The 132,872-nt window shown below is 58.4% G+C and overlaps 8 protein-coding genes and 1 long non-coding RNA gene across 36 annotated transcripts in view; 6 read left to right on the top strand and 3 right to left on the bottom strand.

The window, feature by feature from the left end:
• Positions 1 to 10,947, top strand: part of IQCA1L (IQ motif containing with AAA domain 1 like) — a 13,827-nt gene extending 2,880 nt beyond the window's left edge. Inside the window, exons 5-19 of the mRNA XM_047695921.1 lie at positions 1,929 to 2,000; positions 3,164 to 3,372; positions 4,484 to 4,568; positions 4,987 to 5,115; positions 5,222 to 5,297; positions 5,733 to 5,839; positions 6,593 to 6,676; positions 6,771 to 6,829; positions 7,572 to 7,654; positions 7,810 to 7,917; positions 8,529 to 8,728; positions 9,166 to 9,252; positions 9,525 to 9,702; positions 10,070 to 10,308; positions 10,843 to 10,947. Coding sequence (XP_047551877.1) covers positions 1,929 to 2,000; positions 3,164 to 3,372; positions 4,484 to 4,568; positions 4,987 to 5,115; positions 5,222 to 5,297; positions 5,733 to 5,839; positions 6,593 to 6,676; positions 6,771 to 6,829; positions 7,572 to 7,654; positions 7,810 to 7,917; positions 8,529 to 8,728; positions 9,166 to 9,252; positions 9,525 to 9,702; positions 10,070 to 10,308; positions 10,843 to 10,947 — 1,821 coding nt within the window. The remainder of the gene's footprint in view (positions 1 to 1,928; positions 2,001 to 3,163; positions 3,373 to 4,483; positions 4,569 to 4,986; positions 5,116 to 5,221; positions 5,298 to 5,732; positions 5,840 to 6,592; positions 6,677 to 6,770; positions 6,830 to 7,571; positions 7,655 to 7,809; positions 7,918 to 8,528; positions 8,729 to 9,165; positions 9,253 to 9,524; positions 9,703 to 10,069; positions 10,309 to 10,842) is intronic.
• On the bottom strand, positions 948 to 13,261 carry LOC125081341 (uncharacterized). Of its 6 annotated transcripts, none has more exons than XR_007121643.1 (8): positions 12,193 to 12,331; positions 10,487 to 11,253; positions 10,163 to 10,314; positions 9,557 to 9,710; positions 7,415 to 7,614; positions 7,203 to 7,334; positions 4,449 to 4,573; positions 948 to 3,296 (listed from the first exon to the last, which is right to left on the bottom strand). It is a non-coding gene; the product is annotated as an uncharacterized LOC125081341 (long non-coding RNA). The 6 variants fall into 6 exon arrangements; XR_007121642.1 differs by having other exon boundaries at positions 10,163 to 10,917; positions 11,150 to 11,253; XR_007121641.1 differs by lacking the exon at positions 12,193 to 12,331 and adding an exon at positions 13,128 to 13,261 and having other exon boundaries at positions 10,163 to 11,253.
• Positions 12,519 to 21,368, top strand: ASB10 (ankyrin repeat and SOCS box containing 10). 3 transcript variants are annotated; one of them, XM_047695911.1, is made up of 6 exons: positions 12,519 to 12,789; positions 13,627 to 13,894; positions 17,237 to 17,756; positions 20,313 to 20,426; positions 20,719 to 20,904; positions 21,047 to 21,368. In XM_047695911.1, the coding sequence occupies exons 1-5, from the start codon at positions 12,519 to 12,521 to the stop codon at positions 20,902 to 20,904; spliced, it is 1,359 nt and encodes a 452-aa protein (XP_047551867.1). In that variant the 3' UTR covers positions 21,047 to 21,368. The 3 variants fall into 3 exon arrangements, with proteins under 3 accessions (XP_047551867.1, XP_047551866.1, XP_047551868.1); XM_047695910.1 differs by lacking the exon at positions 12,519 to 12,789 and adding an exon at positions 13,137 to 13,446; XM_047695912.1 differs by lacking the exons at positions 12,519 to 12,789; positions 20,313 to 20,426 and adding an exon at positions 13,137 to 13,446.
• A 6,273-nt stretch (positions 21,369 to 27,641) lies between these two features.
• Positions 27,642 to 46,515, top strand: GBX1 (gastrulation brain homeobox 1). 3 transcript variants are annotated; one of them, XM_047695914.1, is made up of 3 exons: positions 27,642 to 28,743; positions 29,059 to 29,138; positions 45,556 to 46,515. In XM_047695914.1, the coding sequence occupies exons 1-3, from the start codon at positions 27,980 to 27,982 to the stop codon at positions 46,104 to 46,106; spliced, it is 1,395 nt and encodes a 464-aa protein (XP_047551870.1). In that variant the 5' UTR covers positions 27,642 to 27,979; the 3' UTR covers positions 46,107 to 46,515. The 3 variants fall into 3 exon arrangements, with proteins under 3 accessions (XP_047551870.1, XP_047551869.1, XP_047551871.1); XM_047695913.1 differs by having other exon boundaries at positions 45,553 to 46,515; XM_047695915.1 differs by lacking the exon at positions 29,059 to 29,138 and having other exon boundaries at positions 28,085 to 28,743; positions 45,553 to 46,515.
• Positions 46,516 to 49,213: 2,698 nt separating this feature from the next.
• Positions 49,214 to 100,651, bottom strand: AGAP3 (ArfGAP with GTPase domain, ankyrin repeat and PH domain 3). 8 transcript variants are annotated; one of them, XM_047695887.1, is made up of 18 exons: positions 100,318 to 100,651; positions 75,434 to 75,492; positions 75,085 to 75,172; positions 74,824 to 74,909; positions 74,561 to 74,702; positions 74,013 to 74,147; positions 73,684 to 73,811; positions 71,995 to 72,153; positions 68,452 to 68,544; positions 64,537 to 64,641; positions 58,884 to 59,052; positions 55,087 to 55,200; positions 53,354 to 53,491; positions 51,547 to 51,701; positions 51,374 to 51,464; positions 50,998 to 51,220; positions 50,097 to 50,352; positions 49,214 to 49,941 (listed from the first exon to the last, which is right to left on the bottom strand). In XM_047695887.1, exons 1-18 carry the CDS (start codon positions 100,649 to 100,651, stop codon positions 49,735 to 49,737), a joined length of 2,682 nt encoding a protein of 893 aa, XP_047551843.1. In that variant the 3' UTR covers positions 49,214 to 49,734. The 8 variants fall into 8 exon arrangements, with proteins under 8 accessions (XP_047551843.1, XP_047551840.1, XP_047551841.1 ...); XM_047695884.1 differs by lacking the exon at positions 100,318 to 100,651 and adding an exon at positions 76,769 to 78,699; XM_047695885.1 differs by lacking the exons at positions 55,087 to 55,200; positions 100,318 to 100,651 and adding an exon at positions 76,769 to 78,699.
• A 3,235-nt stretch (positions 100,652 to 103,886) lies between these two features.
• TMUB1 (transmembrane and ubiquitin like domain containing 1) lies at positions 103,887 to 106,322 on the top strand. 3 transcript variants are annotated; one of them, XM_047695917.1, is made up of 3 exons: positions 103,887 to 103,991; positions 104,803 to 105,221; positions 105,510 to 106,322. In XM_047695917.1, the coding sequence occupies exons 2-3, from the start codon at positions 104,833 to 104,835 to the stop codon at positions 105,859 to 105,861; spliced, it is 741 nt and encodes a 246-aa protein (XP_047551873.1). In that variant the 5' UTR covers positions 103,887 to 103,991; positions 104,803 to 104,832; the 3' UTR covers positions 105,862 to 106,322. The 3 variants fall into 3 exon arrangements, with proteins under 3 accessions (XP_047551873.1, XP_047551875.1, XP_047551872.1); XM_047695919.1 differs by lacking the exon at positions 103,887 to 103,991 and adding an exon at positions 104,052 to 104,364; XM_047695916.1 differs by lacking the exon at positions 103,887 to 103,991 and having other exon boundaries at positions 104,053 to 105,221.
• Positions 106,323 to 106,610: 288 nt separating this feature from the next.
• FASTK (Fas activated serine/threonine kinase) lies at positions 106,611 to 110,897 on the top strand. Of its 9 annotated transcripts, none has more exons than XM_047695900.1 (10): positions 106,612 to 106,790; positions 107,571 to 107,990; positions 108,483 to 108,662; positions 108,792 to 108,931; positions 109,414 to 109,675; positions 109,776 to 109,890; positions 110,102 to 110,193; positions 110,279 to 110,414; positions 110,487 to 110,601; positions 110,682 to 110,897. In XM_047695900.1, the coding sequence occupies exons 1-10, from the start codon at positions 106,709 to 106,711 to the stop codon at positions 110,787 to 110,789; spliced, it is 1,650 nt and encodes a 549-aa protein (XP_047551856.1). In that variant the 5' UTR covers positions 106,612 to 106,708; the 3' UTR covers positions 110,790 to 110,897. The 9 variants fall into 9 exon arrangements, with proteins under 9 accessions (XP_047551862.1, XP_047551856.1, XP_047551857.1 ...); XM_047695901.1 differs by having other exon boundaries at positions 106,615 to 106,790; positions 109,414 to 109,627; positions 109,731 to 109,890; XM_047695899.1 differs by lacking the exon at positions 106,612 to 106,790 and adding an exon at positions 106,797 to 107,376 and having other exon boundaries at positions 109,414 to 109,627.
• Positions 110,898 to 110,988: 91 nt separating this feature from the next.
• On the bottom strand, positions 110,989 to 126,459 carry SLC4A2 (solute carrier family 4 member 2). 2 transcript variants are annotated; one of them, XM_047695876.1, is made up of 23 exons: positions 126,293 to 126,459; positions 123,959 to 124,072; positions 122,047 to 122,212; positions 121,655 to 121,896; positions 121,448 to 121,566; positions 119,874 to 120,109; positions 119,644 to 119,786; positions 118,524 to 118,704; positions 116,594 to 116,729; positions 116,344 to 116,509; positions 116,049 to 116,163; positions 115,731 to 115,915; positions 115,405 to 115,630; positions 115,062 to 115,277; positions 114,824 to 114,972; positions 114,506 to 114,700; positions 113,416 to 113,670; positions 113,212 to 113,301; positions 112,837 to 113,003; positions 112,014 to 112,267; positions 111,754 to 111,923; positions 111,325 to 111,498; positions 110,989 to 111,223 (listed from the first exon to the last, which is right to left on the bottom strand). In XM_047695876.1, the coding sequence occupies exons 2-23, from the start codon at positions 124,007 to 124,009 to the stop codon at positions 111,143 to 111,145; spliced, it is 3,717 nt and encodes a 1,238-aa protein (XP_047551832.1). In that variant the 5' UTR covers positions 124,010 to 124,072; positions 126,293 to 126,459; the 3' UTR covers positions 110,989 to 111,142. The 2 variants fall into 2 exon arrangements, with proteins under 2 accessions (XP_047551832.1, XP_047551833.1); XM_047695877.1 differs by lacking the exons at positions 123,959 to 124,072; positions 126,293 to 126,459 and adding an exon at positions 123,330 to 123,388.
• A 1,721-nt stretch (positions 126,460 to 128,180) lies between these two features.
• CDK5 (cyclin dependent kinase 5) lies at positions 128,181 to 132,360 on the top strand. Its single transcript, XM_047695920.1, has 12 exons — positions 128,181 to 128,314; positions 128,976 to 129,064; positions 129,157 to 129,224; positions 129,384 to 129,444; positions 129,542 to 129,598; positions 130,278 to 130,373; positions 130,516 to 130,590; positions 130,772 to 130,868; positions 131,052 to 131,121; positions 131,715 to 131,775; positions 131,873 to 131,953; positions 132,082 to 132,360. The coding sequence occupies exons 1-12, from the start codon at positions 128,278 to 128,280 to the stop codon at positions 132,166 to 132,168; spliced, it is 879 nt and encodes a 292-aa protein (XP_047551876.1). The 5' UTR covers positions 128,181 to 128,277; the 3' UTR covers positions 132,169 to 132,360.
• The last annotated feature ends 512 nt before the right edge of the window (positions 132,361 to 132,872 follow it).

Below are 132,872 nucleotides of genomic sequence, written 5' to 3'. Positions count from 1 at the left end.
AACTCAGAAGACTGTTAAAGATGAGTCACTAAAATGAATCCCAAGACTCCTGGCAGCTGAGGTAAAAGGAATGGTGACAAATGAAACAGAGTTTGAGAACTGATGTGATCCAGATGTCCTCAAGGCTGGTGCCATCTGGGTAACCCTTTACTTTACCATGGAAATAACGTAATTGCAGCCCATCCGCCCACTGCAGAAAACCCAGCCCCATCCCTAGGTGTCTCTGCCTTTTTACCATTCCTGTGGTCACCCTCTCTCCTACTCTGGGTGGCCATTCCGTACCTCTCAGCACTTACTGTCCCCCAGTGTGTGTGTGCGTGTGTGTGTGTGTGTGTGCGCACACGTGCCTTCTCTCACTGAGTCCTGCTGACCCAGGCCTCCTCTGTTTGGTACTGGTTACCAGCTTAAGGAGACTGGAGAGGCCCTAGGAAAAGTCCAGTGCAGAAAGGGAACCCTTCGCTCCTACAGCGTTGTACCCCCCTGAGGCCGCTGCCCTGTCCCATTGTAGGACGTCCCTTGCCACCTTTATTTCCAGAAGCAGGCCCAGAACTGTGGACATGGGGCTGGTCTTTCTGTCTCCAGTGAACATCTCCCAGCTTCTCTGTCAAGCCCCAGTGCTTCAGAAACTGTCCACTGGCCCAAGAGAGGGAACTTAGAATCCTTTCCACCAAAGCCCAGAAGCAAACCAACCAACCAACCAACTAACAAATAATAACTCAAGAGGATATATGCCCTCAAACTGGGATACGCTGTTTTGTTTTTTAAAAAGATTTTATTTATTTATTTGACACAGAGAGAAAGTGCACAAGCAGGGGAACAGCAGAGGGAGAGGGAGGCTCCCCGCTGAGCAGGGAGCCCAACAGGGGCCTCGATCCCAGGACACTGGGATCATGATCTGAGCCGAATGCAGACGCTTCACCAACTGAGCTGCGCAGGCACCTGTGGATTTTTAGGTTTTTAATCAGTGTACAGAGCACGTGCATCTGAGTGCCCTGCCTCTGGCTGACTTGCTAATGTTGGGCTGGCCCAGGGATGAGAAGGCCCTGTTCCCCGGGGTTCACTAAAGCGAGCCCTTCAAGGAAGAAGGTCTGCCCCAAAGAGAGAGCCCCGCTTCTCCCATGAAAGCCAAAGCAAGTCATTTTGTCTTTGTTACCAGACAAGGAGAATGTGGAAATAGTGCAGACAGAAGCTGCTCTCTGAGGCTCTGTTATGAAACAGAACCCACCTGGCCAGGCCAGGGTGCTGCCTCCCCCTGCCCAGTGCCCTGTCCCCACCCTCTTGGCACCAGGCTGTCCACAGGGCTGAGAGCAGCCCGAGGCCTGGGAGAAGAGCACTGGGAGAGGAGTCAGGAACCCTGGCCCTGTCTCAGCTTTGCCCGAATGGGCTCATAGACCCAGGAGAGACCACGTCCTCTCTCCTGCCTCAGTTTCCTTGTGTCAAAACTATAGGAATTCATTAGAGGAGCTCCATAGTCCTTATAGCACTGGTGTCTACGTGACTATATGCTGGGAGAGGGGAGGTCAAGTGTGTATTCCAAATACTGTAGGAACTCTGAGTCGTGAGAGTGGGGGTGCTTCTGGGAGAAGGTGGTATTTGAACTTGGCCTCAAAAGATAAAGCAGATTGGAGGGTGGGGATGAGAAGGAGGGAATAGGGGGCCCTAGGGGCCCCTGAGGGAGCAAAGCCTTGGAGCTGGACCGCATGTGTGCCTACTGGCCCCATGCTGTCCTGGGCTGCTCCCGCTCAGAGTGTCACTCGTCCACGAGCTGTCCCGGAAGGTGTCCTCTCCTCCCCCACCTCCTGCTCCTAAGCTCCCCTAGCCAGACCTTTCCTTATGAGGGGCTGGTGCTTTTCCCTGGGGCTGATCGCATGAGTCGCATCCCTACAAAAATGCAGTGTGGGGCGTGTCTGGGCCCACGTGTCCCCCAGGTGTGGAAAGGTTACCTGCAGAGGAAACGTACTCAGCAGGACCGGCGAATGGAGATGGAGTTCATCGGCATGGTAAGCCCCCGCCTCACCTCAGGCAAGGGCTCGGGGTGAGCTAGAGCATGGGGTCTCCTCTACTCTTCTTTGTCCCTCTGTGCCCCCATACAGCTCCTCACTGCCCACGCCTCCCACCACTCAGGACTGTGTTTAGCAAGAGTGGAGGGGTGCAGGTCTGGGGTTCAGGGTTTGGGAAAGAATGGGAAGGACCAGAAACCCGGCACCAAGCCCCATCCTTTTGTACCCCTCCCTCTCTAAAACCCTTGGAAGGATCTCACACGTGGGGCAGGATGAGGGGTCAAAGCACAGAGAATTCTGGACCTCATGTTCATGCCCCTGGCTGGAAGGAGAGGCTGAGTGGGTGTGCCCAGCACAGGGAGGAGCCCCAAGGCTAGTGGGACCACCCCCCTCCCCCACCAGGGCTTTTACAGCCTCTGGGAGAACCACAGGGGCCAGGGTGGGATGGAGGGCGTACGTATCCCTTTCACAGCGGAGCGTTTCAAGCCGCAGTCTCCCCACTTGCTCTCAGGGGCCCAGACTGGCTTCTCTTCCGCACTGCAGGGAGTCTAGCTGAGTGTCACCGGGGTTCATGAGCACGAGCGTGCACATAGGGAAGGTCAGGCTTGGGGGTTGGAGAGCTGGACCCCCAGGAGGCAAGACAGGCAGAGAGAGGCCAGGGTCGGGCCTCGGGGGTAGGTGGGGGGCGGCATGGCATGGCGGTGGGTGAGGAATGAGCCTGGCTGCCCGGGCCCATCGACAGTGTGAGCTCAGCGTTTTCAGTAATTGTCTCTGCGCAGAGTGATATTTAAAATACATTTGGGAGCCAATGAGGCGGGAAAGTGGCTGTGAGAGCGGCTGCCAACACAGGCCGCTGGGGCGGGGGTGTGGGTGGGGGCTGGGGCCGGAGGCTCACAGGGGAGGGTGTGCTGCGGGGAACGGGCAGGGGGGGCCAGCCCAGATGTATCTAGCAAACTCATTATCAGAGTAATTTACACAGGCAAGTTTGAGCTCCAAACACAATTTCTCCTGATGCAGGCATGCCCGTTGTTCCGTGTGCGCGTGTGTGCGGGGCCTCACGTGTGCGGGTGTGCTGGGGAAGCCAGGGGCAGGTGTGCGTGCCTGAGGCCAGGGGCTGGGTCCTCCCCACTCCTATTCCCTGGGCCTCTTCTCCTCTTTGCCAGCTCCCCTTGCCACCGAACCAGGTGGAGAATGCGGGCGTCATGTATCAAGCCAGCCTCAGGGAGGATATCCGGAGGGTCCGCCAGGCAGAGAAGGAGGAAGAGTTCCAGTTGGCGATAGAGAAGACCCATGATTCTATCAAAGAGACAGAGGGGCCTGACATGAAGGAGAAGTTGAAGGAACAAATCCGACAGTGGTTTATCGAATGCCAGTCAGTGTCCCCAGCCTTCAACGCCTCTTTCCCTCCTCACCACCATGTCCCCACATCTGTTCTGTTCTCTAGTCCGGACTGGGCCCTTTTCTCCATCCAATCCCATCCCCCTTCCCTCACTGCTCACACCCTGATTGAAACCTGGAGCCCCCAACCACAGAACCATCTCTGCACATGACTTCTCATTTCCTTGGATGGAAGAGAAAATGCCAAATCTTGAAGGGGAAAGCATCCGTGGGTGCCTCCTGAGGGGTTGCTCCTTTTTGTTCTGTAACTCTCTGCTCCTTCCCTCTCATCCTCCATCCCCGTAGTCCTTGTTCTTTCTTCATCCTTCCCTCTGTTTAACTATCTATCCATTCATCCACTCTTCTCCCACCTATCCACCCACACACCCACTCTCCCAGCCATCTACCCACCCATCCATCCATTCACCCACCCACCTATCCACCCACTCACCCTCCCACCCATCCACTCACCCACCCATCCACCCATCCATCAATCCACCTACCCACCTGTCCACCCACCCATCCACCCGCCCACCCATCCACCCATCCATCTATCCACCCACCCACCTATCCACCCACCCACCCATCCACCCACTCACCCTCCCAACCACCCACCCATCCATCTACCCACCCATCCACAATCCATCCACCCACCCACCCATCCACCCATCCATCCACCCACCCAACCACCCATCCACCCATCCATCTGTCCATCCACCCACCCACCCACCCATCCACCCAACCACCCCCTCACCCATCTACCCAACCCACCCACCAATGCACCCATCCACCCAACCACCCCCTCACCCATCTACCCATCCACCCAACCACCCCCTCACCCATCTACCCACCCTCCCACCCATCCACCCATCCACCCAACCACCCCCTCACCCATCTACCCATCCACCCAACCACCCCCTCACCCATCTACCCACCCACCCACCCATCCACCCATCCATCCAACCACCCCCTCACCCATCTACCCATCCACCCACCCACCCACCTGCCCATCCATCCATCCATCCACCCACCCAACCACCCATCCACCCATCCATCTGTCCATCCACTCACCTGTGTATCTCTCTGACCATTTTATGTTTACTTAGTGCCCTTACTGGTCGATTCCCTGATTATCCAGATGAATCTGTAGGTGGATCCTACCTGATCTTTGCAGACAAGACTCCAGAACAGGTACCCTATAGGTGGACACAGGAGACTTTCTGTGGTAGATGGGGTCTGAGGTTACAAACAGTACTGTGTATAAACTGTAAATGTGGCTGGAGAAAATATGTGTAGCTAGCAAGACAGCAGGGGGGTGGGGAGGGAGTGCCTGTGTTTGGAGAAGACATCTTTGGGCATGGAGAGAAAGCATGTCTGGTGAGATTCTTTGTGACTTCAAATCTCTATGGGCCAAGAAAGAGAAGCCGTTCTGATCAGAACACCTCTTTCTTCCTGGACACCAGTGAGGTCTCTGAACTTTCAGCTATGGACTCCTGGACCCCTGGACCCCATGAGTGACCCCAGTCACCCCCCATCTCAGGCCTGGGTTCTTTTGCTCCTGTAGAATCCCACTGGTCTTCTCTGAAATGTCTTCCATCGTTGGTCACAGGTAAAAATGGAACTGGAGGCAGAGATCCAGGAGAGCAAAAGAAAGGACCAAGAGAAAAATAAGGAAAAAGAAAAGGAGAAAAAAGAAAGGAAGCAGAAGAAAGGGAAGAAAGACAAGACCAGGAAGGGGGTAAAGTTCCTCTTGGTCTGAGGATATTCCCGGTGGGAGGCTGGTCTGAGGGGAGGAAGGGGCAGGGACCATGAGGGGTTGAGATCAAAGGATGTTTCTGTTCTAGGAGGCAGACACGATGCTGAAAGTGTGGCCATCCAAGTTCATACCTGTCATCAATGCCGGACATGAGGAGTACATAAGTAAGGCGGGAGCGGGCTGGGGAAGATGTCCAGGCCCTGTGAGGGCCTTGGGGAAAGTCAACGCATGCTCTGTGGACCATGAGGGGTAGTGTGGGTGCGCGGATGTGGAGGTCGAGAGGAGAATGCCAAAGGAGGACACAAGTGTGGAGTGCAATGCGATTCCCTGGGTGGGGGGAGTTTTGCCTTTGGTCTTGGGGTCAGGCCTCCATGATCTAGGTAGAAGCAATGCTGGACAGCCCTGTGAGGATGAAGGGACCAGCCTGGGTCAGGTTCCTGGTCCATGTAGGCATGTGTATGAGACAGACAGACAGGTGCGGAGACGGAGCAAGAGACATGTGGACCAGCCTGGGTCAGGTTCCCCTGCCAGGTTTCTGTGAGTGTCTGGGTGCCCTGGGACTCTGAACTTCATTCGTCTGTCCGTCTGTCCCTGGTTAGATGTGTGGAAGAACCGGTATAAGAATATATACCCGAAACAGAGTTTTGACCCTGAGACACTCCAGGTGGAGAAGAGAAAGGAAGTAGAGCAGGAGATCCGGATACAGGTGTGTGAGCTGGCTCAGGGCCTCTCTGCGGCCCTCCCCGCCTCCCCTACTTCGGGCTCTTCCCCTCAAGCCCCCTGCCCTGCCCCTCTTCTGTAGCAACCTCTACACACCACCTTCTTTGTCATTCTAACTCCACCTCCATCCATCTCGGTCCCCTTCCTCCTCTGCGTCTCTCTGGTCCCTCTCTCCCTGGGGTGCAGAGGGGCTCTGGGCTGGGGTCACACCCACCATCATGCCCATCAACCCTTCAAGAGCTCCTGTCATGTGGCCGCAGGGCATACCTAGGAAACATTAGATCATGTGACCTTTCCAATATGGCCTTTCCGCCCCCTGAGGTGGGCGCCATGATTGTCCCGATGTGAGACAACAGGCTGATTAAGTCTGGCAGCTGCTCACGTGGCACAGACTTTAAAGGGTGGGTCTGGGGCTTAAGCTGAAAGCCATTGACTCTATCTGGGAGCTTCTCCCCACATTGGTACCAGGTTAGGGCAAGGCTCCTGCGTGACCAGGGTATGGATTAGTATTGGGAGTGGACTGGTGCAGGGACAGGGCAGGGGGAGAAAGGCCAAACCTGCAGGTCCCGGAAGAGTGTGTAGGAAGGTTGTCGGTGGAACCCCCTGCTGCCTCCCCCGGGCTAGTCTCACTCTTCTCTGAAGCTGCTCTCCTGTCCAGCCCCGTCCCGGTCCTCACCCCTCCCCGCTGTCTTCCCCAGTCCCTGTGGCTGTCGCACCGCACTCCCCACTGTCCCCCCAGGTGGATGAGCTGATGCGCCAAGAGCTGAAGAACCTACGCCTGGTCGTGGACAGGGAGGAGGGGAGACCCTTGAAGCGTGTGAAGGCAAGATGAGGGGTGAAGGCCGGGACACGGATGCGCACACAGCGGGGGAGGCAAGGACCGGAGGACGACGGCCCGTGTGCTTGTTTCCAACCAGAAAAAGACTGGGAAGAAAGCCGGGAAGAAGAAGAAGGAAAAAGATCTGACCCCAGACAGGTAGCAGACCCTTTACCTTATCGTGGGAGGTGGAGCAAACCTGGGCCCAGAACCAATCTGAGTTCCGGTCCTGGTTCTGTTCTGTGTGACCCAGAGAGAGTCATTGAACCTCTCTGACTCCCCGTCCTCGTTAACCAAGCGCCCGCCCTGCCAAGCCCACGTGATGGCTGGTGATGAAACAGAAGCACGAGAAGTGCTTAGAAAATGATGGTGGGCAGGCGGATGCGAGTGGGGGCTTGTCCTTGTGGCTCCCTCCCTCCTGTTCCCCCCTCCAGCCTTTTGCCTTAATCAGCTCTGTCCCTACCAAAGCCATCTCCCCCCCGACGCCTCTCTGGGCCCTTGGGGAGCTTGCCAGGGGTCCCCGGCTACTCACTTCTTTGGTGAAGTGAATCTCGAGCACACTGACGTCAGCTGCTTCCAGGAGCCTAGACGTCAAGTGTGATTTCTAGAAAGATGGTCATATGTTGGCCAAATGACTGGATTTCTGATGGTGGAATGTGGGGACCTGAGCAGACCAATGAAAGGAGGGTCGCAGAGGGTGCATGTCCTCACACCCCGCTCAACCCACAGAGCCCCCCCACACACCGTGGCCAGACGGCCTTCTGGGCCAGCGGGTTGGCACTGTGGCTTCTGATGCTGGCTGTCCAGTGGCACTCTGGGTATTTTTGTCCTCAAGCCTGTCACTCATCTCCATCTCCACTTCCCTTCGTCCTTGGGGACCCCTCTGCGCTGTCCTCTGCAGGTCCGTGGACTCTCTGTTTGAAGAGCTCGTTGTCTCCGGCTTTCTAAGAAAGTGCGAGACGGTGGCCTTGAAAGATTACATTGGTGAGACACCTGTGCAGCACCTGCTCCCAGGCTGAGGAGTGGTGCCCTGGCCACAGCCCTCCCGTGGCTAGCTACCACCCTCTGCTGTGAGCCTTCTCCTCAAGGGGCTCTCTTTTGGCCCTGCCCCAGCGGATGCCACTCACTTATGCCCCCAGGTGACTACCTCTATCTTGGATCCGTTCTGAACTTGGCAAACAAGTTGCCTACACCTTCCCTGTTTGACATAAGACAGAATGTGGCCTTGTACGGGGTCCTTCGCCTTGGTGAGATGCCCCGGGGAACAGGGAGAACCAACACTGGCAGGTGCCTATCAGGGTGGTTGAGGTGGGCATGTCCCCCATGCCACGGGCCCCTGCTGGACTCCTCCTGTCTTCCCCAGGCCCTGCCGGAGGTCACACCTAGATTGGGCCACCCCAGAAATCATGTGGATTCTTGGCCTACCAAGGAATCCACTTTTCTGGCCCCTTTCCCATCCCCAAGTGATATCCCATAGTCTGTCCCCTTCCCAGAAGACCAGGATCTTTCTGAAGCGGTTGTTCCTAGGCTCTTTAATTCCACCCCTTCATGATCCAGAAGTAGAAAGAGATGGTACAGAAAACAGAAAGGGCATTGGAAGGGGCTAGAAGGCTCCCTCTTGACCCTGCAGAGAACTCTTCATAATTGTACCTGGGAAGTCCCCGGAAGCCCCCCGGGCTGCCTCTCTCCGCATGCCTGCCTGGGAATGGGGCCCCCCACACTGGGGGTCGGCAGGCACCTAGGATCCAAACTTCATCCCACCCTGCCTTGGGCCTTCGGCCTCACCTTACACTGTGGCTTCCACCCCAGCCCCCCTACTGTCATACTGCCTGCCTCTGGCCCCTGTTTCCTCTCTCAGGCTCCCCAGATATACACTCCATGGCCCCCTTCATCCGCTCCATCCTCCTGGTGGGCCCCTCTGGAATGGGGAAGAAGATGCTGGTCAAGGCCGTGTGCACAGAAACGGGCGCCAACCTCTTTGACCTGTCCCCCAGCAACCTGCAGGGCAAATATCCTGGCAAGATGGGGACACAGATGATCGTGCATATCGTCTTTAAGGTCTGGGTCCCCTGACTTCGGCACCTCTAGTTCTCGGGCTGTGCCCACAGGGCAGGGTGCGCTTTGCACTTAGGAGATCCCTCATCTGCCTATTTGGTGTGATGTCAGGAGCTGCTGAGGTCTCCTTACCAGCCACTGGGAGGACCTTGTGGATTTCTGAAACCTTGTGGATGGGGGAGCATAGAGGGAAGTGGGGAGCAGAGCAGTTTCTTTCATGATAGGTTTTCTGAGGTTTAATACGCAGGGTCCCCATGTGGCGGTGGGAGGCGACTCTGTTCCCAGGGAGGTGTGGTGGATGGCAGCAGGCTGAGAGGTGGGGTGGACGCTGCCTGGGAAGTGGGGACCAGAGCTCCAAGGTCAGCTCTTGGACCAGACGGGGGAGGTGACCCTTGCCCAGGGACATCCAATGTCCGGTTTTTATTCTCTGACCTGTGCAGGTGGCTCGGCTTTTACAGCCCTCTGTGATCTGGATTGGGAATGCCGAGAAGAATTTCTATAAGAGGGTCCCAAAAGAAGAGAAGGAGGTGCGGGACCTGGGTAGCAGCCGGAGCCAAGGGCAAGGCTGGCGTGGGCTTGCTCAAGTCAACTCCAAACCTCACCCGCCGTGGGGCCTTGGACAAATTCCCTGTTCTCCTGCTGCCTTGGCCTTATCCTGGAAGCAGGACGGGGGCCTCCTGGCCACCTCCCTGGATCCCTCCCGGGGTCCACTGGAGGCTGGGTGTGGACACGCTCTCCGAGAGAATGCAGAAGCTCATACAAGTCACCATGTTCCCGCCCCCACCCTGCCCCAGAGCAGATGGACCCAAAGCGAATAAAGAAGGATCTCACCAAGGCCTTGCGACTGCTGAGCCCAGGAGACCGCGTGATGCTGATAGGGACGAGTGACCAGCCGCAGCTGGCGGAGATGAAGGGGCTGTGCCGGACCTACGAACGGATCCTCCTCATGCCACGGCCCGATTACGCTTCTCGCTTCGGTGAGACCCTGCGATGTGAGGACGGGCCAGACCGGGGATCCAGGGACTGGCCCTGCCCGAGCCTCCTCACGCTTCTCCCCCTCCCCACTGCCGCTCCGAGACGGCGCCTCCCATGGCAGGGAAGGGGAACTAGACAAGCAGCCTGGCGGCATGGGTCCTGGCCTGGCTCCGTGGACACGGCAGGCCCCGTAAGTCCTCTGAGTCTCATTTCCTCATGTTACGTGAGGAGAATGATTCCCACCTTCCCGGGAGAGGAGGCACTGATGAGCACAGAGCCGCTCTCCAGACGCAGGGACCTCATGTCTGATAGGGCCGAGGTGCTCACTGCAGGTTCTCCCTGCCCTGGGTCCTCCCCCGCTGCCTGCAGTGCTCTGGAGGCAGATGATAGAGGCCCAGGGGGTCCAGGTGACCCCGAACCTAGACATCAGTGCCCTGGCCAAGGTGTCCGATGGCTACACACCTGGTCACATTCTCCAAGCCATCCACTCCGTGCTGACCGAGCGGCGGGTTCTGCAGCTGTCCAAGCGGCCCCTGGTGGCCTCAGAGTTCTTGGGGCACCTGGCCAAGCTGGAGCCAGTGTACAGGGAGGAGGAGGAGTCCCTGAAGGTGAGGCTTGGGGGTGTGGGGGGAGGAGGAAGGTCAGGAGGGAGGGTAACGGGTCAGCACTAACCAGGGAGTCAGCCCTCTATGGCCCCCTTAGACACCTCCCTCTACTCCCCCGTGGAGTCCAGCTGGGAAGGGGACGAGAAATCCAGGAGAAGGACGTGTGGCAGGACCAGCTTACCTGGTGTCCTCAAGGGCTGGAGCCTAAAAGTGCTACCTGGGTTTTAAGAGCTGTGGTTGGTCCTGGTACCAGCGGACACCCACATTCCCCTCCTGAGTCACCACCCACCAGTGCCCCATGGGGGCAGAATGGCCACAGAGAGAGGACTTGCCCCCTGACAGTGGCTGACCCCATAGCCTAAGTATTTGGTGGAGAGCAAGGGAAACCGGGACCCTAGCAGGACACCTGAGCTGGGCAAGAGAGGAGAACCAGCTGCTGTGGAAAGGGGAGGACAAGTTCTGGAAACAGAAGCAGGGTCGGGGGTGGGGGGGAGGTGGAGCCAATGCCCTCCCCTCTCCCCCTCCTCCTCCCATCAGGACTGGTACTTCAAGACTCCACTGGGCAAAAGGAGGGTAAAACTCATCAAGGACCAGGACGCTGGGGAAGCCAAGCTGGTGAAAGAGAAGAAGAAAAGGAAGTGATGGTTGAGGCAGGGTGCTCGAGCTTGGCAGGGGACTGGGGCGCGCCCCACAGGTGAAGGGCCTGGGGCAGAGGCATAAACGTCCACGCAGCTTGGGAGCAGCTCTCTTTGTCCATCTCTGTGCTTCTCACACCTGTTCTGTGCCCCCTGCCTGTGCCCAGACTCCCCCTCCTGCCCCATCCCTGCTGGCCCTCCGTCCTCACCCACTCACGGCCTGTACCCTCAGCCCCCAGAGTCCTGTCCTCTGACCCCACCGGTGTCTTCATCTCCTGTCCGTTCCTGTCCTGGCTCCCCAGCTCTCTTCCTCCTTGGGGTTTTTAAGAAAGAAAAAAAAAATAGGAAAAGAAAGAGAAGGAAAAAGCGAGGTGAGAAGAAGGTCTACAGTAAGTCTGGAAAAAGAGAAAAAGCAAGTGTGGAAGTCAGCAGACGCTGGTGTTAACCCCACCTCGGCACTAACTCCCTGTGTGATCTCACACAGACCTTTACTGTGTCTGGGCCTCAGTTTCCTTGTAAAGCGAAGAGAGATTGCACCAAGGTCCCTGGTACTCTAGGGTTTGATTATCCTTACAGGACTGTGTCAGGGTTAGGACTCTTAGGCAGTGGCGGGGTGGGGTAGAGGACGGCTCTAGAGAGAAAGGGTGTAGTAGGTGGCCAGCACAAGGGCCAGTGCGGGGCCGGGTTTTAAGTTCTCTTTCTCCTTGTTATCCTGCTTATCTCCCTGAATGTAAGTAGTCTCGTTAGCCTAATGTGCCTGAATGGGCCACTTCCTCCTCCTCACTCCCCAACTGGGACCCCTCTAACGTTGGCAGGTAGGGATGGGAGATGGGGGGGTCAGCACCCGGGGTGGGCACTGGGAGTTTCTGTGGCTGCTTGTGGGCTGAGCCCTCTCTCCCCCAGGCCGAAGTCTGCCTTCTGGAGAACACCTAGAAGGAAAGCCTCGTGGAATGGGGCCTTCTTAGCCATTCGCCGCTACTGTGGACCTTTTCCTTGGGTTTGGGAGGCAGAAGGTGCGGGGTTGACCAGTGGCATTTGGGAGGGCAGGAAAAATCGCCGGGCACCCACAGGCCCTCCCTGTGGGGTCAGAGCCCAGGCCTCCGGAGCCTGGCTGGGTAAAGCACATGAGAGAAAACAGAGAGAAGGAAATGGCAGCTTGAGATCTGCCACCCCCGTTCTAGTCCCGGATCTGCCACAAGTGGTCACACCTTGGGCAGATCACTTCCCACACCTGGGCTCTGTGTTCCTTTACCTGTGAAACTGCAGGTTGGCTCCCACGACCTGGGCGATCCCTTTTCAACCCTGCGGGCCATCAGCTCCAGGGTGGACTCAGGGTTGGAGGGCTCGAGCCTCACTCTGTTTTCCAGCTCTTCCCTAATGCCCACGCCGGCCTGAGGCCGCCTTCCTGGGACAGACAGCGCAGCCAGCCCGGGCTATTTATGGCATGGCCTACATGTGCTCCCTGCTCCTCCCACACTAGGCCTCTGCCTGCCTCGGGCCCAGTGCTTGCCTGCCCAGTTGGCCGGCGACATCGCCCTGAGTCCCACTTCTTCGGCCCCTCTCTCCCAGAGATTGGCCATGCCTGGGAGAAGGAGCTCCCCTCCCCGCTGGGGAGGCCACCTGGGGTGCCTTCCTTCGGCCCCAGCCTGCCGGATCTGGGAGTCCCAGTCCTGCCCAGTCCGGGAACCGACCCGGCGGTCGCCACTGCTATGCCGTGACATGGCTTTGCAGAATGCCCTGTACACTGGAGACCTGGCGAGGTTGCAGGAGCTGTTTCCCCCACACAGCACAGCCGACTTGTTGCTGGAGTCCCGGGCCGCCGAGCCTCGCTGGAGCAGCCACCAGAGGGGTGAGGGACTGCCAGGGGCGGAGGGCTACGGGGCAGGGGCCTGGACTGACCCGATGCGACGCCGAGTTACCAAGTGTTTGAGGAAAAGGAGAAGCCCCTGGCTACTTCTCCCCTACCCAGAGGCTTGCCTAAGCCTTGGCTTGGGAGCGAAGTCATGCGGAGCCCAGAATAGCTTCTGCTGAACCGCGTGGCCGGGTCAGGCTCAGCTCAGGGACACAGAGATCCTCTCCCTCCATCTGTCCGTGTTTCCTTCCTCCTCCCTCCCTCCCTCTGCTCCCTCTGCCTCTGACCCCCAACCCCAGCTTCCCCCACTCCTCTTCCCACATGCTCTTACGTACTCTGTCCTCATGAGCTGGTCCCCAGAAGAGTGCAAGGGGCAGGGAGAACACCCCAGTGACAGACACGCCCTCTGTGCCAGGCTGGTGGAGAAGCCCAACACAGGGTCTGCAGAGAACCCGGAGTCTGCCCCGGGACCCATCGTCACCCGGACGGCCTCGGGACCTGCCCTGGCCTTCTGGCAGGCGGTGCTGGCGGGGGACGTGGGCTCGGTCTCCCGCATCCTCGCAGATTCCAGCACTGGCCTGGCCCCGGATTCCATCTTTGATACCAGCGACCCAGAGCGATGGAGGGATTTCCGCTACAACATCCGCGCTCTGAGTACGGGCCAGGGGCACAGGGCGGGGGTGGGGGGAGGAGGCGGGGAGTTCTGAGTGGGAGAGGGGAGGGTGGCGATGGAGCTCTGGGCTCCCTCTTGCCAGCCTCCGCCCACCTCCTCTGTTGCCTGGTGGCTGTCGGCCTCCCTGCAGGGTCTGAGGTCCCCATGCGCTCTCTCCCTAGGACTCTGGTCTCTGACATATGAAGAGGAGCTGACCACGCCGCTGCACGTGGCTGCCAGCCGGGGCCACACAGAAGTCCTGCGGCTGCTGCTGAGGCGGCGGGCACGGCCTGACAGCGCCCCCGGGGGCCGCACCGCCCTGCACGAAGCCTGTGCTGCAAGCCACGCCGCCTGCGTCCACGTGCTGCTGGTGGCAGGAGCGGACCCCAACATCCCCGACCAGGATGGAAAGCTCCCCCTGCACCTCTGCCAGGGGGCCAGCACCCTTGAGTGAGTGACCCCTCAGCCCCGTCCCCATCCTGCTCTCAGCGGAGGGAGGGGGTCAGAGCCAAGACCACAGGGGGTTGAGTAAGCAGGTCGGGGCATGCAGGCTGGCTGAGCTCGGCTGGGCTGGGAGTCGGGAAGAGGGTGCTCCCCAAGCCATCCTGCCATTGGCCTTGGGCCTGGAACTTTGGAAGGGCCCATACTTGGGACGGTTTCTGCTTCCCCAGGGGTGTAAAAGGACCGTGGCAGGGACCCAGCTACAGAGCCTGGGCTGGGAAGTTGTCTGGATCCATTGTGGGCAGCAGGACTACTGTAAAGTGTTCATTTTTCTGACCCTATCCTGTGCTCCAGGCCCTGTGCTAAGTATAACAGTAACTGAGACAGAAGCCTGCCCTCAGGGAGCTGACTCTCCAGCAGTGATCCAGACAGTCTGGAAAGGAAAGCAGCCCCCGGTTAAGGCATGCATTGATCCCTGTGGGCAGGTCTTGGCATTTCCCTAGTGGTGGCTAACCCTCAGATAAATGGGCCTAGGGACGGAGCTCAGCTAACTAAACTCACAGGAAACTGATAGACCCATCTTTTTAAATAAAGATTTTATCTGCTTATTTGACAGAGAGAGAGAGAGAGAGAGGAGGGCATGAGCAGGCAGAGAGGCAGGCAGAGGGAGAGGAAGAGGCAGGCTCCCTGCTGAGCAAGGAGCCCAGTACGGGACTCAATCCCAGGACCCTGGAATCATGACCTGAGCCGAAGGCAGACGCTTAACCAACTGAGCCACCCAGGCACCCTCTCAGTCAATTTTTTGATGAGTGTGGAATCCTGGCAAAGGGAGCTTTGGCAAATCCATGAAGTACCTATATGTGCAATAGAGGCCCTCCCTCTACTGACCGCACACCCGGTGAATTTCACATCTTGCTCCTGAATGGGGCCAAATTTCTATCCCTTCCATCATGAGCTACTTAACCTCCTGTTAACCTCATCATCCTTCAGCAGACTCCACTGACTTATTATGGTCAAAGATGTACTCTATAGAATAGAATAGAAACACAAGAGAAGCAATAGAAACACAATGTGAACTGCGTATGTAATTTAAAATTTTCTAGTAGCCTTATAAAAATAAAAGAACAATCATGGGGCTCAGTCAGTAGAGTTGGGACTCTTGATCTCTGGCTTGTGAGTTCAAGCCCCACATTGGGTATAGAGATGATTTTAAATATAAAATCTTAAAAAAAAAAACCAGAAAAAGATGAAATTAATTTTTTTAATTGTGGTAAAATACATGTAACATAAAATTTACCACCTTGACCATTTCTGAGGGCACAGTTCGGTGGGACTAGGCAAGTTTACATTGTCAGGTGACCATCACCACCATCCTTCTCATGAACATTTTTAATCTGATAAAACTGAAATTCAGGGGCACCTGGTTGGCTCAGTTGGTTAAGTGTCTGTCTTCCAGTCAGGTCATGATCTCAGGGTCTTGGGACTCCTGGGGCTCCCTGCTCCATGGGGAGTCTGCTTCTCCCTCTGCCTCTGCCCTTCTCTCCCCCTCCCTTTGCTTATTGTGCTCACACTCTCTCTCAAAAAAACAAAATCTTAAAAACAAACAAACAAAAAAACCAACCTGGAATTCTGTCCCCACTAAACAACAGCTTCTCATTCCTCTCTCCCTCCAGCCCGTGACAGCCACCATTCTTCTGGGTTCTAGAATTTGACTATTCTAAGTACCCCGTATGAGTGTACTTACAGGGCATTTGTCCTTTGGCGATGGCTTCTGGTACTCAGCGCCGTGTCCTCAGGGTTCACTCCGGCTGCAGCAGGTGTCAGGATGTCCTCCCTTTTTCAGGCTAAATGAGATCCCATTGTCTGAAGATGCTACATTCTATCCATGTACCTGCTGGTGAGCACTGAGACTGCTCTCATAGTTGGCTGTCGCGAATAGTGCTGCTGTGAACATGGGTGTGCAAATATCTGTGAAACAAGTGAAATTAATTTCATTTTTTAAAAAAGATTTTATTTATTTATTTGACAGAGAGGGAGAGATCACAAGTAGGCAGATAGGCCGGCAGAGAGAGAGGGGGAAGCAGGCTCCCTGCTGGCAGAGAGCCCGACTCGGGGCTCGATCCCAGGACCCTGAGATCATGACCTGAGCCGAAGGCAGAGGCTTTAACCCGCTAAGCCACCCAGGCGCCCCTGTGAAATTAATTTTAATAATATCTTTTATTTAATCCAGTATATCCAAAACATTGTCACTTCAACATGTAATCAGTATACAGAACTAATGAGATATTTTTACTTTCTCTTTTTTTGTACCAAGTCTTTGAAATCAGTGTGTGTTTTACACTCACGGCATGTTTCCATGAGGCACGGTCATAATCCAAGCGCTCAGGAGCCATGTGTGCCTGGTGATCACCGAATCAGACAACACAGCTCTACACAATCCCACATTTTTGGCTCTGGTCACGTTCTAGCCCCGCCATATGGAGACCGCACCTGGTTGAGAATCATTCTGCCCTTTCCCGAGTAAACAGAAGTATTTTTAAAATTACTATGGATAACTTTAAGCCTATAGAAAGGTGGGCAGGATAATATGATGGCCCCGTGATCCATCACACTCTCTCCCTGCCAAGGGCCGCTGTCACAGCCTTTCCAGGCATTTTCTCCTGGGCCACTCACAACTTCATTCAGTCTAGGTATTAGCAATTGTCCCTATTCTACAGATGAGGACACTAGCTCCAAGAGGCTAAGTTCTCTTCACCTTGAGTTTCCATGTACACGGTCTTACAGGCACGCACGACCTTCTGGGAGGGCTGTCTTGGAGCAAATCTGGCTGGCCAATTTGGGTTTTGTTGTTCTTTTTCCTATGCCCCCAATTCCACCTGCACGCATGGCCAGGTCCCGTGTCCCATCTTCCTCCACCAGCCCCAGTGTGCGCCGCTCTCTAACCGCCCTGCTGTCCCGGGTCCGAATGCCGGCCGCGCTCTTTCCTGGCTGTGCAAACGTGGGCCAGGCCCTCACACCCTCAGGGCTCAGTTTCTGCCTCAGGACCTAGGAAGAGACAAGTTAGTTCATGTAAAGCCCTCAGAAGGGTTCCTGTTCTCACTGCATGAGGGCTTGTGTGAATCTCACCCCCACAAAGAGTTTAGGGCACCACTCCTGCAGAGGGCAAGCAGGCTTGGAGAGAAGCCTTGCCGGCCCCAGGACATGGCTGGGATGACTAGTGACCGTGGGATGAAGGGGAGGGGAGGGACAGAAGCAGGAGTCACCCAAGTACTCCCTCCGGGTTTGCTCTGCTCGGACTGGTAGGAGTGGAGGACTCTATTTCCCTCCCCACCCCCATCTCGCCCCTCTCAGGTGTGCCGAACTGCTCCTGAGGTTTGGGGCCAAAGTGGATGGTCGGTCTGAGGAGGAAGAGGAGACCCCTTTGCATGTGGCCGCCCGGCTGGGCCACGTGGAGCTGGCAGACCTGCTTCTGAGACGGGGGGCATGCCCTAATGCCCGTAATGCTGAAGGCTGGACCCCACTGCTGGCTGCCTGCGACGTCCGCTGTGCGTCCCCCGACAACTCGGAGGCCACCACCGCCCGCTGCCTCCAGCTGTGCCGTCTGCTGCTTTCAGCTGGAGCCGAGGCTGATGCTGCGGACCAGGACAAGCAACGGCCTCTGCACCTGGCCTGTCGCCGTGGCCACGCTGCCGTTGTGGAGCTGCTCCTTTCCTGCGGCGTCAGCGCCAACGCCATGGACTATGGGGGACACACGGCCCTCCACTGTGCTCTGCAGGGCCCAGCTGCAGCCCTGGCCCAGAGCCCAGAGCACACGGTGCGAGCTCTGCTCAACCACGGTGCTGTTCGCGTCTGGCCGGGGGCCCTCCCCAAGGTATGGGGCTGGGGCCAGGGGGAGGGCCATGGGGGTGAGGGGATGGGGAGCCTGGGACCTGCTCCCGCTCACTCTAGATGCAGCCTCACACTCTTTGATTCATCACGTCAGCAAAGCCCAACAGGGGGCAAAGGCAAGGATGCAGACCAGCAGGAGGGGTGTGTGTGTGTGTGTCCACACATGTGCTCACACGTGCATAAACACATGTGTGCATACATGCATATGCACGTGCGTGTGCATGCACCAGCGTGTGCGTGTGTGATGAAGGTGGATGCAGGGCAGGAGGGCAGATAATCACGTAACCTGAAAAGCCAGGAGCCAGGACTGATGTGAGCGTCAGGGAGTTTTTTCTTCGTCAGGGGAGTGAGCTGATGAGAGGAGCACGTGGGAAACAGCCTGGCGGTGGGATGCGTTCAGTGAGACTCTCGGTGCACAGGAAAGGCTCCCCCAGGGCAGAGCGATGAGCCTGGGTCATGAGGTTCAAAGCCTCCTGACCTTGTGCAGACAGACATTGTCCTTGTTTCAGAGAGCTTAGCAGGACATGCATCCCCCAGACCAGCAGCCGCTGTCCTGGCACCAGAGAAAAAGCCTTTCACCATGAATTTCCCGGCTGTATCCTATTTTATTAACATAAAATAGTCCCAAAGTAGATTCAACTTTAAGACCTGTGCTCCTAGATGCTGTGGCAGGGGGCCCTGTCCCATACTGCGTCATATCTGGAGGGGGCCACATAATGTCGCCGAGGGTGCTGGGAGTGGGTTGGGGAACCGTGTTCTCTGAGGAACTGGGTCAGAACAGATATAGGGCAGCAAGCTGTGGGCAGATCCCTCCGGGCCATCTCGGGTCTTGAACCGTCCAGCCCTGCCTGGTTCTGGACACTCCTCTCCTGTTCCTGCCTTTCCCCTTGACTCACAAACCTAGAAGCATCTGTCTAGATTCCTAAGCAAGACCAAATAATTAAACAGCCCGAGAGTTCGGCAGATTGGTCTCCCCTTTGGGAAAATACAAGAAAATCAACAATTAACACTAATTAATCTCCTATTAACACCAGATAATTAGGAGACGAGCAATTCCCTGTAATCTGACGGTGGCTCTGACAGCTAATGATTTCCCCTTCGGGAAGAGGGTGGGAGGAGGAGGCAGAGCAGTGAAAGGGTTTCCCGAGACCCCACTGCCCGCCCCCCGCCCCCAGCCCTGATCTGCCTGGCCTTAGGGATCAAGGGGGCCGGTACAGCCAAGTGCCCCATTCCTCCCCTTCGTCTGGGTGCCACATCCCAGGTGATTGAAAAGTTCAGGAAGGAGTCTGCCTCCATCTCCCACAATCTGGAGCAGCTCCACGCTTGGCTGAGGTGCCATCTCCCTGCCAGGAGTCGTCTGTGATCATTGCTGGCCTCAGCCAGCTCTCCAGGAGCCACTGGGGGCTCAGGAAACCCAGAGCCAGGGTCTGGTTTGGTGCTTGCTCCTGTGACTATAGGCAAGTCACTGGAACGCTTTGAATGCGTGTTCCTTGCATGTAACACAGTCTCTAGCGAACAGTGCTGAAAAGCTGCAGGAGCCTCGTGGGTGACAGTAAGAGGGAGCACAGCCCTGCCCACCACCAGACACTATTCTATGGTGTGATACCTTGGAAGTAAGTGACAACCATGAGTGCAGGCTCTGGAACCTGGCGCACAAGCCTCATGACCCTTGGCAAGTTGCTTAATCTCTCGGGGCCTCAGTTTCCTTGTGCATAACACAGGGACATAAGAGTGCGCCTGCTTCGTAGGGTTAGTATGAGAACTGAGCTCATACACATCAAGCCCTTAGATGGGATCCTAACCTAGAGTTAGCGATCAACCCGTTAGCTCATGTTCTTCTAAGTTAAGCAACGTGCGGGAAAGCTGCTGGGCATTATCCCAACGTAGGGGGAGAGAGAGATGCAGTTTGAACCACCGCAGGAGGCTTCCCAGAGTGGAGGGGACTTGGGATGGGCTGGCCTTGGAGATGGAGGAGGAGTCAGTCCCAGACCTGCTCTGGGCAGATGGGATGGGGCAGCGAGGCTTTTCTAGACCACAGGACTAAGCACCCTCCCAACACACTCAGTCCCAAGCCTACCTGGTTTTCATTGTAACGGCTTATCCGTGGTTGTTGATGTGTCTACACTGTTACCTCCCGCTGGAATAGAAGTTCCCAGCTGACAGGGACCTGTCTGTCATTGTCATTGCTGGGTCCCCAGAGCTCAGCCCATAGTGGCCCTCAGTAAATACTTACTAAATGAAGAAATAAAAGAATGAAAATGGCTCCAACTCAATCCCACCAGGCCTCTTCTGGCCTTGTCCCTTCTCTCTGAATCCTCTCCCCAATGGCCTCACTTTAACTTGATCAAAACTGCAAAATCCTATGTCTTGAGGTCATATTTATATGTACTGGGGATTAGGACTTCAACATTTTGCGGGGGGGGGGGGCACAATTCAACCCACAGCAGCCATTCTATCACCGTCTGGCCATTCTGCGCAGACTGGCTGGGGACCTGCAGTGTGGGGGGAAGCCCAGAAGTGCTATCTCTGCCTCCTCCAGGTGCTGGAGCGCTGGTGCGAGTCTCCGAGGACCATTGAGGTCCTGATGAACACCTACAGTACCATGCAGCTTCCTGAGGAGGCCATGGGCCTGGTGCCTCTTGAAACACTGCAGGTCAGATTCCAGGACCCGGAACACACACACACACTCAGCCTGCCTGGCCCCAAGGGACTCCCACTGCCTCCAGGGAAGCTCCGTTCGTTCCCCCAACCCTGCCCCAGAGAAACGACCCAGAGACCCACTTACGTCCCAGCAGAAGACGACCCATAGGGTGAACACCCAAAACACGACTTCTGGAGGCTTCCATAGACACCTGTTGGCCACCAGCCTCCCCCCGCCCCGCTCTAGGAGGAAAGGGTGCCATTTGTCCAAGGCTGCCTCACTGAGCCCCTCATTCTGTCCCCAGAAGCACCACCGTTTCTATTCCTCCCTTTTCGCCTTGGTGAGACAGCCCAGATCCCTGCAGCATCTCAGCCGCTGTGTGCTCCGTGCTCACCTGGCAGCCCACCTGCCCCAAGCCCTGCCCCGCCTTCCCCTGCCATCCCGCCTGCTCCGCTACCTGCAGCTGGATTTTGAGGACGTGCTCTACTAGGTAAGTCCTGGGTTCCGTGGGTGGCCCCAGCCGTCTAGAGGGATGGGTCGGAAGCAAGAGAAGAATTCAGGGCAGGGCCTTGGCCAGAATCAGCCAGCCTCCTGGACCATGGACCTCTCTAAATCCACACCTCTGTTTCCAGATGTTCCCTGCCTTTGGGGAGACCTGAAAGCAGATGCCCCAGGGGGGTCCGGTCTGCTGCTCACAGCACCCCCAACCCAGGACTGAGTTGAACTGATTCAGGCCCCAGGTGACTGTGTCAGCAGGATGTCCAGCTTCCCAGGCACATGTTGGAGCCGCCATTCTCACCGGGGAGAGACGCAGACAGACCACGCCGCCAGGCAATGTCTAACAGAGAGACAGCTGGGACTCGTGGCAAGGGATGCACTCCTGTCGGTGGTCTCCCGAGGCACCCCTCCGGTCTACCCGATCCTGGTGTGAGCATTAAAAATCTGCTCGCCTGCGTTGTTTGGTGCTGTGTCCAGCAGGTCTTCCTCTGAGCTGGTCACTCAGGGGACTCAGGTTGGGCAGACTTATGCCCCCGCCATCTGTCCCATGGTGCCAGCTGTGTCCTCGTCCCCCTCTGGCATCTACCAGCTGTTGAGCAGTCCAGGCAGACTTGCCCAGTGGCTCATGATGTGACACAAGGGCCACCAGGTGAGACAGCGTCCGGACAACCAGCCAGGGGAGGGTTGAGCAAACAGACTTCGGTAGAGAAGAGCTGCTGCAGGGATGAGGCAGTGCGACGGCGGGACAGGATGGGAAAGGCAGCCTCGGGGCAGGGCGCTGAGGTGAAGAAGAAGGCGGCCAGTGAAAAGGGTGCAGGTGTCAGCCATCAGGGAGGGTCACCGTGGCTCAGGCGAGAGTGGAAGACTCAGGTTTGGAATAAACACCCCTCGCTACTGCCTGTCGTCTAGGTCAGGGAGCAGCCGGCGCACACCTGGTTCCTGCCTCTCTCGGATTTAGCTTTGGGGCAGCAGGAGCTGAGCTAATTAACGCGCCGGGGGTCCGAGTCTCCGCTCTGCCAGTCGGTATGGCACTTAAATTTCTTCCCCTCTCTGGCTCAAGTTGCTCACAGCTGTAAGACAGGAAAGGAGAGAGTCCCTGAGGGCCTTTGCAGCCCCAGGATTTTAAGACCTCGCAAGTGGCCAGCACGCAGGAGTCAGAAGGAAGATGGAGTTGACGGGGGACGCAGAGCAGCCAATCAAGTGCACTGTGATCCGTGACGTCACGGGTCGCCGGACAGGTTTCCCGGGGCCCCAGAGGGCGCACGCGCAGGTGTTCACACCTTTCCCGCCAACTTCCAACTTCGGGAAGGACCGAGGCTGCGGTGGGCGGGGTCTGAAGGACGCAGGCGGCAGGGGCGGGGCCGGCAGGGCGCGAGGCCGGGGAAGGCGTGGAGAGAGAAGCCTGGGAGAAGCGGGGCGGAGGTGAGTGCGCCCGGGGGCTCCCACCCGGCCTCGGGGGTCTTGGGCTGACCCGCGCTGTGGGGCGCGACGGGAGGACCGGACCGCCAGACGGAGCCCCGGCCCCTCAGCTGTGGCGACGCCGGGCGGGTCCTGAACGCGTAGGCCCGGGCGCGCAGGGTGGAGGGGATGAGGGACGGGGGCTGGGCAGCGATTTCGGCGGGGCTGGTGCGTGTGTGCGGGGGCCCTCTCCGGGAGAGCCCGTCTTGTGTCGGGCGGGGGCCTGGGAGAATGCCCATGGCCCATGCGTCTGTTAGGCAAGGGCTTACGTGCTCCTGAGCCCAGGTGCCGCGCGCACAGGCCTGGCTCTCCGGTCCCCACCGGAGTACCTTCTAGTGCGGGGGACCCTAAGCAAACCGGCGGCAAGGTGCCTCCGTGCTGAGCCCCACGCGGATTCACTCGGCGATTACCAGCGTGCTTGGAGCGACTGGAGACCGGGGAACAGGGAAGCCGCCTCTTGGAGGAGGTGACATTTGACCTGAGGCCCAGGCGCGCGAGTGGAATGAGGACGAGCCTTGGGGTGCCATGAAATGATGTAGCTTTGAGAAGCTCTCTGAATGGCTTAGGGGAGAGGCCAGGGAGAGTCCAAGACCATTAGGGGCTTCTGCTGACATCCAGAGACCCCAGAGATGGGGAAGCAGTTTGGGACCCCCTTTGGAGACTCGAGGTGACATGCTGATGGGCTGGACGTGGGGGCTGAAGGAGAGTAATCCCGGATGACTCTGTGTTTCGGCTGAACAACTGGGTGGGCGGTGGTGCTAATTCCGAAGGCGGAGAAGATGAGCCAGGGACAGGCGGTGGAGGAATGAGACGGTCACTCTGGGACATAGGAAGTCGGAGCTGCCTGTTACACATCTGAAAGAGGCCATGTCACAGGGTCATTTAGATCTAGGAATCTGGAATTCGGAGACAAGGGCAGGTCTGGCGATATAAATGGGACCGTTGGCATGAGAAAGATGCTGAAAGCTCTGTTCTAAGAGAATCCTGACTCTCGAGGGGATGACTTTCCTGAGAGAGTTATTTATGCACTCTGATGGAAATTTTACTTAATCCCATCCACATCACTCATTTTGCACCTCCTAGATCTACAGCTGTGAATGAGACCGATTCCTGCCCTCAGTGAATTTCCCATCTAGTCCGAAAAACAAGTGTGTGAATCACTAGTTCAACTACAAGGGGCAGTGAAGTGAATGCAAGACTTGTGGGAGCAGAGGCTGAGAGCATGTAGGGGGCAGGGACCTGGGAAGACTTCCCAGGAGGCGGTTGCCTCTCCCAAAGTGTTAAGAAGGGAGAAGGATTTCTGACCATATCTGAGAGTACTGGATCCTTTGAAGGATCCCTTTTTTTTTTTTTTTTCCTTAAAAAGATTTTATTCACTTGACGGAGCAAGCACACACAGGGCGAGCAGCAGAGGGAGAGGGAGAAGCAGGCTCTCCACGGAGCAGGGAGCTGGATCCAGGGCTGGATCCCAGGACCTGGAGATCATGACCTCAGCTGAAGGCAGACACTTAACCAACTGAGTCACCCAGGCGCCCCTGAAGGATGCCTTTTTAAGGAGGATAGCAGTCAGGGAAGAAAGACCAAGCAGAGTGGTCAGTGTGAGGGTCTGCTGCCCAACTTCACGCGTTCTGCCATTAGCAGGCAGTGGTAGGCAGGTCCTTTCTGGGGTTAGACATCCACAGACACTCTTGCAAGCCGGGGAGCTTCCTCCCCGGCCTCCTGGCTGCGGGTCCCGCGGGCCCAGAACCTCTCCCCGGTAATTGCTTTCCGTAATGTGTTTGCTCCAAACCAATTTCACGCCTCCGTGAGGACTCCGCCCTGCACTGGAGGCGCGGACCTCCCCACCACCGACCTACCCACGTGTAACGCGTGCGCACACACAAACGGCACGCAATTTAGACAACAGATACACGGGGTTCAAGTAACTGGGCGCGAAGAATATACATGAACCTACACGCACGCGTACTAGACTTTAAGATTCTTGGGTACAATTCCCCCCGCCCAACCAGCGCGCTCCCTGTTTGATATCCAGCAGGGGCGCCCAGGGCGCACGCCCTAGGAAGGCTCACCTGGTCGGGCTCCTGTGCCCTCGCTCGTCTCCCGGGCTAACGCCAGGGGGCGCTGCAGTACTCCGCTCTCCGCTCACGCCGACGCAGTTGCGCGCTGCCGCCACCAGAGGGTATCCGCGGGCAGGGCCCGACGCCCATCGCGAGTGGACTCTCTCCCGCCAATAAGTGAGGCGGAGGTACAGATACTTCGGCTTTGACTTTAGAATACTTCGTTCCTCGTATCCTAGGGGCTGCCTTCCAAACCATGACGGGGAGGCCAGATGGAGAGGTCCGATACAGGGACAAGCAGAAGAGGGTAGGTTCAACTCCTCTTACAAGCCTTGACCCAGCAGGTGAAATCCTTGAGTACCTGGACAGTCCGAGAAGCAGAAGGCTGTTGTGGACAGTGAGAAGAGAGCTTGCCCGCGGCGGGCCTGGGGGGGGGGGCTCGGTTAGAGCAGCACAGCCTTCTCCTGGGAAAGAGAGGAGCCGGCTGTGTTCAGAGTTGATGGTGACAGCGTCTCCCCTGGTCCTGATGGGGAAGGGAAGGAGAGCCGCTGGTCCAGGGACTTCCCGACCACTGTGCTCTCCTTCGTCCATTTAGTACAGGAGGGAAAGGGATGTCCAAACGCATTTCTTCATGTTCACTTGATCCTTGCCCTGGCTCCTAGGCTAGGCAGAGTAGATCCTAATCACTTGCTCTCACAGATGGAGCTGAGTCAGAGGGGCCAAGGTTACCTGGCTCTGTGAGGCTCGGAACAGGGACTTAACTCCAAGTCTTGTTACTCCAGCCCATGCTTTTTTCCGTTGACCATTTGGCCTCGGTTCCACAGCCTGCAAACGGGCAGGGAAGGGGAATGGGCTGCTTCAGCTGCCCCTATGTATGTGGCTTTTATCCTGGTTAGCTAGTGAATGTCAAGGACTATGCAGAAGTCACACTTCGTGACCCAGCACGGCAGGGGACAGGTCGAGGACATAAACGGATTACAAAATACAGTGTCTCACAGACATGCGGCACACCAGGGCAATACAAAGTCCCTGGGGTTTCACTTGCCTCCTTCCAGAGTTGGGGGCCTGCCGGGATTTGTTGGCACAAGCTTTAAGGCTGAGCCCTCTGCCAGCTTGAGCAGAGGATTTCGCTTTACTAAGTCTGGTTCTGGGCAATAAGCTCTTGGCTTGAGCCGGGTGACATACAGCCTCAAGACCAGAGGGTCTTTAACCTTGAGTCTGTGACAGTGCGTGACCCATTCTGTCCTACCAGAGAGTCACAGGCTTATAAAAGTGGCCTTTTATTGGGGGGCGCTACTGGTGGGAGGGAGATGTTTAATATAAATGCCCTTTTGAGCTTTTGGAATTTTGTACCATGTAATTTTATCACCTATACCGAAAACAAAAAAATAAATGAATGCAGTTCCTTTAAAAAAAAATCTCTTCCTTCATGCTTTATTTGATTGTTGTTACTGCTCATATAGCTTTAATTTCAGGGATTGTAACCCAAAGCTCCTTCAGTAATTTATCAAGTCCATAAGGCTCCTATTGTGTATCCCATACCGTAAAGCCATCAAACCAAGTACTGACCTGTCATTTTTGAAGTACAGTACACTTTTGAAGACTGGTCTTCCCTCTTGGGACCACGAAGTGCTTGATTAATTTAACAAGGGGTTCTGAAGAAGATCTTGAGGATGTACAAAGATCATCCTAGAACCCTAGTAGTGAGGCAGGGTTCCCGGACCTGAGGTGAGGCCCGTCTACGTTGTCTGTGGCAGATGTTCTCCCAGCAGACTTGTCTCTACGAGGTTTCATGAGTTTAACGTACAGCCCAGGACAGATCAAGACTTCATGGAAACCACCCATTTCTCCTTTTACCTGTCTGGCAAATTGTCCAGCATAACCAAAGAAACATCTTCTCTAGGATCCCACCCCGGGTGGGATCTGTCCCACCCCGGTGACCGTGTCTTTCCAGAGGCTGTTTTGTAATCGTCAGCCTGACTTTAGTGGTGGTCACTAGGCCATCACAACACTCCTGATTGGGACATATGTCTCTGAGATCCGGAGTTCGATCCTGCACGCTCAGCCTTGGCTCAGAAAAACCAAGACCCTTAGGCACAGGTTTCCCTTCTCACCTGAGCCAAGTAACTTTCCCCGTCTAGGCTGCATGTTCCAGAACCCGCCCAGCTTTGCTGTTACTTTTAACTAGCTTGGCTCTCGCCCGCCCCACCTGAATCAGTTTCCCAGCGGCCAGGTGACCTCCACTGTAGCTAGCTAGGCGCGCTCTGGGTGCTGAAACTCGGGGCGCGCTCCTGTTGACTTGCCTGTCACTAGTCTTTTTTTGCCCGTTGACCTGGGCCTCCTATCAAGCAAGAGTACGCGAGACTTCTGCCTCTAGACTGACATCTACACCGCTGGGAACAGGGATGGGGCTGGTAAAAGACGCTTGCATTTCTGTGTTTGAGAATGGGGGAGGTGAGCAGAGTCATCTGCAATTAGCGAATAATTAGCGCTGCTGACCCTTGGGGCTCATCAGCGCTCCTGGGGCCAGCCCCCAGCAATCAGCTAGGGCAGGTCGAGAGTGTCAGGCCCAGGAATGAATAGGGCTCATCAGCGGTGCCAGAGCCTGGGAGCCAATCAGGGAAATTAATAGCAGAAGAGAGGGAGAGAGAGGGAGGGAGACAGAGATAGACAGACAGACAAGAGATACAGATATAGGTGAGAAATGAGAAAAAATAGAGTAAGACAACGGGGATAGGGAAAGAGAAGTAGGAATAATCAAATAGGAACAGGGATAGGAAGGAAGGACGGGAGGAAAGGGGAGAGTGGAGGAAGGAAAAGCATGTAAGGGATGGGGGAAAGGTGAGAGGAATGGTAAGTACTTGGCATAGTGTGGGTCCTCGAGGAAATTACAGAGGCCGCGCTTGGGAGGAGGGACCCAGGAGGAAGGGGAAGAGCCAGTATCAGGAGAAAAGAGACCCGGGGAGAGGGGAATGGGGTCGGGAAGAAACTACCGAGGGGAAAGGGGCCCCCTGCAAGAGCTCTGAGCTGCGGCGCCCCGCGGCAGAGCGCGCCCCCTGCCGTTCCCGCCTCGCCACCCGAGGGGGCGCGGAGGTCCTGTCCGGCCCGCGTGGCTGGGGCTTGCTCTCGGGGCGGCCGGGGAAGGGGCGTCGGGGGCGGGGAGGGACGCCGGGGACTGGCCCAGGGTCCGGCGGAGGACGGCGGCCCGGGGGCCTGGGGCGTCGTGGTCCCGCCCCGCCCGGTGCGCCCTCCTTGCCCCGCGGCCCGCGCCACGTCCACGCCCGGGCAGGGTGGGCTGAGCAGGGGCGGGCTGGGGGGAGGGAGGGGCGCCGGCCCAGCAGCTGCCGCCGCCTTCTCGTCGGCCGCAAACTTTCACAAAGCGGCGTGTCCGGCCTCATCAATCTCCATTAATAATAGTTGGTTGGGCCGCGGGGCGCGGGCGGGGGTCCCGGGCCGGCCGGCCGGGCCGCTGGGAACCGGCTCTGCGGAGGGAGCGGAGCCGGGCGCGGCAGCGGCGGGCGGAGGGAGGAAGTGAAGCGTAATTTGAGGAAGATGGATGAGTCCGGAGGGCGACACCCCCAGCCCGCCCGCTCGCCCGCCCCCTCCCTCCTTATGAGAGAGAGGGAGCGCGGCGCCGGAGCCACACTGCGCCGAGCCCGCGCCCCGCCGCCACCTCGGCCGGGAGCCTGGGAGCGAGCCCTGCGTGTCCGCGCGGGGCGCCCGAGCCGCGAGGCGCACGGCGGCGCCCAGAGGGGAGCGCCCCGGGGCGGCCGCAGCTCCGGGCACGATGCAGAGAGCTGGAGGCGGGGGTGCCCCCGGGGGCAGCGGCGGGGGCAGTGCTGGGGGCCCGGGCACTGCCTTCTCCATCGACTCCCTGATCGGGCCGCCGCCGCCTCGCTCCGGCCACTTGCTGTACACCGGCTATCCCATGTTCATGCCGTACCGGCCGCTGGTGCTGCCGCAGGCGCTGGCCCCTGCCCCGCTGCCGGCCGGCCTCCCGCCTCTCGCCCCACTAGCCTCCTTTGCCGGCCGCCTTACCAACACCTTCTGCGCGGGACTGGGCCAGGCCGTGCCCTCGATGGTGGCGCTGACCACCGCGCTGCCCAGCTTCGCGGAGCCGCCCGACGCCTTCTACGGGCCCCAGGAGCTCGCCGCTGCCGCCGCCGCCACTGCCGCCCGAAACAACCCCGAGCCGGGCGGCCGACGCCCGGAGGGTGGGCTGGAAGCCGACGAGCTGCTGCCCGCCCGGGAGAAAGTGGCAGAGCCCCCACCGCCCCCGCCTCCGCACTTCTCAGAGACTTTCCCAAGTCTGCCGGGTAAGTGCTGGGCCGACCAGGGCGCCGGGCGGGCGGGAGGCTCGTTCACTTGGAAATCCCAGGTAGCAGCTTGCTCAGAATCTCAGCACCTGCCTGGAGCCCTGGCCTCCCAGACCCCCCAGAGGTGGGTTCTGCAGAACCACCTCCAGTTCTGTTCCAAAGGCGGCACCTCTGGATCCCAGAAGCCGCTGCCCTGCTGGGTCGTCCAGAGTGCCTGAAGCCTCACCCGAGACCTCCCAGTACTCCCTTCCAAATCAGTACCTTTCCTCCCTGCATTCTAGTCTTCCAGACTTGGCTCCCACTTCTCTTTTAAAGGATCCCTTCATTTTTCTCCTCTGGGGAGAAGAGAGAAGCTGCAAGCGTGGGATTCCTGGAGACACTAGGAAGACCCTACGGTGAGGGGGCACCGGGGCAGCTGGCAGTTCAGTAAGGGGACGGCAGTTCTGGCTTTGGAGAAGACTGGACTGACCCCAAATGGGCTCTGGGAGTGCAGGGGCAAAGGGAGGGTCTTAAAGCCGTGGTGACCAGTTGGTGACCTGTCTTTGCCTGAGTAGTAGAGGTCATTTCTGAATTGTCATATTTAGAGATCAGCCTTGGAGAACTGAGTAGGGGACCTAAGGGGACATTAGCGAGCAGGGGGCCTAGCACCTGCCACACCAGGACTGATTGGGAGGTCAAGATGGAAGTTAAGGGCGGGGCTGGCTTGGGCGTGGCACAGACACCTGGAGTGGAGAATCTGGCTGAGATTCTGGAACCGGGGAGATTCTGCCAAGAGATAATGCAGGAATCCTGGCTTCTCTATGGGAAGATGCCCTTTCAATAGCGGCAGGGTGTATTAAACTGAACCCCGTTTAGAATCAAGCTACCCGGAGTCCTCCTGACCTTCCTCATCCATCCTCAACCTCTCGCTGCTGGAAAAGCTTCCCCCTATCCAGGGGCAGATCCAGGTATGGTGAGATCCAGAGCGTGCACAATGTAATGGGCTCTGTTTAAGAAAAACGGGCTGCATACAAGCGTGGGGCTCCTGAAGCTCAAACTTCTCTAGCACCAGGATGAATCCACATCTGCTTAACTATTCCTTATATCCGCTTAGCGGGTAAAAGTGACCCAGGAGGCCTGGGGGCTGACTCTAGCAGAGGCAAGAAGGAGATCCAAGAGTCCTTTTGTGCTTTGTCGGGAGAAGACAGCTCCTGGTGACAGGTTCCTGGGCCCTTCCGTGAAATTGTCCGATGGTCTGACGGCTCTTCCAGACCCCAAGTGCTGCTTACAGGGCCTGTCTTCCCCTCCTTTTCCCCTTTAGCTTTGGGCGTTTCGGCTTTGAGGATTCAGCTGTTGTTTTGTACCTAGTTAGGCCAGGGGAATCCAGTGACTGAAGTCTGAGCAGCACCCCCTAAGGGGGATCAAAAGGAAATTAGCAGCAACTGGAAGGTGGGAGGAAATGTCCACAAGATAAAAGGGCCCAGAGCGGAGCAGAGGGGAGGGGAAAAGCAGCTGACAGGACGATCCGAAGAAGAACGGATCAGTAGGATTTTCGGAATAATAGTCCTAAGGCAGAAAAGAGCAAGCGGACCAGGATGGCACTGGGGGCAACAGGAGCTGGAGGAACACGCGGACACCTGAGGAAGAGCTGCGCTGGTCGCTGGTCGGGAGCAGGAAGGCAGACAACCAAGGGAAGAGGGACCTGGGGAAGATATGCCGAAACCATGGGAGAACTTGTCCTCCTCTTTCGGGCTGCCCTCCGTTGTTTACTTTGACCCATTTGTCAAATGAAGGCTCTTTCTGAAGCAAATAGAATATTGGCTGTAAAACCAGACAGCGAGAGAGAGAGAGAGAGAGAGAGAAGTAAGCGGAGGGAAAGAACAGAAGAGAAATGTTGAGGAAGGAAGAATAGAGGAAAGGAAGGACCAGCAAATGCACTCTGTCCCCTGATTGTTCAGAGAGAGAATAAGAGAGAGGAGACGTCTGTCTGTTGGAAGAGAGAAGTATAAGGGATTTCTAGCCTGAGCTAGATGAAGAGGGAACAGCATGTCTGGACCAGAAATGTGTGTGTGAAAGAATTCTGTTTGGAGAGGCTTGGGAGGGAGCTAACTCAATGTCCGGGTAGGAAACAGGGAAGTGTCCACACTAGGAGTAATTATTTAAAAAATGTTTTTCCGTACTGGGAGTGATAGTGAACTGGAATTTATATACAGAGAATGATGAAGGAGAGATCATAATCTAAGGGAAATATTGGAAGTCATCAGAAGACACCTGTTCATGGTGTAAAGACTAGAATGATGGGAAAGAGATCTTACAGGGGAAGAATTCTGAGAGCTGGTGGCATGAAGGTAATCACTCATATGGGAAGGAGATACACATAAAGGGTTTGTAGTGGGGCTTGTGGGACAGGGCAGGAAGGAGAGATTTCAGAAGAAGCACTCAAAGAGGATAGTGACTGGGAGATCTATCTGTGACCCCCACTTCTTATCATTCTCAGTATAGACTCTCCTGACGCTGTCTTATCACGCCACTCACGTCCACCTGCCCAGTCATCATTTATTTTCCCCCATGAAGTAGTTCAGAAAAGAGGAGGAAATTCCAGAAATGTTAGACATGAATTCAGTTTGGGGAGTGATGACACATGGCCTGTGCTGAAAATGGTGGGAAAATGAATACTCTATTTTGGGAATTGTATTAAACTATTTATTGTGAAATGAGAGTTTTCGCTTGAATAATGAGACTGAAACCTCAACATTAGAAGAGTTTGGAGAAAGAATGCTATCTTTAAAATGACAGACGAGGAATTGCTGTTCTAGTGTGAATGGCTGACATGGGTCTGAAATTATTAATTGACATATGTTTAGTGTTTTACAGTTACTAGCCCTGTTAAATGAAATTATAGTGAAGATAGGCCAATCTGGAGAATGATGAATGAAGCTCTTTTGCTGGGAAATACTATTTTTTTAAAAATTTTTTTGCTTCGAGTTGAGAGAGACACCACCTTATTACAACTGCTAATGAAGAAAATAACTTTATTATGATTCAGTTGCGGGGGCAGAAGCTATATTATCAGGCAAAAAGAAATACCATGTATGGAAATAATGGGTAGAAAAGGCATTGAGAATGGTAGATTGAAAATAATTCTAGGTTTAGAATGTGGGGACAGTGAGGATAATTGGGGAAGGTGTCTTAGTAGAAGTGATTAAAGAGGAGAGAATTTTGAATTCATAGAAAAGATTTAAAAGTGTGAATCAACAGAAGAGCCCAGAGTAGTGCTGTCTAACAAGCTGTTTATGTAATTAAAACATTAAGAGCCATCTTAGAAAGGTAGAAATAAACAGGTGAAATTAATTTTAATAATACATTTTATTTAGCCCAATATATCCAATACTATTTTAGCATTACTCAATATAAAAAAATGTAAGGAGATATTTTATACCCTCCCTCCATGTTATCTTTGAAATCCCTGTGTATTTTCTACCTTTAGCGCATCTCAGCTCAGATTAGCCACGTTTTGCGAGGTCGGTAGCCTCACGGGGGCAGTTGTGACGTGTATTCACCGACATAAGAGATCTAGAGAGTCATGAGGATGGAGTCATGTGAAAGTGATAGGGAAAAGGAGCTTTGAGTTATGTGGTAACAAATTCTTTGCTGTATTAGGAATAAGGGAGAAAAGACAGCAGTAAACTCTAAATGACAGAAGGAAAAGAGAATTCTGCCTTGAAAGAGTTGGGCGGTGATGATTCCATTGCATGTGAAGGTGCATGTGAGCTCCGCCGAGAGGCATCAAAGCTGACTTGCAGATGTGCACTTGCTCCTCTCAGCAGCGCTGCGTGCAGATGATCCTGTGCTGGGGACGATGGAAGGTCTGTCCATCTGGAGAAATGCAGGAGGAAACTTTAAACTGGGGGGCTTAGAGCCATGACTCAGGGAGAAAGGAGTTGGATTGCTTGAACAATTTTTTTTCTTTTTTTTAAAGATTTTGTTTATTTGACAGAGAGATCACAAGTAGGAAGAGAGGCAGGCAGAGAGAGAGAGAAAGGGGAAGCAGTCTCCCTGCCGAGCAGAGAGCCTGATGCAGGGCTTGATCCCAGGATCCTGAGATCATGACTTGAGAAAAGGCAGAGAGGCTTAACCCACTGAGCCACCCAGGCATCCCAGGAGTTGGATTGCTTGAAAAAGACTTAAGAAGTGAAGAATGGGGGCACCTGGGTGGCTCAGTGGGTTAAAGCCTCTGCCTTTGACTTGGGTCATGATCCCACGGTCCTGGGATCGAGCCCCGCGTTGGGCTCTCTGCTCAGCAGGGAGCCTCCCTTCCTCACTCTCTCTGCCTGCCTCTCTGCCTACCTGTGATCTCTGTCAAATAAATAAATAATATCTTTTTAAAAAAAAGTGAATGGTAGATAATCCATATATAATTGTTAGATTATAAATATAAATATAGATAGTTAGATTATAAATATAAATATAAAAATATAGTGAGATTGACATGAAAGATAATGCCCGTGTTGAGCATGGTGAAGAAAACATTTGGAAATAAAACATTGAGATGATATAGGAAAGAATATGATGGAACAAAGTCAGGAGATGGCAGTGTAGTGAACATTATTTTTAAAACTAAAAAAAATTAGCTAACTTTTAAAAATTATTTTATCTTAACAAGTGAGCAGGGGAGGGGGGCAGAGGGAGAGGGAGAGACTCTCAAGCAGACTCCCCGCTGAGCACAGAGCTTGACATGGGGCCCAGTCCCAGGACCCTGAGATCATGATCTGAGCTGAAACCAAGAGTCAGACACTTAACTGAATCACACAGGAACCCCAAAACTGGCTAATTTCTGAGCAGTGATTGGCAATAATGATGGAAATCATGCAAGGAGACTAGGGAAACTTCCTAGGAGCATGATATTTGAGGGCTAATTACTGTAAGCAAAGCACCTGATTATAGCAGGAGAACATTTTAGATGCCCCATTGATTAATTTTTGATTAGGTGCCCATTATGACTGTCCAGATGTATTTACTGATGAGAAAAAAAATGGGAAATAATAATGTGACATGAAATCAGAGACTTCTGTTGTTAGAAACAGGAGGGAAATTTTTCTTGGAAGTGATGAATGGAGACCCATGATTTCCTAGAAATGCTGATGAAGGCACACAGTGAGAGTGTTGGTTCTATTGGTATTTCTAGAAAGGCACATGTGGCATTAACTTAATGCATTAACTTAATGATAAGATTGAAAGAACATTTATCAAGGAGGTGTGACACTTGCGCTCAGGTGTCAGCTCTGTCCGTTAGCTGCACAACCGTGGCCAATTGCTTCCTTCAATTCAGGGAACGTTTATTGTGTGTCTGTGATGGACTTACCATACTCCAGACACTGCAGGAGATTCAAAGTCGTACAGCATCTCTAGGCTTTAGTCTCCTCATCTGTAACATAGAGGTTGATTCAGATTATTTTTAATGTTTCTGTCCATTCTATAAAATAAAAGTTTGTTTTTCTAGCTTTGATATTTAAAGTAGGGTTCTAACATGGATTTCATGGTCTTATAAACAGATCTATTCATTATGGGTAAGGAAAAATTACGTCTTTATTTTTACTAACTTCTAACTAAAATTTGGCATTTTCTTTAGTTACGAGTGTAGAGCAGAACCATAGTAGTTTCAGCAACAGAAATTATAGGTCACAGTGGCTTAGTCATTAAGCTTCTGCCTTCTGCTCAGGTCATGATCCCAGGGTCCTGGGATCGAGCCCCGCATTGGGCTCCCTGCTCAATGGGAAGACTGCTTTTCCCTCTCCCCACTCCCCCTGCTCTCTTCCCTCTCTCACTGTGTTTTGCTCTGTCAAATAAATAAAATCTTAAAAAAGAAAGAAATTACAGATATTTGTGTCACCGGGAGAATTTACAGGTATTTTCTTATAAATGTAGAGACTTTGGAGGCGTCTTGTTTAATGAATTAATAAAGAAACATATATGATTATAACACAAATTCATTTTTAAGTATCTGAAAACTGCCTTTTTCTATAGTTAGCTTCTGATGTAATCCTATGTGTTTTATGTTATATACCTAAAAGCATTATTCTAAGAAGGGGTTCATAGGTTGTATCAGACTGCCAAGGAGTTCATGGCACAAATAGGGTTAAGAAGCCCTGGTTGAGGGGCGCCTGGGTGGCTCAGCGGGTTGGGCCGCTGCCTTCGGCTCGGGTCATGATCTCAGGGTCCTGGGATCGAGCCCCGCGTCGGGCTCTCTGCTCGGCGGAGGGCCTGCTTCCTCCTCTCTCTCTGCCTGCCTCTCTGCCTGCTTGTGATCTCTCTCTGTCAAATAAATAAATTAAAAAATCTTTAAAAAAAAGAAAAAAAAAAAAAAAGAAGCCCTGGTTGAGAGACAAGAAGGACAAGACGAAAATTTTATCTGGAGGATTGGAATACTGAGGTGCCTTATACCACAGTGAAGGTGAGAGTTGGGAGGCTTGAGTAGAAAGGGGGATCTCTGCAATGGCGTATGGAAATGTGGGGGGGGGTGTGTCGATGATTAGGAGGATAATTCCTATACTCAGAGTGATGGGCATAGATGGTCTATGTTGGGAGTAATGGGAGCAAGGCAGTAATTGGAATAATGAGGGGGAAATGCTTTTTTTTTTAAAGATTTTATTTATTTATTTGATAGAGAGATCACACATAGGCAGAGAGGCAGGCAGGGGGTGGGGGAAGCAGACTCCCCGCCGAGCAGAGAGCCCGATGCGGGGCTCGATCCCAGGACCCTGAGATCATGACCTGAGCCGAAGGCAGAGACTTTAACCCACTGAGCCACTCAGGCGCCCCAAAGGGGGAAATACTTTAATTGAAAGGAGGAACATGGTATGGCGAACCAAGTGCTTTGCAGTGAAACTAATGTAATGGCGGGAAGCTGCAGGCAGAAATTTTTCCTCAGAAGTAATCGGGAAAGGAGGATCTTTGCCTTCACCTGGGAATTAGGGAATAGAAATGACAGCATAATGGAGCCGATGTACAAAAAGGGAAACTGAAATAGGAATGATGACAGGGAAAGAGTTTTTATCTAGAGGGAACAAAAAAAAAATATGCCCCATGGTGGGGTAGGAGAGAGGAAGCCCTGGTTCCAAACCAATGGAAAGGACAGAGCCCTCAATGCAGGTGATCGCGCCCACGGCCACACTGTCCATGACGGCAAGCAAAGAGGTCTGTGTTGGGAGCGATGGAGAAGAGGTTGGGGCTTTTCACTGGAAATATGGGAGAAAATTGGTGGCTTAGAGTCATGTGGAAGAAATACTGATGTGCTAATTGGGAGAAAGAATTCGGGGAGAAGAGATGCTTGAATCTGGTGTGATAGAACAGCGATTCCCACAAGTTGAATTAAGTTGTAGTGGGAAGAGACAACGCAGTTACGCACGTCCTTGGGAAGCAACATCTCCATTCCCTTCCCACCATGGAAGGGAAAGGAATGACCTTTGAGTGATGAACTAGAAATCTGTGTTAAAAGCAAGGGGGCTATAGGGCCTCACAGAGACTAGGGTGTGAACATGGAGGAAGGGAGAAACAGAAAGATCCCTCCGAGCTGGGGGTAATGGGAGACGGATTTCTCGCCTGAACTGTGGAGGCAATGGTATTACAGTGGAAGTCTGCGTTGGGAGCGATGGGAGGAAGACAAAATCATCCTGAGAGCGAAGGTAAGAAGCGCTTTGTGCTGGAACGGGTGACCGCTTTCTGCACGTAATGCGCAGCTCCTGGGAGCTCGGGACTCAGGGGACCCTGGCCACACGCGTCTCTGTCGCTTCACTTCCTCATCAGTACAATTAAGGCTTTGACTCAGATGAACTCCAAGGTCACTTCCGGCTCTATAATTCTGTTTTCTCTTTAAGGATACCTTTATTAATGCATTGTTTCCTTTAAAAAAAAAAAGGCACCCTGAGCAAAGGGGTTGGGGAAAATTCTCGCCTTGCCAGTGCTGAGTTATGGTAGCCCAAGAGGAAGGCAGGCTGGGATGTGGGTATCTTGAGGTGGAATCAGGGCTGGGCTTTAGGATGGAAAAGGCTTTGTCATTTTGGATTGGGGAAGGGTGACTGGAGCTATGGCTGTGTATGTTTGTCCTATTAAATGAGAGAAACATTTCATGAAGGTGAGCGATCTTGTTGAGGCCAAAAAGATTGGGGATCTCTTGTGCCCGACTTTACCTGGTGAGGAAGGAGGGGAGTGAGGAAAAGAAAAGTTGTGGAGTCAGTTCCCGGACTTCTCTATTATCTCTTCATCTGGTACGATATTTGTGATGGGCGACATGGAATTCAGTGTTTGCGAAAGAGATGGGGGAGGCGCAGGCGACCAAGCATGGGCTTTGGATACAGACCTTGATGCGACCCTCTTTTTTTTGTGTGTGTGTGAGAGAAAACTCAACAGCAAAATACTAACCTCTGCGGTCACAGCTCCCTCACCGGCAGAACAGCACAGCAACAGGGACCTCACGAAGTTAAGGGTTCAACGAGAAGATATTTGCCAGCATCCTGAAGCACTCGGTGTGCAAGGAATTACTGGTATCACTCTGGTACTGGAAATGGATGGGAAGCGTAGCTGGGAATTAAGTTGGGGAAGACTTCTTTTTTTTTTTTTAAGATTTTATTTATTCATTTGACAGACAGAGATCACAAAGTAGGCAGAGCAGCAGGCAGAGAGAGAGGGAGAAGCAGGCTCCCCGCTGAGCAGAGAGCCCGATGCGGGGCTCGACCTGGGGGCTCAGGACCCCGAGATCATGACCTGAGCCGAAGGCAGAGGCTTAACCCACTGAGCCACCCAGGCGGCCCTGGGAAAGACTTCTTTACCAAGAACTGGCTAGGAAACGCGACACTCTCTACTGATAAGGAGAAATACAGCTGGGAGTAATGACAGAAACAGCACTGTGTTCTGAGAGCTGTTTCTGCGGGGAATGCCAGAGGAGAACCAGTGTATGCAGCTCAGACGGGTGGATTTCATCCTTTTTTCTTTGGCTCTTTCTCCCTCCTTTGGTTTCTCTGTCTCCAATTTGGGACATTCTCTGTGGATCCCAAGACCACCCAAAGCCCTTTTTTGCCCACTGAGGTCGTCTTCTTCTTTTCTTTACATTGTATATATTAAAACAAAACAAAACAAAAAACAAACTACCTCTCCTTTCTTCACCACAGTTCCTATTCTGTCATATAACTGATCTCAGGTTGATATCAGGAGCAAAGCTACTGGATTAAAATAATTCATACTCAGATGGATTAAGGAAATTTTTTTTAAGATTTTATTAGAGAGAGTGGGATGTGGGGCAGAGGGAGAGGGAGAGGGAGAAGGAGAGAAGCAGACTCCCCACTGAGCGTGGCCACTGATGCAGGGCTGGATCTTCCGACTCCGAGATCACAACCTCAACCAAAATCAAGAGTCAGATGCTTAACCAACTGAGCCACCCAAGCGCCCCAGGGAGATTTTTTTTTAAAGTCCAAGTGAATTTCAAACTGGTGGGAGGTTAGGTGGTGTTATTAGGAATAATTTCAGGTAACATGGAAACATTACTTGGGATGGGAGAGCTGTGGGAGTGAGGAGGAGAGGGTTACTTTCCCTGGGGTCACGTGAACTTTGTCCCTTCCAGTTACGGCAGTGCATGGAGAACTCTGGTTTGTGAGTGACAGTAGCTCAACTCCAATTTAAGCTGAAATGGTCATTGATTGATTCACAGGACTCTAAGTACAGGGGTTGAGTGGATCCAGAAATGCAAACGGTGTTATTAGATCTTTCTTCCTTTTCAGCCCGGCCCCTCTCTTTCTTTGCCTCATTCTCTCCTTAAGAGAAGTAAGGAGGCACAAGCATCAGCAGATCTAATTTTTTATAATCCCAGGTTGAGATCCCAGTGGATTCTGGCTTATACAAAATTCTGGGGTAACTGATTAACTAGTTTGAGTCCAGTCTCCAGGGAGATGGGAGAGATGGGATGTTGGGATTGGTCAGATCCAGGTCATGTGCCTACGTTGTCACAAAGGTGGGGAGATGTGATTGACGGTCCCACTGTACTAAGTAGCTGATGAGAAGCAGTGCCCAAAGGAAGGGGGTGTTATTAGTGAACAAAGGGACGAAGGGATGCTGAGCAGACAAAAACAGACCCCAAGAAGATGTCCTCCTCCCCCAGAAAGAAAGGCAGGGATGTATCTTAACTCCTTTTCAGTCTCAGGGAGAAAAACCTTCTCCCTAGCTAGAGAAGTAGCTCTAGGAGTGATGGAAGAGACAGCGAGAGGGGAGCTCTGTAATGAGGAAGGTGGGGAGACATGAGGGTGGTAGGAAAGTGTTCCTCAGCGAGGCCGATTCCTGGATAGAAAGAGCTGCGCTTGAGGGAGGGGGGACGCATTCGTAAACTAGAAGCTAGAAAAAAGATGGATATTAAACCAAAACCGTTTCTGTAGCTTGGCAATAGTATTTTTATTTTTATTTTTTAAATTTATTTATTTGGCAGAGAGCACAAGTAGGAGAAGTGGCGGGCAGAGGGGGAAATAGGCCCCCCACTGAGCAGGGAACCCGATGTGGGACTCGACTCCAGGACCCTGGGATCACGACCGGAGCCGAAGGCAGACGCTCAACTGACTGAGCCACCCCGGCGTCCCAAGCAACAGCATATTTAAATGAGAAAATATATTTCTAAATAAAAGGAATGCTGACTGGTAGGGTTACATCATACAAAGCAGTAATGGCAGAAAAAAACAGATCTGGTAGGAATTTTGTCTCGGGGAAATGACAGGACAAATAGCCTATTCGAGGACAAAGGTGGAATTTGGTAAGTGGGGCCACTCATATGTCGACTGTGAGAGCCTCCTCTGAGCGTGGTAAGGGGAGACATTAATGATCAGGCTAGGGCTCTGGAGTGGAAAGTGAAAGGGAGGAGGTCTGTACCGAAACTGGATTTGGTAGCGAGGGTATATATCTGATGAGGCATCTGGGCATTTACTTGGAATGGGAGGGGAAGGGGTCGTAGGAGCATTGGTTGGAGGTTTCAGGGACCAAGTTTCCAGATGTTAATCTGTCTGTAGCTGTGTGACGTAGGAGAATCATTTCATCTTTCGGAAACTCAGTTTTCCACCTGAAATAAGTTCATCAACCTTCTATTAGTGCTACTAATAGGTCTACTCTGTTTCAATGAGTTGCTTCAAGGTAGATAATACGTGTGAAAATGTTGTGGAATGTCAAAGATAACAAGGGTGCCCTTGGCAATGGTAGGGCTGCTCCGTCATGAGGGGAGTTCTGAGCAGTGGGGAAATTGCCCCGAACCTGTCTTCCAGGTCGGAGGGGTTCTGGATTGCGATGGTGTAGAGAAAATCTTCATGTCAGTTTGGAGTAAGGAATGTGGAAGTGTCATCAGAAGAGTGGAGAGAGAGAAAGTGAACGTGAATGTTCTTTTTTTTTTTTTTAAAGATTTTATTTATTCGACAGAGAGATCACAAGTAGGCAGAAAGGCGGTGGCGGGGGGACAGGCTCCCCCCTGAGCAGAGAGCCCGATGCAGGGTTCAATCCCAGGACCCTGAGATCATGACCTGAGCCAAAGGCAGAGGCTTGACCCACTGAGCCACCCACGTGCGCTGAAAATGAATGTCCCTTACTGCATCTGAAGTTATAGGGAGGAGGAGTAGCATGAAATTAGCGGGAACGAGTGAAACACAAATTGGAAGTGAACTAATTGTTATAAATGATGGGAGAAAGTACTGTCTCAGAAAGAACAGAGAAATAATTCTGTCCTGGGCATTATGATGAAGATTTAGAAATGAGAATGTGGTAAACATGCCTCTTTTTTGAGGGATGACTTAGGTTTCTTTCTACCTTTTGACCTCCCCCAAATTGTTCTGGATTCAGGAAGCTGAGTAGTTGGCCCAGGACAATCAGGGGGAGACTTATGGTCCTGACAGCAGTTCGGGGAGGGTGAGGGGGAAGTCATATTGGAAGTAGAGGGAAGAGAAGTCAAAACCAAGCGTAACAGGGGTAGGGGGAGACTTCTCTTCCATGGATAGTGAAGGCTGTTGGTTTTATAGAAGCTAAAACAGGAGAGGATGAATGAGGGGCAGTGCAGGGGCTCGGTGGGTTCCCAAAGCTGGGAGTCTAAAGTGGTTTTCTGCACCACAACCCGGGCCCACCGTTCTTGGTGACCACAGCTGTGGACTCCCCCCTAGATGGTGCGAATCTGGTGCTATTTATTGTTTCTCCTGGAGAACGTCCGCCAGGGATTCTGTGGCCTTGATTTCTTCCCTAGCCTGACCAGACCCATTCGCAAGATGGGCTTTTCTAGCTCTCTGGTGCTGCTTCCCGTCCTCTTGGAAACAAGGCCCCACGCCTTGTGTATCCCTGGAGCCCAAGTATCGCTCTCTGGACGCAGGAAGGTGCCCCAGGCAGGACCTGACAACCGTGGGGCAGACCTGGTGGTTTTTGGTTCTCGGGGTAATAGCGTCCCCTGCGAGAAGTCACAAGAACACTAGATGTTTCCTGGTAACAGTCTCCCCCACGCTCATTCCCCGTGGATAGATACCACACTTCTCTGAGACTCTAGACATCTAAGGAACAAGCTGAAAACTCAACATTTTCTTATATTACCAATAACGTCATCTTCACACACAGAGAACAGAACCTTCCTATCTGTTTGGCCTACCTATATACATAGTCAAATTGTTTCCAATTTAAAAATGTTCCTTTTGCTAAAAATTATTCTCATCAGAATCCTTTCCCATGTAGAATTTTCAATGAAGCCTCATTTTGCAGATCAAGGGTTTTTTTTTTTCCCCCCTCATATCAACCAATTATAGCATCTGCAATTAGTAATTTGCTTTTATGGACATTATATCTACCAAGTCCAATTATTCTAGATCAAATTTTGCAATTAGAAATTTTATCAGAAAGATTTGCTTCCATCAGTTTTTAGTCAACACAGTTTTCTGTGTGCAATTTTTGTTTTATTTTGTTTGATTATATTTACTATTAATATTCATTACAATTCAGATAAGAGAAAGTAGCTTGCATTTATTTTGTAGCTAGTCCATAAGAAAACAGTAAGCCATTTCGGGGTCGCTATATTGTTACGGACTGGGCTACTGCAGGGTCCGTCTGATTCCGCTGAGCATGTGTCCTCTTCGGGTGTCGATTGTGGCTTAAAGTGCTCCATCTTGGTGGAAGGAAGGTAGGGGGTGTGATTTTTCTTGTTTTGTTTTTAAGCTTTTTGCTCTCTTTTTCTCTGATTTCCCCCCCCCCCTATTTTCTAGCCCTTCTCTAAACTTTCCAGCCCCTTCAGTTTCTCTGACTCATCATTTCATTCTCCTACCACTTGTCTCCTGCCCCAGTCCCCTTCCTGCCTGCTTTGGCCCTTTCTTTCCCACATCTCAGTGTCCCTCACTGCCCCAGACCCTCTCCTTGGAGGGCGAGGCTGTTTTCCCGCATCGCCCCACTCCCACCTCCTTCCACGAGTTACTTATCAGAGCCCTCAGCGTCATGATCACGAAGGCTCAGAGAGAAACTCTTGCTCCTGCCGTTCGGCCTCCCACCGGGATCAAGTAACCAGGAGAGGTTGCGGACCTGTGTCCCTTGTATGGCTTTGAAAGCAGCGCTGAGGGGGGTCTGCTTCTGTGGGCTTGATTTTATGGAATCTGTCTGAAGACAGAGGGATGAATGGTATGATCCCGGGAGGGCCCTGCCGGATCCAGGAGCCTGGGAGCCCATCTTAGTCATCGTCGGTGAGATTTATTGGACACCCCCTGGGTACTCGGAGCTGTGCTAAATGGTTTCATCCTTCAAGCCCTGAAATCTAGTTTCTGCTTTTTTAGCAGCTGTTTAGAATATGTAATACTGGACTGAGTTTTTACAAGATTTTCTTCTTTTTTGTTATGTACTGGGTTTTAAAAATTGAAAGAGGATTTAGCAGTGATGTGAAGGATTTCCCTTTCTTTCTTTTAGCATAAGATCCTATAGATCCCCACTGCATGTGGGCTTCTGCCCAGCTAACGTGAGATCAGAGGTCATACTGGAAAGTGGGTAGAGTGATACTCATGGAGACAATGTCTTCTGGGCGCTGGAGGGCGGAGGCTGTGTGGACTATTTTAGGAGAGGCTTGGGAAAGGAAGAACAGAGGTGGGGACAGAAGACGGAGAGAAAAGGAGGAAGGGAGAGAGAGTGTGTTTGGGAATAGTTTTTTAGTCAACAAGTCAGCAATATATTGAGTGCCTACTCTGGGCAGATGATTTTCTAGATGAAGACACAGCAGTGAAAAAATATATTAAAACTCCCTACCTTCATGAAGCTCATCTTCTAACAGGAAAAGACAGCCACTTAAATAAATGAATAATGTGGGTGATGTGTACTATCATTACAAAGCAGAAAAGGAAGATAGAAGTACTGGGGGTTTTCATTCTAAAAGGATGATCGGGGAACATCTTCTTGGTGAAGTACAGACCTGAGGGAGACCAGGAATGAGCGAATGCGGAAATCTAGGTGGGCAGTGTAGTATTCTGAACAGAAGAATCATCTGGGGAAAGAGCAGGGGAGAGGAGAGCAGGGGCAGGGGAGGGCAGGGGAGGGCAGGTGAGGACAAGAGCAGGGAAGCCAGTTTGGAGAACAGGTGGATGAACCAGGCGGGACATGATGGTGACCGGGACTGTCGGATGCAGGGGACTCCGTGAGTGGGGACGGGTGGTGAGAGAGAGGAGTGAAGCCTGATTGGAACAAGGAGGATGGAATTCCCACTAACCAAGCTGGGAAGCACGTCAGGAGTTCTGCTTGGGACGTGTCAAGTCTGAGTTCTGTGAGAATGGAAGATAGCGTGGGGAGGAGTTGTTAATGAGGGAAGGAACCAAGGAGGTGACTCCTGCAGAAAACAGCAGGGGTTTGGGTAGAATGAGGTCTGGGAGGAAGCGGGGATGGATGGCAAGAAGCAACCTCTGCAGACAGACCAAGGGACGGACGGACATATGTCTCGCGGGTGCTTGAGAAGACCAGGAAGCTGCCAGAGGGAGCGGAGAGCACTCAGGGAGGCAGGGCAGGGATGGGTAGGCTGCGTGAGCCTCAACGACGGATTTTGAAATTAAGTAAAGGAAGCCCTACAGGAACAAAAGGCGGGGGCTGGGGATAAAAATACCCTTGAGGTGTGAAGGACGCTGAGTGAGGGAGGTGGGCGGTCTGGACGTGGGCCGAGAAGTCTGGCCTCTCGGGAGGTGTGAACAAGGCTCTAGGACCAGGACGGGGTGTGACTTGCTGGCGACCGGGAAGGGGAAGGGGCTTTGGGTTGGGGAGGGCTCCTGGGCTGGTCCTGGAGACCCCGAGATGCTCCTTCTGGAGCACAGGCACTTGGAGAGGGGCTGGAAGGTGTTCAGAGCGCACGGCCTGCTCCTCTCATAGGGCATCTCGCTGTTCCCTGAAGTTCTTTTACTTCGGGTTGTTTCTCGCTCCGGTCCGGGCAAGGCGCGGTGGTTATAGACAGAGGCGCCCGGCCCTGGGGAAACCCCAGCCCCTTCACACCGTGAGCTCCGGGGCAGCGAGCTGACTCGTTGGTGTCCCGCTCGCCTAGTTCCTCTTGTTCGCTTCCCTTCTGGCCAGTTTCCTTCTGACTTTTCTTCGTTGCTTATTGGCTCTTTGGGCGGAAAACAAGGCAGCTGGACAACTCTGCTGCTGAAAACATTGGGGACCCGTCCCTTGCCGTCCTGACAAAACTGTCTGCGGAGGAGATGAACTGATGACTGAATTAAGTATTAGAGTTACATATAGACGTAAAACATCGGCTATGGCTGTGATTGTAATCAGTCATCTACCAAGTGAGTCAGATTTCTTCTACCGTTTTCCTCTCCGTTTTCCCTTGTTGCCCTTCTCGTTCTTTATCGTCTGCCACCTTCCCTCCAGTTCGTCCTGCTGACATCAAGCTCAGGGGCCTCTGGATTGGGAACTTGAGCAGAAAGCAGCTGTGTGTGCTGCTCCTGCGTCCTGGTTGGGAGACAGATGTCATTTGACGGTTGAGGAGGGGAGACTGCAAGGGGCCTAGGAGAGCTGAGGCCCGGGGAGAAGCTCTGCGCAGGGCGCGGGCGGCCCTTCTGCGCTGGCTGGGTTGGTCAAGGAGAACCGGAAGTAGGGTAAGGACCCACCCAAATCCCTTGGTAACGTTTCTTGGGCCCAGATTTGCGGTGGCGGGGCTGGTGAGAATGGGGAATCAGAAGACCCTTAAGTTTCCATCTGGAAATGAGATTCCAAGATTCTGGATCTAGGGAAGAGGGGAAGTGGGAAGCCAGAAGCCAGAGCAGAGCTCAAGCCCGGGGCAGGTGAGGGTCCCCAGGAGAGTAACAGGCCGGCAGTGTGATCTCCCCGTCTACCCTACGTTAGGACTGCGTCCTGCCTAGAGCAGCAGGAAGGCTGGAGAGCCAGGCCCACACTGCTTGACACTGGGACCCATGCTGTCTGGATTTGGAAGGGAGGCAAGTGAGTGAAAAGCCCTTGGCCCAGGGTTTAGAGAAAGCTGGGAAGGCTAGTGGGTCGGGAAAATGAGGTGGGTGACAGTGAAGTTGAAGCCGGGGAGTAGCATCCCTTTGATGTACACTGACCGCTCCCTCCCCGCACCTGGTACAGTGAAATCTATGCTGGTTAATACCTTTCTTTCCATTTCTTTGTCTTCCCTGAACCTCTTCCCCACCCCATATCCTGGATGTGCTGTCCTCGTCTCCCCTCCTCCCCATCGCATCCCTTCCTTGTCTCTCTCTTCCTGCTGCCGTTCTGTCCGTGCCTGGCCATGGTTCCACGTGCCTCCTCCAACCTGCCTGCCTTTTCCTCGCCTGCTCCTTGCCCATCCGTTGGTTTCGCTCCCCGCAGCAGAGGGGAAGGTGTACAGCTCCGATGAGGAGAAGCCGGAGGCCCGAGCAGGAGACCCAGCAGGCAGCGAGCAGGAGGAAGAGGGCTCGGGCGGTGACAGCGAAGACGACGGTTTCCTGGACAGTTCTGCAGGGGGCCCCACGGCTCTCCTGGGACCTAAACCGAAGCTAAAGGGAAGCCTGGGGACTGGAGCGGAGGAGGGGGCACCGGTGGCCGCAGGAGTCACAGCTCCGGGGGGCAAAAGCCGCAGGCGCCGCACAGCCTTCACCAGCGAGCAGCTTTTGGAGCTGGAGAAGGAGTTTCATTGCAAGAAATACCTGAGCCTGACGGAGCGGTCCCAGATCGCTCACGCGCTCAAGCTCAGCGAGGTGCAGGTCAAGATCTGGTTTCAGAACCGGCGCGCCAAGTGGAAGCGCATCAAAGCCGGCAACGTGAGCAGCCGCTCCGGGGAGCCCGTGAGAAACCCCAAGATTGTCGTCCCCATTCCTGTGCACGTCAACAGGTTTGCCGTGCGGAGCCAGCACCAACAAATGGAACAGGGGACCCGGCCCTGAAGGGCTCCCAAGGATTTCGGAAGCAAAGCATCTGTTCCGGGCCTGCCCGGAGACTGGGTTAGGTTCTGTGCACCCAAGGGGCTCCCGCTGTGATCCTGCCCTGGGAGGGGGGCTCGGGCGGCCACTGACTCTAGTGTTAGGTGTGCTCTCCTGGCAACCGGGGACTCAGGCACTGGGCCCTGAGCCTATTCCAGAGCCCCTCAGGCTGGGGGCTTCAGGGTTCAAGGGGCTTGGGTGCTCGATGCTGAGGAGCTGTGGGGATTGAGGAGGACTCCTGGGGAGGGGGTGGGTTCTAACATGCCGAGGGCCTGGAAGTTTCCCAGGAATGACTTCTCACAGGGGTGGGAAGAATTCAGGATGAAGCCTAGCCAAGCTGATCGCAGCTCCTTATTTATTTTCTGTAAAGTTTGTATATATGGAGCTACCCGTCTCCGTCTGTCTGTCTGAACCTGAGGCTGGGAAAGGACTGTGTCCCCTCCATCTTCAGCCAGGGTTCAGGTCCACCTACCTGCCTCGTGCTGGGGCCTATCTTGTCTGTTTGTCGGACAGGGCACACGAAGAAATAGAAACTGTCACTAACCTCCTTAGAACCCCTCCGCACAACCGTCTCCCCTTGTCAACTACCTCCACTTCCCGTCTGGGTGCTGCCCACGCTGTCCACACCTCTTGACCCATGTTCCCGCCACAGTGCTGCTCTCTCCCCATTAAACAAGGCGAGCTTCTTCATCTCTGCTTTCTTCTCTTGGCGAGAGCTGGCAGACATCAGGAGAGATTTGCTCCCTTTCGTATCACGAGGGGAAACGAAGTGGTTGACCCTGGGTTGGCAGAGGGATGTCCAGGCTCTAACTCAGTAGAGGTGACCAGTCCTGTCCGTGACTAGGGCAGCTTGGGGGCTCACCCTGATCACCAGTGAGCTCAGTCCCCTTCTTCCGTGCAGAGGACACAGCAGCCGAGTCCGTCTCAGCAACCTTTTGGAATTTCCAGATGGGAGGGCCTGGAGTCAGACTCCTTTCCAGTTCTGTTCTTACTGCATTAATTGTGAGGTCTCCTTCTCCCCATCGCGTGGGTTACGTAGCTTGGGATACCAAATCCTCCTCGGTTATAAAACGAGATGGGTCGAGAGGGCCCACTGCAAAAGGGATGAGGCAGGCGCGAATGTGTGATGTTCCGGACGGTTGTGTACCGTGGGGATAGCCGCAGAGATAGGGCCTGGGAGCTTCGGGGCTGGGATTCTAAGAGCAAACGAAGGACCGCCTCAGCGGACAAAGTGTGAGGTCAGGAGCCTTCAGGGGCACTTGGGTATACTGTGAGGGGAAACAAGACCGTAACTAAAGTCATTTGCCATTTCCCCCACTTCCGCAGAAGGGCTCCCCTCCTGGGCCAGCCGTGGAGCGGGGCTGCAGACACGGGGGAAAGAGGAGTGATACAGGGACCAGCCGCAGCTGGGAGCGTGGTAAGCAGGGCTTCCCGGGGAGAAACGTGGCCTGCGCGGAGTTGGGAGGAGAGCTAGGGCAGAGAACAGAGACGCCGACAATCCTCTGGGCAGGGCAAGAGACTCAGGAGGTCAAGGTCAGGGAGGGAAACACAAGCTGGGTCAGATACCTGGCCAGCCTCCTCACCGCCCCTGGAACACGGCGGCTGCTCCCGCTTCCAGGAGTGGCCTGCCAGCCACTGCTTACTCAAGCATCTGCCGCCCGCCTCGGAGGAGCGGACGGGCCTTCCGTGGCCGTCCCTTCCTCCTGCCTGGTTTGGGCGACCCAACAGAACGCCGCCTGGGGCCGTGTCTGCATACTCACCGCGCCACAGCTCCCTAGCTGGGACGCACAGATCCAGGGCAGGTCTTCTCTATTTGGCTAAATTCCAGCAAGCCTTGATCGTTAGGCTAAAATACCCATCCAGGCCAGCCCCATTCCTCACCTAGATTAAGGTGGTCTCTGCCCAGATAAGGAACCTACAGGGTTTGATTCTTTTTAGGAGTAAAGCCAGGCAGTGGTTGATGATCCCAGGAGCTGTTGTCACTTGGGCAGTTGGGAATTCATGTCTACAGGTCTAGGGCCAGAGCAGATACTCTCTGGCTCTTTGCCCCAGGACAGGTGGGGGCTAGGGGGACACCAAGATCCTGATGACCGTTTTCCTCTGGATTTACCTATGAAGCCTCCTAAACTATACCAGGCAGTATTCAGCCACTGGAGCGGCTGGTTTTCCTTAGGTAAAATAAAGGAAGTGATTATTGCTAATAATTTCTGAGCCCAGGAATTCATTCGTATACATGCCCAAGGCCCTGTTTAATTCTGCTTTTCTTTTTGCTTAAGGCTCTTACTGGCCTTGCAGAGGGGCTGTGAATCAAGAAAATACAGTCTGGTTTCCTCTCTGTGTAGCATTTGCCTGGTCATCTCCCTATAGGCAGGCAGGTGCCCCCCGAGTGCGCCAGCCCCGCCGCACCCAGCTCAGTAAGTGCAGCAGAAAACAAGGGCCACCAGCAAAGTGGTTACAGGAATGGAAGGTAAGCTCCTTAGAGAGCAGGGACCTTAACCTGGCAAGTTCTCATCCTTCAAGAAAGGCATAAAGGTGTTTCCCTCAGGTCTTTCTAGGATCAGGGCTAGTCAAAGGGAAAACCGGGAGCTCAGGGTTCTGCCCCCAGCTTGGCAAGATGTTGCTGGGGATCCAAGTGGCTATTCTGCCATCAGTGACCTACCTCCTCCCCCTTCCTCTAAAGCAAAGCCTAGGCGTGGGTCCCTAGAGAAGGGCTGGCCTGATAACATCTAGCCACTTACCCTGATGGCATCCTCAGAATTCTGGTCCTGTGGCCTGGACGTCTGTCTGGCTGTATAGCTAGTTCCCAGACTCTTAGGAAAGGGGATGATCCTTCTGTCCCCTCTCTGGGTGAGCTCAGGCTGGCACCAGGTGTGGCACAAGGTTACTGGACACCAGCTGGTGGGGGGGGCAGTAACGGAGGGCAGGGGCGGGGTGTGGGAGGAGGGGAAAGCAGCGCAGAGCTCCGAACCCCCTCCAGGGGCTGACGGTGCTACTGACCTACTCGAGGCAACCCCAGAGTACAGGCCGGAGAAGACAGGAGCAAAGAAACAGGCAGAGCTGAAGGGTGGGGATAGAAGAGGGGAAAACAAGGCCACACACGGTCTGGTTTACTGGCTCATCATACACACACACCAGATATGTACACAAACATAAATATTCCAATGTACAAATTTACACGGGACTCTCAGATCACCTCCTCGTCTCTTTCCTCCAGCACCCCCCAACTTGTGCCCTGTCCATCCAGGCTCCATTTTAGGATGAAGGCTTGTAGGGGGCTGGCAGTAGAAGGTAGGAATCTGGAGGAGGGAGAGGTCCTGCTCCCCTCTCCTCACAGGTACCTCCAAAGGGTCCTGTCCCTTTTCAGTGGCACCGTAGGGTAGAGGGCTAGAGTAGCTCCACTCCCTCTCTGCGGCAGCTCAAATCCCAGATGTCGCCTCTGGTCCCTCTGTCTCTCCCGCTGAGCTCTTCTCTTCTTCGACTCTTCATTTCCTCTCCTTCCTTTCTGCACGTCCCTGCTTCTCAGTCTCTGTGCCTTGGCTCCCCTCAGTGCCTGGACGGAGGAGGGGCCCCAGGCCACGGAGTCCTGCAGGCTTTACAGAAGGCTAGGACTTCGGTGCAGCTCCGCAGAAGCGCTGGTACCGTTGGCAGGCTCTCTGTTGGGGGCAGGTGCTAAGCCACAGCCCTCCCCAGGACAGCCATGCTGGATCAGGATATCTGCGCACTCCTGGCTGCCGGCCCGACGCGCGTAGGCCAGCGGAGTCAGGCCTCGGGCGTCCCGGCTCCGCACATCCACCCCGTACTGCGGAAGAAAGTACAATGTCACGGTTGGCATGGTGGGGGTTCTTGGGGAAAAAGGAGAGGCGGCTTTCAAAGGGCCGGGGCGAAAAGATCCGACAGGTCCGAGGAGCCCTCGAGGGTGGGACTGGAAAGGCCCGCAGGGAGCCCACAACTCACCCAGATGAGCAGCTGCGTGAAGACAACGTTGGCCATGGCGCTGGAGAGATGGAGAGCCGTCCGCCCGTCCCCGTCCCCGTAGGTCTCGTTCACCTCCTCCTTGGACCCATGAGCCAGAAGCATCACCAGCAGCCGCAGGTCGTCCTCCACCACGGCCCGGAGCAGCTGCTGACCCAGCGGCACGTCCGAGCTCGGCAGTGGGGCCAGGAAGAGCTTCTGTTCGTACTTGGCCCGAATCCAGCGCTCCTTCTCCTCTCTGCAACACAGGTCCACCAGGGCATGGGCCCGAGCCAACGGGTGGGGGCTGGGGAGGGTGCTCGGGGACTGACCCGACACCCCGGAGGGGAATCGGAAGGAACAGAGGAAGCGTAGGACAGAGCAGTGAAGAGACAGGCCCGAGACAGGGACGGCGCGCAGGGGGAGTGCAGAGCGGGTGGAAACCGCTGAAAAGAAGGAACACTGAAGGGAGGCCCCTCGGGGGCTGAGAGGACAGCAGGATTCCGGGCAGGGCTCCCCTGGTGGCTTATCTGGCCCTGCTGGAACAAAGCGGGTGGGGGGCCTCCACGGGGCCCACGCACCAGCCTATCTCCCACCCATTCTCCCCATCTCCGGGCTCGGGCTCGGACCTTCACGCCACCAGCGATAGGGGCCTGCGCATGCGCCTCCCGCTGGCCCCTGACCTGCTGATAAGGCTCAGAAAGGGCCTCTTGTTGTGAGGAGCCTGAGTGACAGGCGGGGAGGGGGAGGGGCACCCCAAGGGGCCAACTGCCAAGCAGAGCAACGGCCACTTTTAACCCTTAGAGCACGACTGTCACCACTCTGCGCCACCCCCCATTTCCCCAATCTGGGGCGCCAACGCCCCCGCCCTTTCTGCCAGCTCCCCGTGCCCCCATCCACTCACCTACAGGCGTCAGGCCCGGGCTTGGCATAGCCATCCAGGGCCCCTTCCCAGACGCTGTTGGCCAGGGCGTTGCCCATTGCGGTCATGACGGCCAGCAGCTCGGGTGGCCAGTCGTCGAGGTCCAGGGAGCGGACCCGGGAGAGGTGAGCCCCCAGGTGTCGGTGGGTCCCCGAGCACTCAATGCACATCAGGGCGCCCAGGTTCAAGCTGGCCCAGTCTGGATCTAGGGGAGGACAGGAAGCATCGTGAGGTCACAGGCAGCCAGACGGAGACCCCAGGAAAGGCCCCTCCCTGCCTTCTCTCAGGGACCACAAGCCTCTCTGCCGTGGTTCTCGAACCCCACCCGACCCTGGGCCCTGCCGGCCTCTGCACTCACTGGGGGCGTCGCAGTCAATGCAGAAGCTGTTGCCGCGCACGGTGCGCACGGCCTGCACAGCCAGGGCCGCGTTCTGGTTCCCCAGTCGAGTCTGCGCCGGGGGAGAGACAAAGGGTGGCCCGTCAGTCAGGAGGCCGGCTGGGGTCCCGCCCCCGTGCGGCGTTTGTGCCAACCTTGTCCTTGGCGCTGCGGCAGCCCTGCAAGCTGGCGAGGATCTGGGCCTGCACGCTCTGCACCCACAGCTCCCGCTCCTCTGCCGTCGAGGCCTCGAAGTGCCACGTCTGCCCGGTGAGGGACACCACCACGAACTCAAACGACTCCTCGGCCTCTGTGGGAGACGGGGGTGATCGCAGCCGTCAGGGCGGGGCGCCCCACTGCCACAGCCGCCACCGCGGCTCCGCCCCGCCAGGGTCTCCTCTCCCCGCATCGCCGCCTCGAGGCCGCGCTCCGGGGCCACTCGCAGCCGTGCGCAGGGGTCCTCACCCCCTCCGCGCCCGACCACCTGCGGAGCCCGACTGCAGGGAGGCGAGGCGGGGTCGTGGCTTCCGCCCCCCTGCCCCGCGGGAGAGGGTGTGGAATTCGGAGCGGGGCGCTCCCTGGAGAAAGCAGCGGGGAGCGTCTGGGGAAGGGTGCGGCGGGGCGCTAGGAGGCGATGCTGGGAGCGGGTGGGGGAGGCGGGCGTGGGCACCATCCGTACGCGTCAGCTGCAGCGCCTCATTTTGCAGCTCATTAAACCCAATATTCCTGACGGCGTCAGCGTGGGGCTCCTGGGAGCGGCCCCTCCCCCACTCCCCGGGCACAGACAGGAAGGACAAGCGGATGGGGAGAGGAGACGTTTTCCCCACGAACTGGGATGTCTGAGCAGACAGGACCCCAACGACAGCGCCAGTGACATGCACGGTGGGCTACACTGGGACCCCAAGCTCCGTTCCGCTTAGACCAACAGAGAGCCACGCGAATCCCCATGCCAACGGCCACCACCCTGTGGCTGAACACCTCCTAACCAGCGGTGTGAATGTGTCCCGTCAGCTTCAGAGGGAACTCGGGCCCGGGGGAGAGGCACACGGAGCCAGAGGCAAAAGCCTGGATCCCAGGTTCTACCCAGGGACACACCGTCCCTGAGAGTCTTCCTGCTGGGCTCCTGCTCTCAGGGCACCCTCGACGGGAACTGCCTCCTAGAAGGACGCTGGTGCCCCTTCCTTCCCCGGGCTCCACCAGCCCACCTCGCCCTGCTCTCCACACGGCCTCTGAACCACAGAATCGCCGCCCTGTGTGGGGGGCCCGGTTCCCTGGTGCAGCTGGGCTCCGGCCAGGACCGCTAAGCATCACTCTCCCACAGGTAGGCCGGAGAGGTAGCTCTTCCCTGTGGAGGCCATCTCCGCCCTCCTGCCCACATCCCTGCCCTGGCAATCGGAGAAGTGAGACACTGCGTATCGGTCTAGCTTAGACTTAGGTGGGAGCGGAAAGACTCCAACCATGAGAAGAGGAACATTTGAAGAGACTTTGGAGAAAATCAGAGGAGTGCTATGATTAACACCAGATTACGAGAAAGGCCCTGAGGAGCTGGAATTCCTTAACCTGAAGACCAGTCAGGAGAGACCTGGCCAGCTCCTACACACGTATTAAGCACCTATTGTATGCCCAGCACTCATCAAGCTCAGTGGGTGATACAAGAGCCACAGGAAACACGGGTCCTGCCCGCAAGTCTGGAAGAGTTACTGGAGTAGCCACCTGCTGTCTTTCACCTTCTCTAAGGATTAAAAGGTTCACATTTTAGTAGAAAGGGTTTTAATTAGGCAGAAGGAGGAGCTTTTCTAAGATACCAAGTCCAGACGACCAAAAGAAGTGGAACTACAGATACAGCTACTTACACAAAGCACTCGCTCTTAAAACGGAGAAAATGGGGTTGCTTTGAGAGTACGGTCCCCGAATCCCACAGCCCGCCTCCTGTGCCCCGGGCTCCCTGTAGGTCCCCCTAACCTTCAGCAGCACTGCTGGGGCCGTCTGGTCGGGGGGTCCCGGTGCTCTTTTTCCGCCGGTGCTTCTTCCGGTTGGAGTGGGGAGATGGGGGAGGCTCCAGCTTGGGGCTGGAACTGAGCACCTCAGCTGGGCCACTGGCTGGTGAGGGGAGAGTTGGAGAAGTGTGGGAAGAGGGGAGGGTGGGGGGCAGAGCATGCGACCTGCCTAGTGCCACTGGGAGCACCCCCCTGAGCTGCCGAGGGAGGGGTCTGCCAGGCCAGGCCAGTCCCAACCAACCCCGAGCGCCCCCACACCAGAGGAGGAGGAGAAGGGCAGAGAGGAGAGTGTGGGGAACTCAGGCAGAGCAGGACAGAGGCGAGGCGGAATGGCTGGCTAGGGCTCCGGCAGCCCGGAGGGGTGGCAGGCGGCCCAGGGAACTCACAGGGAGCTGAAGCCCCAGCAGCTCCGCACCAAATTTATCCTCAATCACACTCCCCGCTCCTCACAATTAATAGCAGAATTAGAAACAATCAGGGAGCTGCCTAATTACTGTCAATTAGAGCGCGCTAATCAAGCTCCCGTCTCCCACACCCCGCCCGGCGCTCACCACTAAATGTCAAACTTCATTAGAGGCAGACACGCTCCCTCCCTCCCTGCCTTCCGTCTTCCAGACTCAACAGAGGGGCCCTATCGAGGCCCGCACAGTCAGGACAGTGACTCTGGGAAGCCCCCCAGCTCCCCTTCTCAAGCGCTCCACAGTCACTCCCCCCAAGGAGGCTCAGACTTGGATCAGGAGGTGGGGAGCCGCCCTGTGCTGAGAGCACCCCTTACTTCCTGCACTCGGGGCTCAGACTGGGATTAGTTCTTCCAGGGGGACTCGGCCCGGGAAGGTCCAGGAGAAGAGTCTATGGGCCTCGGGCCTGGCCGGGCACTACTGCCCAGCTGGAGGTGAAGGGGGCAGAGCGGACCTGCCCGGGAGGGGATAGGGGCCAAGGGAGACGGATGGGAGTAAGATGGGGGAAGCAGGGGTGGTGGCAGTGCGCGCGTGTGTGTGCGTGTGCGTGTGTGTGTGTGTCCACATGCGCTAAAGAGGGATTAAAAATAAGGGGATGGGAAGAGTGGAGATGTGAGAGCAAGGAACAAAAATGGACGTAACGGGACAAAAATGTAAGATGAGCCAAGGAAAGTTAAGAGGAAGGTGGGATGGCTGGGAGAGAAGGGAGAATTTTTGACCAGCTAGACGGGATGAGGCCTCAGCCTACTGGAGGCAGCATGGGTAGGAAAACCACCTTTCTGGATCCCGGATCCTATCATCCAGGAACCCCCCTCTCCGTGGTGGGCAGGTTGCCGCCATCAAAACGTGTTTCAAGCCCCCAGCCTCCGACCTCCCTGCTCAGCCGCTTCCCTGTCCCCCCCGCGGTGAGGCTGATGAGCTGGTGCGCAGGGGGCTGATGGGGAAGCGGGAGCCGCCAGCCGCCACCAGCCGCCACCAGTGCTGCCTAGGGACGGCAGCGGGTGGGCAGAAAAGCTGTGGAGGGAAGGGAAGGGAAGGTCTCTGGCACCGGCCAGCCGCTGGCAGGGCCTAGGGCCAGCGAAGGGGTAAAGGGGCAGGAAGCTGGCCTGGGCCACTGAAGAAGGGATGGAGGCTGGAGTCCGTGTCTCAGAACCGTGCCTTGGGCCTGTGGCCCCCTGCGACAAGCTCTGGCAGGGGCCCCTCCCCTTGGCCTGCCCTCGTGTGTTGTGGGCCTGCGTACCTGGGGGCAGGGCATCACTCCACTGGTCGGCGCTGGACACGGAGCAGGAGCGCTGGTGCAGCCCCTCAGGGCGAGGGCCAGCCCAGGCCGGGTTGCTGGCCGAGTAGGGGGCACCTGGGGGCAGGGTGGGGGAGGGGGAAGGGTCAGACTGGGAAGGGAGGCTGCGGAGGGGTACACAGACCTTCCTGAAAGTAATGCCACAGGCAGAACTCGAGAAGTTCTGGCAGAATACTGACCCCAAATGAGGGCTTTACCAGGTACTGGGCCAGGCTTCCTGGAGAACAAGAGGCCTCGCCTGGGGTCCCTGACACTTCAGGAGGCAGCTGGTCTCGCATCTCACACCCCTCGCCACCTCCGTTCCCTTCCTGGGAGCCGGGAGAGGGGGGCACGTGGTGCTCCTTGTCTGGCCATCGTCCCCAGCCCCCCCCCGCCTCCGGACCAGGCCCCTGCACCCCACGTTCTAGTCCGCATTTGCCATTTGCTCTGCCTCAGCTTTGATGCCATTCTGACGAGAAATAAGTGTATCAGATTCAAGTAATTATGTCTAATTAGTATTAGTAATTATCCTGTTGGGCTAGAGAAAATTAATCTTTCGTTTCCCATCAGGGAAGAATGGCAGAGCCAAGGGGAAAAAAGGCTCCAGGAGCACCAAGGCCCGGGCCGGCAGGGTCCCCTGTGCCCTCCGAGCTGTCCCGCCTCCCTCCCTCAGCACCCAGTCCCTTGCAGGGAGCCCACGGGAGAGCCACAGGGCCTCGGAGCCCACGACAATTCGAGGACCTCCATTGCCCTCTCACCTCAGTCCACATAAGGACCACGGACGGGGACCGAGGCCCGAAGGTGGCGGTGGTGGGGAGTCTGAGAACAGGGGGGCCATAAGCGAGGTGTCACACCTCGGAATGCAAGGCGGGAGAGCAGGCCAGGGGCCGGAGGTTAGTAAGGAGGTGGAGACAGGGCCTGGAGCTGGACGAAGTGGGTGAGAGCAGGTGGCAAACTCAGCCTCAAACCAGTGCCGGGAGGACACGGGTATAGTTTCTGGAAGTCTAAGAATGGAAGCCCTGGGCGGAAGCCACTAGAAGGTAAAGAAACAGGCCGGACATCCCTAATGCTCCGGGGACCGTGCGATGCGGAAAGGTGGAAGGCAAGTTTTGGATTTCTGTTGTGTTCATCCTAGCACCCCAGGCAGGACCAGACCCACAGTAAGTGCTCATGAGTATACGCGTGGTGCCAACGTGGCCCTCCAGCAGACCCCATTTCCAGTCCCCTCAAGGCAGCGTGCTGACGCTCCCTCTCCGGAACCCCGCCTCCCTGACACTCCGCTGGCCTCACGGGTCCCCTGCCAGCTCAGCCTCCCTCAGGGGCCCCTTGGCTCCCTGGCAGGAGACCTTCCAGAGAGGCAGACGCCGGTCCAAAATTCTCAGAGACCTTGCTTCTCCCCACCCCAGTCCTGCATCCGTCCCCTCCTGGGTTCCAAATCTTATCCCTGCCTCCTCCTGAGCCCCACCCAAAGCCACCCCAGGCCCCACTTCCTCCCCAAGCCTCCCAACTCAAAACCCCGAGGGAGGGAAAGTGCTTTCCCTTTTCTTTGTTAATTCTTCCCTCATTGCGCCTGCAATCCCACAATCAGTGTGCACTGTAATTGTCGAATTTGATGCTAATGATTAATGAATTAAACATGGAGCCATCAATTAGTCCTCGGAGGATAATTCTGCATAAAGCAGCGGATAATGTAATTACAGTAACAAAGATAATGAGATGTTAACATCGCCCGGTGAGCGGGAGACGTGTGAGTGTGCATGAGGTCGGCGCCAGCGTGTGCTGGAGGGGACACGGGCTCGGGGGAGGCTGGTGAGTGTCCGTGGGTGCTGGTCGTCCTGTGGGTGAGGGCACCGTGTGTCTCTTCGTGTGCACTTCTGCCCCCCAGGGGAAGGCTCAGAGGGCCCAGGACTGCGACAGGACAGAGTGTCTTACTGTGTCCCTCCCTCTGAGGAAACAGCCCAGTCCTGCTACCTGACTTCCAGGAAGGCTCCCCCCCACACCCCACCTTCAGAGTACTGATACTTCCTCCTCCTCCGTGGGATACGAACGCCCCAGGCCAGATCAGAGGCTGCCTCTCACTGTGCACCTGTGGGTGCAGCTCCGGGAGACCTCAGGGCCCTGGCAGATCCCCAGCCCCGCTGCCCTTGCTCGCCCGTGACCTCCCAGCAGCCCAGACACAGGTCTCCATGCAGAGCCCTGAGGACTGCATGGGGCGGTAGTTCTTATCATTGCCCCCCCCCCCCCCGCCCCAGTGCACCCCCATGGGAGGCTCTCAGCAGCGCCCCCACTGCCTGCCCCACGAAGAGAGGGTACCTTTCTCACTAGCTTCCTTCCCTTAGTCCATTGGAGCTCTCCCTCTGCATGGTTCACGGGCCTCTCTATGAGCTCGGGGGTGGCTTAGAGGGTAAAACATGGCTTTTCGAGTCAGGCACACTCAGGTCCAAACCCCAGCTCTACCACTTACTGTGGAATTTTACAGACAAGTTACTGAACCTCGCTGAGCCTTTGTTTCTTCATCCGTCAAATGGGGAGGAGAATCTCAACTTCACGGAGTGAAAGGAGCCTGACCTAGAGCAGCTCTGGCGCACGTGTCCATCAGCAGACAACACCCCTGCCCCTCCCCATGCCCCCAGACTGGTCAGCGGGGCTGAACACAGGCCACGGGCTGGGAAACCAGGTATCCCTGTGCCTCCGACAAGGAGCACACTCAGGAGGCCACCATCTGGCCTTCTTCTCTGGACCCAGAGTTGTGCAGTGTGGGTCCCACCAGCCTTTTGAGGGGACCTGTTCCATCCATTCAGACTTAGCACCCAGCTCCTGTCAACTGAATGTCCCTAGCGGCCTAGGACTGTGATGAGCAGAACACCCCAGGGCAGAGACGCACTGGCAGCCCCTGGGAGGGCAGGACAGTGTCGTAAGCAGTTGTTTCTGGGTGCAAGCAAAAGGGGGTCCAGTCACCTGGGACAGCATAGGGAGAGCGAAGTCTTGGAAATGCCAAGGCAGATCTGGGGCCTGGGGACTGGGGAGGGACAGTGGCTTAGGAGCCCCAGGGGCCTAGCGAGGCAGACAGAGCTGGGGACAGAAAGAACCCTAAGCATTGTTCACCCAAACTTGCAGCGGCATCTAGAAAGGTAAGCAGCGCTCAAGGAAGAGCTGCCGCACCGTGAGTTCCAAGTCTCTTGGCCTCTAGCTCTTCTCCCGACCCGCCAGACGTGTGGCAGAGTCTGCCTGGCCTCCAGCTTCTCCCGAAGCTCAGTCCTCTCTGAGCGGAGACCCGACCTCTCGCTGCAGACCCCAGCATGCTCGCCAGGCGAGTTCCGGGGAGCTCCGGCCACGTCCACCTCCCCCGCTGGCCCCCAGCGCACGCCAGGCTGCAATGCTGCTCCGCATGCGAGAGACCCCGCGCCCACCGCCACCCGCCCCGGTTGGTTCCCGCTGAGGAGAAACAGTGCCGGGACCACAGATGGCCCCTGGCAGCACGAGGCTGTCTGGCCCCATCCCGATGTCCACACCGCCTACCGGGCCCCGTGCCGGCCACTTCCTCAACCTGGTCCCAAGAGGCAGCGCCCAGGCAAACGCATTTGGCTGAGCAGGACTCTGGGGGACGAGCATGCTGGGAGCCCCGAGCACCCAGGTTGGGACAGAGGGAAGCCCCACAGTGCCTACCTCCTTGGGCCTCCATAGCCGCCCTCCCCGATCTCGCCAAGCAAAGCGTCCGTGCTCTCCCCGCGCCCCCACCCCCGCCCACAGCAGCCCCTCACCTGTGCCCCCGCCCAGCTGTGAGGTGCTGCGCTCCGAGGCCAGGCCGTTGGCCCGAGGGCTGGTGCCTGGGGCCGTGGCAGGGGTGGCGCGGGGCAGGCGCTTTCCTGGTACTTTCACTGTGGTCCGCAGCAGGTCGATCTCCTTGCCGTGGATGTTCTGCATGTAATCCTAGGGGCCACGCAGACAGACGAACACGCGTTAGCACCGCTCCTCGTCTCCGGCGCTCCCCGCCAGCTCGCACATCCCCCCCATTCCCCAGTGCTGCAGGGAAGGGAAGGGGAGGGTAGGCCCGAGGTTTAGAAAGCAGGATGGTGAAACCCACGGAGTATGTCCAGGTCTGGGTGACACCCAGGGTACTGGGGACCCACGGCAGCTCTAGGAGGGACGCAGGCAGCAGGGGGCAGGAGCAGGGCAGAGAGAAGGGCCTGGACCCCAGAGCTGAGGGCAGGGCTCCTTCAGGAAAGGCAGCTCAGGGGGCAACACAAACAAGGCCAAGTACAGGACCCAGGTGGGTTCAGGAAGAGCAGGGCCCGAACAAACGGCAGGGCGGCCCCAGGCTGCAGGGGGCTCGTCACCGGGTACCTCGGCCCTGGTTTCAGAAGCTTTCACCACCACTGGGGCGCAGGGAACCCGCAAAGCCTAGAACAGCCCTCGCTCCTGACAACAGTGCCCAACGATAAACATCTCTTGAACAATGAAAAAGAAGCCTTCGGAGCACAGAGACAAGTCCCCAGTTCCACAGATGCCAGTGGGCAACCGGTATCATCGTGCGCCCCCCAGCCCCGCCCATTCACAGGGCCGGGCATTCATGCCCACAGGGGCAGACCGCCGCTCATGTGACCCTGCCGGCAGAGGTGACCAGGGTCACTTTACAGCTGAAGGAACCGAGGCTGACAAAGGCTAACCCGCCCGAGGTGACACCATCAGAAGGTGGGAGAAGCAGACTCGAGCCCAGGCTCTGTGGATTCCCAGGGCTGCGCACTGAAGGCAGATGTCCTGGGCCCAGGCATGCATCCTGACTTCAAGTCAGCCCCCAAAGGTCCCAGAGAGTGGGAGCCACTTGGTGCCTTGGGCCCCCCACCATTCCTGCCATCTGGACACTGGCCTGGGAGGCCCATGGTAGAGCGGCCACATGGGGGCCACCGAGCAGAGCCCGGCCCGTCAGCTTCCTGCTTTAACCCCGAGCCTGGCCAGGGCCCAAGCTCTCCCCACTGCTGCTGCGGTCTCCTTGCCCGACGGCAGACTCCCATTTCCCTGCTTCTAGTACCTGCGAGACCCTCTAGTACCTTCCCAGCTCACGTCCCTGATAAAATGTAGCCAAAATCCCTTCCGGAGAGCAGAATCTGGGGGGGAGGCACCCACGGATCTCTGGAGTTCCCTGGTTCAGACTCCGATCTGCTGTCCTCCCTCGGGACCCGCCGTCAGAAAGCTCCCCACAGACACAGTCCAGGTGTCCGTCTAGCGCGCCTGTCACCCAGCAGCTCTCCCACCTTCTCACCCTTCAGCTTCAGGGAAAGGGACGGTGTCTTCGACTTGAAAGCACAGGTGGGGAGCACTGCCATTTGGGAAGCAAGGCAAGGGCAGGGGCCGACCAGGGATTTACAGCTGGCCCTCGCTCTGGGACCAAGACAACATCAAGTAGAAAGGGGTCACGGTCCCAAGGAGCCATGAGAAGGTGCAAGTGTCCGGTCAGGAAGAGAAGCAAGAACAAGGAAGCAGCACCCCATGCCAGGCTCACTTCCGAGGCGGGTCATCGGGGGAGGGGACCTGTGGGAGGGCCGTGGGGACATGAGTGCAGTGGTCTCCTGGGCCCCATCCAGCTGCAGTGAGGACTGGCCAGGCCTGGAGCTGCTCTTCAGGACAGAGGGGCCTAGTCGGGCCCAGAGGAGAGCAGCCCCCAGCAGCGTGTGCCCGGAGGAGCTCCCTTCCATGCAGCTCCGAGCTGCGTCTGTGCATGGAAGGTGCCAGGCCCAGCCTTGGGCTCAGTGGGCTTCCTGTCTCAGAAACACAGAACGACAGCCAAGGAGTCAGGGGGAGCAGTCTCCACCCATGGACGGACCCCCGTGATGAGCTCCCCCCAAACCGTTCCCCGCTGTCAGGGTTCTGGTCCTGTGCGAAGCCTCCGTGCCCTGGTGCCTGGGAAGGAAAGAAACCCAGGAGGTCCTTTCCTGCCCCCGCCCTGTGTCCCCTCTAGCCGTCCGTCCTCCAGCAAACTCAGCCCCCCACCCAGTCACCACAGGCCCCCTGTGGTCCTGCTCTTGGCCCAGCGTCCAGCACGGGGCCGCCTCACAGTCTCGGGCCCCACGTCCCACTGACCCGGCTTTGGCACGCACCCAGCCCGGGTCCCTGCACACGGTCACATCTTGGATCGGCTGTTCTAGACGACTGTCAACAGCTGGCTGGGCCGAAGGCACAGCTGCAGTCCCTCTCCTGGGGGAGGGGCTTGGGCCGCTCTAGTTCACAAGGAGGTCACGGCCGCGGCAAGTTTCCAGGCCCCATGACGGCCTGGGGATGCCTGCTGCGGGACACGACAGACACCGACCCCGCACCAACACCAGTCAGTTGCGGCCGCGAGGGGCCTGGTCCCCGGGAGCAGCCCGACCACAGCGGATGGACAGACGGCGCTCGTGCCACTGCGGGCCGGGGCCCCTGGGCCCTGTGCCCGGCTCCAGCACCAGGCTGGGAGCCAGCATCCAACCCGAGGACAGCATGGCGAGGAGGGCGCGGAGCAGTAGCAGGGACGGGGACGGCAGGGGCAGCGTGACAGCGTTTCCCTCCGTCAGCAGAACAGGGAGCGTGGCGGCGGCGGCGGCGGCGCCGGTGGTGGCTCAGGAGAGCGGTCACCACGGCTGCCTTTATTACCCACCATCAAACAGCAATTTCTTCCCCAGCCTCCTCGCTAATTACCCAGCCAGCGTTCTCATCTCGTTTTATTACTGGAATTAACAACGAGTTCAGAGCGTGGAAAGCTATTAAGATGTGTGATTAAGCCACATTCAATTAGTTTCTACAAACAATTTAATTGATGTTGCAGATAGAATTAACAGAAGGTGATTGTGTGAATGGCTCCGCGGGCTGCAAATGGGGGAGGCTGTGGCGGGCTCTCTTGGGCCAGGCGAGGTTGGGGCGTGAGGCTCGAGGCCGGCCCGGCAGCCCTGTCCTCCAGCAGAAGGTGAGTCATCCCAGGGCCGTGATGGCAGCAGACGAGGCCATGAGGGGCGTGTGCGCCTCTGGGGGGCCAGCACGGCCCCTCCTCTGCACAGCTCCCCCGTGGAGGGAACCTCCCCAGAAGCCAGCCAGGGGGTGCCCGCTTGCAGCCGTGGACCAAGAAGCCCGCGCCGCTTGGGGAAGGGCAGCCACCAAGGGAGGAGGTCAGGAAGCGAGGGGCAGACGGCGCAGGAGGCCTTCACTAGCACGGACTCAACCCTGTTCACGCAACGGCACGGGACGACCCCCGTGCGGCCTTCACTCCTACTTTCGCCGTCCCCACACCTTTCCCACCTGACCTGTGTCTCCTGGACGGGAAAAGAAGCATCCACAGGGCAGGGCTGCCGCTCTCCGCGTGAGCCAGCGCCTCCTGGCCTCTCGTGTGGAGGACCTACATTTTGACGCCAGAGCCAACGGGCAGCCAGTGAAGAGCGGACCGAGCGCCTGTGCCCACAGACCAGCCTTTCCCTCAACCTCTTCCTGAGGCCCTGTGGCCCAGACAACAAGAGGGGGCCTGGCTGGGTCGGGGGTGGGCAGCAGAGCCACCTGCCTCTTAAGACTCACCTTGCAGGAAAGCAAGGACAGGCCTGGAAGCCCACGGCACCCGGACTCCATGCCGGGCCCCTGCACACACCCAGCTGCACCCAGTCCAACATGCCGGAAGGGCATCTGAGCTCCTCCGAGCGGCCCAGGCAGGAAGCCCGTCAGTGCCCTCCGTCCTCCTCACCAACAGTCTAAGCAACACTTGCCTGGATGTGAACCCTCCAGTCACCTTCTCAGCTAGCCCCTAAGAGAGATGCTCTGGGCGCAGCGCAGAAAAACCTGCATCCCGCTTCGAGTCAAAATCATGGGCCCAGGTACCAGCTCAGCCACAGGCAGGGTGATCCAGACGGCCTCACCGCGATTCTGCTCTCTCGACTGCTGGGCGTAAAAGCATTCCCTTCCCTTCCCAAACCCAAGCACCCAACGCTTTCCTCCACGTCCCAAGACCTCCTTCCTGACCCTCTGTCCCACGCTGGGCTTCCTCCAATACCTGAGACATGGGGACAAGCAGAAGGGACATGGCACAACTTGAGCAGCACAGAGCAGAAAGAACGGGGACGGAGGCAGCGAAGGGGGAAAGCCAAGGCCACCCCAGCATGGCGGGGGGAAGCTGGGCTGCTTCCAATAGGCTCACCCCCAGCCCCACTGGCTAGACACTGCCTGAGGAGAACAAATGCGTCTTGCCTGGGGACAGGGGGGACAGACAAGTACGACTGCCTGGGAGTTAGGAGGCACGAGGCTGGCCTACAAATGGGCACAGTGGCTGCTCTTGGCTGGGGTGCGGTAGCTCTGCCATCACTCCGGCCCAGAGGCCCAAGCCTGCTGGAGGCCCCGGGACTTCCTAAGACACCTATGCCTCGCTGCGTCTCAAGGACTCAGCCACAGGACCAGGTCTGCGAACGAGGCAGCCGTCAGAGTCAGGCCAGGAGCCTTTGGCCCCTGAGTTAAGGTGGGGGAAGGGCCAGTGCTCAAGGAGTCAGACAGGGAGAAGCCCAGGAGGGCAAGGCTGGGCTCCATCCTGAACAGAAGCAGACTGCCCACCAGCTCCCCCCAGGCCAGGCCTCGGTGCATCTTCTCGGCCCTGGTTAGGGCTGGCACCAGGGACCCCAGCGCCCCCTGGGTCGGGCCTGACACCTCGTGCAGATTCAGAGGCGGGCCAGAGGCCCTCCGAGGCAGGCCCTGGGCTTCTGGGCCGGGGGTGGGGCCAGCCCACGTGCTGTGCTGGAGGGGCTTCGGAGGAGAACTCATTAGCCCCACAGTGGGGTGGTGACAGAGATGGATTCCGGTGACAGCTGTGTGCGGGAGCCACGCAGTGAGGAGAGGGGGAGGCGGGAAGGGTAGGGGAGCCGCCACGGGGCCACTCTGCCATTGCCGCACCCTGACACCCTGCCAGGGCAGAGGCCAACACCCTCCAGACCCCTCCACCCACCACCACCAGTCCGGGGCTCCCCTTCCCCAGATGACCTGTGCCCTTCCCGGCGGCCCCGGCTTAACGGTCACCCTGGACCCAGGAACCCAGGGATCCCCCTGCTGATGTGTCTCTCCTAAGACAACTGGCTGATAACCACCGGCACCCCAACTTCAGCAACTCCATGGAAACGGGCCCAGCCCAGCTCTCTGAACAAGGAGCACGTGTGCTGCACAGAGCAGCCAGGCCAAGGCGGCCGCCCCCGGGGGCTGTGCTCTCTCCAAAGGGCTCCACCACCACGCCGGCTTCGTGGCGAAGTGCTAGGCCCGGGCCCGCGTCTCGGGGTCTGTGCGGCTCCTGAACCACCCCAGTGCAGTCCTTTCTGAAGGGCAAGTCCCCCCGAACTCACTGAGGCCTGCTCCCCCCTTCAGTCCTAGACTCCGCCCCCTACCCCTGGGCCGCCCAGCTCCCCGCAGGGCCCCCCGCAGACTCACGTGCAGGCTGGGGTGGTAGGTGAGCAGCCCATTGTCGCAGAGTGTCACGTACTTCTTCTTCCACTCCTTGTTCAGGGATTTGCCACTTCGCTTCAGCAGCACACCCTGAGGACAGAGGCCGGGTCAGGGACGGCGCCAGCCCCACACGTGACAGGCCCCAGGAAGCTCACAGTGACACAGGGTAACACCATCCTCCACCTCCTGTCCTCGTCAGAGGGGAGAGACTATGAGGACAAGAACTGGTGGCTATCCCCGACCGTCCTCCAGGAAGCAGCCGGGGGGGCCTCCCCCCACCGACCCCATCCCCCCAGAGGCCTGGGGCCAGGCCAGCACCTGGAGGCAGGGTGTCAGAGGGCAGTGCCGCTCCGGCCGTATGTCTCCAGGGATGGGTGAACAGGGCAGAAATCCCTAGAATGCCCCAGACTCCACAGTGCGAGCCCCAGCCACTGAGCCCAGGAACGGGATTCTCTGGACGAGCCCATGAGACTCAGTGTAGCGGGGACAGGAGCGATGGGATGAACACGGGCTCCGTGGGAGCGAGGCTGTCTCTGTGTCCTGTTCACAGACACGCCCTCAACACCGTGACCAAGCCCCGGACACATCAGACGCCCAAGAAACGTCTCTGGAGGTGCACTGGGGAAGCCGGTGGGCAGCGGCCAGACAAAACGCCCCCAAGGGGAGAACCCCACAGGAGGGGCTCAAGCAGGGAGGTGTCAGGGCCAGCAGAGGCTAGGAGAGCAGGGGAAGCACCCGGAGTCCACCCCAGTGGGCACCAAAAAGTGGGAGCTCAAAGGTGTAACTTTGTACCAGCTCCTCCTTAAGAGACGAGGCCCGGCTCTAAGACGAGGAAGAAAACAGAGATCAAGGGACTCGAGTATGAGGAAACAGCATCAGCTAGGGTGCTGGGCCCCAGGGTGCAGGATAAACCCCAAATCTCTCACACTTCCGAAGAGAAGGCTCGGTCCTGAATAGAGCAGGTGCGCCAAGGGACCACTGGGCACTCCTGCCCAATCTGCCCCATGGGAACCCAGACAGGGCCGAGAGTCTCCTGCCTCAGCAGATGTTTCCGATCTTTGCTACCACTCCCTCCTCTCCATCTCCTTCTTCCCACCACCCTCAAAAGACAGATGCCATCGTGGGAGGTGCGGCCACAGGATATTGAGCTGGGAGTTCTGGGTTCCTTGAGGACACACTCTATGTCTTGGTGCCCCTCCGTGTGAGAGACCCCGTCCTCACAAGGAGCAATTGAACACAAGTGGTATCGATGGGACCTTCACTAGACCGTATGCGTAGAACATTCCCGAAGGCAGTCGGACCCCTGCCCTGTGGTCTGCAAAGGAGCCTCAGTGACCTGCTTCTGGGCATGGCATCCACCCCCCTCCCCGGCCAGAAATGAGACACGAGTACAGCTGCTCCTTCTGCCCTGCCTGCAGACCACACCCCTTGGGACTGATGGCCACATTCTGGAGAAGGCAGCCCCCAGCCTCCGCCTGTGGCCTCCTGGAGGGCTGGGAGGACCACGGCCAGCTCACTCGCTCCTCTTCTCCCTCCCTTCCACACCCCCGGCCTTCAGCGGGGGATTTTGCTCGAGCCTCTGTTCTCAAATCCTTCCCACTGGAACCCTGCCCTCCCTCGCTGGACCCTTCATCTGCCTCACGTTGAAGCCCTTCCCTCCTGGGTCCGGTCCCAGCTCCGGGTCATGGGAGAGGGAAGCCAGGCTCTGCTCCCATGTCTGCCCCCAGCTAGCCCTCAACATCAGACAAGTCACGTTCACTGCCTCGGCCTCAATTTCCCCGGCGGGTAGGGAAAACGGACTCGCGTGCAAGGCTTCCTCCCTCTTTCACACACAGAATCGGGATCAGGATGCAGGGGTGGGGGGTGCGGGCGTTCTTGCTGGGAGGGAACCCTCTCCTACCCAGCACTCCAGCACTCCAGCACTCCGGCCCCTCCTTCGCCCGGGCCTGGCGCTAATGAGCTTAGCGAGCACGCTGCCGGCAGGGGTGTGGGAGGACTGGAAGGAGGAAAGCGAGCGCAGCTGGCCAGGGACTGGACCTGCCGCCCACTCGCGGCCCCCCTCCCCGGCCCGCCTCTCACCTGCCTCGCACCTGCCCGCCCGCGCCAGGACATGGAACAAGCATTAAAGGCCGGGCTGCCAGAGGCCTGCTTCCCGTTCCTGCACACCCGCCTTCCAAGGAGGGAGACGAGCTACGGGGGTTCCCGCTCCCCTCCCTGGCCGGCCGGCTGCGCACGGCGGAGCAGGAAGCAATCTGGGGCAGAATGGGAGTGGTGCGGAGGCGACAGCCCCCAGAGGACCCGTTCCGCCGCCGCCTCCCTCCCAGCTCCGCCAGCCGGCTTAATTGCGGAGTCCGGATTGATTGGGAATGCAAATGGCAACTGAAATGCAATCTCCACTCCCAGCAGGAGTGGGGGGGGGACGGGATGGGGAGACTGGGACACGAGGGCGGGAAGGGGGCCACGCGGGCCCTGGGCAGCTGGAGGGTGGGAGGAAGCACCAGGAAGGGCCAAGGGGCTGCGAAAACCAGAGCGTGGACAGTCCCCACCCCCACGCCGGGACCCCTGCTGTGGCTCGGGAGCACCTCAGGTTCCTCCCCCCCACCCCCCGCAGGGTCCACCCCTACTGGGGGGTCCCTGAGCTTTAGTGGCCTGAACCAGCCAGGCAACCCAGCTGGCCTGGGGGGGACCAGAGCCCAGGTGCAAGTTCACAGGGCTCCACCCCATCCCACAGCTCTCCCTGCCCTCCATGTGGGGGATTCAGGGAACTGACAAGTTAGCCTGTACCCCAAACAGGAAGGAGACATCCGGGGCTACCCTTATCTCAAACTAAGGACCCTGGAAATAGCGTTCATTTATGTATTACATGCTCCTCTGTGCATCGGGTTCAGAGAGCACCCACGCCCAAAGCAGAGAGTGTCGGGCTTGCGTGAGGCACTGGGTCTGCATCGCCCCAGAGACAGGCAGTCACACCATCCACAGGTCTGTGGGGTCCAATGCCGCACCCAGACACACAGAGACCGGCAAGGAGGCTGGACGCTGCCCCGGGCCTCCCTGGAGGTAATCCTGCCAGAGCGGCGCCTGCCGGGCCCTGTATGTGGACGTCCCAGGGGAGGATGGAAGCAGGGACACAGGGCCTGGAGCAACAGGTAGTTCCCCACCCGCCCTCCAGGACCTCTCTGGGCTCTCCGTTCTAAACGGACCTTCACCGTGGGGTCAGAACCCCACGTGAACAGAGGAATTCCGTCAGACTGCCCAGGGCCCCCAGAAGGCCCGGCCTGGAGGGCCAAACCTTGACCATCCACTCAGCAGCCCCACAGCCCTGCCCCACAGCCCTGCCCCACACACCACCATCTCTGCACAAAGACGCCCTGCTGTGTTCAAGGTCTTTTTCCAGCCCCTGGACCCACTCAGTGGGTCTGGGAAGCTCCAAGCTCCCGGAGGCCCGTCCCTGCCAGGCAGAGACTGGGAAAGGAGGCACCCTGGAGGGAGCAGCTCAACTCAGCTTTTCCAGGGAACAGAGGTTCCCACGGAGAAAACGGCACCGATGAGCCCCGGGCAGGGAGCAGCCGTTGGCGTGCTCCTCAGGGTGCTCTCCCGCGAGTACCTTCTCCCGGAGTGGGGAGTGGGACAGGTCCGAGGGGCCTCCCAACTCCTAAGGCCCAGACGGGAGAGCCAAGGAGGACGGCAGGCGGCTCTCTGCTGCCCCCGTGTGGCCGTGCGCAGGAGCTGCCACAGCCGTCAGAGCCGCCAAGGGACGCCTCCAGCCCAGGCGGCAGCTCCTCCCAGACATTCAGGCCACACGCCCTAGGGGCCCGGAACAAAAGGACCATCGTCCCATGTTCCCTGAGCCTTGTCCCTCATGTCCACCACTCTCTGGCCACCAGGGAAAGGAATGCTGACCTGTTTGATGGGGATGGCCCGGCCGCTCCCGATGCTGTCCACCTTGCAGTCAGCGGCCTTCTTCTCCCGGTCCAGGTCGGCCCCCTTCCGAGACTGCAAGAGAAAAGAAGAGGCGTGTTACAAGGGCCCAGGGTCCATGGGGGACAGCAGCCCACCTGCACTCCCCTGCCCTCCCCGCATCCCTCCTCCGGGCAGGCCCTAGCAGGGGCAGGGCCGGGGCGGCGGGACCGGGAAGGAACGGAGACACGAGTAGTCCAATGGGTTTATTCTTACACACGGCACCATACAGAGCAGCACAGGTCACTGAGCCAGGCCCGCCCCTTACAGGAGAGCAAGGACACGGAATACCGAGGGCGCGAGGAGCCTGCACGCAGCCCAGGGGGCTGGGGCTTAAGAGAAGGGAGGGGGCGAGGAGAGGTGGACGGTGGGGCTGAGGGATGGCGGGGAGCACGGGGCACGATAACCAGGGAGAGCAAAGTCCAGAAGTGAGCGGGCGGTGGCCCGTCTGCGGTACAGACACCACACGGCACGTTGCACCGAGCGCGGTCGGCGAGGCCCGAGGGGCACAGTGGATGGAGAGAGAGAGGAGAGAGGCCAGAAGAGGCCCTGCGCCCCTGCCAGGCTCCTGGGGCAGAGCCCGCCCCAACGCGGATCCTAGGAAATGGGGAGGCCAAGAGGGGGAAAGGCAAGCGCGCGGCGGTGGCTGTGGCGTCCGAGGAGCGGAGCAGGAACGCAGAAGTCCATGCAGGAAGGAGCAGAGGGGGGAGGGGCAGGAAAGCTCCCCCCAGGAGCGGCTGGGCCGGGCTGGGCGCTTGGACGCCCCCGCCCCTCTGGGCCTTGTTGCGCTGGCCTGGCGCCGGGCGTGGGGCCGAGCTCCCTTCTTCTCCATGCAGCGAGCCTGGCGCAGCACGTCCAGCTGGGCCTGGTCCCCCGGCCGCCCCCAGCCGCGGGCTCCAGCGTTCCTAGCCTTCCCTGGGGGTGGGGGTTAGTTACAAAGGTTCCTGTGGGTCTCTGGAGTGGGGAGCACGGCGGCCGCTTCTCATCTGAGAGCAGTCCCAGGGCCCGGCCCGCCTCCGGCCCCGCACAGGGGAGAATGTCCAGAGGTGCTGTGTGTCACCACCTGGTCTTCTAATTTGGAAGGAGTTGGAAAGGCCTTTTTGTTGATGAAAAGTTGGAAACAGTGGCACATATCTGCAAATATCGAAAGAATAAAGATTTTGGCAAGTTATACTCAAGCCCCGCACGAGTCGGTCAGCACTGGTGAGGGCAGAGACCCAGGTGCCTGGGGAGAGGCGGCAGCGGGATGAAGAGGAGGAGGAGGAGGACAAGGAGGAGGAGGCGGTGGCGGCAGGGGCCGCTGGGCAGTCCAGCTCATCAGGGAATGTTCGCCACTGGGCGGCTGGGGCCCCCATCCCTTCCTGTTCTCCTAGGCCACCAGGAGCCCAGGGCACAGGATGGGGGCACAGGACTGCCCCCTGCAGGCCGGGGACGCACCACCACGGGAGCAGGAAGAACCGGGCTAGAGGCCTCTGCCCACAGTCCCACCATCAGCACCTGCCCCAGGCTTCTCCTGGACGCCACAGCCTCTGCCCCTTCGGGCCAGGGAGGAGGAAGGTGGATGGGACCGCTGCCACCAGGTCCCCGGACCAAAGAGCTGCGTGGGGGGAGTGGGGTGCAGCCTGCCACGGCCAGGCTGGTGAGCCAAGAGGCCCCCAACCAAACCACCAGAGGGTTCCCTGGGAGCCCAGAGGGGCAGCCCCCCGGGATGGGAAGCAGGGCAAGAGTGGCAACAAAATGAGTACATGAGGTCATGGGGGAGACTGGGGACATTGATGGCCACATCCAGGGGGTGGGTCACAGGGACACCGGCCACGGAGCAGGCGTGGCTCTGCTGGGGACGATGACAAGGGCAAGGAGGGGACCCCGACAGCGACGATGGGGGGGAGGTCCCGAGACGCACTCCTAGAGACGGACGGGTCTCGAGGCCTCCTCGTGGACAATGGCGCAAGGGAGGTCACCATGGAAACAATGAAAAGGAAAAAATAAGGTCGCCACAGTGAGGATGGAGAGAGGGAAAGGGCCCGGGGGAGGCTGGACGGCAGGCGGAGGCAGCCGAGCAGGCAGCGGGGAGCGCGGGGCGGGGAGCACGGAGGGCCGCAGTGAGGAGGCTGTGAGCCGGGCATGGACGCTGGATAGAGGGCGGCAGAGAGGACAGCAGGCCTGGCAGCGGAGGAAGTGGGAGGTTCTGGATGGGGTAGAGGGAAGAGGGGCGCAGACAGTGGTCACTGCAAACACAGACACCCGGGGGGGTGGGCTCTGCGACGGTGGGCACAAGCAGGCAGCCCAGGGCGGTGCGCGGCTCAATGGGCATGAACAGAAACGAGATGCTTCGAGTCGAGGCAGGCTGGGGAAGTGCCATGCGCGGCAGCGGCTGTCAGCAGAAAGGGGTGGTCGGCAGGGACGAGGAGGGGGCACGAGGCAGGCACAGTGGGGACAGGGGTGGGCAGACTGGGCAGCGGTGTGCTGGGGCAGGCAGAGGCGAGAATGAATGGACGAGGCCTGGGGGCACGGGCTCTGTCTGGGCGGGGCTCCTCAGCGCCTGGCAGGGCCTGCCGGGCCAGCCGGACCCAGGACCAAGCCGAGAGCCAAGCCCTGCTGCTCGGAGAGAGGCACGAGGACTGACGCGGAAGCACCGAGGGATCTCCTGCAGAGCCGCACGGGCAGCTGCCCCGGCTGCGCCTGACCCAGGGCTCCCAGAAGGGCCCAGCCGAGTCCCAGCTGGAAGCTGAGAGTGTGGGGCAGGCACTGGGTCTCAGGGGCCGGGCCTGGACAGCCAGCAGACTGGGGGCGCCCAAGGGCCAAGGGGCTGGGCCCCTAGCTGCGCAAGGGATGTGGTTCCCATGTAGGAGGTCTAAGAGGGGAGAGGACGAGCCTGTACGGGGGCCCGAGGCCGGGAGGTGGGGTGCAGGCTAGGCTGCAGGAGCCAAGACCCAGGGGAAGACATCTAGGCCCTCAGCAGAGCCGCTGTAACAGCAGGTGGGAAGCTAAGATCAGGGAGAAGGAGCGGGATGTGGACAAGGAGGTCTGAGCCCCGGTTCTAGCTCTGCCAGCTAACCCTCCATGCAGCCTCGGGCAAAAAGCCGTGGGGGCCTGATCCCCAACTGTGGAATCGAGGGTGCCGGGGGGCATCAGAGCAGACGTGTCCAAAGATGCCTCCAGCTGAGGCCAATAAGCCCTCCAGACTGGTCAGGGGGGTGGAGAGTGTGCGGCAGAGACAGGAAGGCCTGTGTGTTTTGGCCGCGGGCGGCCCCCCGAAGGCTCAGAGAAACCGTCTAGAAGAGTCTGGATGTGCAGGAGAGCACAGGGAAGGAGCCTAGAGAAGCGGCGTGTGTCTGTGTGGATGGCGTCTTGCTGACTCAGTCTGCCGTGGCCCCGCATCGGTGGCTCTGGCCTGCGCCCTCCCGGTGGGGGGCTGGGGGCCGGGCCCTGCCTCGCCAGTGCCGGCAGCCGGGCCAGTGGGAGGGCGGCGCGCAGGGCACATACCGTGAAGATGTTGGAGCGCCGCTTGGACTGCTTGCGGACAGGTGTGGGGGTGGAGGAGGCCGCCACGGTCTCGATGCGCAGCTCCCGCTGGCTGACGCTGGGGGTGGAGGGGACTGAGGAGGAGTAGTCGCTGAAGGCGCTGCTGCCGCCATTCGTGGCCTAAGGACAGAGAGGGCTGCTGAGGGCTGCCGGGGAGCGGGGGTGGGCGGCAGGCAGGAGCTGGGGGCCCCTGTGGTGGGGGGACCTGGCCTGGGGCTCGCGGGGCAGGAGAGGAGGAAGGCGGCACGGCCCCGGGGCCGGCACGAGCCAGCCACCACTGTCTGGGGCTGCCTGGCTAGGGTCCCCGCAGGCGTGCTTCCATGCCTGCCCATGAGCCGAATTGGGTCAAGGTAAGTGCCAGAGGCAGGGGAGCCCTGCCTCACGGTTGGGTGAGGGGCGGTGTCGGGCATGAGGGAGCAGGTCCCCTCGGATGAGCCCCCAAGTCTGTGACACGTGCCAAAGATGTGGGAAGCCAGGGTTGGGCACAGGGTGCCCGGGGAGGCTGAGGTCCCCTCCCGGACAGCGTGTGCGCCGGGGGCAGGGTTACGTGAGAGCCGAGGCCAAGTGTGGCCAGGAGCCGAGACTGCTCGCAGAGGAAGCAGCAGATACGGGACAGAGGGGAGAATGGAAGAGACAGAAGGGAGCACAGGGTGGGGACAGAGAGCGCACGGCTGCAGCTGCTCCCCGGAGCCAGGAAACACGCGCGGCATAGCGAGGCCTGCTCCCTCGCTGCCCCCAAAAGGCTCGCTAAGCAGAGAACACGTCTCACCCCGACAGCCTCGAGTCCTCCCCTGCACAAAATGTGCAAAATGCCCCCAACGGCTGCCCCTTGGCCACAGAGCCACACGGCAGGGCCCAGGCCATCACACCCGACCTCTGCTGGCTGACGTGCAGAAAGACCCAGCGCTCTCCCTTCCTTGCAGGTGGGGACGCTCCCAGGGAAACCCCTGCTGTCTCCCGAAGCACGAAGGAAGGGCCTCTGGAAAGGCAACCAGGCCGCCATCAGAAAGCCGGGGGGCCGGGGGCCCTCGAGACTCCAGCTCTCGACAGAAAGAAAGCGGAGACGGTCGGCTGGACTGCTCAAGCCAGTGCACCTGTGCCCACGGCGGGGCTTTCTGAGGAGCAGGGGACGGACTGCAGAAGTCCCAGAAGGAAGCACTGGCCGAAATGCCGAGGGCCCAAAATTAACCAAGAAGGAAGTGGGCCGGCATCCCCAGCGGTGACACAGGAGGAATGCCAGCGGGACATGGCTCAAAACATGGCTAACACCCCACACGGCACAAAGGCCGCTGGCCCCTTGTAACTACAGGGCCCACTGGTGAGGAGGGAGCAGGCCTGGGAGAGCCCCTCAGTGCCCCCTGAGTATGGTTCCACGGGGAGCGGCTCCCGAGCCAGCCTCCAGGGCTGCGGGGCAAGACGGGCGGGAGCAGGGATGGGGACGAGCGGGAAGGCCATCACTCTGGGGCACAGGGGAGGCCAGGCCAGTCGTGCAGGCAACAGGGAGCTCAAGCCAGCGCTTTCACACTAATCACAAGGCGGGAGACCACACAGGGGACAAGGGGAGGGGCGGGGGGTGTGGGACACGCAGGCAGACAGGATGATGAGGGCCAAGGGAGGACGCTTGGTGGGAGGCAGGGAGGCTGGCCGCACCTGGTTGATGTGCACGGCAGGGATGGAGGCGGCGGACACTGCCGAGTGGCTGGGGGAGTTGGGCAGTGACTTGCAGGGCCCGATGGCCAGCTGCTGCTTCTTCCGCAAGGCCACTACCTTCTGGGCCACTGCAGGGGACAGCAGAGTCAGTTACCCCTCTGGGGAAAAGGGAGAAGCCCAGCTTAGAGCTGCCCCCAGGGCGCACAGCCCCACTGGCCACAGAGCCTCCTGGGCCCCTGCTCTGGGCTCTGGGGGCGCCCCCCCCCCAGCCCCATGCCCTTGTTACCATCCTGGAAGGGGGGGCGCCTCCCGCCCCATGCCCGCGTTACCATCCTGGAAGACACGCTCCACGTTGAGCCCATAGGTCGCGCACGTCTCATAGTAGGTGCAGCGCTTCAAGTCCGTGGAGAGCTTGCGGGCCCTGCTGTCGTCGATGACCCGCGGGTTTGCGGCACTGATGGCGTCTGCGGGAGGCGGGAGGGGGGCCTTTACTCAGCCTGCTGAGAAGCGGTGCCACGGACGGGGACAGGCGGGCAGCACGGGCTCCGAGGGTGCCAGCGGACCACGCAGAGCGCGAGCATCCGGGCGTCCAGGCCTCGTTCCAGCTCGGCCTCCGACTTGGGAGTGGAAACGAACTAGCCGCTCCGTTTACGCATCCCCCAAGACGGGGACACGATCGTCACACAGGTGGGAGGCCCCAGCTGGGGACGATCCAGCACATAGGGAGCAAGGAGATGGTGGCCGCTCTGAGGCAACATAGGAGGGGCTCAGAACTAAGAGATGATAATAGCAGGGGGCTTTCTCCCCTGGCCCCACGGCCCCACACACCTCCATCCCCCCCCACCCCCCGCCAGAACGGCCCAGTGGGCCCGCTCACCCTGCGTGCCCACCAACACCATGGGCACCTCGCTGGCGTTACGGAAGCTGCAGAGCCGCAGGAAGTAGTTGTACACCGTCTGGAAGCTGATTTCATCCTCCAGGCTGAACACGAACACCACCGCGTCCACCCAGGCAGCAAACTAGGGGGACCGAGCAGAATTACTACCCACACCCATTCTTGGGCGGGCGCCGCGCCCTTCTGCACACACACAGCTTTGCCCAGGCCCAACCAGCGGCCCAGGGCCAGGGCAGGAGCATCACCTGGAGCTCAGGGGGGCCTCCTTCATCTCGGATCAGCAGCAGGTAACTCTGGCCATCCACCACAATCTCCTTCTTAAACCGACCCCCTAGGACAGAGTGCATGGTCAGACCCCAAGCTGGGGGAGCCCACAGCTACTGACAAGAGGAGACAGGAGGGACCAGACGGCTGAGGGGCTCCAGCCCCTGGGCACAGACGACAGCCAGGAGCCAGAGGGGGCAGAGCGGCCAGCCTCAGAGCCCAGGCAAGCCTGTGACGCTCACCTTCCGGGGACTCCTCCTGGACATAGGTGCCTGTCAGATAGCGGTGCACCAGGGCCGACTTCCCGCTAGACAGGTTCCCCACAATGCCCTGTGAGAGAGGAAGGGGCGAGAGCAGTGGTCAGGGGCGAGAGAGAAGAGACGGGGCAGGAAAGACAGAGGACCCTAGGAAGAAGGGCCGGAAGGAAGGACCAGAAGAGAAAGCAGAACAGAAGTGAGAGGCCACAGAGAAAGGCCAAGACCAGAGAAGGAGGGGACTGGAAGCAAGGGAAGCAATGCCCGGACCCATCGCACTGGCCTGTGCCCACCCCACCCCAGGGCGGCCTGGGGCCCCCCCCAAGATCTCACTCACCACTTTAAGCTCCGGAACCGAGCGGCTCAGGGTCCACTCCTGGCTGTTCACAAAGGAGTCTGCAGGAGAGAAGGCCCCCATCAGGACTGGGGAGGCACGCACACCTGGGCCACCCACCGACAACTGTCTCCTATACTGCCCTTCCCTGGGCCAAAGCCAGAACACAGCACGGTCCCAATGGGACCCCAGCCTTCACCCGGTTCTCTAAAGAGCAGTGGGAAAATCCTTCCAGAGACGATGGGAGCAACGATGCTCCTCAGGGAGAGGACTCTGAGAGGCGTGGGCCCCACTCTCCCAGCTGGGACCTGTGTCCCTCCTCTCCCTTCTGTTCCAGCAAGGTGAGCAATTCCCACCCTGAGCCACACCTGGGCCTGGCTCAACCAGAGCCCCAGACCCCAGGCGAGAGGCCTCGCCAGTAGTTCTCTGCTCAGACCCAAGTTGGGCAGGGCACCTGGCAGCTGGGCAGGGGGGCCAGCCTCCCGAAGCAGCGAGTAGGAACAGCTCACCCTCACAGGGTGGGGCCACCCACCACATTCCTAGGCGGGGTGAAGAGGGAGGAGCCCTCGCCTGGCCTTGTTCTGTGAGGGGCAGGTTGAATGGGGAGCTATCTATCCTCCCCCAACCGGCCCTCCTCCCCAGGCTCCTCCTCGGTGGGAGGCCATCACTCTTTCTTTCCCAGAGAGCCGCCTCCTGGGCTTGCGGGCACTCAGGTCCAGGCCCTTCTCTTCTCTACCCTGCCTCTGGCAGTGTCCTAGGGAAGGGAAGCCTCCAGCTCCCCAGAGCTCCCTGCAGCCCCATGGCCAGACCCCTTTTCTTTCCTCTTTGCATTGTAATGGACATCCACCAGCCAGCTCCAGGGGGCCCTGACCTGCGCCAGCCTCTCTGCCCGCTTCCCCTCCCCAGGCTGTCTCAAAGAGTAGCCACCACCATCGATCGGGTCCACAGGAAGTCCCTCTGCTTTCGGGCAGAGGCAGCTAGAGGTGAGGACTCAAGCCCACCTGGAAGCCAGAGACACAGGCGCTCTCCACCCCTCCCCGGCCTCGGTGCCACGCGTGCCAGCAGGGAGGAAGGGGCCCTTCCGTGCTGGTCTCACATTCCACCATGCCAAGGGCCAGCGGTAGTATCCGGTGGCAAGGGACCCAGACTGGACGCATCTGCAAGTCCTCCCCGGCCACAGCCACCTTCTGGGACCCAGAGCGCGCCAGGTCGCCGGCCTTGGTCCCCGCCCGCACGGCACACCCACCTCTCCCAGGCGGGCTCGGTACGTTCTCACACCCGCGCTCAACAAGGGCCTCCAACCAGAGAGGACTTCCCCGGCCGGGCTCCGCGCCTTACCGCTCTGCGCGCCCAGGAGCCCGGGGGCCGCGGCGGCCCGGCGGCTCCACAGCGGCTCGGCGGGCGCGGGCTCCCTCCGGCGGAAGCGGCTGGTGAGGAGTCTCCAGAGGCCGGCGGCGCTGCGGGGCCGGCCGGGCTCGGGCGCGGCGGCGCGCGGGGCCTCAGCGCCCAGCAGCAGGTCGCGGCGGCTGGGGAAGGCGCCCAGGGAGCCGGCGTCGCCGTCGCTGCGGGTGCGCGCCCGGGGCAGCAGCCCGGACTCGGCGCGTCGGATCTCCTGGCCGCGGCGCAGGCGGAAGCTGAAGCTCTTCCTCAGCGCTGACAGGCCGCGCCGGGGACCCGGGGTGCCCCCGCCGCCGCCGCCGCGCAGCACCTGCCAGCGCTGGCTGCTCCACAGCGAGGCGCCCCGCAAGAAGCCCGCGCTCCCCGCGCGGCCCAACCCCGCGCCCGCGCCCTCGGCCGCCGCCAGCTCCAGGCGGTTCACCTCCAGGAACGTCATGCTGGTGGGCCTGGGCCGCGGCGTCTGGGCCCCCCGCGTGCGGCTGCGCCGGGCCGGCGTGGGGCTGGGCGCGGGGCTGGGCGCGGCCGAGCCGGGGAGCCCCGAGGGCGCGGGCCCGGGAGCCGGCGGCGGGGGGCCGTCGGCGGGGCCGCGGCGGCCCAGGCGCGGGCGCAGGAGGCCGAGCAGCAGGCTGCGGGCGCCGGAGGGCGGGGGCCCCGGGCCGCCCGAGCAGACGCTCCGCGGCCGCGCCGGCTGTTCTCGCGCGGCGCTCAGGGCGGCCTGCAGGGCGGCGGCGGCGCGGCCGGCCGGGGCGCCGTGCAGGTCCAGCGAGTCGCAGACGCTGAGGGCGCGGCGGCAGACGGCGGGCCGCTCCCGGCTGCAGCTGTCCCCCCGCGGCCAGCCCCGCTCCATGCTCAGGGCCCGGGGGAGAGGGCCAGGCCCATGGCGAGGGGCGCGGGGCGGGGGCGGGGCCCGGGCCGGGGCCGCGGCCGGGGCGCACGGACCTCCGGCCTCTGGGCACCTGGTGTCGGGCCCACGGAGTCCCTCAACGCCTCCACCACGCAGCCGGCAAGCCCAGACCTGGAGAGGCCGGGAGCCGGCCCAGCAAGGAGAGGCGGCAAGCCTGGCCTGGAACACCCTGGAACGGCGGCGGGCGGCAGGGGAGTCAGCCTGCTGGGGCAGCCCCCGGAGCCCTCAGAAAACAGGAAATTCCAGCCCAGGGCTCCTCCTCAGATTGGGGCAAGTAGGTGAGGACCTGTCATTAGCAGCCGGCCAGATAAATAACAGTCCTGAACACCACACACCGGGCCCTGTTTTGGATAGAAGTGGGCCACTTGCTCTAAAGGACCAAACAGGTGTTAACACCACAGGGCCGGCATTGCAGTAAACTTAAGTTAGGAGTCAGGAAGCAAGTCATATGCCCTCTCTGACCCTCAGTCTCCTTGTCTGTAAAATGGGGGGCCTTAGTTTCTGGTTGAGACACTCTGAGGTTGGGAAGCTCCAGAAGAGAGTTGCGGGATGCTGTGGGCAGCTCTTCTGTTAATGGCTGAGGTCATCTTCTCCCTTGGAGACGATAAAATTATCTGGATTCAGTGAAGTGTCCTGCCTAAGGGCAGTGAAAAGTCAAAAGGTAACCTTCAGTCCTGGACCACACAGTTCTGGACGAGTGACTCACTTTTGTGTCCTGGAGTCTCCAGTCTCCTGCTCTCTGGGTCTCCCCTTCTGTTCAGAGGCCTTCCGGAGGTCGGCTGGCCAAGGTGAAGTGCTTGCCCTCAGTGCTGGCCAGAGCCCGATCACCCTCTCCGAGCACAGATGCCTCTTCACCGAGTATGGGCTGCACCAGAGGCTCATGCAGGGCTCACCCCAGGAAGGGGACAGGAAGCTGGGAGCTGCCCCGCTGTGCTTTCCAATGCATTTTAAACATCGGTCCTCTCTGAGGCCCTGCAGATGAGCTAGTCTACCATGATCATGGGCACACTGAGAGACGGACTGAGAAACGAGTTCAGGTCGAGTTCAGGTCGTGGGAAGGATGGGAGGGTCTACATGGGCTTCAAAGAAACACTACTCCCCAACTTCCTCCACCCCCCTGCCCCCCCCAGCCCAATTCCCAGTGTCCGTCTCAGCCTCAGAATTCCACCCTTCTGGGTAGAAGCAAACTACAAGATAAAAGTGGCACATTCCTAAGGGGGCTGGGGTGAGGGAATGCCTGAGGGAGGCAGGGCCTCTCCATCCTAGGTGCTCCAAAGAGCCCAGAGCTGGAAACTTTCAAGTCCTGGGCTGGATCTCCCAGGCCTGGAAAGCCCCTGGGGGTGATTTCATATTTTCCTGGGACTACTTATTAACAGTGATGAGGATGGCTTCTCCCTCCCCAGGATGCGTTTTCCCCACCTAAATAGACGGTTCCATGGACAAGCCTTTCCCAGGATCCTTCAGGAGTGGGGACGAGAACACAGCCCTGGAGTCCTGCCTCAGTTCCTCACGTTTAAGTCTCCCACACTCCATTTCCCTATCTGCCTATCTGTCTGTCTGCACTCTCTCTCACAGACACACAGGGAATTACCCCCCCCCCGCCCCAGAAGAACAGGGCTGCTCATTACGAACCCTCCCCACCCCCAAACCTACGAACCGGCAAGCGCAGGACAGTAGCTCTCTCCGGGGATGGAGGAGGGACAGGGACAAGGTGCCCAGCTGGGGACGGGCTGCTTCAGAACTCCGCTGGCTGTCTCAGCAGGAGAAGACCCCGATGGCCTACAAGGGGCAGAGGCCCCCAGATACACTCATATCTACTGTGGGAAGACAGGCACTGGTGCCTCGTCCCTGAGACAGAAGGACATTTTACATTCTCCGAGGCCACACCATTTCCCGGTGGCTCCCACGGCACCTGTGGAATCTAGTCCAGGCCAAGTGCTCAGTCTGGGTCAGTCCCCAAACTGGCAACAGCTTCCAATTCCTCTCCTGGCTGCCTCCCTCCTTCCCAGAAGCCTTTCCTGACCCACAGAAGCTAGCCAGAGAAGGACACCTGCTGACACAGAAATATCCCCGGGGCCATCGGGCCAGTAGAGGACCTTAGGGAGAACAGCGCAGGCACAAATCTCTGTGTGTGTTTCTGTGTATGAGGTCTCTGTTCTGCCTGACAAGATTCTGCTCCAGAGAGCTCCACTCAACAGGGCCCAAAAGAAGTTAGAGCCATCCTAAAAAACTTCAAGCCGGGATGCTGTAAACAGTACAGAAATTCCACGAGGCTAGCCCTTGCGGGAGTTCTCGGCCTGCTAAGGTCCTCAGACACACCAGGCCAGCTCTGCTGGTGAGGGCTGAGAGGCTCCACGGCCATTTCGGGGGAATTAAGGATACAGTGTCCCGTGATGCCCCGCAGTGTGCTCTCTGCGGGAGGACAGGGACAGACTCCCCTGGGAGCAGAGAGTACAGAAAAGGAGCTGGGAAATCAGAAAGAGCAAGAGCTGACTCTGGAGGTGTCCAGGGCCGGGTGGATTGGACCCACCGTGGGGACAGGCCCGGGCCTGGGGGCAGCAGGGGGACACGACTGACCCCGACTACCAGGGAGGCGGGAAGGGAAAGACGTCTGTGAAGGTGTGGCGTGGGGGGCACGGAAACCAAGCACTGTCTGTGAGCGAAGGGTGGCTCCCAGACCCCACACCCCACACGACCTGGGACCTAGTCTCCGCTCAAATATTTGCTGGGGGTGACCCGCTGATAAGTGCTGAGGCGTGCCTGGCTGAGGCCAGGTGCACTGCCCAGAGCCCGTGCATGTCCTTCCCCACAGCAGGGAGGGAGGCCCGAGGGTGCACGTGGTGGTGTGGAGGGAGAGACCTGGGCTCCTTCCGGCGGCTCCCAGGGGTCCCAGAGCCTCACTGGCCCTGCAAAGGCCACCGGGCTCTCCGTGCCCACAAGGTGGCAGCAAAGCATCTTCCTGCAGCCGAGGAGGGGCGGGAGGCGGGGAGCAAGGCAGGAGCAAGGTGGTGGGAAGGGGGGTGGGACCGAGAGCCGGAGCCCGGGCAGGCAGCCAGGGCCACACCCAAGGGCTGCCAGAGGCGGGGTGGCCTCCAGCAAGCTCTGTGCAAGCTCCATGCGTGGGCTCTGCACTGGCCTCGGGGTGGGGGACTGGGGAGTCCGCGGAGGTGGGGGGAGGCTCTAGCTGCCGCCCCCTCCCCCACTCGCCCCCTCCCCCTGTAATGGGGGCCGGAGACCACACTGTCCACAAGACCACAGCAGTGGTTCTCCCTCTTCGGAGGGAGGCCGACTTCTAAGAGATGGTCCCTGGCTGGGACAGTTAGCTAAGGAGATAAATCACAGGCACAATCGTCTTGCAAAGACCCCCAGTCGAGAGGCGGCGGGTGCTCTGGAGTGGAGAGAACCGGGTTCCAAGTCAGCCTCTGGCACCTGCTAGCTGTGACTGGCACAGAGCAGGGCCAGGAAAAGGAGCCGTTACCGGGGGAGAGAGGGCACAGTGACTCCCGAGAGACGCCGGAACAAATGAAACCAGCTTTCTTCAAGTCAGAAGCCTAGAGGGATGAGCCGGCAGTCATACAGCAGCCCGGGCCTGGCCACTGCCAGTCCGCGTCTCTCCTCCCCAAGACCATGCTGGCAGACCTCGGACACCCCGGGACCCCTTGGATCCCGTCCTTCTCTGAAAATCTGCTAAAAGCTGTTCCAGACACAGTTGTGCCCCGCCTCCCACCATTCGTATTCTGAAGTCTTAACCCCCAGTCCTTTAGAAGGTGACCTTATTTGGAAATAGGGCGTTTGCTGAGATGAGGTCACGTCAGAGAAGGGTGAGTCCCTATTCCCCTATGACTGCTGTCTCCCCTTTTAAAAGATTTTATTTATTTGACAGAGAGAGAAAGAGAGCACACACAGCAGGGAGCCCCGATGTGGGGCTCCATCCCAGGACCCTGGCATCAAGACCTGAGCCGAAGGCAGACGCTTCATGACTGAGCCACCCAGGTGCCCCTATGACTGTTATCCTTACAGAAAAGGGCAATCTGGACAGAGAAACAGTGATGGAGAGCGCTACGGAGGGAAGACGGTGGTCCACAAGCCGAGGAGAGAGGCCTTCGCAGGAAAGGCGGCCCGGCCTGCCCACTCCTACCCAACCTGTGGCCTCCAGACCTGGAGAGAATGAGCGCTGCCCGGGAGCAGAGGCGCAAGGGGGTGGGCTCCAGGGGGCCAGGCAGGTGTGACTGCACAGAAGCGGCCTGGTCCCCGTGCCCTTCCAGGGCTGCTCAGGGGACCTGGGAATTCCGCCCCCATCTCCCAAGGTCGGGGCACCAGAGAGCTCTCCTGTGGCTCCATCCCACCCTCCCGATGGAGAAGCTGAGAGGACCAAAGGGGCAAGTAGGGGTGGGGGACAAAGGGAGGAAACCAAGAGCGCCCTCTTCTGGGCAGTCTCCCAACCTGGAAACAGCCTTCTAGCAACCTCGCTACTCCACACTAGTCTCCTCGTTTTTCTTTCTGTCCACAAGCTCTGTGCGAGGCTCAGGACTTCTGAAAGGCTTCCTGACCTCGTTCTCCCTTGGCACATCCTAAACCCCGAAGAGGGACCCGGACAGACACTGCTCCCTGCTCAGACCGAGGACCAAGAGCATGGGCCCTGTGCACGCTGTGCTCTGCCAAGGAGAGTCGGCTTTTCACTAGCGTCCACACTCCTCTGACCTGCAGGGCTGGGGTGGGCACTTACCACGCTGCCTCGCTCAGGACAGGATTCCAGACTCCGAATGTACCACACTGCGCATGCTCCCTAAAGGCTACCTGCCTTTCCATCCCAGTTCTGACATATATCCTACATCTCATATGTCTTTAAAAGTGTTCTCTTAAAAAAAAAAAAAAAATTTTTTTTTTTAGATTTTTAAAAAAATTGTTCTCTTCCTTTGAAACTGAGCCAAGGAGAGGGGATGGTGCCTGGGTGGCTCAGTGGTTAAGCGTCTGCCTTCTGCTCAGGTCATGATCCCAGGGTTCTGGGATAGAGCCCCACATCAGGCTCCCTGCTCAGCGGGAAGCCTGCTTCTCCCTCTCCTACTCCCTCTGCGTGTGTTCCCTTCCTCGCTGTGTCTCTGTCAGATAAATAAATAAAATCCTTAAAAAAAAAAAAAAACTGAACCAAGGTCCAGGCTAAGTCCCATGAGCTAAAAGTCTGCTTTTTCCCGTCCCATGGCTCCCAAAGGCAGTACGGTCGCTTATCTGCTTTCGCCTTATTTTTCCAAAAGTAAGACATCTTAATAAAGGAAAGGGGCACCAGGGCAGCGCTATTCACCAACTCTCAGTTTCAGCTCAGCTTTTGGGGTTGTGGAATTGAGCCCCCAATGAGCCCCGTGTGGGACCCCGTGCACAGCCAGGAGTCTGCCTAAAGACTCTTTCCCTCTGCCCCCACCCCCACTCCCACAATCTCTCCATAAATAAATCCTTTTTTTTTTTTAGTATTTTATTTATTTATTTGACAGAGAGAGAGACAGCAAGAGAGGGAACACAAGCAGGGGCAGTGGGAGAGGGAGAAGCAGGCTTCCCGCTGAGCAGGGAGCCAGACGCGGGGCTCGATCCCAGGACCCTGGGATCATGACCTGAGCCAAAGGCAGAGGCTTTAACCGACTGAGCCATCCAGATGTCCCCATAAATAAATCCTTAAAAAAAATAAATAAGTAAATAAAAAGAAAGATTCCATAAAGTATAATAATTGTGCTAATTCAGCTCCGCGACAGAGAAGCTCTGGAAAGCGAGAGAAGTGGTGCCCAGTGGCTGAGAGCCGGGGACGCAGGGACAAGCGCAGAGCCCCAGGAAAGGGGGATGAGGGCCACTATGTGCTACAGCGGAGGGAAAAAAAAAAAGACTTGGGTAATTTGAGAGTCCAGTGAACAGAGCAGACCCGAGTGTCTGAAGTCCCTTACAGATTGTCAAGGCACAGCAGGTAACTACTTCCTCAGGCTCTGCGCCATTGCCAAGGCCATACCTGCCACTTCCTGGGGCTGGGGGGCCGGGGAGCTGGGGGCAGGGGTCTCGCAAGGGCTCCGCATCGAAGGAAGCCGAAGGCCTCTCTGGCAGGGCCTGGACATGGAGGCCGCCTCCCTCTACCTCTGCCAGCTCAGCGGTTCTGGCCCCGACACTCAGCCCATGCCCGCTGCCATCACGAAGCCCTGGGGGGCTCCCATGCCCTGCAGCCCCCCCAGGATCCCCAGTTCATCTTGTCTCTGCTGTAGAAGCTGATGTCTAATCTGCTCTCGCTCCTCCCGGGCCTAGGGTCCGGGGCACACACAGGCCATTCCTGAGGACAGCACAGCCACCTCTGGTGCCCTGTACAAGCAAGGCAGCAGCACACAGGACACTGCCGATCCCCTGGTAGTGAGAGCCACTCACTGGCACAATCAGCCACACTCAGCACCTGATACACTGTGACCCATTTACTTCTGATGATAACGCTCCGAGAAAGTTAGGTAACTTCCCCCAAGATACAGATGTGAAAACTGAGGCACGGAGGCCAAACAGCCTAAGGTCACCAGCTAGTAAGTGGCTGCAGATGGCTTTTGAACCCAAGCTGGCTGCCCCGAGTCCCTGGGCCTCCCTGGCCCGGCAAGATCTCTGAGGACACAGGCTCACCTGGGCCCAGAGCTTGTCCTGCAGGGAGTCCCAACCCGTCTTCCTTTCTGGGTACGCGCATTGGCAAAGACCAGCCTTGCCCTTCCCAGCAAGGGCCCTCCTTCCAAAAAGACACACCCCGCCTGGGTGGCTTAGTCAGTGAAGTGGCTGCCTTGGGCTTCACTCATGATCTCAGGGTCCTGGGATCGAGCCCCGCATCGGGCTCCCTGCTCAGCCAGAAGTCTACTTGTCCCTCTCCCTCTGTGCATTCGCTCTCTTTCTCTCTGTCTCTAATAAATAAATAAATAAAATCTTAAAAAAAAAAAAAAAAGGCACAAGAGAAAGAAGATCAGTAAGTTTAACTACATAAACATAAAAAAATCCAGAACAATTAAAAATGACAAGAACCCTAAGAAAAATAGAATTAAAGGGACTTGAGGGGCGCCTGGCTGGCTCAGTTGGCTGAGCGTCTGCCTTCTGCTCGGGTCCTGATCTCACAGTCCTGAGATGGAGCCCCACCTTGGGCTCCCTGCCCAGCCAGGAGCCTGCTTCTCCCTTTCCCCCTGCCACTCCCCCTGCTTGTGATCTCTCTCTCTCCCTCAAATAAATAAAATCCTTTAAAAAAAAAAAGGAAACTGACACCTGTAGGGAGGGCAGGAAAAGGTAGCTAGGTCAGTGGATTAGTATCACAAATGTTGCTTAAAAAACAAACAAACATAAAACCTCCATGTCAGTAAAGAACGTACAAATGGCCAATACTAGGAGAAACCACTCATTTTTTTTTAATTTTTTTTTTGTTTTTATTTTTATTCATTTGACAGAGAGAGAGAGATCACAAGTAGGCAGAGAGGCAGGCAGAGAGAGAGGGAAGCAGGCTCACTGCCGAGCAGAGAGCCTGATGCGGGGCTCGATCCCAGGACCCTGAGATCATGACCTGAGCCGAAGGCAGAGGCTTAACCCACTGAGCCACCCAGGTTGATACTCGAGTAAATAGAAATTAAGAATGTGAATTCTGCTGCTCACTTTCCAAAGCCCTGCCAGTGGGCTGGGGTGCATGGCGGTCCTGGTGCGAGCACGTGAGGCCGGGGCTCCAGCAGCGGCTCAACGGGGGTGGGGGGGGCATGATGGGGAAGAGAGGCTTGGCAGCCAGACTCTGTGCCACTGCGGGGACCGCTGGACACAGAGGGAAGGACAGAGGCCCAAAGACATCCAATGCTTCCAAACAAGTGAAAGCAACACCAAACGGCAGGCAACAGAGAAATCAGGAAGGCGACGACCATCGCGCGACCACTTAACACAACGGCGGCAAAGCCTTCTCTACCTCACACAGGTGGCAGCGGCGGCGGCACTTCCGGTCTTTTTTTTTTTTTTTTTTAAGAAGCAAGACTGTATGGACCACGGGCCCATGTGCAAGAAACACATCCAAAGGAGGACAATGGCTGACTTGGGGTGGTTAGGAACAACGGTGATTTTTTTTCTACTTCTGTTTTTCTGCAAATTGTCTCTTATATTTAATGTGTTGTCTACGGCATGTACAGGGAGTACACGATTTCTGTAAAAAGGAAATGAAATGGCAGCAGCAGAGCGCTGTCCCACCTGGGAGTGAGGGCCGCTCACAGAAAGGACAAGTGCGGCTCACCCCCCAAACCCCTGCTCAGCCCAGCGCCCGGCCCCCAACACCTGCAGCTGCTCTGGGGTCCCAGCGCTCTAACAAGGACTCGTGAGAGCCTTCCGACTCTGGGTGAGATGCAAGATAGGAAAGTGGGTAGAACTAGTACATGTAATAAATGTTTACGTTCCGTCTTTTTAAAAATGTTGTTTTGGAGTATAAAACCACTTTCACAACACACTCAAGGAACTGCTTTTGGCCCCCTGGCACTTCCCCATGGGCGGAAGTTTCCAGAATGAGTGTCCAGTCTCCCCCGCCCGGAACAGAACTCAGCCTCCAGCATTGGACCAAAATGTACCATCCACTCCCCACACGTTCACCTCCGTGCCCCCGTCCTGGCAATGTTCTCATTCACCCTGAATGGCCATCTCCAGAATGTTTCATAGTACATACACTCCAACCTCATCCCACCATTCCCTGACTCAAGGGCATTCTGGTGGCCTTTTTTTTTTTTTTCTTAAACCACCATTAGCTGCTTCTTTGTAAGGGGAAAAAGTAGAACAGCTGGGTTCAGAGACAGATAAATTTTGTGTGTTAATAGATAGCATCCAAGGGCTTCTCCTTCGTGGGCCCCCCGTCACAGCAGCCCAGGGGGGCAGGCCTACACCGGCCCTCACACCAGCATCGAAAGTTGTGTGTTTGCCTCCTGCCACAGGACAGGGGAGCCCAGGACCTGTTCTTCTGATGGGAGTCCCTGATTACTCCTGAAGTTAATATTAAGCATCTTTTCATGACCACCAACAACATGCACTTCCTCTTCTCTGAACTATCTTTTTTTTTTTTTTAAAGATTTTATTTATTTATTTGACAGACAGAGATCACAAGTAGGCAGAAAGGCAGGCAGAGAGAGAGGAGGAAGCAGGCTCCCTGCTGAGCAGAGAGCCTGATGCGGGGCTCGATCCCAGGACCCTGAGATCATGGTCCTGAGCCGAAGGCAGAGGCTTTAACCCACTGAGCCACCCAGGTGCCCCTTCTCTGAACTATCTTTCTGGTCCTCTGCTCTGCCCGTTTCCCTCTGGAATTCAGAACATCTTCCTCTTCACAGTTTGCAGGAACTCGATCACAGGCATCTTAAGCATTTAACTAGCATATGTACATGGCAAGGAAATTCTCCTACTTTATTCCACAGAAATGTAATTAAATCTGTTAATATTGTAATTGATTATATTAGAACATCTGAGCAACAACAACAAAAGAAAACCGTGAGACCAGAGCGAGGATACGAAAGGGTGGGCTGGGATGAAGCTCTTGGTGCAGGAAGGACACCAGCTAGGACTCACAGAGGGAACACGCACCTGAGAAAATCAGCACGTGCCCACCCCAATCCCCCTTCGCAGGCACGGACTGCTGATGCGTGCAGACCCCCGCCCCCCAGCAAGGGGAGGGTCCCTGGCAGTAGCTGACTTCCCTGGTGCCTGAGCAACAGCCCACAGATCACTTAGCAACCACCAAGTGGGAGGAAATGGACCTTCCAGACGTTAACTCCTGAACAGCACAAACAGCAGGGCCAGATGTGACACGACAGGGGGTAATCCTGTCAAAAGGGTTTAACCTGGATCTCATCAATGCCTCGCCCTCACTCCAGGTCCTGGGCAGCTCCGGGAACAGAGGGAGAACTTCAAGACAGCCAGGCAGCAAGAACCTCCGAACCCACGGACCTTCTCCAAGAAATCTGGCCCGGCCTCATCCCATCCTGATTTGGAAAGACCAAAAGGGCATGTAAGGTATTTGGGGGAAACTGAGGAAATCTGCTTATGGGTGAGCTCTGAAATGACGTCAGAAGATTCCTGTCAAGCCTCTCGGGTGTGACAGTGGTGTTCTGTTTCCTGCAGGAACGTGCAGCGCCTGGAGATGGCAGCTCAAGCCTCAGGAGAAGTGCCTCAAAGCGGCGTGCAGCTGCCGACCCCGCCCACCGCCAGAAGGAATGGGAGAGGAAGGAGCAAACGCCTTCCGAGCTGGTGGTTTCTTCCAAAATAAAAAGCTAGGGAGAAAATCGGTCACGTCTTCTCCTCTATAAATTCTGGGTTTCCTATCTGGCTTAAGGGAACCCTTCATAGCCCCCGAATCTCTTGAGACAATATTCTTTTAATCTTCTCCTGTATTTGATTTTTTTTAAGCTTTTTATTTACTTATTTTAGAGAGTGAGCAAAAGAGAGAGAGAAAGCACGAGGGGAGGGGGGAGCAGAGGGGGAGGGAGACGCAGGCTCCCCACTGAGCAGGGAGCCCAACTATGAGCACACGGGGCTCGATCCCAGGACCCTAAGATCATGACCCGAGTCGCTTCACCGACTGAGCCACCCAGGCGCGCCCGAAAGCTGTTTCACGGCGCAGCAGCACCTGCGGGCTGAGACCAAACTTCCTGGGTCTGGTCCTGCCTCTGCCCCTAAAAGCAAGCAGCCCTGAGCACATCCCTTTCCATCTCTGTCCCCCATCTGCCGGATGGGGCCGGGGGGGCACACTCACCCTGCAGGGGTGTCCAGAGAACCACGAAGGCACGCAGGGCAGTGGCGGGCATGTACGGAGCTCCCGCAGGAAGTGAATCTGGTTAGCCGCGCTCTTTCCGAGATCCCAGAGCGGATCTCGCCGCCCCCACTGAGAACCCCGCCGCCCCGCCCTCCCCGCCACGCCCGCAGCAAGAGCTGTCACTCGAGGCGTTTGGAGCGCAAACACCAAGTACTGCCGGTGGGGTGGCACCTGTGAATGGCTTAAAAACACGCTACGCCAGCAATTTTCATAATAAAATCAGTATTCCAGTAAAACAGAGTCTCGCACTGCCGATCAAAGCCGCCGGGCTGCCGGGGCACCGGCTCGCCGTCCTGCGCCGGGGCAGAAGCCCCTTACCGCCAAGGACGCCGCCTGCCTTAGACGCGATGCTGAGTTTTCTCTGGTGCAGGATGCGTGAACATCTGAGGCTTCCGAGATGAGGGAAGGCCTCGCCCTCAGGGCCTGAGCCACGGTCCCCTGTCCAGCTACCCGAAGCAAGGGTCACCCGGGGTGGGCCAGTCCCTGACTACATCTCAACCAGTCACTGGCTCCTCGGCCACCTCCCCTGCCCTCCCGGGGGTCTGATGGGCGGAGGGCCACTTCCATGCTTCCCGGGGAGGTTTCCTCAGAGCACAGGGTCCCTCTTCTGACCTGAGCCAGCTGACCCATCAGCAGCACACACCAAGAAGCAGGACACCGTGTTTTCAATGATTTCCCAGCTCTGACCCCCTGGGGAGGAATGTGAACTCCAAGAGGGATGACAGAGAACCAGGCACCCCTCCATCCTCCTGCCATCCCTCCAAGCAAGTCTGCAGCCCGGGAGCAAGGCAGCCAAAAGCCTGCCTTGCAAAGACTCAAGTGGGAGGCCCTGCCCCACGCTCCCGCCAGTGAGAAGACACAAGGCCTCGTGACAACAGCTGGCCCCCACCCTAAATAGCCTCCCGACTTCCAGCCCTGCTCCCGGGGAGCGGGGTTGCTGTCAGAGGTCTGCTGGCCCGCAGCTCTACCTGTACCCTGCTCCTCAGGCCAGTGAGCAGCACACCAGGCTGGGACCGCGGAGCAGGACAGCGCACGGTCATACAGGCAGGAGGGTGTCTGAAGGACCTCCTGTGCCCAAGAGGGCACGTGGGCTGGGTGCCGAGCAGGAAGGCCTCCTGGTTGTTGGTCAAGCATTCTCTGTGAGGCCAGGAGGCCTGCGCAAGACTGGCTCAGGGTTCCGTGTCCACATGGGACGCGGCGAGTGAAGAAGATAGTAGCTGGGGTGAGAACGCCGAATGCCCTAGGCCCCGTGATGGACGAAACTGGAAAGGGGGGCCTTGGAGCTGGACAGACCGGCCTTTGTCAGGCTGTCTTCTCTAGGACAGTAACAAACCCCTGGAGGGACCCTGTGCCACTCGGGAGCCAGGAAATGACAAGAGGGCATTTCAACACGGGTTCGGGACAGGGTCTCTGTCCCAAAGGTGCCAAGGCTGGGGAGAACGAGAGATCTACAAGATGATGGTTTCTGTCTTCTCAGGTTGGCTGAGGGGGCTTGGAGATGCCGTCGAAGACATCACGAGGGGCTGCCCAGCCTCACCTCTGAGCAGACGAGGCGAGAAAAACCGCCTTACTGCGCAGTAGGGACGTGGGCTGAGACACAGCAAGAAGCCAGCCCAGAGCTGCTGGCTGAAGGGGGGCTTTATTCTCTGCCGCCTGTCTCCCAGAGTACGCACACATTTACAACCTCTCCGCTACGATATAAATATGGATCCCGCTATTACATATACATACAACTCAGCAGAAATCAAGGGCAAAACATAAACCGAAAATCCCTACAAAACAGCCCCTGCCTCAAATGCCAGGACGCGGTGAAGAGACTGTTGTGACATTTGCTGGTTACACGCATCTCAGCACCACTGCCATGGGTCACGGTTGGAGGGGATCGATCACGCAGCCCACCGCCCCTGGTGCGCTGGAAGGAGGTCACCGTGATGCAAAAAAAAAAAAAAAAAAAAGCCCACCCAGTGACCTTAAACCCTCCTGTCCTGCAGAGCTCGAGGGCTGGGCACACTGCTCTCCCAACTGTGCACTGTGGTCCCAGCCACACGGTCAGCACGCTGTCCCTGGACTGTGTGTACCCCCCCCCAAGCCAGCAGTCCGGGCGACCTCGTGGCAGGCTGAGACGCAGACGGCCAGCCAGTCCACAGACTGTGCTGTTCACACGAGTCCTGACCACGGAGAGCTCACCTGCCTGCACGTCCACTCCTGGGTAGAGCCACCAGCCCAGAGCGCGAGGGCCATCCCACCCATCCCGCAGCAAAGGGAAGGAGCCGGCCATGCCTTTCCCCGCCCGCCTTTCTTCCCTTACCCCGAATTCAGGATCACCCTCTGGCTGGCAATAGAGAGGCCTGGGCCTGAGAGGGAGCAGGGCGGCTGTGGGGACGCGGGAGGCGCACAGGGGCTGCACCAAAGCGAGCCACACAGAGGCCTGCGGCCGATCCACCCGTAACAAGGCCCCGCCTGCGAGGAGCCATGACAAGCGCGTTCATCTTGCAAGAAGGGGGCCTGGGCTCACACCCCACCTTCCATCCTGGGGCAGAACCGCACGAATGCAGCTCCCAAGTGTGGTGCGTGAGAACCCCATGACCGGAACAGGGTTTGCGGGGGCACCCTCATCACGACAATGGTCTTTGGGTGTTCAGAAAACGCACCACCACGGAAAGCTACTGCAGAATCGGTCCCTTCTCCATGATCAGTCTGGGATCAATCACGGCGGCCAAGCAGGTGTGCGGCTGGAACACCCCTGTAGCCTGGCTCATGGAGAACAGCCGGGCCTATAGGAAAGGCCCGTTCCTAGGATGATTTTTTAAAGATTTTATTTATTTACTTGAGAGAGATCAAGAGAGTGCAGGGGCAGAGGGAGAAGCAGGCTCCCTGCCGAGCAGCGAGCCCGATGTGGGACTCGATCCCAGGACCCCGGGGTCAGGAGCTGAGCCAAAGGCAGACGCTTCACTGACTTAGCCACCCAGGTGCCCCAAGGCATGTTATTATTAATCAATACTTGAGAAAGCAAAGTCAAAAAGAATGCACTTTTGTATTCACTTTTTAGGACACACAGGTATTCTTTGGTCTATCAAGGGCTAAAATTAGAGCTGTTCTCCGCGGCATGCGCGAGCCGCCCAGCTACTGAGCGCTGGAGTCTCAGCCTATCCCCAGAGCAGTGCTGCGGGCAAAGCTCGAAGACGGAGTGAGAAAAGAGTGTTAAAAACCCATTAATAACGTCTCATATTGATTGCACCTGGAAATGATGACATTTCAGGTACACTGGCTTAAAGAAAATACAATATTAAAATTCACTTCATTTCCTCTTTTTTTTTTTTTTTTAACCTTTCTTAATACTGCTACTTGAAAATTTAAGGGACACCTGCAAAACCGGACAGTGCGGGACTGAGTCAGCAGGCAAACAATCAAGTAAAGGCAATGCAGGTTGGCCCATGGGACACACTCCTTGGGACAAGCTGTGGTCTGGGGTCTGGGCCCATCCGCCGGAACCTCAGACAAATCCTGGGGTGGCTCCTCAACCCGCCAGGTTGTACCAACTTAACCAAACTCCGCCAGCGCAGATTCCAAGTGCTAGTGAAGGGGCCGCAGGCCACGGGGACTGTGCAAGGTACACGCACTCTCGTGCCCTCAGTCCCCACGCCCACCCTGCGAAGGTGGCAACCATCACCCGGCATATGGGGGACGGGCCAGGACCCAGCACAGGACAAGCACTTCCGAGGGAATGACAACCACCTAAAAGCTCCACGTGCACCCACCAGCTTCATTCTCACACCTGCATGAGGGAACGGGCGCTTGCTCACCTCGTTTTGGCAACACAGAAGCCAAGACACAGGGCGATTCAGGGACTCACCTCAGGTCGCACAGCCGCCGACTGTTAAGTCTGGAATTCGAATCTAGGCAGCGCGATCCCAGAACCAGGTTCCGTAACCACCACCCCGACAGACGAGGAAGGACACCCAGCATTCGCTCCACCACATCACCCAATGCAAAGCAGTCTAGAATAGTCTATAAGCCATCATCAAGCAGAGGAGTGCTTGGGAACAACTAAAAGGCACCAAAGCTTCACAGTTCTTCGCACCAAAGGCTCCAGAGCCTTCATATAGGGCCTGATTCACCAAAAATCCTCAGGGCACAGAAGGCCACTGGCCCCTTGCTGGGAGGCAGCAGGTAGCAGAGGGAGCGGGGTGAGCCCCGAGTGGGGGTTCCCCGATCTCTCAGCCTCACCCGCCCCACTGTGCACACAGACACACATACCCTGAGGGGCCGGGACCGGCCCGAATCCCATTCTCCAAGCTGGGGCTCTGGGTTTGCAAGCCATCAAAACATCAAATTAAAAGGCAAAAGAGAAAGTGGCGTAGGTGGGCACACCAACAGTGGCAAGGGGGGGTGCCGACAGACAAGAAAGAGAAAGAAACACACCCACCGTAAACAAGCACAAAAAATAGCTCAGACATATCCCTCCGAAATCACGTGTCATGGTGTCGCGCTTCTTGGTGCCCAGAGGTCAGCCTGGTCAGCTCCACTGGGGGTCTGAGGCCCCCCCAAACCCAGCACTGCCTGAGGGCCCCAGGCCATGGCTTCCCTCCAACAGATGGTTAAAATTCACATTAAGAGATTAAAACTATCTTACATGCTTTAGGAAAAGAATAACAAACCAAAAGGAAAATGAATAAAAGACATGAACAGGATTTTAAAAAATGCAAATGACCAAAATCATTTTAATGTTGACTATCATTAGTCATCAAACCAAAACAAAATAAAACTACAAGGAAAAAGAGGCACCTGGGTGGCTCCGTGGGTTAAGTCTCTGCCTTTGGCTCCAGTCATGATCTCAGGGTCCTTGGATCGAGTCCCGAGTCAGGCTCTCTGCGCTTCCCCGTCTCCCTCTCTCTGCCTGCCTCTCCGCCTACTTGTGATCTCTTTCTCTCTCTGTGTCAAATACATAAATAAAATCTTAAAAAAAAAAAAATTAAAAAAACAAAAAAAGTGTCTTTAAAAGGCACCCTGCAGCCTTTTATTTTTTTGTGCATTTTTTTAAAAATATTTTATTTCTTTATTTGACAGAGATAGTGCATGCAGCAGAGGGAGAAGCAGACTCCTCGCCCCGCTGAGTAGGGAGCCTGACGCGGGGCTCAATCCCGGGGACCCCAGGATCATGACCTGAGCTGAAGGCAGACGCTTAGCCCACTGAGCCACCCAGGGACCCCTGCAGCCTTTTAAAACAGTGGCAGGCGCTCACTGTGTGCTCGCTCCACGCCAGGTCCGGCCATGAGCCCCTCCAGGCATACCTTCGGCAAGCCTTATGGGGCACCACCCTGTGGGGAGGTTCTGTTATTTACCCCTGTGTCTCCCAAATGCCCAGATCTCACCCAGAGGAGCTCTGCAATCACCAGCTCCCTAAGGGGAGCCAGGAAGCGCCAGTCAAGGGCAGCGTGCAGGAAGTCAGGCTCAGCCCAGACCACTGCTGGGAGCCTGCATGGCAGACAGGCTGCAGCCGATGCCAGAGAACCAAGACTGAGGTGGTCCAAGGCCCGTGTGCGGAGTCACGGCAAGCTGCACAGATACAAGAGAATGCAAGTCTCGAAAGAAGACGGGTCAGGGCGCCTGGGTGGCTCAGTGGGTTAAAGCCTCTGCTTTCGGCTCAGGTCATGATCTCAGGGTCCTGGGATCGAGCCCCGCATTGGGCTCTCTGCTCAGCAGCGAGCCTGTTTCCTTCTCTCTCTCTCTCTGCCTGCCTCTCTGCCTACTTGTGACCTCTATCAAATAAATAAATAAAATATATTTTTAAAAATAATAATAAAAAGAAGACAGGTCAAGCACCCGGTGACCTGCCAGTCGCAGCCTGGCAGGAACAAGAACCCCGGTCTCCCAATTCCCCCACAGGGTGCTACCAGATGAGATGGACGCAGGGCCTCCCGTTCTCCCTGCAGGGTGTTTTCCACCAAAATCCCGCCTTTGCCAGGAAATGCCAATGACAGCAAATCAGTCACAGAGTCGCTGGCAGCAGATAAGCGACGGCCGAACACAGACCCGGACTGGGCAGCCAGCGGCACGCACCTCTGGGCACATTCCTTCTGCTTCCTTCTCCATCTGAATCTGCTGTCAGAAGCATGCATTACTTTTGCCATTTCCACATCTATTTAAATGTTTTAAGTATATTCTATGCTGCTCAGGGAGGGGAGAGAGCCGTCCCTGAGCCACCATCTGACTGGGGACTCAAGGCATCAGAAGATTACAGCAGGAAAGAACTTCGTCCCCCTAAGTTCTCTTTAAGTTGTATTCTAAGCATCCACAGGTTGAACTGAAGGTCCAAAGGCTTCCCTGAGAGACACCTTAGGGCGTCTGATGGGCATCCGGTCCGACCAGCAAAGCTCATCCATCCGTGTGTCCACCCATCTGTCCGTCCACGTCCACAGGGGAGGCACCGGCTGTGCAGCTGGAAAACCAGCTCCCGCTGCTCCAAGCTACTCAATCTAAGGCCCAGGCTTTGCAAAATAGGGAAGAGACCTGCACACCTAGAAAGAGACCTGCCACGTGTTGCAAAGGCCTTATGACAACGTCCAGCAGGCAGGCAGACAACGCTAAGCCATGGGACGCGGGACCAGCCAATGCGTACATCCTCGATCAGGTGCTCCAGTCCGCCCTCTCCTAGTTCCATCACCCTACAGCTCAGCCCCATATCCTGAAATCACCTTCCCTTTACCCCTCGGCCTGCAAGTCAGCGAGGGGTCAGAAGGAAAGCAATTCCGGTTAAACCAATTTCAAGTTACCTGCATATTAAAAAGAGAAGGTGAGCCAAAGGTCTCCGGCTGGGGGTTCCGGTGATGCCGAACAAGGACACGGGAGTTCTCACGGCCCCACATCTGCCCCCCTCCCCGCCCCCAGGCCTCCACTCTCCTAAGCCTGCTTTTCCAGAAGGATAGCTTTGCCCCCTCCACTCCTGAGGTTCCGAGGTCACGGACTCCCTGCCAGCTCATAGGGTAGGCTCACGTGCAAAGGCAGTGTGGACACTACGGACTTGCGGATCGGCTCCCCCTCCCACCTGCTCCCCTAGAGGCCGCTGCTCCCTCTGCTGCTCAGCCCCCCCCCCCCCCCCCCCCCCCCCCCCCCCGCAGCCTCAAAAGCCTGCTCTCCACTGCACCTGCCCTAATGCTCCTGCCTCAACCCTCACGCACCCGCCCAGCTCCTGCAGGATTCTGTACTGCCTTAAGTGCTCTCCTGGAACATGGTGGGGTGTAAATAAATCAACACAGGACAAAGCATGAAAAACTCCCCAACCATGGTCCTCTGCCCTGTCCCCCCGGACTCTGTGCCCCAGGCGTGCAGACCAGCCTGCTGTTCCTTGAACACCCCACCGTACTCTCTCCCTCCCCTGCTGCCACTGCAAGGCTGCTCTGCCCCGGGAGCCCCATGCCTGGCGTACACATTCAACTGAGAAAGAAAAGGTAGAGGAAAGTCAGTAGGCCGAGCTACAGGATGCTTAGGAATCACAACTGTCTTCTTTGTAGGGGGTCTTCTTTGTAGGGGGTCTTCTTTGTAGGGGTCTTCCTCCAGGCAGAGAGCAGCAGCTCAGTGACAGAGGACAGCATAGAAGCGGGCAGAGTGAGCCACCTCTCTGCCTCAAGTTCTACAGCCCGAGGAGGCGGTCTTTCCATTCCTCTCCTGCGACCCTGAAGAAAGGGGTCTGGAGGACCCTGGTTTTCTTAAAATCTGGGCTTTATTCCCACCACATACAGACCCCACTCTAGCACCTTCTCCGGGCTGCTCCGTTCAGCCTGCGGTCCAGAGTGCCGTGTGGCCCCCTCCTCTGCCTCCTCCCTGCCTTCCACTGCGCTCCATGCAAATGGGCCACACAGTAGGAACTAAATAAATGTATCTGGAACAAATGTGGCTTTCCCCGGCCACTAGCACCCACACAGATACCCTCCTTTTCAAAATTCCTAGAGCGCTTCCGTGCCAAGTCCTACTTAAGCCTCTGGGCCCCCACCAGACACTCATTCCCGCAGCTAACTAATTACCCGCACGCCCGGGTAAGTAACAAACTCAGATCCCTGGGCCCCCATCTCAAACCTACTGAATCAGATCGCTTGCGGGCGGCACCAGAAACGTGTACTTCGGCAAGTCCCCCAAGTGGGTGTTACCACCGGGCTGGGCACAAGCTACCCCGAGGGAGAGGCAGAAGGGCAACGGAGACCAGAAGAGAGCTTCCCTGTCTCCGAAACGGCCGCAACTGCTCTCCACCTGTGTCACAGCATTCCGAGGGCGCTGCCAGGGTCTCGTCACTGGACACGGAGGAAGCGGGACGAACTCGAGCCCCAGGCAGGCCTGCAAGGGAGACTCGCTGCTGAGGCGGGCACCCTCTGCCCACTCCCTCCAAGCCCTACCCAGCACACCCTGCCCACAGCTCAGGGGCACGATCCCTCTCTAGCCTTGGCTTGAACCCACCAGGAAAACCTGCACCTGCTGACCTCCCTCGATCCCAGGGAGTTAACAGAGCCCCACATCTTGGCCACCGGCCAGCAGAGCCTAAGGAAGCCTTCAAAGGGTGACCACAGCCGTTGGAATGCGCAGAGGCACTCCATTGTTTAGAAAAAACATCTTGAGAGGAAAACAAAGGGGACAGTAACAAGTTACCAGCTGACCAAACCCAGTTCCTGCCCAAGGAGCAGCCACACAGCACCGGAGGCCACAGCGCACTTCCTGGGCCTGCCCCTGGGCCTGCAGGGCCCACCCCTGCTCAGACTCTGGGACCCCGAGGCTGCTCCTCCCAACAACTCATCCTGGCTCCTGGCTCACTTGGCCCCGGTGTCTGCAGGTCCCACGTGCCCAGGCTGTCCCCCAACTGGCCCGAGGCCCAGCTCCTCTGCAGCCCTCTTTCTAGGACATAGCCAGGAGACCCAAGCAAGTGTGAAGGGTTCCCTTCCCCGCAGACTGCCACCTGAGGCCCCGCATGATCCCTCCTTTCTCCAAGCCTCAGTTTCCCCACCCAGGGACGTGAGACTGGCTTGGAGGCCCTGCCCGCGGTTCAGTCTTCTATCCCTCTACCCCACCTCCTGGTTACACTTCTTTTATTCCGTAGAACTACAGGATGAGCACCTTTTCTCCTTCCTTGGCCTTTGGTGGAAAGGGAACATTTCAGAAACAGTCCTGTCCCACCTCAAACCCTGTCCTGAAACAGGACAGCTGAATGTTCCTCTGCTTCCTCCCGCCCTGGTCACAGGGTTAGAGGTGACGGAAGGAAGCAGGGAGAAGATAGGACGGCAAGGTGCCATCATGTTCCCTCGGTCCCAAATGGATTCTGACTGCGTCTCCCAGGTCACCTTCAGAGCTGGGACAAATAAATCCTTCACCGAAGTATTACCGGAGTGAGGCGGAAGCTTATTATACACCAGGAAAATGTCATCCCTTCCCGCTAAGAGGCTCGGCCCTCATAAACACAGACGGGCCTCCCCTGGCTACAGATGTGTTATGTAACACACGGACCCAGGTCCACTGGGCCCTGGCAGGGGGGCTCAGTCAGGTTCACAGAGAGGAGGGAAACACGCCCAAGAAGCTATTCTCCTCTCTCCCCCAAGAAGAGGCTCTGCTACAGGAAGGCTATAGGGAGAAACTGGAGAAGGAGTTTTCTGGGTTGGGTTTTTTTGTTTTTTTTTTTTTTTTTGCTGCCTGCCTAGAGCTGGGTGACAAAAGTAGGGAAGCAGGGGTTAGGTGGGCCCTAAAGATGGATTCTAGGAGAGAGGCTGGGAGAAAAGGGAGAAGCAGGAAGAAAGAGGTGGGAGGCCCTGCCAAGAAAGAGCAGGGAAGCAGGGATCAGGAGAGCTGAGAACGGATGTGTGAGGAGCAGCTGGGCCTGGTGACAATGAGACATTGGGTCCCAGGATTCACGATGGTGATACCAAGCTTCCAGGCTAAGCAGACAGAACATGAGGTTCCAAACCGCAATAGGGAAGTTGGTCACGGGGGAGGGCTCTAAGAGGGGAAATTCTGCCTGTCATGTTGAATTCAAGACTGGGATGAAAACTCAGCACATCCCGGGAACCGTGGCCTTCATGTCACAGAAGATGCCCAGCCAGAGGCCCCCTGAACTGGGGTGTGTGTTGGGGGGGGCGGGGCGGTCACAGGTCAGAGTTAAGGAAGTTGAAGCTGGATGGGAATCCAGCTGATTCCTGCCCCTCCCTGCTGGGGGTGGGGGGAGTGCTCTGCAACAGAAGTCTTTCTTCCCTCTGTCCCTGTCCCTTCTGTGACTATCCCACCAACTCTCTTCAACAAAAGGAACTGGGGGTATCTCAGAGCCGATGGGGAACTTTTGCTTCCTCGGAAGGGCAGTGAAGCCACAAGGAATGGCCACTCTCCCTGCCCCACCCCCTTCAGATCTAGGAGAAAAATCCGGTCTCCTCTCTTTGGGGCCCTGGGCTCGCACAATGCCATCTCCTGGTCCCCAGCTGCAACGGTGATTCAGGCCATTTACTCAGATCCATGTTAATGAGTTTTTCCTGTCACCTAATTAGTTCACAGCAAACTCAGCCTTGAGAGGAAAGAGGTAAGAGAGGACTGGGGAAAGGACAGAGGAAGTCAGACTGGAACGTTCCGAGAGCTCTAAATGGGGTCCTCTACTCCCCAAATACTGAATGCTCCTTCCCCGGCTAGCGGGACCTCCAAAAGCAGAACAGGAATGTTCAGGTGAGGGAGCCCCCAGAGCCTCAAAGAAGAAGATGAGAACGTGGCCCTAACTGTGAGGCCCAAGAAGTGGACCGGCCCCTGCCCACAACTCCATGTCATCACCCAAAAACCCCTGCAGTTTCCCCTGCATTTCCACTATACCGGAACCCACCACCTGCCAGTGGGCAGTCCTCCTCCAAATGGAGCCAGACAGGAAGCAGGTGACCCAGGGTGAGGCCCGTCTGCCCCTTGGGCTCTCAAAGGTCACGGTGCCACCAGGCTGTCCGTGGGTGCTGCGGGTCCCCACCACATTAGGGGTGCAGGATATGTGCCAGCAGCGTGCACCCACTTCCTCTGCCCCCCTTGGCAGCCAAAGTCCTGGGCCCAAGAGCCTAGAGAAAGGAGCGCTGAGCAGGGCAGTAGCCCGGGGTTCAGGCATTTGACGCCCGAACCATGTCCATGGAGGTCGGTCAGCTCCCCGCAGTCCCGCGCCCGCCTCCCGAGCGGTTCCCGGGTGCGCGTGGGACCCGGCGAAGGCGCGGATGTACTGGCCGGCGCTTCCCACGCGGTCGCGCCGCCGGAGCCCCACGCCAGGCCCGGCCTGCGCCCGCCTGGCAGCGGCAGCGTAGGGGGTGTGCTTCGGAAAAGGGCGCCGCGGCGAGCGCCACCCTCCGGGGCCCGCAGGCGCTGGGCCCGGGAAGGCTGCCATCCACTAACGGGAGGCTCGATCCCCCGCCCCGCCGCGGGGCAGGGCCGGGACAGCGGCCCCACCTCCCCGCCCGCCGAGGCCCTCCGCTGCGCCCACCTTCCCTCGCCAGGCCTGGCAGCTCTGGCCCCAACCCCCCGGACCTCTGCGGCTCTGAGCGCACCTGTCCCGGGAGCGACACCACCCTCGCGCCCTAGAGCACTATGAGCCGAATACGTGTCGCCTGGCACGGGACCGGCCCCGAGCCCCGGTGTCCCCGGACGAGATACAGCGAAGCCTGGACGACCGCTCTGTAGCGCCGGCTATCAGCACACCGCGTGGCCGGGATCTCAGGCGCGAGGACCCCAGACGGGGAGAGCGTGGCCGAGCCGGGCCACCGCGCCCCATCTCCCGCAGACCCCGGCTCCGCTCACCCTCGATGGAGATGACGTGCTCCCGGATCTGGTTCTGCAGCGCCAAGTCCTCGATGCGCTCGATCAGGTCGTAGATGGCGTAGATATTGGGATGCACGGATTCGAAGCGTTGGATCTCGGCCCGGATGGCTGCCGAGTTGGAGAGCGCGAACTGCTGGGGGGGCCCGCCGGCCAGCTGCTGCGAGGGGCCTCCGCCGCCCCCGGCCCCCGGCCCCGCGCCGCCGAACTGCCCGCCGCCCCCCGCGCCGCCGCCGCCGCCGCCGCCGCCGCCCCCCGGCGCCGCCAGGCTCGGCTGCTGCTGCGGGCTCTGCCCCCCGCCCGCCTGGAAGTTCATGGCTCTGGAGCCGCGGGGCCCGAGGCGGGCCCGGCCGGGGCCCGGGGCGGCGCTGCGGCGGCGGCGGTGGCGGGCGGGCGCGCGGGGCTGGCGGGGCCGGGACTACGGAGCCGGCGGCGCGGGGCTAGCGCATGAGGCTGGAGGCCGGGGGCCGAGGCCGGGAGGCGCCGCCGCGCACGCTGTGGCCGCCGTTGCAGGGCGCTTCTCGGCGCCGCGATCCCGCTGCCTCGGAGAAGCCTCCAGCGGCAACAACAACGGGACCGGGAGCGCGCGGCCCGGGCCCTCCCCCCGCGTCATGCGCACGCACCGCCGCCCCCGCCAGCTCCGGCACACGCAGCCCGAGCCCCCCTCCCCGCCGCCCCCGCCCCTCCTGCGCGCCGGCCCCAGCGCCCCCGCCCCTCGCTCGCTCGCTGGCTCTGCAGCCTCCACCCCACAAGCCGCGCTCTCCAGCCCCGGCTCCGGGCCCCTCCCACCCAGCCTTGGCCCTTCCGCCTGCTCTCCAGCCCCCACCCACACCCGCCTTGAGGGCCACCGGCTCCAAGTGGACAGCTGCTCTGGCCTCCTCCCGGCCCCGGCTGTCTCTTTCGCCTCCCTGCTCTGGTCTGGGTGGGGTGTCCGATCTTTGCCAGTGCCCGAGCAGTGCCTTGCGCCTGAGGGAACTGATGAACGCGGCGGACAGGCAGAGAAGGGCCGCCAGCCCAGGCACAGCTGCGCCGCACTTAGGGGGTCCTGCCTTTAGGACTGCACAGGCTCCCCTGTTTCCGCCCGTGATCATCCCTGGAGACCACCTTGTCCCCGGGGTTCTCTCTCTGATGGTCTCCGGGTCTCTCCACTGCGGGCTGCAGCTCAGACCCTGGAAATCTGGGTCCCCAGCTTCTATTTCCACTTCTTGAGAGCTTCATCAGCAAGGCCCTTGGAAATGGCGCTTTAAACAACAGACCCTCGCTCATCTTCAGGCTTCTCCTACAAGATTCCCCTTTGGAACTTGGATGGTTTACTGTCTGCCGGGCCCCGGACCAGCTGGTACATGGGCACACAAGAGAGAGGAATCCAAAAGGATCCCTTCTTCCCCCACTCGCCCCATTCAAAAGATTCACCAGAGCCTGCATGGCTCTCTTATTTGTCCTCAACCCCTTGACCATCTTGTGTTTTTGTTCACTCCTGGAGGGGCCAGGGAGCTCCCTTCCATGTTTCCGTTTCTCTGCATTGCAATTGCCAAAGCTGTCTGCGGTCCTGCTAGTCAGGGGTCATCCTCAACCTTTGCAAAAATGCCTCTAAGAGAGGGTGTGTGCAGGGCCCTGGTCCCAGCCAGTCAGCCTCCCAGGACTGTGCCCAGATGTCCTCTGACACAATTGACATATGTCAGGCTTTTTATACATACTTTCATTTCCCAACCCAAGCTGAATCTTTTCCCAGCAAAGAGTTGCCCCCATCTGGCTACTCACACAACTCTGCCCCCGGTACCAATGCAGTCACCCAAGTGTCTTGTACCATCGAAAGAGCCAGGGGCGCCTGGATGGCTCAGTCGTTGGGCATCGGCCTTTGGCTCAGGTCATGATCCTGGGGTCCTGGGATAGAGCCCTGCAACAGGCTCCCTGCTCAGCGGGAAGTCTGCTTCTCTCTCTTCCATTCCCCCTGCTTGCGTTCCCTCTCTCGCGGTGTCTCTTTCTGTCAAATAAATGAGTGGAATCTTATTTAAAAAAAGAAAAGAAAAAGAAAAAGAACCAGATGTGAGCTATTCAACACCTGGGGCTTCCCTAGCTCCTAAGAGATTCAGGCTGTATCTACATGTTGGACCTTACTGATGTCCTTTACCTTCTCAGTGCTTCATCTGCAAAATACAGTGATTGAGCAGAACACCTAGCTCTGACGCTGTGTAATTCTGAAAGCCACAGCAAACATCTCTTTTAGATGCTTAACTAGAACCGACAGCAAGAATTTGCACCAGGTAGCTCCCAGGAGAAATGCTGAGGGTAAAGAGCTTTTCCTATGTGTTGCGCCAACAGCCAGCACAGATCTGTGTTAGGCCCAGTGGGCTTGTCTACATGTCTCTCGCCTATCATCATATGAGCCATGTGAGGGCAGGGACAAGTTCACCTGTGTGATTCACCATCGTATTCCCAGCGTCTTGCACAGTGCCTGACATATAGTATAGATTTAATAAATGTTTCTAGAATAAACGAATGAATAGGAGGGAAAGAACTAGAGAGAAATTAGATCTGCATGTTATACATCTAAACTGACTTTCCCAAGGCAGTACCTGTTCCCACTTGGGGTACCTGCTCGGACGAGTAAGCATGAACTGTGGAAACACTAGGGTACGTGGCTTTTCCCCAGGACTGGCCTATAAAACCCAGCACATGAGATCTCTGTGGCCCAGAGGAAGGAAGGAAAAAGCCATAGAAATTAGCTGGCCCCAGCCAGGCTGCGGATCCAAGTCCTCTACACAGTAACACACTAAGAATGTAGTTTCCAAGCCCAGAGTATTGGTGTAATACTGGGTAACTAGGTACTCATGTAATACTAGGCAAACAAATACCTAGTGTGTAATGGCTCCCTTACACAGTTTCCATACTTGTTTAATAAAACGCTTAATTTCTTCCTTACAATTTCCTTATGAACTATGTTTTAGGAACAAAGCAATTATGAATCAAAGAGATTTCATGTGCCCCCAAGGTCACACAGTTAATAAACACGGGATAAGAGATCAGCATTTGTGCCAGGTTCCAAGGTCTGTGCTTCTCGCATAGTCTTACGGGGCGGTGTGGAGGAAGGGACCAAGGAGACAGGGCAGCCCAAGCTACTGTGGCCAGCCCCGGCCATGAATGTCCTCAGCCAACCTGATGGGACAGCCCATGGGTACCGGGCTCTGAGTCAAAGAGTCAATTTAAGGGGCCCACAGTGCCTTTTGGCGTCCACTCTGACATAACGACAGACCACGGTAGGGGTCACCTGAGCGCCCCAGAGCCTGCATCTGGAAACACGGGTGCTCTGACGTGTTCTCACTGACGTCGGTTTTTAGAGTGACAGATGCCCTGGATGCCAGCGGGGGAGGTGGCGGGTCTTCCCGTTGCCCGGACCTCAGGAGAATGGCACAACCCTTAAGCCCGCCCCCGCGGCTACTCAACGACTTGCGGTCCCCACGACTAGCCTGCGGATCCCGGCATGTGGGTCAGCAAGGCAGAGGGCGGGAAATGCGCACGGCGCAGGACTACAAGTCCCACAATGCTCCGGGAGGCGACGGCCGGGAAGGAGGGGGGTGCCTTCAGGTGTCCGCGACCTCTGCGCCTCCCGCCCGGAAGTGCCCGAGGGTCCGCTATGGAGCTGGCGGAGCCGGGCGGTGAGTCCCCGCGCGGTGACCGCGCCCACCCCACCGCCCCGGGCCCCAGCTGGCTCCCCCTCGCCCCGCCCGGGGTTCGCCCGTGCCCTCCCGTGGCTCCGGGGGGCGGGAAGATGGGAGGGGTGATGGAAGAGTTGGGGGTGGGGAGGGCCAAGTCTCGGATTCCCGGGCGGGATCTCGGGTCCGCTTGCGGACTGGGTTTGGAGAGGCTTCCAGAGGAGGCGCCGAGTCCGGCCGCCGCGGGGTGGGGCTTGAGTAGACTCGAGGGGCCAAGTCCGGTGGGGGATGGCAGCTCTCGGAAGCTCCGAATTGCCGGAGGGCGGAGATTGACGTATGGTGTGGGGAAGCCTTGGGAAGCAGTCCCCTGCCGCGGGTGCGGTTTGGTTAAATGATAACGGGGGTGGAGGTGGGGGACATAGAACCACATTTTCTTCCCCCCTTGCAGAAACTTTAATGATGGAGGAGTAGATAAGCTTTGGGGTGAAGTTTGCTGAGGGTTGAATTTAGGGGAGAAGTTGCTTAGAAGATCAAGGCCCTTACATTGGGATAGGGTTTGAATGAATTGGGGAGATGGTTAGGACCTAGAACTCAGGTTACAAAAAGGTAGGACTTGGGATTTGGTTATGGGAAGGGGCACTGGAGGGAACTTTGGGACAGCCGGGTTTCAGAACAGTATGTGCCCTAGGGTGGAGTGTGGGTAATGGGACAGAGGAATAAGGACTGGGAGAGTTTGGTGGAGTGGGGGCAGGAGCCTGTTGGAGTTAAGTTGGCCAGCGAGCCAGCCCCTCATGGGTTCTTTGTACCTCTCCAGCTCAGTAAGGTGGCAGGCAAGGCAGGTGCCATGGCCTTGATTGAAGGGGTGGGTGATGAGGTGACCGTCCTTTTCGCGGTGCTTGCCTGCCTTCTGGTGCTGGCTCTCGCCTGGGTCTCAACACACACCGCGGAGGGTGCCGACCCACTGCCCCAGCCGTCGGGGACTCCAGCAGCAGCACAGCCCAGTGAAGCCATGGCGGTCACCGGCAGCATCAGAGGGGAGGCTCCAGGAACCGAGACCCCCAGCTTGAGACACAGAGGTCAGGCTGCACAGCCAGAGCCTGGCGTTGGGCTCTCAGCGACGTCGCCATCGCAGGACTCCCCCCAGGAGCCCCTCGTGCTGCGGCTGAAATTCCTCAACGATTCAGAGCAGGTGGCCAGGGCCTGGCCCCACGATACCATTGGCTCCCTGAAAAGGTAAGCTGGGATGAGGACAGGAAAGAAATTCTAAAGATTGGGGTGGGAGTCATTACAGACCCAGAAGGGCCATCAGAGAGATCTGAGACTTCCCGCTCCTTCTGCAGACGAAGGAACTGAGGTCCCCACGTCACACACTATCATTCCCCTTATAGCAGGAGGGGACCCCCATAGAGGCCACCACCTGAGTGCTGGGTGGAGGCAAAGGTGAGGGGTGGAGTGTTGGTCTGGGCAAGGGACCAGGATTGCCTGAGGCCTGCTCTCTTACCCAGGTCCCTCTCTCCTCAGGACCCAGTTTCCCGGCCGGGAACAGCAGGTGCGACTCATCTACCAAGGGCAGCTGCTAGGAGACGACACCCAGACCCTGGGCAGCCTTCACCTCCCGCCCAACTGCGTTCTCCACTGCCACGTGTCCACACGCGTCGGTCCCCCACACCCCCCTTGCCCACCGGGGTCAGAGCCAGGCCCCTCCGGGCTGGAAATCGGCAGCCTGCTGCTGCCCCTGCTGCTGCTGCTTCTGTTGCTCCTCTGGTACTGCCAGATCCAGTACCGGCCCTTCTTTCCCCTGACCGCCACTCTGGGTCTGGCGGGCTTCACCCTGCTCCTCAGTCTCCTGGCCTTTGCCATGTACCGCCCGTAGTGCCTCCACGGGCTCTCGGAAGCGTTGCTGGCCCCTCTGGACCTTGCTCCCCACGACACAGTGGGCGCTGTTGTCTACCCAGGCCCACCTCTCCGGCCTGCCTCTTCCCACTACCCTGGAGCCCAGCCCTGCGCAGCAGAGCGCTCCGGGAGTCGGCTGAGGTCCCCCCTTGTGACCTCCATGCCTCTGGGCCACCTGCTGGGGCTGCTGGCCCTCAGCCCCCGCTGACAGTCAGCTCCTCTGGGTCAGGTAGCTGCTGTCACTGCCTTGGCCCGGGGCAGAGCCGGGCTACACCCCTGGGCCCTTCTTAGAATTCTGCCCAAGGACCCAGCCACCTCTAGTCCCTAATAGCTCCTTGGGCTGATTTGAGGATCTAAGGACTGCGGGGCGCTGGGGAAGGGGAGCTGGGAGGGCAGAGGGACTGTGTGGAACATGTGGATTAAATGACTGTGAAGTTTTCACTCCTGGTGTGTGTCCGGGTGTGTGGCCCCGTGGGGGTGTTGAGCAGGGACCCCTTGCCCTCTGGGAGGAAAGGAGTAAAGGACCCAGACTGGGCCCTCCCCGGGGATCCCAACATCATACCACCCGCCGCCGGCTTCCGCTCTCCCTTCGCTCTTGCCTCAGCGACCTGGCCCTTTGGCTCCGCCCCTCCGCCTCCGCCTCTGGCACCGCCCCGCCCCGGCTCGGCGCGCGCAGCTTCCCGGAAGTGGGGGGTGGAGCGTGCGACGCAGGGGCACGCGGGGCCTGACGGGAGCCACGTCTGTGCTGGTCCGGGACTGAGCCGCGATTGGCGTCCGGACCGCGGTCCGGGGGTTGCTGGGAAGATGGCGGACTCGGTGGCCTGCCGATGAGGAGGCCGCGGGGGGAGCCCGGCTCCCGGGCCCCGAGACCGACTGAGGGAACGACCTGCGCGGGGCCTGGGGAGCCATGTAGGGGTGGCGCCTATGGGGCGGGCTGCGGGAGGGCGGCGGGAGTTGGTGTTGGCGACCGTGACCACGGTCTCCTGGCGTTGCTGGGCCGGGGTGGGTGTGGGGGCCCCTGACACCACCGACTCCGCGCCATTGCAAAGCTGCGCGCTCGGGCTCCACGGGCGCCCTGCGAGGTGGGCGCTGCGTTCTCGTTTCACGGGCGAGGAGGCTTGGGCAGAGAGACGAAGCCACTTGTCCAAGGTCATGCAGCTGGTAAGTGGGAGCGCCCAGCATGGAACCCAGGACCGCCCGGCCGCCGAGCCCGCGTTCCACCCTCCTTGCCGCTGCCGCCTCCTGCGAGAGGGGGAGGTGGTCGGGAGGGCGTATCGACGGGGCAAGCTGGGCTCCAGGCTGGGCACGACCACTAACCCGATCCGTGACCTCGGGCTTAACCCCTTTTCCTCTCTGGGCCTTGGTTTCTCCACCTGTGAAATCGAGGTAGTGCCAGCCCTGCCTGCCACCTCGGAGGCGCGTATGGAGCATCAGAGGAGATACGTAGTGCATGTGGACTTGCTTTGTAAATATCCCTGTGCTGACTACACCGAAGGTGCTGTTTCAAAGGATGGAAGGAGGCAGAGAGGGGCGGGGTGGGGAAGAAGACGAGAGCAGCCACATGGAAGGGTGAACATGAGTGGGTTGCTCTGACCCCAGGGCCCCCTGAATGGGCAGTGAGGTCAGTAGATAGCCGGTTTTTCTCCTCTTTGGAGAAAACCTCACCCCCTTTTCTGGGCTGCCCCTCAGGGTCTCCACCCAACTCCATGCTTCGAGTCCTGCTCTCTGCCCAGGCCTCTGCTGCTCGGCTGTCTGGCCTGCTGCTGCTCCCGCCAGTACAGCCCTGCTGTCTGGGGCCCAGCAAGTGGGGGGACCGGCCTCCTGGAGGAGGCCTCCATGCAGGCCCTGTGCAGGGGCTACAGCGGCTTCTGGAACAGGCGAGGAGCCCTGGGGAGCTGCTGCGTTGGCTGGGCCAGAACCCCACCAAGGTGCGCGCCCATCACTACCCTGTGGCACTTCGTCGTCTGGGTCAGCTCTTGGGGTCCCAGCCACGACCCCCTCCCGTGGAGCAGGCCACACTGCAGGACTTGAGTCAACTCATCATCCGAAACTGCCCCTCCTTTGATCCTCACACCGTCCACGTGTGTCTGCACCTTGCAGTCTTACTTGGTGAGGAGGGCGTCTGGGGGGTGGGTGTTAACGGAAGAATAGAGAAAGACCATAGAAGACCCAAGATCACTGACAGAATTCACCTCTTGGGCTTTGCCAGGAATGGCGCATGGCCGGGCAGGCTCGGTGCTGCTCCCCCGTATCCACAGCAGACAGCAGGAGTCCAGCAGCATTCGTTCCAGCTTAGCTAGGGGTGCCAGCCCTGATTCCTTCCAACACAGTGCTCTAGAAAGCCACCACTGTTTGTCACCGTTGGCGTACGATGAGAGCTTACTGCCGTGTTGGTGTAAGGTCTTTCCCCACAGACTGTTCTGAGACCTCACAGTCACGTGCTATTTCACGTTTCTCCAGTGCTTCTGCTCACACTATAGCAACCCTTCCATCCAGAACACGGAGACCCGAAAGGTTGGGAATCCAGCAACTGAACCCCATGACTGGAACAGAGCAGCACCCCGTTACCAGGGCTGCCTCCTCTGACCTTCTCCCTCTCAGGCTTCCCGTCAGATGGGCCCCTGATGTGTGCCCTGGAGCAGGAGAGAAGGTTCCGCCTCCCTCCGAAGCCACCTCCCACTCTGCAACCCGACCTGTGCGGCGGGCAAAGATTGGAAGCTGCTCTGAGCTGCCCTCGTCTCCTGAGGCGTCCCCGACAGCATCTCATCCGCAGCCTGGCAGGTGCTGGAGGGTACTGAGGGCAGGTGGTGGGAGGGGCTAAAGACAGGAGGCAGTAGGTGGTGGTGTCTGGGCTGAGTGGATCTAGTGGAGCACTGGCCTGCGGTCCAGCGTGATGGGTGTTCTTCACAGAGGCCAGGCCGGAGGAACTGACTCCCAACGTGATGGTGCTCCTGGCCCAGCACCTGGCCCGGCACCGGTTGCGGGAGCCCCAGCTTCTGGAGGCCATTGCCCACTTCCTGGTGGTCCAGGAAGCCCAGCTCAGCAGCAAGGTGGGATTGCCTCCCGCCCTGCCATGCTCCTCTCCTAGCCCTCCTGTGTCGGGCCCGGCCCCTGTTCAGCTTGACTGGCTGCCTCCTGCAGTGGACAACCAGCCAGGCTCTGTGCTCTGTTCCCTCCCCCAACCCTGGGGTTTCGTCTTTGCTCACCCCCACCTGGCTTGTCCACCCACCCAGCGTGTATGCCTGGTTCTCTGCAGTTCTCCGCACTCGGCGCTGTCTTAGCTTCGTTGAGCCCACTCCTAAGTCTTCGGGGCCAGACCCCACAGCGATGTCTCCATTGGTTTGATTAATCCCATGGGGCTCAAGACACTGATTATGCTGTCGAACTTCTGGTGTGTACGTCGGGGTAGAGGGATTGTTCTGCCTTTACAGAGACAATAGAAGCTCGCAGGCCAGGCCTCCCTGAGGTTCAGCTTGTGAAGGATCTTGGAGAACTGTTTCGTGCTGGGTGAAGGGCTGCTCTTCCTCCACAGGTGGTGCAGAAGTTGGTCCTGCCCTTTGGGCGGCTGAACTACTTGCCCCTGGAACAGCAGTTTATGCCTTGCCTTGAGAGGATCCTGGCTCGGGAAGCAGGGGTGGCTCCCCTGGCTACTGTCAACATCTTGATGTCACTGTGCCAGCTGCGGTGCCTGCCCCTCAGGGCTCTGCACTTTGTCTTTTCCCCAAGTTTCATCAACCACATCAGCGGTGCGCAGACGGGAAGGCTGGCTGGGACCCTGGCGGCCAGTGGGCAGGGTAACTGGGGGTGGGAGTCTGCTACCCCGCGAGCCTCAGTCCTGCTTTCCCACAGGCACCCCTCACGCCCTGATTGTGCGGCGCTACCTCTCCCTGCTAGACACGGCCGTGGAGCTGGAGCTTCCGGGATACCGGGGTCCCCGCCTTCCCCGAAGGCAGCAAGTGCCCATCTTCCCCCAGCCACTCATCACTGACCGTGCCCGCTGCAAGTACAGGTGGATGGGGCAGCAGGGGGGGAAGGGAGGGGACCAGCCTGCAGGAAACACAGAGTAGAAGAACCAGGGGGATGCTGACCCATGCTGACACACTCTTAGCAGTTAGGAAGAAAAAGGGAAGGGGGCAGTGCTTGGGACATCAGAAACATTTGCCCAGGGTCCAGCCTCCTGAGCCTTTCCCTATTGGTGTTTGCTCCCTGTCCCGACTCAGTCACAAGGATATAGTGGCAGAGGGGCTGCGCCAGCTGCTAGGGGAAGAGAAGTACCGACAGGACCTGACCGTGCCTCCAGGCTACTGCACAGGTGAATTCCCGCGGGCAGGTGGCTGGCCGGGACACAGAGCCTTGGCTGGAAGCCAGTGGCCCTCTCTCTCCCCCCCCCCCTCCAGACTTCCTGCTGTGTGTCAGCAGCTCTGGTGCTGTGCTTCCCGTGAGGACCCAGGACCCCTTCCTACCCTACCCTCCCAGGTCCTGTGCCCAGGGCCAGGCTGCCTCCCAGTCCACTACCCACGACCCTGCCCAGAGGTAAGGGAGGAGGGCGGGGGAGCCTCCCTGCCTCTGTGGACACCCCCCTGAGCCGCCGTCCGCCCCCTCCAGGGTGGTGCTCATGCTGCGGGAACGTTGGCATTTCTGCCGCGACGGCCGAGTGCTGCTGGGCTCCCGGGCCCTACGGGAGCGGCACCTGGGCCTGCTGGGCTACCAGCTCCTGCCGGTGAGACTCCCCACCATCCTGCCACCCCTATGCCCAGCCCACAGACCATGTGGGTAACCCGCTGCTCCCCTCTCCTGCAGCTACCCTTCGAGGAACTGGAGTCACAGAGAGGCCTGCCCCAGCTCAAGAGCTACCTGAGGCAGAAGCTCCAGGCCTTGGGCCTCCGCTGGGGGCCTGAAGGGGGGTGAGGGGCATGCACATGGGTCTCAGGATGACCCCCCCCAATAGGGGGGTGGACAATTTGCACTTTGGCTTTCTATATTTTGGTTTCTCATTAAAGTCCCTTTCCTTCCCCATCGCGCATCTCATTTCTGGGACAGGGAGTGGGCTGGGCCCCCCTCTTTTGCGTCCGCGCTTCCTCCCCACACAGAGACGGAAGGCCAGGGGTAGGTGGGGGCCGAAGCGCTTTACTGTGAGGGTGGTATGGGGACTTTAAATTATTCACTTAAATAAAAACGAGGGAGGGCTGGAGAGAGCCCCCCCCGCCAAAGCCCCTGCTCCCTCTGTCCATCTGTCCCTTGGCTGTTGGTCCCGGCAGCAGCTACACAGGCATGGGCATCTCGTTGTACTCGTCCACGCCCTCCCGCTCATCGAACACTGGCTCCGCCTCATTAGCATCCAGCTGTTGGGGGGGTGCAGAGAACAAGGAGGCTGAGCCTGACTTCAGCCTGGGCAGGGACCCCAGAGGTGGACGGGGGCTAGGGGAGGGGCAGGAGGCCTTACGCATTTCATCTCTCGCTCTGTGAAGATTCGCGTGAGCACCACCATACGAAGGGGCACCGTGAGGATGAGGATGAAGGGGAAGGCCAGGGAGGCGGCCGTGGACATGACCGCCCAGAGCAGGGCCAAGCACAGCAGCTGCAGGGCTGTGAACAGGTGCATTCGGAGGGTCCGAACCTGGGGGTGGGTGCGATATGACAGGTGAGCCCAGGCTTCTCCCCAGCGCTGGAGGGCCCTGGTCCCCGGAGGGCCACATGGTCTGCCACCTCCGGAGGACAGGTGACCCTTTCTCCCTCCGTGGGGATGGGGGTGGAAGTGCCTTTTTGGGTGCTTACCAAAGCCAGGTCCCCACAGACCAAACGGGGGCTGGAGAGGGACCCCCGCAGGCCAGAAGGGGGCAGAAGCGTGGGGCTCTTCCAAGTGGGGTCTTACCTTCTTGACGTAGGTCACATCTGGGTGGTGTTTGGGGGGCATGAGCAGCAGGTGCAGCCGCTCGTAGAACTGGATCCCGTTAAGGGAAGTGACTCCCATGTACAGAAAAATTCCAAAGAGCACGGCCAGGGGGATCTGCCGGAGCAGATCCCCGATAACCAAGGAGAGACCTGGGGGAGGAAAGGGAGCAGCAGCTGGCCCCAGTGCTCCCCACCCCCGCAGACTGCTCCGGGGAGGGGTGGAGCGAGAGTTGAACTCACCTACAAGCAGGGCAACCAGCAGCCCAGTTACCCGCTGCTCCTTGACCTCCTGGATCTTGGGCTTGTCCCCAGGCGCCACAGCCTTGCTCATGACGGTGAGCGCGTTGGCATGAGTGACGGAGCGCACGGTGGCAGCAGCCAGCCAGGGCAGGCCAAAGAGGGCACAAATGCCGCCCATGGCCACGATGAGCAGCAGGTCCAGGTGGAAGCCGGAGCCCTTCTGCAGCATCCGCTCTTTCTTGGAGATGATCAGCCTGGTGGGGACAGGCGTGCCCTGACGCCCAGCCTGGCAGACCACCGGGTCTTCCCAGAGCACCCAGTCAGGAACCTCTGTCTGCTTCTGGAACCTGGCGGTGCCTGCCCATTCCGTCAGGAAGAGTTTGGTCGTGGGGCAAGGCCCACCCTGTGCCGCCCTCCCTGCGGTTCGGGACCGCTTCCAGCCTCCACACTGTGCCCATCCCAGCAAACATCAGTGGAACGTTCTACTGCCTACAGGATAAATTCCAGGGGCGCCTGGGAGGCGCTGCTGGTTAAACGTCCAACTCTTGGTTTTGGCTCAGGTTGTGATGCCAGGGTTGTGAGATCGAGCTCAGCACGGAGTCTGTCTGAGCTGCTTTCCCTCTTCCCCTGCCCCTCCCCCTCGTGCTTACTCTCGAATAAATAAATGAATCTATAAAAACGTAAATAAATTCTAGGGGCCAGCTTGGCACCCTGGGCTTCCCTCACTCAGTCCCCGGCAGTGGCTGGCCTTGCTGGGGTTCCAGCCCTGCCACGAACAGAGCTATTCTGTCTGCAGAGCACCCGCTGGGCCAGGACCACTCACGTGGTGATCTGTGTCTCCATGAAGATCAGAATGAAAACCAGGACGGCTGGTAGCAGGCTGGCAACCATCATCCACACGGGGAAGGAGCTGTTCTCCCCTAGGGGGTTGATGACCCAGCCCCGCTTCTCTGGGGCTGTCACGGAGACTCCACTGGGCACGCTCAGCTTCTGGAGGGCAGAGAGTGGGGCTGAGGGCTGGTGAACTGTGGAGGGGGAGCCCCGAGGGGCACAGGGCAGGGCGAATGCCGACGGCGTGCTGCAGAAGAGGCCTGGGGTCCACACAGGTAAGAGGCAGCTCTAGGGTTGGGCTGGAAGGGAAGATCTGGAGCCTGGCGCTAGGCAGCATCTCCTCGCCGGACCATGAGCTCAGGCTCACCTGGGTATAGGTGTCCTCAATGCTGTAATCCACCAGCACCATGATGAGGATCGCGATGGGCACCCCAAAGTCCCCAATCACCCGCCGCACCTGTGGGCAAGCAGTGTGCTCAGAGGCCCCTGCCCCACTCCAGCCCTGACTCAGTCACCCCTTCCGGCCCCCTCTCCCCCGACCTCGTTCCCTCTGGCATTTCAGCTCACACACCCGGCCAGGGAAGAACCGGCTATTCTTGAATTTGCGAAGGAAAAAAGCGATAAAGAAGGTGCCGGCCATGAGCACCAGGGACAGCAGGGCAGTGTTGGGCTGACCCCGGAGCCTCCCCTGCCCGGCTGGTCCTGCAGAGCTCCCGTTCCCCAGTCCCAGTGCAGCTCCTGTCCCACGCCATGTGCTGTTCTCGCTGCTGTCCACCTCAGAGCTGTTGGCGACCAAACAGCCGTGGAGGGGGTGCTCCTGGAAGATCTAGGGAGAGGACAGAGGGCTCCGTCAGCCCAAGTGGAGAGATTTCTGGGCACGGACGTATGCTGAGTGGGGTAGGCAGGGTAGGAGATGGCGGGCCTGGCCTTAAGGGGCTTGTTTTTTTGGTTTCTATTAATTTGACAGAGAGAGAGAGAGAGAGTGTGTGTGCATGCACACAAGCAGGGGGAGGGGCAGAGGGAGAAGCAGACTCCCCGCAGAGCAGGGAACCCAACACAGGGCTCGATCCCAGGACCCTGAGATCATGACCTGAGCAGAAGGCAGAGGCTTGACCAACTGAGCCACCCAGGCACCCCAGGGCTTGTCTTGTTGATCAAGAAAATGACTGGTGACCAGATGTGAGCAAGGGAAATGGGATTCAGGCAGCAGGGGGGTGGCTGCAGCCAGGCCTGGAGGGCCAGGATACGGGGAGCAGAGGATCACGGGGCCGTGTCCTCTCCTAAACCTGACATGGCCGGGCTCTGAGGCCCAGACTGTGACTGTGTGTGTCATCTCAGGGGCCTTCCTCTTTGACACTTCTGGACTGTCTGCCACTTTAACAAAAGAAGGTGTTACCTTTGCTATTAAATACCTGAGTTTTTAAGATCGACCTGAAGTCCCAGGATGCATGTTGGTGCCAGAGAGGGCGGAGAGGGGCCAGAAGGAAGAACCAGCCCGTGCTCCGTGGGCTCCTTGGCCCACAGCCCAGGGGAGCTCTGGGCAAGCCTGGGACTTCCCACCCCAAAGCGAGAGTGAGAGTGAGGCAGAAGGCGCCCCGGCTCCCCGCCAGTCTCCAGGTCTCACCGCTCCTGACCCAGCTCTCCCAGCAGGGCCTGCTCACCTTAACCAGCTTGTAGAACGTCTCATAGATGAAGATGAGGGAGATGAGGAAAGCAAAGATCTCCTGGGTGAAACGGGACACGAAGCGCACTAGGAAGCTCCCCTCCAGGGCCACCATGAGCAGGGCCAGGAGCACCAGCCAGAAGCCGATCCACACGCGGCCCACCAGGTACTCTAGGTTGTTGCTGCTGCAGAACTGGGGGGGAGGGGTGGATGGCGATCCAGTCAGGGCCCAGAGCCCGGGGCTTAGCAAAATAATGGGCCTGTCCGGGGAATGGGGCAGGAAAAGCCAGCCCTCCACCAGCCTGTGGGCCCTTACCGAAAAGAAGGCTTCCTCGAACACCAGCAGGGGCCCGGAGAAGCCGATCACCAGCAGTGGCTGGGCCCCCAGCAGGCAGAAGACCACGCCCTGGAGCGCCGTGGACATGATCAGCTCCGACACCCCAATCAGGTCCTGAGTCTTCTCTCCTGGGGTGGCAGGACGCGGCTCAGGCGTGGGCAGCCGGGGCCGGGGCGTACCCTGCCCGCGTGGCCGGCATCCCAAAGTCTCGCCTTACCCAGCAGCCCCCCAAAGGTGATGGCAGGAGATAGGGCCGCGAAGTAGATGAAGATGACAGCAGCCAGGCACTGGGGGTCGAGTGCATCCCGAAAGTCACTCAGGTAGTGGGGATAGCGGCGCCGCACATCTCGGATCAGGCCCCCGAAGGGCCTTCCCGTCCGCCGGAGGGGATCGTCTTCCACTGCATCTGCCACCTCTACCATCTGCAGGAGCGCTGCAACCCAGGCCTCCATCAGGGCGCCCGCCACGGCCCCTCTGTGCTCGGCCCCTCCTCCATGTTCATCCAGACCACCCAGCCCTGAGCCCCCGCGGGCAGCGGCTCCTGGCCCCCAGGCCCGTACCCTTCTCCTGCGCTGACTTGGGCTCCGGTCCAGCCCCAGGGGGCAACAGCCGGCCCTGCTCCTCCCGCTTCTTGAGCATCTGGCGTTGGAAGTGGGCGACGGAGCGCAGCAGCTCCTCGCCCTGCACTTCTGAGGGCGGCAGCACCACGCTGCAGTCCAGGAAGGCATTGATGGCGGCCAGCAGGTCCTCCCGCTCGTCGGCCAGGTAGGCTGCCTCGTGGAATTGCTGCCAAAGCAGGCCCGGGGCCGGTGAGGGTGCGGGGCGAGGGCTGGGGGTCCCGGAGCGGACCGAGGCGTGTCCCCAAGGGCGCCGGGCAGGGCCTGACCTTGTCGGACATGAGCGTGGAGATGGAGCGGCCGATCTCGTGGTAGTCCATGTTGGCGCTGCTCGGGCCCAGAAGCAGGAAGAGGAAGCGCACGGGCACGGGTACCTCCAGCACCGCATCCAGCTCCACGGCCTCCCGCAGCCGCACGAAGGCCATCGTGGGGCGGGACAGGAACTCTACGCAGCCTAGGAGCAGGGGTGCCATCGTGGGCTAAGGGAGGACACAGACCAGTGCCCCCAGACCCCCAGCTGCCAGCCCCAAGGTGGCACCAAGGCAGGCCGGGCTGTCGACATCTCCCACCAAGACCTGCCCACATACCCACAAGGACCACTGTGGCCTCGGCGTTCTCAGGGATCTTCTCCAGGAGCTTCAGTTCGTGCTTGGACTTGGAGCGCGTGATGCCCGCTGGTGGGGCTGAGGGTGGGAGCTCCCGCTGGGGATGCCGAAGAACAGAGCTCAGCCCAGCCAGGCCCCCCACTGTATGCTCCCCCCCGCCCCACAGTCCCCCCACCCTACATAGTCCCCCCGCCGCATATCCACGCTGGGATTACGCGTGCTACCTGGCCGCCCCCGCTAGCGGCCAAGACCTAAACCAGCCAGTGCCAACCCTCACCTCTCGTTCCACCTCTAGACGAGTCTCGGGGACACCTCCAATGAGAGGCTCGGTGACATGGGGATCACTCTCGGCCCCCTGGCCATGGTGATGCCCCAGCAGGGAGCCGAGGGAGCCGGCTGAGATGTTTCGAGGGAAGGAGAAGTCCTTCTCGTCACTTGGGTGGCTGGAAGAGCAGAGGGCGGTGAGGGAAGGAGGGCAGTGGTCATGGCGTAGGGTGGGTGGGCAGGGGCAGCAGGTGCGGCCTCACCTGTGTTTCAGGAGCAGGGCCCGAAGCACGTTGGCTCTGTCCTCAGCCTTGATCTGGTCGGAGATGACCATCTGCTCCACCACCTGGTGGGCCACCCCGGGCAGGGTCTGCTGGTCCAGGTCCAAAAGCACGGCCCCTGGAAGAAGGATGGCATGGACGGGCCCTCCTCCCCAGGCACGAAGTGAGGGCAGGGGTAGAAGGGAGGGAGAACCGGGGATGGGGGGGTGCCCAGGTAAGCACAGTCCAGGGATGGAGCACTGGCCTAGAAACCAGTGAGCGGAGCTCAAGACTGGAGCCCCATCACGTCTCTGACCCATCCTGTCCGTTCCTTCTGACCCTCTCTCCCACAGGGATGTGGTGGGGCTCAGCAAAGGCCACCAAGACAGGGCCTTCCCAGAGGCCCCTTCCAAGGAGCATGCAGCGCTCCGCTGGGGCGCGCCAGGCTGTCCACTCAGGGCTCACTTGGTGAACCACATGCTGCCTCCTCTAATGTCCACTCTAGGGTCCTAGTTTTGCCCTCCAAACATGACACGGCCCATCTGTGGCCTTAAGCCATCTGAAGATGTCAGCCTCTAGCCTGGCCCCCTAGACTTCCCCCAAGTCCAACAGCTGCTCATGGGACAGTTTCCAGATCTTTCCACTGGTCACTGCTCTGAATTACTATTTTATATAGAAATAGAAATCCTTTCAAAAGTGACCAGATCATCTTTCTGTCAAAGTCAACTTGTAGGAATACAGAACTAGACAACAAACAGAACCATTTAAAAAAAATGGGGGTCGCCTGGGGGGCTCCATCAGTTAAGTGTCTGCCTTTAGCTCAAGTCCTGGTCTCAGGGTCCTGGGATCGAGCCCCTCAGCTGGGGGCCTGCTTCTCCCTCTGCCTCTGCCCCCCACCCTGTAGTCTCTCTCAAATAAATAAAATCTTAAAAAAAAAAAAAAAAAAAAAAGGGTGTAACAACTAACAGAACCAAAGGGCCCTGAGCAGCCGAAACAGAGGTCACAAAGCCCAGCGACAAGGCATGTGCATGTTGGCGTCTCACGCAAAGCCTGACAGCTTCCCTCAGAGCCCATTTACTCCTGGTTCCGAAGCAGTTCTGACCGCAGGTTTCTGAGTCCTCAGCTGCCTTCTCACAGCAACTGGGAGGGACTTCTCCAAAGGGAAGGAGGTAACAGACACAGACACAGAGCAGAAACATCAGAGACCTCAAGAGTCTGGTGTCTTGGTCATAGCCCTGGGGGCACCGGGCCAGCTCAGTCGGAAAGCAAAGTACAATTCCTGACCTCGGGGTTGTGAGTTCGAGCCCCACGATGGCTGTACAGACGACTTAAAAATAAAATGCTAGGGGCGCCTGGGTGGCTCAGTGGGTTAAAGCCTCTGCCTTCGGCTCAGGTCATGATCCCAGGGTCCTGGGATCCAGCCCCGCGTCGGGCTCTCTGCTCAGCGGGGAGCCTGCTTCCTCCTCTCTCTCTGCCTATCTGCCTACTTGTGATCTCTGTCTGTCAAATAAATAAGTAAAATCTTAAAAAAAGAAAAAAAAATAAAATAAAATGCTAAAAAGAAAAAAACCAAAAACAGAAAAACCGCACTTTACATAGCCCTATAGATTAGATTAGATCACGTCAGAAAAATTTCCATCGACATTCTTTAAAAACATGTCACCATCCCAAACATACCAGCTCGGGTTATCTGAAAACATCACTTTAAGGAGCCATTTGCTAAAAATGCCAGATAAGAGAGCGGTGTCAACCCTGCCCTGCAGTCACCAATGACAAAGCCCAGCCAATGACAGGCTATGTGACGTCAGGAGACGAGGAGGCGCCTTCCTGGGCTAGGGTAGCATTACACACTGGGGGGCTCTGGTCCTCTGAGAACAGGCTCAGTCCACGAGATTTACCTGGGGCGGGGTGGGGGGAGGGCAGGGCAGGTTACCGTGGGCCAGGGTCCGGCGGAGCTCCAGGAGGCTGCGGAAGGAGAGGGAGGCCACATGGGGCTTCCCCCAGCGCTCCGTCTCCTCCTCCACATCCTCCTCAAATTTGATCCAGCGTGCTGTTTCCCGCCACTGAGGCTCCTGGTTTTTGTCCAGCAGCAACTCATTCAGCTCCACAAACACCTTGGGATAGAAGATGAGAAGGCACAGCAAGGTCAGAGCCAAGGGGCCCCAGGACTGCTCTCCAAGACAGCCAGCGTCGGGGTGGGACATGAGCTGGCATGGCCCCAGGCACCACACAGGGCACGGGCCTCACCTGATCCTAGCCAATCTGATTCTCTCTTTGCCTCATCTATAAAACAGGAATACTACTAACCACCTCAAAGGCCTTTTATGGGGACTCAAAAGAAAGCATACAAAACACTCAGCTCTGTACATGACGTAGCACGTGCTTGATGAAGGATCACCGCGCATGCGCACACACTAGAATGCTATATGTTCCCGCGTACACGCACTTGGTACACGTCGTACTGAGCAGGACACCAGAGCAGTCACAGCGGATGGCACTGAGCAGCGGCGCAAAGGGAGAGAGCATGGAAAACGTTCTATGTGTGGGCAAAGTTAGCCGGCTATGTACATGTGCAAAAAGTCACCTGAGCCGCACACTTAGCCCCAGTGCACTTCACTGGATCCTGACAGACCTCAATAAAAAAGATCAAAAAAATCCACTGGAAGGGGTGGGTTTGAGGACTAGATCGCTGGAGCCTACGATGGGCAGTGTCCCTAAGGAACTGCGTGATCTTGGCCAATCACTGCCCCTGATGTATGGCTGACATCCCCTGGGCTGTGAGCTCCTCTACAGAGCCTCCTCTAGCCCAAAGGGTCCTCATGCTCCTCACGGCCAGCTGCCAGAAAATGGCCAGAATATAGAAATCAATGGTGTCTGAGATGTGAATCAGAATTCTAACACCCGAATCAACCACGTCAAGGACTCTTGTGCAGTGTACAACCTTCACAACTGCAGATAGCAGCCCTGGTGTTAGAGATTATTGCTGTGGGTGGGGTACAGGGAACCTGTGGGTTGGATATGGACAGGGAGATAACGGAAGTGGCGAAGAGTACCTCATGGGGCTTGTGGGGGGCCCGGGGCCGGGCCCGAGGCGTGGGGCCGGGCTCTCGCCCTTCCCGGCCGCCCTGCCCAGACGCCTTGGCATTCTTCCGCACCAAGTGCCGCCGCACTCCGGGAACGTCCTCAAACCGGTGACCTACAGGAGGCGGGGGCCAGGGTAAGGCTCCTGCTTTCTCTCCCTCCTGCTCCCACCAGCCCTGGGCTTGGCCCGGCCAGTACTCACTCTTCATGAGGTCTAGGTCAGCGGTGGCCAGTGTCTGGGCCTCACTCTCGTCTGTGGGGACTCGGGGCAGCAGGGCCTGCTCAGCCCCCGTCATGCTCCCAATGCGCCTCCTCTCCTGCAGGTTATAGCTTCGGTGCCCGGGCTGTGCTTTGGTCAGGGGACGCGCCGACGCTCCCCCGTCGTCACCTCCTGCAGTGCCGCTGGCCATAGCCGTCGCTGCCTCCTCCACTGGGACTCTGGAGAGACAGAGCCGCCGTGAGCCAGAGTCAGGCCAGGGGGATGCCGGAGGAACCCGGAGAGGGGACCCCCACCTGGACCCACCTGGATTCGCGGTGGGCGCGCATGGGGACCGCTGAGCCCCCCGCAGGCAGGGGCAGACCTGCGACTGGGCTCTTCACACCGGCTGCCTCAGACCACCAGCCCCTCAACAGCAAAGCAGAGCCGAGGCCAGCCCCCAGGGGCTGGGGGGTGAGGACGGCAACAGCCGCCAGCGCAGGCCCTCCTTCCCCTCTGGCGCACACCCCTCCCCGTGGGCTCAAGATGGTCACGGCTCCCAAGTTTCTAACCAAATGGAAGAAACTCTGAAAGTGCAGGCGGCTCCCATGAACTCGTCCTTACAGGTGCCTACTTTTGCTCCTGGCCCCAAACCGGGATGTCTCCTTCCTCTCAGCCACTGCGCCCAGCCACACCATTCTAAACTGCTCTCCCACAGCTCCAAGCCTGTGTCCCCCATTCACAATGAGAAGAGCCCCCGTCAGGCTTTCTTCCCCTACACCCACCCCCAGTGCTCTCGGTCCTGCTGGCACCCCTGCCCACAGACCCGACCAGCTTTTCCAATGCCAATGCGCTCCCTGAGGCTCCTCCGCCTTTCCCCGGGTCCCTGGGCTGCCCACCAGCGCGAGCTCCCCGCTCGAGCCCCTGCAGACGGCCACCCTGTCTGTCTCCCCAGTGAGTCAGGCAGCCCATGCCCCACCCCCTTCCCTGTAGCCCTTCACGCTGCCTGGCACCCAGGAAACAGCAGGTCCACGATAATGGTGACCTTGAGACCCAGTTCAAAGTGATTTCCTCCAAGAAGACTTCTCTGGCTAACACCCCCAAACTCCAATCTCCCCCTGATGGGACCAAATCTGCCCTTCACCATAGTGACTTTTGTGATGCCACGGTGGACTGGCAGCTCCCCAGGAGTGAAAGGGGGTCTCCCAGTCTTCTCACACCTTTGGGGCCCCATGTTACCAATCGGATGTTATCCAATCCCCAATCCGGCGCTCGATGCCGCCCTACCTGACGTCATAGGTGGGGGAAGAAGTGCAGGGGCTTTGACTGCACACCTGTCCCGTGCCCGAGTAGCCCATGCTGAAACCTTATTTCACACCACTCTTTAATCCCTGCAACCACCTTGTAAGAAAGTTCTATTATTCTTGGTTTACACAAGAGAAGGCTCAGAGAGGTTATACTTGCCCAAAGGGGCAGGGCTCAGATTTGAACCCTGATCTGAGGCTCCCGAGGCTCATGCTTTTTCCCCCACATCACATCACTGACACCAGTAGGGGAGGTCTCTATCTGGGGACACCTACCCAGTCTGGGCCCCTCTGCTGGCCCGGGGAGCTGCCTCCTGGGGGGGCACTGGTGGGGGAGGAGATGGACTGGTCCTTTCTGCCTTTCGGTCAGCACCTTCGTCCTCCTGGAGAAAGAACTGGAACAGGAACCCACGGGGGCAAGTGAGGCCAGGCCAGGGACCCCGAAGAGACACCCCCCCCCTCAGGAGCCCTGCCCCAACTCACTTGCACAGAAGAGGGTGTGGAGGCTGGTGATGGCTGGGTGAGTGCCCGGGACCCCTCGGCCTCACTGGCCGCATCTTCATCTTCCTCCCCCTCCTCAATGGTGGGGGTCTCCCCAGTCGGGGAGGCTCCAGGGCGCCTGCGAGGCTTCCGTCCTGGGCCCTGGGGTGTCTTGCGGCGGCGGGTGTCCGGAGGCAGGTGGGTGGACAGTGGGTGATGGATGTGGTGGGAGGACTGGCGGTGGTCTGCGGGGAGAAGGGACCTGGCTGGAGGCGGGCACAGCTTCCTTCCCTGACATCGGGGTCCTGAGCCCTTCCTACCAGACCCTGGGCCCCTTCCCTGATGGACAGGTGACCCTAAGTACCCTTGCCTCCCCTTCCCCATCGCCCCCTCACATTCAAAGTCTTCCTCTCCATAGCTGCGGCCTGGCTCCTCTCCTCCTCGGGACCCAGCCTCCTGCAGGATCTCCTCGAACCTCTCCACGCCTAGAGTGCGGTGAAGTTCATCTTCCTCCTGCTCAGGGAACCCAGGCGCTCCAGGGCCCAAGCTCTCAGGCTCCGGCTGTGAGGATGCAGGGGTGGGGAGGACACACAGGGGCTCACCAAGAGTTGTACCCTGAAACCCCACCCTGTGCCGTGCTGGAGCTCCAGGACCCCCCCAGCAGCCTTCCCCCCAGATGCCAGGGACCCAGAGGCCCACCCCCACTGGCCCCACTCCCCAAGCAGCCTTCCCCTAGGTTCCAAGACATCTGAACCCTGTTCTAGGTAGGGCAGGAGGAAAATCGCAGGAGGAATCCTGCGTCTCCAGCCCCAAGGTAAGGCGTGGGAACTGGCCAGTTCACATGGCTGACGGTGCACCAATTCCCTCTGCCTGGAGCACAACTACGGGCCTGAAAAGTAACTTCCGGAGGTACCCAAGCCTACTCACCTGAACTCTCCCGAGTCAAACTGAAACCTAGCCCCCAGACAGGAATCAGGAATGCAGCGCTTCCCCTTGTCAGGAATGCCCCCCACACACGGCTGCACCCCACTGGGCCTGGGGCCCCTTGGCTTGCCAGCCCCGCCCCTCACCCCCCCCCACCTGAGTCATACTGCAGAAGAGCGGTGGACTGCGGGCAGTGGTGGCGGCCAGGCAGTGGTGGCGGCCAGCAGCAGGGCTTTGGAGAGCTCAGCCTAGCTAAGCAGCCTGCTGCCTGGCCACAGTCTCTGTCCAGCACACCCCCCCACCCCGCCCCGCCGGTCTCAGCTCCCGGCACCGCCAAATATTTGCTCAAGAGCTTCTGGACCTCAAGGGCATCAGGATCTCCAAGGGCGGGGTATGGAGCCCCCCTCCGTGGCGGTGCCAGTGGCCAGAGCAAGGAAGAGCCAAGGGGAGGAGGGCTAAGAGGAAGGCGGGTCCCTGGGAGACACTGAGGTGGGGACAGGAGCTGGGAATAGGAGCGGCAGGGAGTGGCAGGGATACTGGACACAAGATAAAAGAGTCAGGGGCTCGCTTCCCACCCCCCACTCCTCGCTTTCCACCACCCCCCTGCACCCAGCAGCTCTAGCCCTCTTCCCCAAGCTCCCGCTCCACTCTCACCGGAATTAGCAGTGGGAGGAAGGCGGCGAGAGGCTGCTGAAGCGAGTGAGCGCGGGGAGCTAGCCAGGGTGGGGGCAGGGGGGTTGAGAGCCCCTCGCACCTGAGGCCGCAGGAGGAAGTCCATGGCCGGCAGGGGTGAACTCGGGAAGGAGGGGGAGGGGATCAGCCCGTGCCCCTTTCCCAGTCACGTGCCCTGCTGGGCCAGATGGCCAATAAGGGGCTGATTATGGCACTTGGGGTTAATCATTACACTCCCCAGGAAAATCAGGAGGGGGCCACGTGGGGCAGTGGCCACGTGGGGCCTTGCAGGGCGGGCCAGGTGGCACGTGGGGCCAGGGGCGGGTGTCAGTGCAAGCAAACTCTGCCCAGAACCGCTGTGTGAGGACGCTGCCACTTTGAAGGCTGAGTCAGAAGGGGGTGGCCAGGTTAGAGACCCAGGTCCCCAAAGTTCCTCTCTCTCTGAGGCTAGAGAACCATCCGGATCTTCAGGAAACAGCCTCAGTTCCCTCCTGGAAGTGGCAGGACCGCCCCACCAATACCCATCCCAGACCCGTGAGACCCAGATGGGGCCAGGGGAGGGATGGAAGCACCCCTCCCCAATCCATCAGAGGCTCCCCCTCCTCCTGAGCTCACACACACACACTCCCCAGTCTGCCAGTAGACCCTCCCCAAGAGCACCTGTGGTGGGGCAGGCACCGTGGGGCGGCCAGCCGAGCAGGCAATACTCACAGTACAGAAAGGATCTGCGCCCGAGGCGGGGCGCCGGGGGGCGCTGCTCATGGCCAAATCTTAGCCCTTTTCACTGTCACGGCGGCTTTCAGGGCAACAAGGTGGCGGCATAACCTGGGGGGTGGGGGGGCGGGTCATGTGAGGGCAGGCCGCCGGGCACACAAGTGCCCCAGCCTTGCTCAGCATACCCCCAACACACGCCCAGCCCGGGGAAGGTCAGGTCTCAGGAACTTCCCACCAGCGGGCACCGAGGGATCTCCCTGCTGCTCAGGAACCTCTGGACTGTGAAGGGCTTTAGGATGCCCCATAGAGACCAGAGAGCAAAGAAAAGAGTTATTTATAGGAAGAAAAGAAAAAACAGAGAGAAGACGATGGGGGGGGGGCTGCAGAGGAGGCCACAGAAGGCCAAGTGAGGTCACAGAGAAGGTGGAAGAGACTGCAGAAAGTGGGGGCAGGAGTCAAGGCCCAGACCTACAGAGAAAGCAGCAGAAATCAGGGTGGGGAATGCAGGAGAAGGGAAGGAAAGGACAAGCTGAGCCAGAAACGAGAGCAGTGACCGAACTGTGGCAACCGAGATGGGCCGAAGGGGAGAGGGGTATCCTGGGGAAAGGGAGACACCCCATGGAGCAGAGTGGAAGGAAGGAAGGGAGAGACTGGAGAGAGCCCCAAACAGCCAGCAAGGGGGTGGTAGAGACACCAGACCCAGGGCTGGGAGGAGACACAGGACTGTGCCCCCTCCCCTGATGAAGGAGGCTCCCTGGGGGAGGGGCAGGAGCCCAACTCCACTCACTCAGTGGGAGGGAGGGAGACAGCAGGCACAGGCAGGACAGGCCTTTATAATGGGGGAGGGGCACGTGACGAACTGGGAGGGTGGGCACCGAAACCCTGAGGTTCAGCCCTAAGGGGCAGTGCTGATCTCTCCCCTCCCCTAGCCTGAGGCCAGGAAAATCTGAGTGGCAGGGCTGCTGGCCTCCTGACTGTGACTGTCGGGGTGTCTCCGGAGGGCACTGTGTGGGGTGGGGAAGCAGAAGAGCTGAGGTTAAGGAACTTGCCCAGGACAAATCGGGGTACTCATTCCTAGTGGGGGAAGCAGATGTGGGGGGGCGGCACTCCAGGTTATCAGGAGTACTGAAGCTCCCCAGTGTGTTGTTGGGGGAGGGGATCAGGGTTGATCGACTTAGGGCTCACTCTGGGACAAGACAGGTCAGTGTAGGGTCAGACAACATAGGTCTGGGGGGTCAGTCCAGCGGGGTGGGGGGGCCTGGAGCAACACATTCCTGGCAAGCACTCCCGACTCAGCGGACGCTCTCTTCACCTCCCCCTAGCAGGCCTTCAGCCAGGTCACGTTTGGTGTGGGGGAGAGGGGTGTTGGGGGGAGGGACCCCAGACTGAGAAGGGTGCCTGGTGTCTGGAGCACCTGCAGGTGCCCCACTCCTACTTCCAGGCTGTGCCCTCCGTGTACTCCCCCACCTCCCCACCCCCGCCCCGCCGTCCCAGAACACAAAGCAGCTTCTGTCCAGAGCATCGGTGCCGATAATCCGGGGTGGGGGCACATTCCGGGGACCAGCCCCGACCGGCCCAGAGGATTAGCATCTCCCCCACTCCCGCCCAAGGGATTAGCACCCCAGACCCCCACTTGGGCATTAACCACCCCCCAAGTAAACTCGTACATTCCACAGCTCTTCGATGTGGGGCTGGTGAGGGTGGAGTGGGGGGCGGAGGAAGGAGGATAAAGTGGATTTCAGGCAGCGCCGCCCCCAACACCAAGCACGGGGCTCCCACCTAGACAAGTCAGGCACCCCCCAACCCCAGTCAGGTCCAACTCTCCCGACTCGTCTTTCCCCTCCCCACCCAGTCGCTCTCTCTTCTGCCTGACCCCTTGTCCTGACCTGACCCGCCACCCCCTCCCTTCCCTGCTCCACCTCTCAACCCGGAGGTCCGGAGCAGCGGGCCGGGGGCACCCCCAGCCTAGGCACCCTGGACGGGCCTTAAGAATAGAATACAGGGTCGTAGGAGAGGGGTGTTGTCTGGAGCCCGTCCAGGAATTGGGAAGGCCGGCGGCGCCTCCGAGACTACCCCCTCCTGGTGGCAGGGGGCGCGGCACCCTCACTTTAGGTAACTCTAATATGCGGACCCCGGATCCCGCTCCGAACCAGCAGTCCGCGCGCCTCCGCATCCTTCTCCCCAAGACCTCGCTTCCCCGCGCCCCAGTCTCCGCCCCTTCCTCCACTTCCACTCCCTCCCTGCTCCGAGTCCCGAGTTCCCCCCTTTCCTTCCCCCTCCCTTCCTCCCTCCGCGGCCCTGGCCCTCCTCCGCTACCACCTCCCGGCTTACCCGCTTGATCTGGACTTCGTGCCCCGGAGGTCTCGGGGTCTCTCCCCCTTGTTCGGCGCCCTCGCGCGCTCCCGACGACTCCCTAGTGCCCACCTCGGGGCGCACCCCCGCCGCTCCCAACTTCTCCCAACTCAACTTTCCCCCGCGCCGCGGGCAGGCCAGCCCCCTGCGTGCGCGCCCCCCGGCGCACCGTGCGCGGCCCCGCCGCAGCGGGTGGGGAGGCGGGGAGTGGGGGCTGAGACCCGTGGACGGAGGCGCGCTTCCAGGCACCGCCCGGCACCGGGAGCTCGGCGCTCCAGCCGCCAGCCCTCTCTGTCCGGCTAGGTCCCGTGAGGCAGCCGCCCGGGCTTCCCCGCATGGGACCCGGGCACCCCGGGGACGCCGTCTCTTGGCCGCATTAAGTACTTCTGGGCGGAAAGGAGCCCGCCTCACGCTGGATATCTCAGACAGGAAAACGGAGACACAAGGATGATCGGGAAATTCCGGGCGGAGGAACTTGAAATACGGATGCATCGGGATCAAGATTCCCCCCCTACCCCCCACTCCCCAGTAATCCCCAGTGCCTCCAGAATAGGCCCTGTCTTTGCTTGGGGGTTGGGAGGGCGGTGGCAATTGGGGTGATGGCTCCTGGAGGCTGGATTCCCATTACCCTGAGCTGACCTAGACTTTCCGAACCCGGGAACTTCTGCCTCAGTGATTCCCTGCAGCGACCTCCCTCCTCGAACCCTATTGTAATCATCACTTGTCGCTAAAGATTTCTGTACTTCTGGTTTTTCTCAACTAAATTATAAATTCTTCCAGATAAAGAGTACTTTTTTTTTTTTTTTTTAATATGCCACTAGGTGAAGCACAGCATTGTGTATGCAGAGAACGTTCTGATATAAACAAGTTAATTGACAAATGTTTATCACCAACTATGGTTCTGGTGCTGAGGAGTGCTGTTTGGGGCTGTTTTTGTCCAGTTCACAACCCTCAAGAATGCAATCATGAGACAATTAGAGAGGAGCGCAAGAAAATCTATAATCAACTCCTTAAGGGATGAGGTCAAGGCTGCTCCGAGCGTAGCATCTGTCTGTACTTCTGTGTGTTGAGGGCGGTAGTCAACCTGCCAGCCCTCGGCCACACCCTGGCTGACTCCGGTGGGCCCGGGTTCTCCAGGCCGGTATGGAGGGACGCCCAGCGTTCCAGCCAGCTTGCCTCGGGACTTCACAGTGTTGCGAGCAGCTGCAGTCGGGTGGGCTCCGGGACGACAAACGGGGCCCAAAGGGCAGACAGGGGTCTCTGGTGTACGTTAAATCCAGAGGCACACCTGCCTCTCTTCCCAGCGCTGTGGTTCAGCTGGTCCCCGCGAAGTCGTTATCAAGGCATGCATGGCTCAGAGCCATTCCCCAATCAACGCTGAGGTCTCCAGATGGCCTGAGGAGAGGTGGGAATCCGTATTGCTGTTGTCAGGAGGTCGTTGGAACCCCGACACCATCAGCCGGGTCAGAGAGCACCCATCCGGGCCGGGGATGCAGACTGCCAAACCCCAAACCCCAGAGGGCGCCCCACCCCCACCCTACTGCGTTCTGGAATGTGTAGCCCCAGAGAGGCCCTTCGCAAAAGAAGGTTGTGATCGCAGAAAGGAATAACAAGAGCAGAGCACACTGGGAGCCGCGGCATGACCGCGGTGAGGCCCGGAAAGCGGACACGCGATGCTTTCTGGGACTTGAAGTCCAAGGTTTTCCTCCGCGGTCGAACCGGAGTCCTGGGAGGCGAGTGCGGCAGAAAATCTCCGCGCAGCCTGCTGGGAGTTGTAGTCTTCCTGTGCCCAATGCCCCTCATATTGCTGGGAAACCTGGCTCTCCTTGGTACTACATGCCCCAGAAGCTCATGCGCAGTCAGGAGGGCGGGGCAGGGCCGGAGGCTGGGGTGCCGCCTCCTCTGCAACGCCGGGGCCAGAGTCTTAGAACCCAGGGCCCGTAGGGGTCCCCGCGGCTGCTGCGATGCAGAAATACGAGAAACTCGAGAAGATTGGGGAAGGTAATGGGACTACGAGATGTTCCTGCCAGATCTTCCTCTGCAGACCCTTCGGCGTTCCTTGCAGCGCCGGCTCCTCTACCGTCAGCAATACCCACAGGCTCCGACCTCAGCACTGGCTGCAGCCTTGGCCCCGAGCTCAACACTCCTTGCAGACACCTCTCCTTCCTGTTAGCATTTCCCGCAGACGCCCCTTCCCAACCTTAGCACTTCCTGAGACCTACCTGCCGACCTTAGCACTTCCTGCATCTCCTGCCCCGAGCCTCAGCACCACTGGCAGAGCTTTCATCCACCACCACCGCCCCCCCACCCCCAGCCTCAGTGGTCCATGCAGACCTCCGACCTCATTTCTGCCGGCCCTCACTTTTCTCCCAGGCCTGCTCGCTATTTCCAGAACCCCCGGAAGCAGCGCCTTCATTACAGACTTCCCTACGCCGGCAGCTGCAGCCTCTCCCTGCTCCAGACACCCTTGAACCGTCTGCAGGCACCTTCTCTGCCCCCACCCTCCCTCGCAGAGCTCCTCCATGCTGAGCCTTCACGCTGAATCTCGCTTTTTAGTCCTCCAGGCTTCACAAATACACTCCCACGCTGCCTGTTCCCGCGACAGGGACTTCCTGGGACCCTTGTCCCATCTTCATCCTCACCCCTGACCTTCTTCCCCCAGGGACCTATGGAACAGTATTCAAGGCCAAAAACCGGGAGACCCATGAGATCGTGGCTCTGAAGCGGGTGAGGCTGGACGATGATGATGAGGTAGGACTGGAACCTCAGGGCCAGGGAGGGGGTTGAGGGCCCAGGCTGGGTGGGATGTGACTGTTGCCCGCCCGGCCCCCTCCCATGTGTAGGGAGTGCCGAGTTCAGCCCTTCGGGAAATCTGCCTACTCAAAGAGCTGAAGCACAAGAACATCGTCAGGTGTGTAGCTGGGCAGGGTCCTCCTTGCCTGTGTGGTCACTTGGAGGAGGGGGGCTTCAGAGAGGGGCTGGGCCGATACTGGGATCAGGGTTGGGCTGAAATAGGGACTTGAGGCTGACATTTGCAGACCTTCCTGGCTGAGTCCTTCCTCCTTCCTAGGCTTCATGACGTCTTGCATAGCGACAAGAAGCTGACTTTGGTTTTTGAGTTCTGTGACCAGGTGAAAGGGGGATTCGGGGGACAGTAGTCTTGGGAGGGTACAGGGGCCCAGACTGAGGTTAAACTCTGTCCCATTTCCCACCCCCACCCCTTTCTAGGACCTTAAGAAGTATTTCGACAGCTGTAATGGTGACCTGGACCCTGAAATTGTGAAGGTGAGGGGCTGGCATCTGGGAGACTCAGGGAGGCGGGGTAGGAGTCTGTCTTCAGTCTACACACTCTGAGCACCAAGTTCAGGCCCTGAGCAGGGATAGGCTGGAGTGTCTTTTTCTGTCTATTTCTGTCCTCCAGGAGCCTCCATATTTGCAAGCATCTTCACGTGGTCTCTTTGATCTGACAGTAATACTCTGCTATCAGTGATGTGATTTGCACTTGAGAGATGAGAAGTTGAGATTCAAAGAGATCCGTTCATTCATTCAGAAAATACCTATTGGATTCTTTGCTTTGTGCCAGGCACTGTTCTAGGTCCAAGACCAAGTGCCTTGTCCCAGGTTCCAGGGGAAGTAGTGCTGATTAATAATAGAGCATAATATATATACTGATGGCTCTGGGGTGTGTGCTTACTCGAGGCCATGTAGGAGAGAGATCGGTGCGGGAAGGTAGGAAGGCCCACTAGGCTGTAAGTTCCAGAAAGATTCGGATCAGGGCTCCTGTGCACTGTTCACTTATTAATACCTAGCCCAGTACAAAGCAGGTCCTCTATCATCGCTGAAAGATGGGTGGGGTTTTGAGACAAAGCAGAGGTGAAGAAGGGAGCATGGCCCATCGAGGGGGGAGGGCAGCTTCCTATCCAGAAGGTGTGATGCCCTCCCCTACTCCTCCCTCCCCGCCCAGTCATTCCTCTTCCAGCTGCTGAAAGGCCTGGGATTCTGTCACAGTCGCAACGTGCTGCACAGGGACCTGAAGCCCCAGAATCTGCTCATAAACAGGGTACCTTCTGGGGAGAAGGTGGGAGATGGGGCAGTCTCAAGTCACAAGTGATGAGGGGAGCCATGCCGGGAGGCGCAGGCAGGAGGCCTGCCCTGAGACTGTTGCAGACCCCTCTCCCTGTCCCTTCCCATCCCCCCCCCAGAATGGGGAGCTGAAATTGGCTGATTTTGGCTTGGCTCGAGCCTTCGGGATCCCTGTCCGCTGTTACTCAGCCGAGGTGAGCTGGGGGTGTGGGGTGTGGGATATGGGGTTGGGGATGGGGATCCCCTCCTAGCAGAGCACCTTCATTCCCTTCTCCAGGACCCGAAACATTATTCTGCCCCATCCCCTGCCCCTCGATGAGCCCTGCCTCCCCAGTCCTCTCAGCACAGGGTCGCTGTGGGTGGGGTCTTCTCCAGGTGGTCACGCTGTGGTACCGCCCACCGGATGTCCTCTTTGGGGCCAAGCTGTACTCCACATCCATCGACATGTGGTCAGCCGGCTGCATTTTCGCAGGTGACACGCTGGGGGTCTGCAGAGTCGCTTCCTCTCCCAGTCACGTGGACAGATAGGGTCTGGAGTGTCTCCTTTGGGGAAGGGAGTGAGGCCCTTGGGGATGGGGCTAGAAGGCACAGAGGGCATCATGGGAGAGAGGGCTTCATCGCATGTCTCCATCTCTCACACCTGCTCCTCTCCCAGAGCTGGCCAATGCGGGGCGGCCACTTTTCCCTGGCAATGACGTAGATGACCAGTTGAAGAGAATCTTCCGATATCCTTTGACATTTCCCTTCCCCTCAAGCTCTCTAAAGGAGAGTGAGTGGGGGAGGCACCTGGCCAGCTCCATCAGTAGAGGATGTAACTCTTGATCTCAGGGGTCATGAGTTTGAGCCCAACGTTGGGCCTAGAGTTTATTTAAAAAAAAAAAAAAAAAAAAAAAAAAGGAAGGGGAGTCAGGAACTCCTGGAGCTCCAGAGTGCAGGGAGTGAGGGTGGCTCTGGGCGAGGGGATGGAGGGCAGAGGGCTGACATCCCTATGTTCTCAGGGCTGATTGAAGCCAAGAGCATGCTCCTCCAGCTGAGAAGTGAATCCTTGGGACAAAGGACCCCAAAGCAGCCACAGGATTATTTGTGGGCAGAGGAGGGGGTGACTGGGTCATCAGGAGCAGACATCAGGGTTGAGGTCAGAGTATGAACATGTGAAAAGTGCCTGGCACGCCAGGAACACCAGGCCCCACCTCTGTCCTGAGCGATGGGATAAAGTGAGGGGACTGGGGATGGGCATGTGTGGGACCCCCCCTGCCAGGAGGTGAAGAGCCCCTCACCTGCCTCTTTCCATCTGAGTGACCCTTGACCCCATGGACACACTTCTGGGGACACCGACTGAGGAGCAGTGGCCTGCCATGACCAAGCTGCCAGACTACAAGGTGGGATGGGAGATGAGGGCGGGAGGACCTCTTTGCTCCACAGCTGTAGCAGCTCCAAGCCCCCATGCCTCTGGTTTGACTCTCCCTGCCCCCCCAGCCCTACCCGATGTACCCGGCCACAACGTCCCTGGTGAATGTCGTGCCCAAGCTCAATGCCACGGGGAGGGATCTGCTACAGGTGACCGAGGGCAAGGGTAGAGGGTGGGGTCCACAGACATTTGTGGGTGGGGGGGAAGATTGGGGGGGAAGGGGCTACAGGCGGTTAACCCAGCCCGAACCCACCGCGCCTTTCCTCCGTGCCTTCAGAACCTCCTGAAGTGCAACCCCGTCCAGCGCATCTCGGCAGAAGAGGCCCTGCAGCACCCCTACTTCTCCGACTTCTGCCCCCCGTAGGTGCCAGGACCTTGGCCAGGCTGGGGCCTGGCCAGTTGCAGCCTCCTCCCAGGACGGGAGGAAAAGCAGGGGAGGCACGGTGTGCTGAGCTCCAGCTGTGCTGGGCCTGGCCGGGGTGGCAGTGCTCTGGCCGGTGTTTGTCACTCCCTCCATGGACTTTATTTAATTTCATAAATTGGCTCCTTTCCCACAGTCTGGCTGATGTGGTGGTAGAGTGGCTCCAAGGGGGGCGGGCTGGGGCCGGGGTCTCTGCTCTGCCTTAGCGCCCTGCTCTCTACAGCCCTGCTTCCAGCTCAGACCCAGCCTCGCTGTCCAGTCCTAACTCCACTGCCCGAAGTGTCCTGAGACTGGGTGCTGGAGGCTCTGCCCCTCACCCCGATGGCTGGGCTCGGGGGCAGCAGCACCCCCGCTCTGGTGCTTATGCTGACACCTACCCCCCTTGCTCCCTCTGCCCAGAAGCACTAGTCCTGAGGGGGTAGGCAGCCAGTGTCAGAGCAAGGATGGGTTCCCACCAGAATGGGCAAAAGAGGACCGGGCCTTTCCCTCGTGGTTCTCCCTATCCCACCTGTACATTCCCTAGCCCTCCCTTTTTCATCGCCGCCCTTCCCCCCCCCCCCCGCCCCCGCCGATCCCCAGGGCTATAGGCTAGGACAGGAGAGTTCCAGAGATGTGGTGAGATTAGGAACCCCCCTTCCCCAGCCCCC

The sequence above is a fragment of the Lutra lutra genome, chromosome 11 (assembly GCF_902655055.1).
Source record: "Lutra lutra chromosome 11, mLutLut1.2, whole genome shotgun sequence".
Taxonomy (NCBI): Eukaryota; Metazoa; Chordata; class Mammalia; order Carnivora; family Mustelidae; genus Lutra; species Lutra lutra.
This window is presented reverse-complemented; position numbering and strand designations above follow the sequence as displayed.

What these genes read in the sequence shown, in the direction of transcription:
- ASB10 (XM_047695910.1), top strand. Translation starts at nt 13,137, where the DNA reads ATGAGCTGGTCCCCAGAAGAGTGCAAGGGGCAGGGAGAACACCCCAGT. An exon ending in CTACAACATCCGCGCTCTGA is followed by an intron (nt 13,447 to 13,626) that starts GTACGGGCCAGG and finishes CTCTCTCCCTAG; the next exon opens with GACTCTGGTCTCTGACATAT. An exon ending in CAGGGGGCCAGCACCCTTGA is followed by an intron (nt 13,895 to 17,236) that starts GTGAGTGACCCC and finishes CGCCCCTCTCAG; the next exon opens with GTGTGCCGAACTGCTCCTGA.
- GBX1 (XM_047695913.1), top strand. Translation starts at nt 27,980, where the DNA reads ATGGATGAGTCCGGAGGGCGACACCCCCAGCCCGCCCGCTCGCCCGCC. An exon ending in GACTTTCCCAAGTCTGCCGG is followed by an intron (nt 28,744 to 29,058) that starts GTAAGTGCTGGG and finishes TCTCTTTTAAAG; the next exon opens with GATCCCTTCATTTTTCTCCT. An exon ending in GACACTAGGAAGACCCTACG is followed by an intron (nt 29,139 to 45,552) that starts GTGAGGGGGCAC and finishes CGCTCCCCGCAG; the next exon opens with CAGAGGGGAAGGTGTACAGC.
- AGAP3 (XM_047695884.1), bottom strand. Translation starts at nt 77,675, where the DNA reads ATGGAGCGGGGCTGGCCGCGGGGGGACAGCTGCAGCCGGGAGCGGCCC. An exon ending in GGTGTTGGTGGGCACGCAGG is followed by an intron (nt 74,148 to 74,560) that starts GTGAGCGGGCCC and finishes CGCCTCCCGCAG; the next exon opens with ACGCCATCAGTGCCGCAAAC. An exon ending in GGGCCATCCCCATCAAACAG is followed by an intron (nt 64,642 to 68,451) that starts GTCAGCATTCCT and finishes CTCTGTCCTCAG; the next exon opens with GGTGTGCTGCTGAAGCGAAG.
- TMUB1 (XM_047695916.1), top strand. Translation starts at nt 104,692, where the DNA reads ATGGGACAGAGGAATAAGGACTGGGAGAGTTTGGTGGAGTGGGGGCAG. An exon ending in ACCATTGGCTCCCTGAAAAG is followed by an intron (nt 105,222 to 105,509) that starts GTAAGCTGGGAT and finishes CTCTCTCCTCAG; the next exon opens with GACCCAGTTTCCCGGCCGGG.
- FASTK (XM_047695897.1), top strand. Translation starts at nt 106,806, where the DNA reads ATGGGGCGGGCTGCGGGAGGGCGGCGGGAGTTGGTGTTGGCGACCGTG. An exon ending in CTGTGCTGACTACACCGAAG is followed by an intron (nt 107,377 to 107,570) that starts GTGCTGTTTCAA and finishes GCTGCCCCTCAG; the next exon opens with GGTCTCCACCCAACTCCATG. An exon ending in CGTGCCCGCTGCAAGTACAG is followed by an intron (nt 109,891 to 110,101) that starts GTGGATGGGGCA and finishes GTCCCGACTCAG; the next exon opens with TCACAAGGATATAGTGGCAG.
- SLC4A2 (XM_047695876.1), bottom strand. Translation starts at nt 124,009, where the DNA reads ATGAGCAGCGCCCCCCGGCGCCCCGCCTCGGGCGCAGATCCTTTCTGT. An exon ending in CACCTTTGGGGGGCTGCTGG is followed by an intron (nt 114,973 to 115,061) that starts GTAAGGCGAGAC and finishes CTGCCACCCCAG; the next exon opens with GAGAGAAGACTCAGGACCTG. An exon ending in ATGTGACCTACGTCAAGAAG is followed by an intron (nt 111,499 to 111,753) that starts GTAAGACCCCAC and finishes ACCCACCCCCAG; the next exon opens with GTTCGGACCCTCCGAATGCA.
- CDK5 (XM_047695920.1), top strand. Translation starts at nt 128,278, where the DNA reads ATGCAGAAATACGAGAAACTCGAGAAGATTGGGGAAG. An exon ending in GGCTGGACGATGATGATGAG is followed by an intron (nt 129,065 to 129,156) that starts GTAGGACTGGAA and finishes TCCCATGTGTAG; the next exon opens with GGAGTGCCGAGTTCAGCCCT. An exon ending in AGAATCTGCTCATAAACAGG is followed by an intron (nt 130,374 to 130,515) that starts GTACCTTCTGGG and finishes TCCCCCCCCCAG; the next exon opens with AATGGGGAGCTGAAATTGGC.